At 37.2% G+C, this 126,538-nt stretch overlaps 14 protein-coding genes, 2 long non-coding RNA genes and 1 pseudogene across 21 annotated transcripts; 9 read left to right on the top strand and 8 right to left on the bottom strand.

Moving 5' to 3' along the window:
- The first annotated feature begins 2,599 nt into the window (after positions 1-2,599).
- Positions 2,600-7,560, top strand: LOC141848389 (chaperone protein dnaJ 10-like; annotated as a pseudogene).
- Positions 7,561-9,556: 1,996 nt separating this feature from the next.
- Positions 9,557-12,835, bottom strand: LOC141848387 (lipase-like PAD4). The gene is made up of 4 exons (XM_074736412.1): positions 12,734-12,835; positions 12,303-12,657; positions 10,652-11,395; positions 9,557-10,521 (listed from the first exon to the last, which is right to left on the bottom strand). The coding sequence occupies exons 1-4, from the start codon at positions 12,763-12,765 to the stop codon at positions 9,727-9,729; spliced, it is 1,926 nt and encodes a 641-aa protein (XP_074592513.1). The 5' UTR covers positions 12,766-12,835; the 3' UTR covers positions 9,557-9,726.
- A 1,714-nt stretch (positions 12,836-14,549) lies between these two features.
- On the bottom strand, positions 14,550-19,519 carry LOC141848390 (zinc finger transcription factor YY1-like). Its single transcript, XM_074736414.1, has 6 exons — positions 19,431-19,519; positions 19,165-19,223; positions 18,874-19,070; positions 18,193-18,282; positions 17,875-18,018; positions 14,550-15,082 (listed from the first exon to the last, which is right to left on the bottom strand). The coding sequence occupies exons 1-6, from the start codon at positions 19,517-19,519 to the stop codon at positions 14,579-14,581; spliced, it is 1,083 nt and encodes a 360-aa protein (XP_074592515.1). The 3' UTR covers positions 14,550-14,578.
- A 532-nt stretch (positions 19,520-20,051) lies between these two features.
- On the top strand, positions 20,052-20,660 carry LOC141848652 (uncharacterized). Its single transcript, XR_012603536.1, has 3 exons — positions 20,052-20,220; positions 20,301-20,479; positions 20,572-20,660. It is a non-coding gene; the product is annotated as an uncharacterized LOC141848652 (long non-coding RNA).
- A 1,147-nt stretch (positions 20,661-21,807) lies between these two features.
- On the top strand, positions 21,808-25,587 carry LOC141848651 (uncharacterized). Of its 4 annotated transcripts, XR_012603535.1 has the most exons (6): positions 21,808-21,884; positions 23,334-23,430; positions 23,522-23,600; positions 24,238-24,313; positions 24,394-25,147; positions 25,252-25,587. It is a non-coding gene; the product is annotated as an uncharacterized LOC141848651 (long non-coding RNA). The 4 variants fall into 4 exon arrangements; XR_012603533.1 differs by having other exon boundaries at positions 23,522-24,313; XR_012603534.1 differs by having other exon boundaries at positions 23,522-24,486; positions 24,638-25,147.
- A 3,053-nt stretch (positions 25,588-28,640) lies between these two features.
- Positions 28,641-29,139, top strand: LOC141848625 (small ribosomal subunit protein eS25x-like). The gene is made up of 3 exons (XM_074736672.1): positions 28,641-28,755; positions 28,847-28,921; positions 29,010-29,139. The coding sequence occupies exons 1-3, from the start codon at positions 28,753-28,755 to the stop codon at positions 29,133-29,135; spliced, it is 204 nt and encodes a 67-aa protein (XP_074592773.1). The 5' UTR covers positions 28,641-28,752; the 3' UTR covers positions 29,136-29,139.
- Positions 29,140-32,375: 3,236 nt separating this feature from the next.
- Positions 32,376-34,603, top strand: LOC141848624 (small ribosomal subunit protein eS25x). The gene is made up of 4 exons (XM_074736671.1): positions 32,376-32,491; positions 32,580-32,654; positions 32,743-32,877; positions 34,305-34,603. The coding sequence occupies exons 1-4, from the start codon at positions 32,489-32,491 to the stop codon at positions 34,416-34,418; spliced, it is 327 nt and encodes a 108-aa protein (XP_074592772.1). The 5' UTR covers positions 32,376-32,488; the 3' UTR covers positions 34,419-34,603.
- A 1,261-nt stretch (positions 34,604-35,864) lies between these two features.
- On the bottom strand, positions 35,865-37,187 carry LOC141811738 (sialyltransferase-like protein 1). Its single transcript, XM_074699789.1, has one exon. It carries the CDS (start codon positions 37,138-37,140, stop codon positions 35,950-35,952), a length of 1,191 nt encoding a protein of 396 aa, XP_074555890.1. The 5' UTR covers positions 37,141-37,187; the 3' UTR covers positions 35,865-35,949.
- A 10,875-nt stretch (positions 37,188-48,062) lies between these two features.
- On the top strand, positions 48,063-60,488 carry LOC141811450 (serine/threonine-protein kinase KIPK2-like). The gene is made up of 11 exons (XM_074699483.1): positions 48,063-48,197; positions 48,865-50,754; positions 51,458-52,315; positions 52,624-52,656; positions 58,482-58,881; positions 58,947-59,199; positions 59,268-59,378; positions 59,461-59,597; positions 59,666-59,779; positions 59,864-60,063; positions 60,128-60,488. The coding sequence occupies exons 2-11, from the start codon at positions 49,070-49,072 to the stop codon at positions 60,486-60,488; spliced, it is 4,152 nt and encodes a 1,383-aa protein (XP_074555584.1). The 5' UTR covers positions 48,063-48,197; positions 48,865-49,069.
- On the top strand, positions 55,991-56,833 carry LOC141848423 (dehydration-responsive element-binding protein 1F-like). The gene has a single exon (XM_074736451.1). The coding sequence runs from the start codon at positions 56,006-56,008 to the stop codon at positions 56,642-56,644; it is 639 nt and encodes a 212-aa protein (XP_074592552.1). The 5' UTR covers positions 55,991-56,005; the 3' UTR covers positions 56,645-56,833.
- Positions 60,489-60,711: 223 nt separating the features above from the next.
- Positions 60,712-62,504, bottom strand: LOC141848421 (uncharacterized). Its single transcript, XM_074736449.1, has one exon. The coding sequence runs from the start codon at positions 62,496-62,498 to the stop codon at positions 60,915-60,917; it is 1,584 nt and encodes a 527-aa protein (XP_074592550.1). The 5' UTR covers positions 62,499-62,504; the 3' UTR covers positions 60,712-60,914.
- Positions 62,505-63,024: 520 nt separating this feature from the next.
- LOC141848422 (GDP-L-galactose phosphorylase 2-like) lies at positions 63,025-64,873 on the bottom strand. The gene is made up of 7 exons (XM_074736450.1): positions 64,743-64,873; positions 64,333-64,415; positions 64,206-64,265; positions 63,908-64,120; positions 63,653-63,838; positions 63,332-63,580; positions 63,025-63,261 (listed from the first exon to the last, which is right to left on the bottom strand). The coding sequence occupies exons 1-7, from the start codon at positions 64,834-64,836 to the stop codon at positions 63,025-63,027; spliced, it is 1,122 nt and encodes a 373-aa protein (XP_074592551.1). The 5' UTR covers positions 64,837-64,873.
- A 3,244-nt stretch (positions 64,874-68,117) lies between these two features.
- Positions 68,118-73,749, bottom strand: LOC141811611 (uncharacterized). Its single transcript, XM_074699628.1, has 7 exons — positions 73,450-73,749; positions 72,595-72,661; positions 69,643-69,689; positions 69,016-69,103; positions 68,716-68,849; positions 68,532-68,630; positions 68,118-68,374 (listed from the first exon to the last, which is right to left on the bottom strand). Exons 1-7 carry the CDS (start codon positions 73,669-73,671, stop codon positions 68,297-68,299), a joined length of 735 nt encoding a protein of 244 aa, XP_074555729.1. The 5' UTR covers positions 73,672-73,749; the 3' UTR covers positions 68,118-68,296.
- A 1,324-nt stretch (positions 73,750-75,073) lies between these two features.
- LOC141811922 (uncharacterized) lies at positions 75,074-110,589 on the bottom strand. 2 transcript variants are annotated; one of them, XM_074700001.1, is made up of 23 exons: positions 110,457-110,589; positions 109,524-109,736; positions 108,736-108,766; positions 108,435-108,616; positions 107,968-108,127; positions 106,998-107,094; positions 104,329-104,498; positions 103,901-104,070; positions 100,633-100,818; positions 100,457-100,546; positions 92,016-92,096; positions 90,141-90,284; positions 89,554-89,636; positions 87,094-87,232; positions 86,834-86,917; positions 83,771-83,932; positions 83,607-83,694; positions 82,815-82,892; positions 79,805-79,880; positions 79,626-79,725; positions 75,685-75,801; positions 75,544-75,600; positions 75,074-75,429 (listed from the first exon to the last, which is right to left on the bottom strand). In XM_074700001.1, exons 1-23 carry the CDS (start codon positions 110,568-110,570, stop codon positions 75,298-75,300), a joined length of 2,754 nt encoding a protein of 917 aa, XP_074556102.1. In that variant the 5' UTR covers positions 110,571-110,589; the 3' UTR covers positions 75,074-75,297. The 2 variants fall into 2 exon arrangements, with proteins under 2 accessions (XP_074556102.1, XP_074556103.1); XM_074700002.1 differs by having other exon boundaries at positions 79,805-79,871.
- A 643-nt stretch (positions 110,590-111,232) lies between these two features.
- LOC141811897 (uncharacterized) lies at positions 111,233-115,639 on the top strand. Of its 2 annotated transcripts, XM_074699971.1 has the most exons (7): positions 111,233-111,323; positions 111,413-111,625; positions 112,056-112,134; positions 112,678-113,009; positions 113,671-113,812; positions 113,898-114,023; positions 115,124-115,639. In XM_074699971.1, the coding sequence occupies exons 1-7, from the start codon at positions 111,296-111,298 to the stop codon at positions 115,503-115,505; spliced, it is 1,302 nt and encodes a 433-aa protein (XP_074556072.1). In that variant the 5' UTR covers positions 111,233-111,295; the 3' UTR covers positions 115,506-115,639. The 2 variants fall into 2 exon arrangements, with proteins under 2 accessions (XP_074556072.1, XP_074556073.1); XM_074699972.1 differs by lacking the exon at positions 111,413-111,625.
- Positions 115,640-116,288: 649 nt separating this feature from the next.
- LOC141811952 (mitochondrial import inner membrane translocase subunit TIM10-like) lies at positions 116,289-121,832 on the top strand. Its single transcript, XM_074700038.1, has 6 exons — positions 116,289-116,373; positions 116,725-116,788; positions 117,439-117,491; positions 120,647-120,685; positions 120,929-120,998; positions 121,505-121,832. Exons 2-6 carry the CDS (start codon positions 116,747-116,749, stop codon positions 121,553-121,555), a joined length of 255 nt encoding a protein of 84 aa, XP_074556139.1. The 5' UTR covers positions 116,289-116,373; positions 116,725-116,746; the 3' UTR covers positions 121,556-121,832.
- Positions 121,833-123,735: 1,903 nt separating this feature from the next.
- LOC141811449 (rop guanine nucleotide exchange factor 7-like) lies at positions 123,736-125,576 on the bottom strand. The gene is made up of 7 exons (XM_074699482.1): positions 125,514-125,576; positions 125,347-125,461; positions 125,108-125,262; positions 124,961-125,035; positions 124,598-124,888; positions 124,171-124,509; positions 123,736-124,068 (listed from the first exon to the last, which is right to left on the bottom strand). Exons 1-7 carry the CDS (start codon positions 125,574-125,576, stop codon positions 123,736-123,738), a joined length of 1,371 nt encoding a protein of 456 aa, XP_074555583.1.
- Between the last annotated feature and the right edge of the window lie 962 nt (positions 125,577-126,538).

The raw sequence follows: 126,538 nt of genomic DNA, 5'->3' as shown, positions 1-126,538 counted from the left end.
TCAAATATTTGTTGTTGCTTTATTTTATATTATTATGCGTGAGAGATCTCTGATGGATATCTCGCTGAATGATTTGAATTCCAATTTTGTTTCTCAGTATTCTGTCTTATTGATATTGCTTTTACATCATTTATTCTCAATTGTACGTAGGGTCATCTATTCATTCTTAAAGCTTTGAAATTCAACTAGGCCATAACAGTGTTCTGTCATCTTGAGAATGAATTATATTGTTTATTCTGACCTCTTCTATGATCTTGGGTCCTCGAGTATTTCTTCTCAATGTTTCGAAGTTCAATTATACTAGATGGACAGATGATATGCCGCTTGGGTGAGGGCGGTTGGTATATATTTGTTTTGACTATAGGGATTGGGTACCTATGGATCAAGGACCGCTAGTGATTAGTATTCATTAAGTTCTATAGTTAATAATACAACAATGCTCAGCTGAATGATACAAGTTCTATAGTTATACTTCTCTGATTACCTGTTAAAATCATTATGTAGTTACTTCAACCTGTAGCTGTCATGCTCCTGATTACATGCAGGTGCTTGGAAATCTCCATCGCAATCAACCCAAATGTTCTCATTCTCTTGGATCGCAAAGAGTTCCTGAGCTCTTTGACCATCTAAACCACATTCTGTGCTCTCATCAGCATCCAATGCTAGTTCTAGTGAATTCGCAACAAAAATTTCTCCTCCCAAAATGAAGCCCTTTCAGTGAACATCAACAAAGAATCATGTGATAAAAAGCATGAAACTAGCAAAGGCTGCAGGCTATTTGGTATTCAGCTTACTAAAGGTCGCCACCAAGTACAAGAAACACTGTCTGTTCCTACCATTAGAGGAATTGGGGTGGACCAACCAGTGACCTCTTTGGATTCAGAGCAACAATCACAACCATCAAAATCTTTACAGATCTGGTGCACCTGCCGTCACCAATGAGGCAGAAAAGTGCTGTTTGAGGTTATCTCGGGAGATGCAAAACCGGCAATTCAGGAGCTGCACCAAGGTAACCGAATGTCGATCCTCCTTTCAATTGATGTCTTATCTCAATCTATTTACATTTTCCCGTCTGATGGAGTTCTTAAGTAGTGGAAGTAGAGAGTTAAAAGCCCCGCTTTCTTTGTGTAGGTTCACATGCAAGGAATCGCAGTTGGGAGGGCGGTGGACTTAACCAGATTATGCGGATATGCTGAGCTTCTCCAGAAGCTAGAAGATATGTTTAATATCAAGCAAGAGCTTACTACTGCACTCAAGAAGTGGGTGGTTGTCTACACAGATGATGAGAAGATGATGACGGTCGGCGACGACCCATGGCCGTAAGGCTCCCCAATCCTCACAATCTTTAAAGAATCATATCGAAAGTACATTCATTATAGGTGCACTTGAACATCTTGCAGTGAGTTCTGCAGGATGGTGAGGAAGATATACATCTACACGCCCGAAGAAGCCAAGCAACTACTCTCTCCCAAGAGGAAACTCCCTGTGCTCACAGATGCCGATCGGAACTACCTTGCAGACGAGGGTAACGCCGGTGTTGCTTAGAATTGCTGACTTTCTACTCACCAAACAGGGAGGGGCATTCTCCCAAGCTGTTTTTGTTTTGGCCATTAGTAGGTGCAATCAATATGGTAAGTGTATTAAATGGCTGAGCCATTTTTAGCATGGACTAGGATAGCATGATAAGCTTGTCAGGTTGTGTTTTTTTTCTTTTCACCTTAATAAATGGAATGTCTTTCTTTAACTGGAATAGATGACTGATGAAATGCTTAACGTTTGATCATGACTACTGAATTGTATTCATCTTCTAACAATTATTTATGAAATATCAGTTTTTGCAAAAAGATGTTTCAGTTAATCTGCTTCAGTGGCTAATTAAAAATCGCATCTTTCCCCCATTGGCGAGGCAAGAATGGAGGAAGAAAAACAAACCATCCTGCCCTTATTCGAGGAAGGTGCGTTCCTGTAAGCGTCTCGAAGGCGCTCGAGGAAGGCGAGCATCTCGGAACTGCCAGCGCCGGCGCCGTCGCGCATGAGAAAACCGACCGTCTTGTCGGCCTCAGTGTGGGAGTGCCACACGTAGTGGCATTTGACCTCGGGGAGCTTATCGAGGGCGAGGGCTTGAAAGTCGTCCTGGCTGTCGCCGCTGTAGGAGTGGACGAGGTCGTTGTCCTCGGAGATGCCAAAGAAGACGATATTTCCCGGCGGAGGGGATTTTGGATCCATTGCCATTGGGAGCACCGTCGAAGGATCTCGGAGTGGAATGCTGCCTGGCGGAGGGGATTTCGGCCCCGATGCCACTGGGAGCGTCGTCGGAGGGTCTCGGAATGGAAAGGAGGCGATCGCCGGCAGATCGAGATCCTTGGAAGGGAGGAGGGATAACGGATTCGAAGACGACGGAAGAAGGAGAGGGGGAGGATGCCCTTGAGGATCGGAGCTACTTGCGAGACAAAGCTTGGAGAATGGTTGCGATTAGGCCATGTGACGTTTCATCTCCCTCCTCCTCTTCCCCCCATTACCAAGACGCAGTCGTTTTGCTGTGAAAGTAGCAGCGCTGGAAGCCAAAAAAACCCAAAAGAGGGATTTTTACCGGGCAGGGATGGCGGAGGAAACCGAGTACTATGACATTCTCGGTGTCAGTCCGGCGGCTTCAGAGGAGATCCGCAAAGCTTACTATGGAAAGGTGGAAGTCAGTTCTATGAGCTTCCTGGTTTTTTTTCTTCCCATGGATTGTGATTGCTTCAGGCAAGGCAAGTTCATCCGGACAAGAATCCAAATGATCCGAAAGCCGGAGAAAAATTTCAGGCAAGTTCAGTTCGTTTTGTTTTGTGCTATCATGGAGAAATGAATTTAGGTGAGTTTTCAACTTTAGTAATGGTTGAAGTTTGTTGAGTTGTTGATTCTATATTTTGGACAGACACTTGGGGAAGCCTACCAGGTGCTGAGTGATCCAGTGCAGAGAAAAGCTTATGATGGTTTTGGTAAAGAAAGTGTTTCGAGGTGAGCAATTTCATTCTTCACAGATCCATAGCCTTTTTAAGTTTTGGAAATAGTCATGTCACACAACTGGAGACCTTCATTAAAATCCACATCTAGAAGATTTTGCAACAACTTTTGCGAAGAAATTTAAAAAAATAATTTATCATAAAAATTTTTTGCAACGAAACGTTTTTAGTGGGTAATAGGTCGTTAAATTCTACGATAAATAATGTAGATTCGTCATAAATTTTACGACTAATTAATATTTCGTCGTCAAATTCATTATAATTTTGCAACGAAAATATACTTTATCGCAAAATTCACTCATATGTAAATCTACTACGAAAATCGATTTTCATTGTAGATTGCGATGGAAAATGGTGTTTGACGTAAATCTACGACGAAAATAGATTTGTTGCCAAGCGATGCAACAAGTTTTCGTCACCAATTTGCGATGAAAATAGTTTTCGTCACAAATCGATGACGAAATCATTTTTCATCATCGATTTCGTCGTAGATCAACGATGACGAAATTGGGTTTTGGGTGCCAATCGCCAAACATGCTTTTTCTATTATTGGATAACAATAAAAAATCTAAAATTTCAAAATGGATGAAGAATAGACCATAGGTACCATTGAGACTGACCAACCGGCCACGCCCGGCTCGCCTCAGCACCCGCGCTCGGCTCGTCTCAGCGGTCGGTCGACCTATCTCTGCGGTCGGGCCTATTGCCTCAGCGGTCGACCCGCCTCAGCAGCAAACCCACCTCAACGTTAGACCCGCCTCAACGGCCGACCGGTCAGGCTCATCGGCATTTCGACCGGCTAGCCTCATCGGTCGGCGACCCGAATTTACATTGAGAAATGAGACGGGAGAAGAGGGGAGGGGAAAGGAGAGGGGAGGAAGTTTACCGCCATACCTATCGAAGCCCTCGTTCAACGTCGTCGCCGCCGCTGCCAAGAAGTAAAGGATTAGGGATCTGGGTATCGGGCGGAATGAGGGTGTTAAGTTAGGGCTTTTGGCAACAAATTTAAATTCGTCATCAATTTCGTCGCCAAATTGACGATGAATACTCTGTTCGTTGCCGATTTGGCGACGAATCCTCTGTTCGTCGTCGATTTGTTGCCATATTGGCGACGAATCATGGATTCGTTGCCAAATTTGGCAACGACCAAAAAATTTGTCACCAAATTCCCATCACGTGGAGCGGAAATTTATAAGGGAATGCGATAAATTTTAAATCCATCGTTAAATTGCGATGAATTTGGCGACAAAAACAGTTTTAGCGATGAATTTGATGACGAAATATATTTGTTGTTAATTCTACGACTAAAATATTTTTGTTGCAAATATCATCGTCAATTGGCAACGATGAATTATTTTTTTCGTCGCTAAGTTTGTTGTAGATTTACGACGAATTATTTTTGTCGCTAATCAACTGTTTTTTTGTAGTGTGAGTGCTTGGCATGGATTTGAAGGTCTCAAGAACTGTTCTGGTGGAATCAATCAAATAAAATGTTAGAGTGTAGACTATAAACTATCTCAAAGTCTAACTATGCCTTGGTAGTTGATTTCTTTTGGTTCACCTAATTGATGTGCCACTAGACCAAAAAATTCTCATGTTGCATATGGATATCTGCTCCATTACTTTGAATAGGTTCTCAGTTAGATACTATCCCACAAAATTCTTTTTCTCAGATTTAATATTGCATGAGTATTAATTTTCTAATTTAATGTTCTTGTCGGAGATGATTGTCACAGCCAGATTTCTGTTTTGGTGCCTGTATTTTCTGCAGTTTCCTCTACTCTATACTCTTCCAGTTTTTAGAAAAACTGAGAGACACTAATGTTTTTCCCTCGTATTCAGTAGATGTTGACTAATGGCTTATCTGTTATTTTAATATTAATTATTTTACTATAAACCTTAAAATCATTTACGTTATTATCAGACTTCAGTAAATGGGGCTTGAATTTAAGTTACTTGACTAGGTTTATTTCATTGATAGTTTTTCTTTTTCCTAATCAAACTTTCAGGGAAAATATGTTAGATGGCACAGCCATATTTACCCTTCTTTTCGGGAGTGAACTTTTTGAAAATTACATAGGGCACCTTGCTGTGGCCTCAATGGCATCATCTGAATTAACAAGTCAAAATGACAGTTCAGAGAAACTTCAAGATAGATTGAAGGTATGTGCAAAAAAACAATTTGATCTATTTATAGTCATTACGATGACTAAATTCTTTGTTTTTGATAGACTGTGATCTTTGTAACATATTAGATGAATGAAGAACACTTATTTATTGTAGAAAGTAATTTCTTTTTGGAAAGGCAGAGGGAGACCTCAGTATGTACTCTTATTGCTGAGCCACTATTAACTTTCTCCATATGATCCATTTTGTATAATTTCTACAACATTCTTTTTGTTTTTGTAAAGAACTGTTTTGATTTTGAATGATATTAAGGTGTTCGATTCAGTGTGCTCATTACTGATAATTCTTTTACACATCTTTGTTATATTCACAACTGTGTTGTCCTCTTTATCATCATGTAGGCTGTGCAAAGAGAAAGAGAGGAGAAACTTGCTAGGTTCTTGAAAGATTTTCTCAATCAATATGTTTCTGGTGATAAAGAAGGATTCTTCCATCGTGCAGAGTCTGAAGCGAAGAGGCTTACCAACACAGGTTAGTGTCTGCCAACTGTTTCGATAGATCTATAACTTGATGTGCTCATTGCATCTATGTTTCATCGATGATACACCTTGCATGAGACATCCTTTAGTTCCAAGCACATTTCGTGAATATTTATTTTCTCTATATTCCTAAATTAGTCCCAAGTACATTCTTCGTAGATGAAAGTGTAACTAAACTTCTCAGATTAGGGAGGATGGTAGCTATCTATCTTTCAAGAGCCACAATTCTCTTTCCTCTAGATGTAGGCTTGAATTCATCATATTCAATAGCTTAAGATGCTATATGTTTCTCGATATTCTACCTTTTCAATCGTAATATCCAATTGCAGCCTTTGGAATAGAGATTCTACAGACAATCGGTTATGTATCTCGGCGTGCCATTTTTTGCTGAATGGGTGAGACACAAGGGGCATTTGCGGAAATCACAAATATCGGCTGCTAAAGGTCTCGAGTTCTTCTTCTCTCATCGTTGTTCTTTTTGAAGACACTTCATTCATACAAGTAACTTGACCATTAAACACTGGAATAGGTGCTTTTCAGTTACTACAAATTCAAGAAGATATATGCACACAACTCAACAAAGATGGTACAATTACAGACAAGGATGTCGAATATCATACCAGGATAAACAAGGATCTGATGGTAGATTCATTGTGGAAACTTAATGTTGTCGATATCGAAATGATACTTGTACATGTGTGCCAAATGGTATGTTACAGATAGCTATTGTATAGTTTACCCTCAATGGGCGAAATCCATTCTGTATTGTAGCTAAAAAAACATTCGAGTGTTTACCATGCCGGCAAAATTTTTCATTTGATTTTACATTATCATCGAATGCAGCTGCAAATCTTCTCAAATAAATCATCAACACTGAACATGAGTTCTGTATTGTCCGTCGTAATGTCTTACTGCTCAAAGACTTTTATCTTACATCGGCTGAAATATTTGTAGGCTTTGCAAGAAATCAATGTCAAGGAGGAGGAATCGAAGTCTCGCATGGTAGCTTTAAAGATTCTTGGAAAGATTTTCCAGGTGAATAACTTACTGTTGCTTTTCGATGCATTTGTGATCTAAAATTAGTATTCCTTGGGTTACTGTCTCCAATTGTTCCCTTTTTGTGGTGCTCAGGGTTGCCCCTTGAAGAAGAAAAAGTATGCCTTGCCTGCTCTGGCCGCAAAAGAAAAAATAGTTCAAGAAGATGATGACACTAATTCCGACTCTAGTTCAGTTCAGGATTCTCTGAGGAGGCTTCCATATCGAAGTGGGTCTCCATATCAAACAGCTAGTGTATGGTTGTTCTTGTCGGTTCGAGAATAAACACAACCCGCAAAAGCTAACCTCTTTGTGGTTTCAGGGCATTGGAAGATTCTTTAGATGCATTTGTAACCCTGCATATGATGTGGATGATGATCATGAGCCACCAAGTAAGTGATGCTGAGGCGAGTTCGATGCTGATTTCGACGACTGAAGTGCTCGAAGAATCGAGTATAAAGATCAGTAAAATTAGCACCATTTGTTGGTAAATGCAGCTTAAACACTTAAATAGTCTTCATGGTTTGATTTGAATTTCCAATGTGTAAATCAAACAGATCTATGAATTAACATCTTTTATCATCCTTTCATAAGATTTTTAATGCTTAATCAGATTATGGAGCATTACAATACTGCAATTAGTTGGAGACGCTGATCCTATAGCAACTCCTAGTAGAGGATCCATCTCTGTGCAGTATGAGCAGCCTCTTCAGCATGGCCTTGAGGATCGACACCAGCCTCGTCGACGTCCTCCGGCGATCGACCACCGCCATGCAGCACCTCCCCTGGCCGACCCGCTCGCACGACAAACGGTGCAGCTCCTCGTTGAAGTCCTCCCATAGCATGCCCATCCTCTCCTCGTACTCATTGTCGGTGCCGGTGCCGGTGCTGACTTTGTGATCTTCCTCGGCCGCCATCGCGGCCGCGGCCTTCGGGAGCAGATGGAACCAGAGAGGGGAGGAGCAAGTTTGGTCAACGGCAATGGCGGGGAAGCTGAACTCCTCCTCCATATCTGAACTAATGGAGGGAAGGGAGGAGGCGAGCAACTCAATAATTAAGAGAGGTTAGTTCAACAAATCCAAATGATAATTAATGTCATTTTGGTCTCATTAAGTAGGTACGCATAATCTTTTATTCACGAGAAATAGGCACAAAAATTGAAAATTAAAAATAATATAATACAAATTAACTGATAAATCAACTTTAGAAAACTTTTAGCATTAGAGATTTTTTTTTTTTTAAAAACTATAATTAATTTGAGATTAATTTACATAATTTTAAATTAATATGGTTCGCACGATTGCAACGAGGTGAATTAGGACTGTTAAGATAGGCATTATCTTCTAGTGTAGTAGGTGAAGAAGGTCGACCTTTCATCCTAAAGAAATTTTAGGATTTAGGATTTAGGATTTAGGATTTAGAGTTTAGAGTTTAGGGTTTAGAGTAATGGTGCCGCGGTAGGACATCCAGGTTGTCATCCAGGCACATGCGATTTGATCCTCAACTATGATGTATTTATAGGAATTTTCCTTCAAATAGGGAGTATAATCAAAGGATGTTGGGCGTCTAAGTTGACCGTTGTATGTACTTCCCGATTTACTCTGGTGGTCGATGGGAGATTTCCATGAGACTGGATCGGTCACTCCCAGATAGTCAATCAGGCTAATTGAAATTTATTATTTTGTAAAGAAATTTTTGCACAAAATTGTTATCTAAGATATTGTAATCTATGAGAAGGATAGTGTCAAAGATGAGGGAGGGAGAAAGATACATTGAATTATTATTATTTTTTATTATTTATTTATTTTTTAATAATTTATATATTTAAATTTTATTCAATTAATTTTAAAGATAAACGGTCTATTCTTACCTTCCTCTTATGTTACATTATATTTACAAGAGTATACGATAGAGAAGGATATGTAAAAGAAAGAAGGTGTCAATGGCTTGTCAATTAATTAATTAGGTGATTCATTTATGGCTTCTAACTATTTATTTACGTGTAATCAAAGTAAATTAAAGTTAATGTTGGCCTAGGCTTAATTAATTTCGCATTAACGTTGATGCAAAGAAAGAGGGCTATATTTATTTCATGCCTATCCCTATAACTTGGATGAAAGGCAACGGGAAGATACTGACTCAACCGAATTAAGTGAGTTAATAAGTTTCAATCATGACGAATTAAATTATCATCTTTTATATAAACATCATTAATTATTGTATATGACATATGAAACTAACTATATACTATTGAATACATTTGAAATCCTTTGAATAATTAATAATTCTTTTTCTTCTACAAATACTTCTAATGAAAATTAATTAAAAAATTTATTGACAAAAATGAAAAAAATTATATATATATATATATATGATATTCCATCATATTTTTCATCTAAAAATATTTTTATCCTAGTGTTGATAAACAACCATTGACCATAGGTACTTCAAATTACTCAAAATTATAATACATAGAACACTAAAATTACTCTAAGTTAGTTAAAATAATAATACATAAAATATTATTATAATAAATACATTTTATCAAGTCATCAAAATTATTCAAATTTAATCAAAATCACTTTAATATTTTTATTGTAGCTATAATCTTTGAACAATTTTAACTAGATAATTATTTTAAATATAATAATGCTCATTCTGCTATTGTCTTAAGTTGAAATAGTTTTGATATCGTAATTGTTATAACTTACTCTATGTTATAACAACTATGATCGTAGCTAAAATGAATATAAGAAATTAACATCATCAATACTTAGCTTGGCATAACTAAATTTCATAACTCAATACACAAGCAATTATTTAACTCTACATTTTAAACATATTCCCATTTTTATGATTTTATCTAATGGTGATGTATCATTGCAGGAAAAGGTGAAATTCGTCACCTCAACGGTTCGACACGATCGGCTCCACAGGTAATGATGATGTATCATTGATTAAGAACACTAATGCTAATTTCAAAATATAATTACATACCTTACTCTTCATGGTTTTGTAGACTACATGCCTCCAGTTACTCCAACTAGAACAGAGGAGGAAGGGAGATTGTGTGCCTGCTTCAGCTTCATCTCCTTCAACTCATTCACCCACAAGCTGTAGCTTGACCGCGGGGCTAACACATCGATCGACACCTCCTTTCGCTCGATCAACCCATTCACATAGCTCTCAAAGCCATTGATGTAGTGCCAAAGCTCCACCAACTTAGTGGGATTCTTCTCACCACAAGCATTCTTGAGACACTCTCTTGCTTCTTCTACCTTAGCCCAGAAACATGAGTCCTGAGTCAGCCCAGCAAACTTGCTCCTCTTCCGGTCGGCAGCCTTCTTAGATGACTCCTTGTCCTCATTCCACCATTTGTCAAACACCTCGTACCTCCTCTCCCTGCCATGGCTCAGGTAGTGGCCCCTGGTCTTGTGGAGCTGGCACCGGTAGTACTCAGCAATGTCCAGGGGCTCGACTAGGAGCTTGTAGAATTGAGCAGCATTGACCCACTTGTCGCGCTTCAGGAAGTCATGCGGCAGCTTATTGTCCTGCAGCATGGAGAGTAGCTTGTCCCAGAATACTCCAAGCCTTATGCGGTTCATATTGACCTTGCCATCGCGCTTGGGTGTCTTCCTGAGCTTGAAACAATCATAGTAGCCCATGTCATCATCACACAAGGCCTTGTACCACTCGATCTGAGCACGGCATGGAGTCACCTTGGCTAGCTTTATTGCTAGGCTTGCACTGTTTAGCTTCGGGCGTTGACACATGCTCAATTCAAGCCATTCTCGCGCCTCCATGGCACCCATCTCCTGTTATATTGTTCAACTGGTAAGTCATTGGTTCAAGGTTTCGAAATCTAGAATGCAACAATGTCAGAGCAAACTTGTATTAGCACAAAGCTGTTTTCAGCATTTAAATAGTTATATTTCAAAAGCCTACCTGGACTCCAATGCCTGATGCCTCTAGGGCCAGTGAGACCCCCATGCTATAGTTAGACTTGGTTTCATACTCTTCAAAGTCGAGTCTCTTCTTGAATTGTCGGTTTTCTGATATCATCGATATGAGATCCCCATAAGAAACATGCTGTTCTTCAATGCTGCTACTTGCATCACCTGTTATGAATGCCAAGTGGAGCATCTTCAAAACAGTTACTGGATCACTGATGCATACTGCGCCTTCTGTGGAGCAAAAAGCATAGTTTCCGAATGGTCGATAAGGGCCCATGTGATGCTTTTGCTCTGCTGCTGAAGCTTCCCTGATATGCATGGATATATATTGACACAGCTCTGCTTTCTGGTCATCCGGCAAGTGCAATTTGGACCTTGAGCACTGAGGACTACGCATTGAGACGCACCATGACTGCATGAGATTGTGAATTATGGTAGTAAACTGATTAGGCATGGAGTTGAGAGGGCAAAAGAGCAGCCTTGGCATGATGTCATGCTGCGCGACAACATTGCAGAACATTCCACCCCATCGTTCTCTAAGGATTGCTCGGGAGAGTGTCTCATTCCCTATCAATGGGCTCCCGAATGTGATGCACAGAAGGGAAGCAGGCGTTGGAGCATTTGGCTGAACAGACGATGAGCATAGGAAATAAAGGCCCAAAAGGGAGGCCACACAACCTCCCACAGAGTGGCCAGTCAGTACTACTGACTTGTTTTGGGTCTCTGATATCAGCAGCTAACAATAGAGATAAAAGAAACAATCACAAATCTACCTAGACAAGATAACATGTCATTACGATATTAATAGACATCAACTTATGCCCTTTGAGTAAGATAGCATCACATTATTACCTTAAAGAAAATCCAATTAGATGGTATGCATGACCATGATTAATGAATTATAATCAGAACTTCTTATCTTAATGCTGACTAAACAACAAAAGGAGTATGGTAGAAAGCAGATCAAACTTGGATCATTTGTCATCTTTTCATAATCTTCCTAATGTAAGACTGATTTGGACATCAAAGACTCTGTTGCCTTCTCCAGGCATGGACAATTAGCCTATTTTGACTGAAACTTGTTGACTCTCTTTGTTAGGAAATGGGCAGTCTTCTTGGAGCATATAATGTAGAAATATGCATCTCTGACTCTGCTGTAGACCTTATAGACATGAACAGAAACAACAATAAACAAGGATGCCATGGCTAAGACCTTCTTTTGTGAAGGGGAAAAAAAATCCTGATCCTTTTGCATTCTGCTATAAAAGAAGTTTGCTTACATGTGAAACAGACATATGTTTTCATGCTCTGCCCTGATCTAAGCAGTCATGAAGAAAAACAAGAGTCAAAAATCTCATGCCCAGATTGACATATTTTAGGTGCACCAGTAGAAGGTGCAATTCTACTCCTAAAGATTGAGTTCATATTTGCCTTCCGATACCTTGAGACAATTGACACCAAGGAATGTGGTGCATGCATCTTGAAGTTCAGAGATCCATTTTTTTTTTCCTCCCACTCACCAAGGAAAACGACCACCATATTCAATTAATGATACGATTGAGACGATTTGGTGAAATAAAAATTTGATTGAATCTGAAGCAGAGGAAACCCTAATCGAAGGAAAAAAAAGATCGAGCGCAGACCTGGAACTCGGAGGTGCGGTACAAGCTCATAAACGAGCGGAGGGCGCCGGCCTGGAGGAGCACGGGCTGCGGCTTCCCGCCGTCGTCCTCTTCTCCTCTTCCCAGCGGCGCGAAGAGCTCGTGCGCGCCGCTGTATAGGGGAACAGGCTCGAAGAACCCTCCGCCGAGGCCAGACGACGCCGCGCACGGCGAAGCGGCGGCCTGCGCCCCGGAGAAGGCGACGAAGACCGCGTCGTCGCTCCTGTCGACGACGAAGCTGGCGCTGCCTGCATTGGCACGCAGGCAGCTGGTCCAGGCTTGCGTCAGCAGAGGGGAAGATGCAAGGAGAGCACCGAGGACATGGCTTGTCTCGAACCTTTAGGAGGCAAAGGTAGCCAAATCAAGAGCGAGAGAGAGAGAGATGATGATGAAATTGAGCAGTAGAAACTTACATGGAACCCTCCACCTCCGTCCTGGAATCCATCGCCGGAGCTGGAATCTCGAATTCAGCAGGAAGAGAGGAAGTTGGGGGAGGAAGAAGAATAATGGATCGGGCTTCATCAGCCCAATCACTGTCGATTTCGAGGTTGTTATCGCTCAGCGTCGCACTCGACGCTTTCATTATTTATTTTAAAATCTTATATTTTAATTTTTACATATTATATAATATTAATAAAATTTTATTTTTTCATAATTTTATATTTTATATTTTAATTTTTACATATAATATATATATATATATATATTTCCATCCATTATTTTTTAAAAAATAAAAATATTATTATAATTTTATATATTTAATTTTCATATTATTATTATAAAACTTTCATCCATTTCAAATAAAAAAAATATAAATACATTTCCTTCTCAATTTTCATCCTTTTTTTTTTCCGTTAATAAATTTCTCTCATCCTATCCAAATAAAATGGTATTGGCATCTCTTCAGTAGAAAGTAGAATCTGTCACTTTAGCGATTTTATACGATGGATCTCACGACTATATATGAGGAACTAAATTGAAAAATTATAATTGACCGCTATAGAAAATATATTGGTTCATCATCTCATCCTTTGAGCGTGAGAGCATGATTTCGTTGGAAAAACACAGAAAATAACTTATTTTCATTTGGTCTAAAATATTTTATAATATAGTAATTATATACGGACATATATCTTCTATTTATTTATTTATAAAAATCAATCTGATCTGCCATTTATAGATAGAAATTAACGTCGGCAATGATTTTTAATTGATATTCTTGATTATATGTACTCGATTTGTCACACTCAATTAGTTTTATTTTAATTTTTGGGACATAATTGAGTTAATTATTATGGGACATATTTCTACCATGGGTAAGGATTGAATCTTGATGAAACTGAAGCAATACTTTGTCGTAGTAGTTAATTATAATTTTTCGATTTACTTCCTTAATCGTGGGATAGACTGCGTAAGACCATTGGTGGCAAATTTCATCTTTTTGCTAAGTATTGTGATTTTTGACGTATCAACAAATCTTGTGCACTCATTTGTCAAGCCACTCCAAATACATGGATTGTCTCGTCTCTTTCATCGATCTTTCTTCGTGAGAACAGAATAATATAGCAATCAATTAATCATGATACTGAATAGGGATATAGATGATGTTATCCTAAATTAATTTCTTAAATGAATTAGAAATTAACATTTAAAACTATTTCAGTAATTAAGAAAATCCTAATAAAGCTAATTCAAGTTGTTATACCAAAACTTCGACCACAAGGATAACCCCACATGACCTATCAAAGATTTGCCTAAGTTCTTGTCAATATCAAACTCATGAAGTGGTTTAAAATTCAATGCACTTGGAACATAAAATGACTTTAACTAAAAGGCAAGATTGTGCGCGAGCCAAAAGAGAAAGAAAACAAGCCAAGCCAATCACCGTGTCTGAGTCTCAAAGGCCATAAAAATTTGGTTGGTACTTAGTCTCAAACCGATCACTATCTTCTTGGAGCATTTGTGTGCTTCCTAGCTAGATGGGGTCCTACTAATCGAACGTTTCCTAAGTACTCTTCCTCTCGATAGCCGCCTTCTAGAGTCTAGTGTTTCGTCTAGTCTCGTTGACGTCGTCCTCCAATGATCATATCATATGTGATAGCATGATCTTTATGTCACCCTCCTCGAGCATCAACATTGCCCAAAGACCTCATTGCAACAAGTGATATTGTATTGGTGGAGGGAACTTGATTCATAGCAGTAAACTAAATAACTATGATATTTGTTGCTTCGAAATGCCATGTGATAGGAACTCATTCTCATTCTTCACCTTCAGTCTCTTGATATCTCCATCCATCCCCGTCGACATTGTCCCCATCTTCTTCAGTTTCCTCACTGTCTTCCTCTTGCATATCTTTGCTCGGCCATTGCTTCTGTATAGTAAGAAGCAAGTTTGGTGTTTTCCCATATTTTGCAGGATTCAGCTGTGAAGTTGGATGGGGCTTTCGTCGTTTAGCATTCTTACCGAGACTGCTTCTCAGGAGATGAGTTTCTTGATCACTGACTTCCTCCATGGCATGCTCAGCAGCAGTTGCAAGTTTACCATTTTCTTCAGAATTATGGCCAGGATGCTCCCTTTTGAAATGGAGGTTCAGTTTATACTCATGGATGTAAGCTTTGTCACAACCTTCATATGGGCAGGTAAAAGGTCGTAGAGCAGAAGCAGAACCATATCCAGATGTAGTTGGAGTTGCAGTTGCCTTGAAAGTAGTAAGCGGCTTCTCAACAGTCTGCGTGTGCTTCAGTGTCTCAATCATACCATACTACAAAGATATGGAAACAAAATGATTTGGCATAAGTTCATGTAATAAATAAAGAATCATAACATAAAATTGTTTTCAAAGGAAGCATCCTTATTGGATATATTCAATTCAGTTTAACTAATATTGTTTTAGAGGTATTAATCTTCAAGTGCATATGTTAATCAGTCTCATCGTTAGGACCATCCCCAGTTGTTGTAGTTGTGATACTTCTCTATCATTGATTTTTACGATATATTCTAATACTTACCATGGCAAAAATTAAGCTGTCAGATTTGAAACCATACTGAACCTTCTCAACATGTTTGTCCTGTGACAACTTCATATCCCCATCTAGCTACTACTCTCTTTTCCCAGAATTTGCTTTGTTGCCCTGAAAGCTTACTTGATAGTTTCTTCCATTTTTTCAATGCCCAATATTCTACAGTTTCCAAATATACCATTAGATGTTTGCATGTGGTTCATCATCTAGCATTAGTGCATTGAACATCTTCCATTACAGCGCTCAAAGAAGCTTCCTTATGCCTGACTGATTTTGACATCAGATTCTCTTTTCCAGCCAGCAATGCTTCAGATGTTCCTTTCTCCCACAGTGTTAATAACCTTGATGAACACTCATTGATTGATCAGTTTTCTTAGACTTAGATTTGGCTCGATCTTGGGCTCATTTTGTTGGCCTGCCTCTCTGATTTGTACTCAAGGCAGAACTAAATGCCATCCCTGATTCCTTCTCTCTATTGAGAAGATCAGGATCCAACATACTTCAGTAAATTCAAAAGAATTACTTACAATTGTCATGTTAACATCCCAATAATCTAGCAAGGATGATAACAATATCGACACCCAAATCTCATCATCAAACATGATCTCTACCAAACTAAACTGAAGTTTTAGTTGGTAGTTTTTATTAATGTCATATGCAGCAAATATACCTTTGACATCTTTGGATTACACAAGTGATGCATCGAATATCCTTAAAGGCAACATTATGGACCAATGCTGGATGGGTAACTAAAAGCACTTGCCTATCAAACAACTTTACTAGGACAATAGTCAAAGTCAATGTGAGTCAAAGCATTGTCCTTCGATTTCGACTTTGACTATTGTCATAGTAGATGCTAACTTAATTTCTATGATGAATAAAATTTCATTTACATCATCCAAGACTAGCATCATTACAATCTTTAGATTTCCTTCTGCAGCATTTGACTCACTCTTTCCTTGGAAAATCCAAGGCTCTGAGATCGATTGACAGGATCATGATACTGCTTAGATATACAGCTGCTAGGTTGCAATACTTTTGCATAATTGATTGTTAGGAAGACAACCACCAATTTGCCACAAAAGTAAGAAATACAAGACCACGGAGAAGAAGAGACAAAAGACAAAAAACGAAACAAAAGATCAAGGTATTGATTTTGTGGTCTAACAAGCTTGTCTATATCCATGAATAGACATAATTTTTATTGTCATCATCAAGCATAGGTCACAAGTTGTCACTTTCCAAAAAATTCATGAGATGATTTTACTCCTTATAAACTAAGAAGTTTAGAAGTGACACAGAATGCTACAATATTTAAATCACATGTCATATTTAAAATCAACACGAAATTTCTAGAAGATCCAATTTGGGAATGAAATATGTGTTAGGATACAATAAAGTCCCACATTGGAAATATATAGAAAATGTCATAGGGTTATAAGATAGAAGATATCTTTATTGGTATGAAGTCTTTTGAATACAACCCAAAAACAAAATCATAAGAGTTTAGACCCAAAGTGAACAATATCATACTGTTGTAGAGATATATGTGGATTTTAGGTATAATCCAAAAATAAAATCAAGAGGGGACTCGGACCCGGACTATGATGATAATGATTGGGGTTTAGGCTCAAACAATATACAAAAATTTAAAGGCAGAGGGATTTTTCATCTATCCAAAAGACTCGCAAAATCTTGAACTGATCATGAGCTCCCGACCGTGGGATGTTCGCAAGCTTACAACTATGGACTAGTCATGACCTCGCGGACTAGTCGCTCGAGGCCGCTAACTATCTGCAAGCTTGCAGTCAAGCCGACTTGAACTCGCGGCATGCTCACCATGATCTTGCAGCGTGCTCGCTATGAGTTCCCCCTCCCCTTTCCCTTTCTTTCTTTTCCCTTCTATGTGAGTTTTCCTTTTTTTCCTCGATCTTTCCTTCTTTTGCACAGTAGATCTTTTTCCCTAAGGATGATCCGTCCATCCTTCGGTATACATAGACCCGAAGGGGTCAACATTAATCTAGCTCAATACCTTCACCAATCATCACACATAACATCTTAGAGAAGTTTCAACAAAAATGACATTAGCATATTACTGAATCATCAAGTAAAATTGTAGAAAGAATATTTAACTTGCCAAGTCTTAGATGAACTAATGACTAGAGCCTCTAGAAAATTTTAGGAATCATAAGCTAGGTAGACTTCTAGAAACCCACTATCTCAAAAGGAGTAAAGGATAGGACAGCTAAGAAAGTGAAAAAGGTGAAAGATAAACCATTTTCAATCATGACTGCTTTGTCGAACTAGCTTAGACACAAAATCATAAAATGCAATATTTAATGTAACAAATAAAAAATGATTATCCATAGTGTTCAGAGTTTGTTTATCCAAACATCCAACATGACACTGTCTAATATCAAAGTATCATAGAATATAAAGGTATATCTTTGCACATTGAGAGAATCAAGCAAGAAATGTTAAGCACAGGAATGACGGATTAACATCAAATTTAGACTAAAGTAAAAATGGCTACCTTGTCATTATGCATTTTCATGCGGGCTCTTAGCTTGTTTTCATTTATATATCGCTTTCCACATTCTAGGTTGGGACAAACTTGATAGTTCTCCACTAAATGTGTTTTCATATGTGCTCTTAAGTTAAAATCCAATGAGAAGGCCTGCATTCAAATCATTCAACATGTTAGAACCCTTGAAAATTGTAAAGCACTATAAAGAAAATATTCTGAATGAAATATGATGGAAAATATTACAAAACTATACAGTTTCAAAGGTCAAACTTAACATAGTCAATACTACTTAGATATGCCAGAGATTGAGTGTAGGACAATCACCTTGCCACAGCCTTCACGAGGGCATATGAAATCCCTCTCCCCTGTATGAATGAGATAATGCCTCTTTAACTTTGAACTGTCTAAAAATTTCTGCAATAGACAGGGTTACCTTAGAAAGGAAAGAAGCACAAGAAAATAGCATCTACCATAAATAACTTATGCAATACACCTGAAACATTATAGTCAACAGATAAGAAGACTTCACAGGAACAGACAAGATCAAAGAATAATATAAAATTATTACAAACTGCAATATGACTACCATGCTTCCAGGGGATATAGTGGCTTGTATCAGTATCTCCATGCATCACATAAGTACTAACAAAACTACTGATAGCATTTGCAGCACTGAAACTACAAGAGGGAATGTAATTTCTGGTTTCATCACTGAAATAAGCAACACAATGAATGGAGCATGCAACCAAATTACCACAGTAAAAAAGGAACCAAGTAGGAAGAATTGATGGTTAAGAGTCAGAAACAGATATGTAATCAATCAAATAGATTTGAGAGAGTGTAATAGCCCGCTTCCACACCCATAAATCATAAAAAGGGCAGCCCGGTGTATTAAACTTCCGCCAATGTGGGGTCCCGATTGAAGGGTCTATTGTATTACCCTGCCCACACCCATAAAACCATGTTAAAAATATATATATTGTCAATAAGAATGAGATAGAACACCTTTCCACAGCCTTCGATTTGGCAAACATGCTGCTTCTCTCCATGAACGTGAGCATGCTTTTTCAGAGTCCCTGCATCTATGAAAGTTCTTCCACAGCCTTCATAGCTACACAGGAATAGAACTTCCGTAACCGGCTCAGGCTTCCTTTCTTCCTCAGTTTCTCTGGGGTTCTCGTTTAACGCTTTCAATATGTCCTCTAAAAAAGAATCATCACGAGGGCCAAAGTTAGATAAGCAAGGAAACAAACTTCAGACACTGGTCAACTAAAATCAACAAGAACGGGGACACACCCGTAACCCACTTGAAAAGGTAGCATTTTCCTGCAGTGGCAACCAAATCCTGCGGAACCCTGATACGCATTGAGAAAAACAAATAGATAGGTAAATGCTGGTGACAACGCACGATTTCTTCGCATCAACCCAATTCAAAGAGGAAAAAAGAAATGAACTCCAAGACAGAAACCATCAACATAAGCAACAAAATTAAATCCACGACAGGGCCGGAACAAAGAAGCACGGGAGCCCCAAGGAGTTAGCCAGGCGGGGTAAGAGCGCACCATTCCTTGAACCACCTAACGGAGGTCCGCCGGCGACTCTTGTTGCCTAGTCTCCTCTCCGCCGCCGGCCGATTTAACGCCAAATTCATCTCTCGCGTTCTGCGGGAGCAGTCGTCGGCGAGCGATCGAAGAAAAATCTAGGGTTCCGAGAGGAGCGCAAAGAAAGGAACGCCGGAGTGAAAGAACCGAGCCCCGAGAGGGCGGTAAGGCGTAAGGTACAAATTTCTTTTAAAAAACAGAAATTTTTATTTTGCCTTCAAAATTTTAATCGCTTTTGACACCATGATCTATCCACCGTCCATTCTCTCAATCCCCACCATAATTTTCCCATTTGGACGGACAAGATTAATTTTCTCAATGATCTCATCCCCAAGAGGCCGACCCTTTAAATTACCCACCTTCTTGTTATTTTCACGTCCTCCAAATTTCTCTTTTTGCTCTCCTGAGTCCTGAAGCCGCCCGTTGCCGTCGAATCGAAACAGAGAGATCGAAGAAGAAGAACGCAGGATCGAGCTGGAAGTTGACGGCGAATTCCTGGTTGTGCATATTCAAAACCCTAAATCAAAGTTCCCTACTTCTGGATCGCCTCCAAAGGGATGAGTTAGGCCGCCAGTGGAGTGATCGAGGAAGCTGATTCGTTGACCATGTCCTCTTCGTCCACCGCCGTCAATCCTCAGACGCCCGGCCTCAAGACCTGCTTCAAGATCCCGCAGGGAAGATACAAACTACACTACGAGAAGACCACCCAGCCGCCGTTCTACACTATTCCCGTGGCAAGGCCGTCTCCCAGGTGCGTCGGCTTGGTTTCGTCTTATTCCTGTTTTGTAGTATAAGCAAATCGGAATTACTGATAGTACTTTCAATCTGCAGTTGACTATTGTATATCTCAAGGTGAAGCCAACGAATCAGGCATCGGCCGCGCCTTCGACGCCGAGCTCTAGTGGTGTGAGGTCAGCGGCGGCTCAGCAACTCGAATCCAGTTTGCCATGCCTTTGATTCATAGGTGAAGGGTGAGCATGATTTGATTATTGCTTTGCACTCTGGAGACGGTCAGTTTACTTGTTTCCTGTCCGATCTGGAGTCACTTGCTATATTTGTGATTATTGATCAGATGGCTAATGTACATGTATTTGTTTTGCAGTATATTCAGTGTCATTGAGGCAACAACTACAGGATTCAGGAAGGAAGCTTGTTGCAGCTCCGCATTATAACAAAGATGGCACCAGTAGCAATAGGCATGTAATTACATGTTTCAGTATATTCACACATAGTGATCTATATAGTTCTAACTTCTAATTATCATTTAACTCCCTGCAATGGCTTTCAATACTTACAAGATTCTCCATGACAATGTTTTGCAAGATATCTCATCTTCATCTCTATGATACTGTGAGATATGACTATACCTTCATCATCCATGTATGGATTTGTTAACACTTGTTGTTGCGAAATGCCTTATACCCTGCATTTGAATAAAATAGGCTTTTATGGAAGTTGGGATATTTTGAGTCAATGCCTTTTGGAATTAGATGTTGGAGGGGGCTTCTCTGGTATTTAGATGGACTGGGAGGATTATTCACCATTATGGTTGCATAACTAATCATAGTAACTATGTAGTAGTCTTCATAAGTTCTTCTCTGACGCATAAAGACAGAAAGGGAAGGTTAAGCCAAACTTTTATTTAGGAAAACTTTGATTTGTAAGCTAAGCTGACTTTAAGATGATAAACTTGCAGTCTTGCAGGTTGATTGTGTAAACCTGATTAGTACTATATGTGCTTTTAGATTTGATTTTAGTTATGCACAAGTGACTTTCCAGTTGTTCTTTAACTCTGAAAATTGATGTTCTGATGCTTCTATTCTCGTTCAATAGATAGTAAATTGGGTGAGATCTATACAAGGGACAAATGGATAACTAGATTCTTGAGCAGGTTAAGTTTGGGAAGTTAAGTTTTTTTAAAGAGTTTCTTTTGCAATGCTTGGCATTTATGTACAAGTGGCAAAAGAAAGCATACTAGCCACACCCTGCCTTTGTGTTTATGTCGGCGCCTGTCAGTGGATGGGAAGTGTAGATATTGATGGGATGCTGGACATTATGGTTTTGCCATAAGCAATATTCAGGTCTTTTGGTTGTTTTTGATTAACAGCCATGCATTATTTATTGATGAACATCCACTGTTTTGGCAGTAGATGCACTTGTAGTGCATGGGTCCCAGAAGGAGAGGGCACATTTGTTGTAGGTTATGCTGATGGAAATATATATGTATATGAAAAACTTAGTCTTTCACAAATTCTTTGATAATATTCTGAATTTATGATACTTTTCCTCTTAAGTTCTAGTTGTAGCTGAATATGGGAGCTTTTGTCTATAGGGCAAAGATGGGAACGTTGATTGTTCTTTCCTGCAATTAAGGATCAAACTCAATTTGTAGTTTCACATGCACAGTCAAGGAAGGTAACTTCTATATTTTAAAAATGTGAGGTATTTTTTTTTCCTTTTGTGTGCATTATGGTATTGCTTTCAATATATATGTTTGTCATTACACTTTTTGTTACACTGTTTTGAAAATTCCATTCAACATTGCAGATGTATTACATGCATTAGTTAGTACATTCATGTCTTAGGTTTTGAATATCTTAACTTCTCTCCTCTCTTCTCTGGTTGTGTGAGGAAGACGCGAGGCTGGAACAGGAAATGGATCTAACATATTCAAAATTTAAAATATAAATGATTATAAATATTCACTTCTATTAGATTTTAATTGGAATAACAGGGAAAATTGGGGCAGGGCATAAAATACTTCCCTATTCTCACCTGATCTACATAATGGAATGTTGCAAGGTTGCCCCAATTTGGTGAGTTGATGTGGGTCCCTGTTTAGGCAATTCAAATTGCCATCCTTAGATATTGAAGAAAAGGAAAGATTTGGAGTAGAGGGGAGGCTATGGCATGACATCAAAGTCGCAGCCTCCTTTAAGAAGATTAGGAAAAAAAATACCTCAAACAGGAGAGAGCCCATTTTGATCCAAATTTGAGAGGAATTAAATATTTTGATTATTATCAAGTGCCCCCCCCCCCCCCCCCCCCCCCCCCCCCCCCAAACCAACTTTAATATTTCCTATTGGAATCCTCTTTACCCAATTTATTAAAAAGTGAACAATTTCAATGAAACTATTCACTTTCACTTTTACTACTGTAAGACAATATTCACATCTTAATTAAGCAAAGATATTTTGTAATTTACATTTGAAATTCTCAAACTAATAAAAGTGCATAATTTCAATGTAATTGTTCACTTTTGCTATTTTAATGTAAGACTTTCCTAACTCCATCTGTGAATGTCAACAGTTTTGAGTAAATCTTCACATGCATTTTCATGGAAATTAGGATTATCTTTGCCTCAAATTGGGTGTGTGTTGATGATTTTGAAATAAAGGTCACTTTTTGATTTTTTTGCCATTAAATATTATGCACCCTTTGTAGATAAGATTATGATGTAATAACCAATGACTAATTTGGGGTTTAACCTATTTGTACCTATGTTGGATATTGACACATTGACACTTAGTACCTCTATTGATGACAAGTAATAGTTTCTAGGCATAGCCTTCTCATACACTTAAAAACTACACACATGCTGTAGTAGTAACCCTTTTCATACACTTAACTCTACACATTTTGGATACTCATTTGTATGTTGGGTATTAGTGAGTTCAAGTAGCATGGTCTGATACGATATCCTAGTGTGGTCCGTTTGCCAAATGATTTCCTTTTTATGATTTCAGGATATTATTCAACATGTTTTGATTGGTATTCTTTGACATCCAAGGATTTGTTTATGATGTTTTTGGCACTCTTTTGTTCTTTCAAATGCAATGCTGACATCAATTGAACTTATTGCAGGGCAATCCCATTGCCAGATGGTGAATTTGTCAGAGTTCAATTAATAATCTATCTTTTTCATCTGATGGAATATGTTTAGCTATTGTTAGTAGAGATGGTATGCATTTTGTTATCTTTTTCTAATTCTGTTAGTGTTTGTTCTAAATTTGATTTTTTTTTTTCTAAACTCAAGCAGCTTAACTTTGCAGGTTATTTAAGAGTTTTTTATTTTGCAAAAGAGCAACTAAAATTTGGTGGGAATGGTGCTTTATTGTGCTGTGCTTGGAGGTAGCTACAATGTGTCCATGCAATTGGTTTTCAGCATAATTCACTCATTTCCTGGGATATGTTTCTCTGTCAATGTGCTGCTCATGCTCAGTAATTGTTGAATATTGGACTTGGATACAAGTACCTGATGTGGGTATGAATCCAAGTGTCCGACATGGCTATTTTTAAAATCCGATGTGGGTATGAAATCTGAGTTCCACTTGGACTGTTATTGTCATGTGTCAGTTATCAGACACGGGTATAAGAGAGGGTAGATGAAGAGTCCGAGTATCAGAGATCAAAAGTAAAATCTTTTAAACCATACATAAAACATTTTAGGTACTATCCAAATATCTTTTGTCTTCTCCTCCCATTAATGCCTGTGATTTTAATCACTAAAACAAACTGCTCATGTAGCTTAATAATATATAAACCTCAGACTTCTACCTGTCTATTTCCTCTATACCTTTTCTACCTTATCCAGTGTTACTAAGAAAATACTTCCATTTTCGTTTCTCTTTTTCTTACTGCATGGTGGTCTTCATAAGGTGTATTTTTTTTCTCTGTCAAAAATTTGTTTTATCATGATGAAACTTTGAGATTGACTGCTATATACTACTTTAGTTCTGATGACAAATATATTTGACTGGTGGAGTAGATGATCTGGTGCAAGTATGGAGCATTGAAGATAGGAAGATAGTGGCGTGGGGTGAGGGCCATAATTCATGAGTAATGTAATTAAAGTTAGATACCCTATTCTTATCTGCATTATTTACTCATTTCAAGTATAATTATAATAGATGATGATCACCAGGTTAGTAGAGTTGCTTTTGATTCATATTGGTCGGCACCAAATTCAGAAGGAACTGGTGAAAATATTGTGTATCATTTTGGTTTGGTTGGTCAGGTATGGATTTGTAACTACAGTTAAACAAGCTAATACCAAGTTGTAGAATTGTTCCACGTGCTTGAGCTATTTGAATGTTTGTTTAGTGGTTTTGGACAGCATCTTCCTTCTCTTTGGATTCACAATCTTGTTGATACACCCAACCTTGCAGGTTGCACCAACTAGTTTTGTGGGACTTGGCACGGCCCTCCGGGTGGATCACCTACATTTGCAGCAGAAGTCATTCTGCTCACTGGTACAGTGTTATTCCTTTAGGCTCGCTTCAACCTTCTCCAAGCATGCAAGATGTGCCTGAAATTTTGCCACTTGTTGCCCACAGGGCGCATGCTGATCCCCTTTCTAGCGCGATATTCACTAATGAATCCATTGTAACTATTTCGAGGGAGGGGCATATTAAGATTTGCACAAGGCCAGGTCACAGGGACAACAGCCAATCAAATTCTTCCGATGCAGTTATTCCTATCACTAACCTGAAGGATATTCCTGTTGCATCTTTCATTAATACTAGCAGTTCCGATTACAATCAACCCACACCAGTCATTTCTTCATAGTGATCTTGTCTGGCTTCACAAAGCTAACTTATGAATTGGCCCGTTTATGCTCTCAGTGCCGCCATTGGAAGAGTTGAGATGCTCATCAAGTGGTGTTGCTTCTTTATGGTGTAAGTTCTATTGTCAGCACAAATGAATTTTGGTTTTGTGTATGATTATAAATATAAATTTAAGATATTAATTCTGATAACCTGTTTGATATTTTCATTTGCAGCACCAACCCAAGATTTGGTAAACCACACTTCTGTTCCTCAACAAACATAGACATCTGAAGTTGCTGCTACCTCAGGTATCATAACCTGGCCATTTTGAATCAAACACAACGACCCACATTTGGTAAACAATCTTTACTTTTCCCAACCAAATCTGGAGTGGCGGCTGGTCTCTTACCTAAAATTGCAACTAAACCTAGTAAAAGATGAAATGCACCAACTTTTTATAGTTCCAGATTTTCTGCAGATATGACCAGATAATGTCTCCTCCAGTAATTAATATCTTTGGGAGTATTTTGACATATTCAAATTGCATAATGTAAAATTAAAAAACAAAAACAAAAACAAAAAACACATTCTCCCTTTTGTATGTGACAAGTGGTAACTGTTCCAATCCCTCTTTTTGTCCATTAATTAAAGATTAATGAGAGGCCCCCTACAATATTACCAAACCACCCAACATGCCCCCACTTATTAAACATTACATGGTAGCTACCATCTACTCATATTTGATAAGCCCAACCCTTGCTTCTCCTTGTTATATTTAAAGTGAGTTGTAGTTCTTCGAAGTTCTCCACCATTGTATTTTCAGCAATAAGTATCTCCATATAATGAGTAGTCTCACAAGGGACTCTACTCTCCGAATGCCGGTTTTCGTTCTTCTTCTTGTTTTGTTAGTCATGTTCTCTCATAGTTGCCATAGCGTGGAACAAGGATTCAAGGAAGAGTCCATTGGAATTGGGAGAAGGATGATATTTTCTGATTTTGAGAGGAGGTTGAGGGCCAATATTCCGCCATCGGGGCCTTCCAAGCAACATAACTCCGGCGGCGACGATAGGAAGAGTTGGCCATGATCATGAAGAGAAAGTTGTAGGTTTACGTACATGAGAGTTTTGGTTTTAGATAAGTTTGCCTCTATCAAACTTGTTATAATTAATATGTATTATTCATTTTTCATGTTAGATAATAATTGTTAATGTGGATTTATTGTACTAGAGAAGAGTTTGCAAGTAAATTTTTTTTAAAATAAATTATACGTAGTGGAAGCTCTCAAGTTTCGTCTCTTCTTATTATTCGAATTTAAACTCAGATTTTTGGTAGCAACTTATTATTCAAATTAGGAGTGCATCTTTAGCATGTATTTGTTGAAGAAATGATAAATTAGAAAATAAAAATAAAAAATGGAATTTATACAAATAATTAAAGGGTGTTTAATATTTGTAAAATTATGATATAGATGTTTTATTTAAAGTTATGGATGTTAGCGGTCTAAAATATTTTTATATTATCTGATCATTTGGGTTAGGTAGAATTTAACAATTAGCTTTTAGACATATTAGTTGTTAGTTTTTTATAATAGTAATTTTATATCATTTTGATTTGTATTTTTGAATGATAATTTGAATAAAATAATATTTTAACAAATAAAATAAATGTTGAGGATTATATAATATTAATTATATTTTAAATGAAAATTATCTGATCATGATCGACATGTTAACTTTTACAACGATGACTTTATATATTTTGATTTTGATTCTCTAAGTAATAATTTAATTAAAATAATATTTTAATAAGTCAACAAACAAACGATGAGACTCTATAACATTTATTACATTTTTAAATAAATATTATCTCATCATGATCGAACGTGTAAAAACTAGCACATAGCTTTTATAACTTATAAAAATTAGCAGGTAGGTACTACGAGTAAGGATAATTTAGAGAATTTTAAAGTGTCCATTTAACTTTAATGGAAAATGTAACATTCATCTTACTTCAATTTAAAAATAAGGTGTCATCTCCATTTTTACCCATAATTAAAATCTAAACCTTTGATCTATTTTTAATCAAATAAATAAATAATATTGTTTATGTAGAATTAATTAATAGTTGGAGGGTCATATTGCAAGAATGTTGGCCTGCTCTGTAATCTTTTTGGTGCTTCTAACTTCAAATTTTAGAATGTCTCTCCTCGATTTATTCTTATTGATTTGTGCTGCAGAACTTTCAGGATTTATGAGTTTGATTTGCTGATTTCTACACCGATTTTTTTCTTCTTAAGTTCTCAGTTTGAATATGAAAGAGTCATATGAGAAACAGGATCAGAGAATTGAATGTAGGATTCAGAGGTGAGGTTTAAGAAAAAATATGCATTTTTTAAAAAAAAACTTTTTAAAATCTACTATTAAGGATCCATAATAAAAATGTGTTATGATGTAGGAAAATCATGCCTTTTGGGATTAAATATTTTTTCCTGATGTAATTTAGGCATTATACTTTCAAAATTTCAATAAGAATTTTAAGGGAATGAGAATTAATTAAATATTTGGAATCTTATTTTAACTTTTATTATTATTATTATTATTGATAATCGCATACCCTTAAGTGCTTCCTCCTCTAATAATTAATATTTTAGATTTTTCATTCCGCTATTTGGACACTCTATTTGGACACGGTGGGAGGAGGTTCATTAATGAAAGGGAGAGGAGGAAAAGAAAGGAAAAAGAAGGAAAAGTAAAATATTTATTTTCTTTTTCTTTGGACTAAAATGGATTAAAGATTTATTAATGTATAACATGTGTTACATTGTTTGTGAAGAAAGAAAATAAAATAGAAATTAAATATATAAAGTTATAAAAATATTCTCATTTCTTAAATGCATATAGAGGATAAATAGGAAATTATAAAATTCTGTCAATATTACATGTAAAAACTGAGATATGAAGATCCTAAAATAGATAATACATGTTCTTTAAATAAGTCTCTGTTCTTGAAGGAGAAGAAGAAGATTAGGATTACCTGTCTCTATCCTTTTAAGTCTTATCATTAAAGAGATTTATGACGAAAACCGACACTGATATCATGAAATGCAAGCAGTTGGACATTGGGCGATGACAGCGTGCGTTATGTGAGGAGCGACGATACAAAGACGTGATACCTAAATAGATGAATTAATTTAAAAATTAATATTTTAAAATAAGAATAAATTATTTTTGAGTTTCTCTTCCCCTTTCTTATATTCCAAATCAAAATGTAAGAAATTATAACGATTAATGAGTCTAGGAGAGTAAAGTTTACTCTTATCTCCCCTTCCTCTCCTTAACTCACTCTATTCCATCAAAATTCTCTTTCTTATTTACCCTCCTCTTTTCTTCCCTCACTTTTCTTCTGCAAAAAGATGGAATCCGCCATCTTAGTAGGGCCCTACACAGTTGGCTCCATGATCATCTATAATAAGATAAATCGAGAAAGTACAATTGGTCACGACCTCACTTCCTCACATTGATCTATTAAATGTTTTATCGGTTATTTAGCTTTTACTAGACAGAGGAAGTGGGTATATAAATGGGCTTGGGCGTAGCCCAAATAGCACATCTCGATGCGTAGTTTGCGAAACCCTAAAACCGTTGCCTTTTAGTGCCGTCGAACGGAGTCCGCGACTGCTTCCTCCTCCAAAAGCGCCGTCGCCCGATCCTTCTCCGCTTCTGGTTCGAGAGAAAATGGTAAGCTACGTTCGATGCCGCCGCTTCTTCTTCTTCTTCGATGTTTTTTGGTGCTCTGGTTTGTTTATCGATTCTTTCCTTCTCGAAACAGGCGCCCAAGAAGGAGAAGGCCCCGCCCCCATCCTCGAAGCCGGCCAAATCTGGCGGAGGCAAGCAGAAGAAGAAGGTACGAGTGGTTTACGCGGTTAAATTTAGGGTTTTCCGGTGCTCGTCCAGTTCTCTTCTTATACCGGTGCTTCGGATCTGGATTGCAGAAGTGGAGCAAGGGAAAGCAGAAGGAGAAGGTGAATAACGCGGTCCTCTTCGACCAGGCGAGCTATGACAAGATGCTATCTGAAGTTCCAAAGTACAAGCAGATAACTCCTTCCGTGCTCTACTGAGAGGTTGCGGGTAAGAGATCCTTCTGCTTTCTACTGTTCGATATAGAACCTGGATCATAATTATGCAGCATTCTCTCCCAGAATGAGTAAATTATTGTTGCTTTGATAATTTGGTTGATAGCTTATGCTTTCCTTCTTCGATTGCATAATGAGTTAACATTGCCACTAGTCCAATCGTTTATCTATAACTATTGTGTTTCCACTAAAATGACTCAAGTTTCTTCCATCAGTGCTAATGAGAGGAGAGAAAGAAAAGAATCAACTAGTTGAACTTTTATTCTTTATGTTCAGTTACTAATATTGATTAATCGTAACTTTTGATCTGTATTTTCTCAGGATAAAGCAACTTGTTGAGGTTCAGTGCTGTGGTTTCTTTTGGAGAAATGTTTCATACTTTAAGCTAACCTGACCTGAAATTAAGCTCCTAGTGATCTTTGTTAATAGGGTTCATTTTTTGGCCATGCTAAGGGTGATAAGGGCAGGCGTTACATCTGGATTGGTCGCCGTATGCGTTTCCCGATTTATCCTGGTGGTCGGTGGGAAACTTCCGTGAGACCGGACCGACCACTTCCAGATATGTGGCTATTGGAATTATCATTTTTTATAGGAGTGCATCTAATGAGCATCATGTAGATCTCGTTTATCATGTATTTGTTGAAGAAATGATAAATTAGAAAATAAAAATAAAAAAGTGGAATTTATATAAATAATTAAAAGGTAAAAATTAAAAGGTGTTTATCATTTGTAAAATTATCATATGGATAGTTTTATTTTCAATAAAAGTGAAATGGATGTGAACACTCTACAATATTTTTATATTATCTAATCATTTAGTTGTAGAGCCTTAGTAATTAATTTTTATATATTATAAAAGTTAGTTGTTAGCTTTCTATAATAGTAATTTTATATTATTTTAATTTAATTCTTTAAATGATATATAACTTAATTAAAATAATGTTTTAACAAATAAAAATAAACATTGAAAATTGCGTAACATTAATAATATTTTTAATGAATATTATTTGATCACGATCGACCATATAGAAGTTAGTAATTAGCTTTCACATTGTAAAAGCTAATTGTTAGCTTCTACAACGACGATTTTATATCATTTTAATTTTACTTTTTTAAATATAATTTAATTAACATAATATTTTAATGAGTAAAATAAACAATGAGGGTTCCAAGACACTCATTATATTTTTTAATTGAATGTAATTTAATCATGATTGAACATGTAGAAACTAGCACATATCTTCCATGACACACTTAGCAACTAACTATTAATTTTTACAACTACTATAAAAGATAAGAATAAGGATAATTTAGATCAATGGCTAGTGGCGATCTTGCTCTCAGAACATAGTTGAGTTGATTACGACATAGCAGAGTTGTTGAAGTGGACAAGGGTCGAATATTGATGAAACCGAGATAATATCCTCCTTCGTCGTGGTCAACTGTAACTTCTCGCTTTACCTCCTCACAGATAGTCGTGGGGTCAATCATGTAGAACCGCTAGGATGATAAATTTCACTTTTTACTGAAGAATATGAATAATTTAGACAGTTCATACTAAAGGGCGTCCATTTTACTTTAATTGAAAATGAAATATTCATCATATTTTAATTGAAAAATAAGGTGTCCTCTGCAATTTTTACCCACAATTAAAATCTAAACCTTTGATCTCTTTTTAATCAAATAAATAATATTGTTTATGTAGAATTAATTAATAGTTTGATGGTCATGTTGCAAGAATGTTGGGCTGCCCTGTAATCTTTTTGGTGCTTCTAACTTCAAATTTTAGAATGTCTCTCCTCGATTTATTCTTATTGATTTGTGCTGCATAACTTTCAGGATTTATCAGTTTGATTTGCTGATATCTACACCAATTGTTTGTTAAGTTCTCAGTTTGAATATGAAAGAGTCATATGAGAAACAGGATCAGAGAATTGAATGTCGGATTCAGAGGTGAGGTTTAAGAAAAAATATGCATTTTTTTTTCAAAAAAATCTTTTTTAAATCTCCTATTAAGGATCCATAATAAAAATGTGTTTTGATGTAGGAAAATCATGTCTTTTGGGATTAAATATTTTTCCCTGATGTAATTTAGGCATTATACTTTGTCAAAATTTCAATAAGAATTTTAAGGGAATGAGAATTAATTAAATATTTGGAATCTTATTTTAACTTTTATTATTCTTAGGTGCCTGCTCGCCTAACAATTAATATCTCATATTTTTCATTTCACTCTATTTGGACGAGGTGAGAGGAGATGAGAGGAGGTGAGAGAAGGTTCATTAATGAAAAAAAAATGGAGAAGGAAAGGAAAAAAAGGAAGAATAAAGTATTTATGTTCTTCTTATTTTGAAGGGATTGAAGGTTTATTAACATGTAACATGTGTTATCTTATTTTAGAGGGAAGAAAAGAAAATGAAAATTAAATATATAAAATTACAAAAATAACTTCACTTCTTAAATGCATGTAGAAGATATATGAGAAACTGTAAATATTGCATGTAAAAACTGGGATATAGAATGGATGACACATTCTCTTTAGATAAGTCTCTGTCCTTGGAAGAGGAGAAGAAGAAGATTAGGATTACCTTGTCTTTGTCCTCGAAGAGATTTACGAAAAAAATCGACGTTGACATCGTGGAGTGCAAGCAGTTGGACATTGGGCAATGGTGAGGCGTGTTGTGTGAGGAGCAATGATGCAAAGACGAGATACCTAAATAAATGAATTAATTTGAGAATTAATATTTTAAAATAAGGATAAAATTATAATAAAATATTTTTGTATTCCTCTTTTTCTTTTTTACACCCCAAATCAAAATGTAAAAAATTATAGCGATTAATGAGCATGTAAAAGTAAAGTTTATTCTTCTTATGTCTCCGGGATATAACTGAGTTGGTTACAACGAAGTAGAATTGTAGAAGAGGACAAAGGTTCGAATCTCGACGAAGCCGAGATAATACCTTCTTCCGTCGTAGTCAACTATAACTTTTCGATTTAACTTCTCATAGATGATCATGGGATCAATCGTGTAAAGTCGCTAAAGTGACAATTCCACTTTAAAAAAATATTCTACCGTGCATAATCATTGATATTCGAATAGTAAATACTTAATTAATCTATTAAACTTCTTATCGTTGCAAAGCCATTCGAGCTTTTACTAGACAGAGGAAGTGGGTATATAAATGGGCTTGGGCGTAGCCCAAATAGCACATCTCGTTGCGTAGTTTGCGAAACCCTAAAACCGTTGCCTTTTAGTGCCGTCGAACGGAGTCCGCGACTGCTTCCTCCTCCTAAAGCGCCGTCGCCCGATCCTTCTCCGCTTCTGGTTTGAGAGAAAATGGTAAGCTACGTTCGATGCCGCCGCTTCTTCTTCTTCGATGTTTTTTGGTGCTCTGGTTTGTTTATCGATTCTTTCCTTCTCGAAACAGGCGCCCAAGAAGGAGAAGGCCCCGCCCCCATCCTCGAAGCCGGCCAAATCTGGCGGAGGCAAGCAGAAGAAGAAGGTACGAGTGGTTTACGCGGTTAAATTTAGGGTTTTCCGGTGCTCGTCCAGTTCTCTTCTTATACCGGTGCTTCGGATCTGGATTGCAGAAGTGGAGCAAGGGAAAGCAGAAGGAGAAGGTGAATAACGCGGTCCTCTTTGACCAGGCGAGCTATGACAAGATGCTATCTGAAGTTCCAAAGTACAAGCAGATAACTCCTTCCGTGCTCTCTGAGAGGTTGCGGGTAAGAGATCCTTCTGCTTTCTACTGTTCGATATACAATCTGGATCAGAATTATGCAGCATTCTCTCTCAGAATGAGTAAATTTTTGTTGCTTTGATAATTTGGTTGATAGCTTATGCTTTTCTTCTTCGATTGCATGATGAGTTAACATTGTCACTAGTCCAATCGTTCATCTATAACTATAGTGTTTCCACTAAAATGATTCAAAGTTTCTTCCATCAGTGCTAATGAGAGGAGAGAAAGAAAAGAATCGACTAGTTGAACTTTTATTCTTTATATTCATGTCATAGCACAACTGACCCATGTTCAGTTACTAATATTGATTAATTGTAACTTTTGATCTGTATTTTCTCGGATAAAGCAACTTGTTGAGCTTCAGTGCTGTGGTTTCTTTTGGAGAAATGTTTCATACTTTAAGCTAACCTGACCTGAAATTAAGCTCCTAGTGATCTTTGTTAATAGGGTTCATTTTTTGGCCTTGCTAAGGGTTGAATTCCTATGTGCATGATTGACTGGAAATTCTGATCAATATCTGCATCAATTAACTCTTTCTTTCCTTCCAAGAAATCAAAAACAAGACCATTCTTTCACCTATTATTCATTACCTCGAAGATGTATTCCCTTCTTTTTATTAGTCTGAAAATGTTTTCTTTTTTTGATTGGTTTTCTATTGTTTTACTTTTTAGTTCTATTGAGAACTTAATACGTGTTGAAAGACCACTAAAATTTAGGGGTGAGCAAAAATTCAATTAAACCGATTGAACTGACTGAATTTAAAAATTCAGTTCGGTTATTTTAGAATTTTGATTATTTTTTCTAAAAAAATATGTTAATTCGATTCGGTTTCGATTTTAAAATTTTTAATTCGGTTAAACTGGATAAACTGAATTAATCAAAATAAAAAATATAATTTATAAATTCTTAAGTAAGTAAACTTATAAATCTCTAATTAATTATTAAAATTTTTAAATATTATAAAAATTTTAATTATTTCAGTTAATTTGGTCGAAAATCGAATTAATCGATATTTTATTAGTTTGGTTTATTCGGTTTTTATTTGAAAATTTGATCGATTTGATTGGTTCAAAAAATTTGATTTGGTTCGGTTTTGGTTAATTTGATTCGGTTTGATTTTAATCGAATACTCAGCTGCATTAGGACAGTGACTAGTGAGCTGTTATCTTCACGACTAACTCAGTGCCTGATAGCATATGTTAACTCTTGTGATATCTTAAGCTCGCTATTGCAGATTATCCTATGAAAAGACAAGTGGGTATTCTTTGAATAGTATATCTACTTGCCAAGGAGTAGGCATGATCATTCATCTGTCTAGTATATTGCTGAGAATTGTTTTGTTCCTTCAGCAAATAGTTGGACCAAGAATTCAGTATCATGATTTGAACTGAGATAGTTTTTATCGATCTTCAGATTAATGGATCGCTTGCAAGGAGGGCGATCAAGGATCTGATGGCAAGGGGTGCTATCAGGATGGTATCTGCTCACTCAAGCCAGCAAATCTACACCAGAGCCACCAATTCTTGAAAATTGTCCTCTCAAGTTTTCTAGGAATTTAACAAATGGGTTATTGCTTCTTTTAGATTATTTTGCAGAATCTTGCTCAAGTTGTCCAAGTAAAAGTTCAGTGCTCTGTAATTGTTTACGCTTTCTCTCCACTGAAGTCTTAAACTTGAATGCCTAAAATACAAGGTAAATTAGTGTTTGCTACAGATTATGTTCTTGATAACATGGTGTGCACTTGTGGTAGATCCTCTTACAGATCAAACATTCAAATACATGGCAGAGAAGATTAATTCCTGATGTGGCAGGTTTCGATTCGCTCCTTGATTTAGATTTATCACTCAAGTTTTAGAACTTGGTCCCCTAAAATTAATACATTTATGTGTCCAACTGTCGAATCAGGATAATCAATCCTGTTGAGCTGTTGGATCATGCCTTTAATATAGCATTAACGGTGCATTAACAGTCAATTACATGCATCGATCTTTAAAAATCATGTTTCCTCTGCTACTATATAAACTTTGTAGGTATGAAGAGGGGGGGTTCTCACGCTTTAGCTCTTACGTATGTTATTTCTTTTCTTTCCTTTTTTCTCTTTTCTGACTTGAACGTCGAAGTGGCTTGTCGGGATTTACCTCCGGCGTCATTTTAATACTCTTCTGAGTACTTTTCATGTCCTCTCATCTCTTCGGATGATTCTCTTCGAGTAATGTGCACGTTAGCAGTTCTGAATCAGTGTTTGAATCATCCATAAAGAATTGGCCGGAACAAACATCGTGGATGATTCAAATGTTGGTTCAGAATTGTTGATGTGCACACTCTTCGAAGAGAATCGTCCGAAAAGATGAGAGGATTTGAAAAGTACTCAGAAAAAGGATTAGAATGACGCCGGGAATGGGCTTCGGCAAGCCACTCTGACGTTAAGTTAGAAAAGAGAGAATTAAAGAAAAGAAATAGCATACGTAAGAGCTAAAGCATGAGAGAGAGAGTCTTCCTTTTCATACCTGCGGGATTTATATAGTAACAAAGGAAACATATTTTTTGGATATCGATGCATGTGATTGGCTGTTAATGCACCGTTAATGCTGTATTAAAGGCATGATCTAACGGCTCAGCGGGATTGATTATCTTGATTCGATGGTTATGCATATAAATGTGTTAGTTTTTAGGGGACCAAGTTTGGAAATTTGATCGTCGTCGTCGTCCTTATCCTTCTGGATGAGTGATAAATCTGAGCCAAAAAGCGAGTCGAGACTAATGGTGTAAATGGCATAGATTTAGATATTTCTATATTTGATTCCAGATAACATAAAGGCAGTCAGAATAGTTTGTGTAAAGTTGATCTGTTCATCCAATGTGTTCTTGTTTAAGCTATTTCATTTTTTATTAGATCAAATAATTGTTGATAATAAGGAACCATGTGTGGATCATCCGAATCTTCCCGACTGCTTGTTTTTTACGATCCTCTGATAAATTTGGATCTATAGTATAGCAAAAAACAAGTATCTAGAATTTCCAAAAAAAAATTGCTGCTTTTGTGTATGAGCAAGAACTGTTAATGGTAGAAGGAAACAGGGGGGACCTTGATGCCGGCGTCTCGGAGGAACGGTATGGCCTGCGGCCGCTCGACGAGGTCGCGGTAGAACTCGTACTCCGCCGGGTAATCGTGCAGGTCGAGCTCCGCTTTCTGGTTCGTGTGGTAGTGGTGCTTGGCCTCCGGCGATTTGCCGAACCCGAATATGCTCACTTTGTCGCAGATGCCGAGCGCCAGCACCACGGCCTGCATCCCCGATGAGTAATGGAACATCTCCGCGTCGTGGAACTTGCCCCACATCGCCGGCGGATTTCCCGTTTCCTCCACGAACGTCTTCAGGGAATAGTACTTGACGATTCCGGCGCAGAGGGCGTCGAACTGGCCGTCCGTCGCCAGCAGCGGCGACTTGTGGGTGGAGTTGCAGATGAGGTATTCGACGAAATGCGCCGCCTGGCAGGCGTAGAACACGATGGGGACGAAGTCGCCGTAGGGATGGCAGAAGCAGCCGTCTCGAACGGCGCAGGAATGGAGCACGTTGCTGTTGATGAAGGAGAGGGAGGTCTTGGCGCCGACGTGTCGCTGGTAGCCCGCGATGCGGGCGTTGTTGAGGCGGATGACGAGGTCGTGCCCGTCGATGAGGTCGCCGTGCTCCGCGTTGAGGAGGATCCCACTGTTGCCGACCACGGCGCAGGTGGCGTAAGGCCGGCCGGTGTCCGGGTACCCGTAGCTCCGGTCGATGGGGCGCTTGATGCGATCGATAAGCTCCGACATCACCTCCGGCCGGAACTGGCGGCGATTGACGAACCAATCGCTGAGCAGGCGTCGGAACTCCGGAGAGACCTGGCTGTGCTCCGGGTGTTCCAACCGGGAAGGGAACCGCAGGCGCCCCATTAACGCCGATCTCTCCCCTCGATCCGCTCCGCCCCGCCAGAGAGATATCTGGCGGTATCGCCCGCCGGCGATGTCGATTGATTCGAGGTTAGCGGAGAGGAGGTCCGCCACATTCTGCTGCAGCCAGGCGGCGCCTGGCTCCGCAGCAGATAGGAGGAACAATGTCTGGTTGAGAGCCTCCTGATCGAGCTCCACCTCGCCGCCGTCGTCGTAAAGAGATCCGAGGGTGACACGGACACGTCGGTGGGCGATGGAGCGGCAGCTGAGCGCGGCGACGACGAGAACGAGGAGGACGAAGGGGAAGCGGAGGGAGCTCTTCATCTCTCAGATCCGGCCTCCGTCCCTCCGCCTCATCGGAATCCTCCTCCGGCGACTTCCCTCTTTCTCCAGTCGATCCGCAAGCAAAGGTCCCTTTAAAACGGTAATCTGTGCTCCATTGGCCAGCCCATCATCTACCTCTTTACAACCACGAAACACGCCCGCATATCACTCTAGGCCGTGGATCCCCTCCCTATCCACCATTTGGCAAAATCCACGTCGTTAATTTCGGTGGAGGCTGTCCTCATTGATGTTTGCCGGGGGAGGGCGGAGGAGAAGCAACCGGCTCAAATAAGAATTTGGATTACCAGTTTAAAACATAATTAATTAGTCGACTAATAAATAATTAAAGGCGCTGTTAGAAGCTATTCGGACCGGGTTTGTTCACCGAGGAAAATTTTAAAAATTATTTGCAAGTATTATTTTAATGCTAGTTTTGAGCCACTAACTAATTCTAAAGTTGAGGGATAAAATAACAATTTTAAAAGTACAGAAAATCTTTTTTATATTAAAAAAGTAAAGAAATTGGGTTGGAAACAGCAACGAAAATAATAATAAAAAAATTAGGTGATACAATTAATACAAATTAATAAGAGGAGCGAGGTCAACGAGGGGAGAAAAATATTAATAAATAATGTAGCGTGCCTCCCCCACTTGAAACCCTAAACCGGCTATTACTATATTGCATGCACTAAATAAATAAAGATGAAATTTTCACACCTTAATCTATGTATTACATTTTGTATTTTAGTTGATGCTAAGTAATGGTTGTGTTATTTACTATTCTAATTTTGTTAATTATATGTATATTGATAATTCATGTCAAATGAATTTGAAGTACAATTTATGTGCATTTACCCATTTGAAATTAGAATTCTGATCTTTTTATTATTGTTTTTTGAATGTTTTATCTACTAATTTTATTAATTATTAAATTTATTATTAGTTGCTAAATGAATGAATGAGCTCATTATTTATTTATTTATAACTTTTCCTTCTAATAAAAAAATGGGTTTGATGAGGAGGGGTGCCCTTTTTTGGTCATTAGATAAACCAATCAAAATGTCTCTTGTGCTAATTCCAACCTATCACCACTTATACGGAAACAAGTATATATTTAGGTTTAGGTGGACATCATGCATTAGGTTGGATAATTACTCTTTATTAGGACTGTAAAGATGAAATTAAAATCTCTATAACGATATCATATTGTCCACTATAAGTTTAAGCCCTCATGATTTTATTTTTGGACTTTACCCAAAAAGTCTTATATCAATGGAGATATCTTTCATCTTATAAATTCATGATCTTTTTCCATGTATTTTCAATGTGGGACTTTGATTGTATCCCAACAAAATCGAGTCAAGTTTTATGGTGTTTAAGTTTGTTTGATAAAATAATCGAGTTAAGTCAAGTCAAATTACCTAAAATAAATCAAGCCATTGAAATGATGGTTCAAGTTTAGCTTATTTTTTTTATGAGCTTAGCATCATTCAAGCTTGGTTTGCTTAGATGTTATCGAACTCTCAATTCAAATATATTTAATTGTTTGAAATTTTTATATTTTAAACTTTGATTGGTTATTGGGTTTGATAATATAAATTTATTTATTTATTTTGAAACTTTCTTTGTTTGTTTAGTATTTATTTAGTATGTTAATAAGAATTTTATTAATGAATGTTTATTCACGAACATTAATGAACTGAACATAAATTAGCTTATTCATTTAGTTTAATAAATTATTCAAACTTATTCATTTAATTAATTTTGTGTCAACTAAATTTGTTTAGTTAGTATTTAAATTAATTATTTATTAATTTTAGTCAAACAAATATAAATAAACTTATATTGAGTTAAACATCAAGTTTTTCCATTAACTTTGTGTCAACCAAATTTATTAGGCTAATTTAGAAGAAAAAGCTCTATACATTGCCCGAATGAAATTGGGCCAAAAGGCATATACACTTGCAATGACAATTTTAGAGTCTATCTTGTCTTAAAATGTCTTCAATAGTAAAAAAAAAATGATTTATTTCTATGTTTTTTTATCTAATAAGTTAATTTTCAGAACTAGTAGAAATACAATAATAATAATAATAATCAAATCTTATCTCAAGAATTAATAAATAAATTCTCTTACAAGTTCTATTCACGAGCGGAGCTAGGTTTCTAGCTACCCGGGCTATAGCCCGGGGGTCCGACGGCGTGGAAAGGGAAATAAAGCTTGGATTTACATACGGGAGAAAAGAAAATTTAAGAAAATGGAGAAGATAGCCCGGGTATGATTTCGGCGTAGTCCAGTATTCAAGATCAGCCCGGGTATGTCACCCGGGCTGGCTCCGCTCGTGGTTCTATTCTTTATTGTATTATTATTCATATTTAAATAAATTTTATATTATTATTATTATTATTAATTAAATGATATTTTACCAGGTAGATTTCGAAATTTCAAGATTTTGCATACCTAATTTTCATAATAATAAAATCATGGAGCGCATTTCCGCTATACCCCTCCTCCTTGTTTCATGAACTAATTACATGGATTTGCATATCTTTAAATTTTTATTATACTCATTCAAAAATTTATTGTTCTCAATTTACACGATCAAATTTAGATATAAGAGCATAGATACATTAAAGATGCTTTCAAGAGTATATTGATTTTGATTTAAAGTGATTCGAAGTTCTCTAGATTCATAAGTCGCTTTCAAATGAAATTGACTAATAGATCTATACCATTTAAAAATTTAAAAGTTTAATATTTTTTCAAATTTGAGGAGTCCTAGGTACCCATTAATGATGTTGATCAATGAGTATTATTGTTCTAAATCTGAACTTTGATCAATTTTATCAAACCTTAATGTATACGTTTAAAAATTCATTGCTTCTCAATTTACTTTATCAAATTCATATATGAAGCCATAAATAAATTAAAGAGACTTCCAAGAATACATTGATTTTAATTTGAAGTGATTCAGTCATCTCTAGGTCCATCATTCCGTTTTGTTTGAAACTGACTGATGAACCTACACTATTTGAAAATTTAAAAATTTAATATTTTCAAACTAGATGAGTCTTAGGAACTAATTAATGGTTGGTTAATGAATATCATTGTCCTAAGCCTTATAATATGTTTGTGATAAATTTTATCGAGCATTTGTAAGTTTAAAATTCATTACTTTTACGTCATCAAATTAAGATCTGAGGCATAGATTTATTAAGGAGACTTCCCGGAGTACATTGGTTTTGGTTTAAAGTGATTCAGAGTTTTTTAGGTCCATCAATTACTTTCAAACGAAACTAACTGCTATACCTATACTATTCAAAAATTCAAAAGTTTAATATTTTTCAAACTAAAAGAATCTTAGGAATTCATTGATAGTGTTGGTTAGTGAATATCATTGCTCAAAATGTCTTATAATGAAGTTGTGATAAATTTTATCAAGCCTTTACAAGTTTGAAAATTTGTTGCTCATAATTTACACTATCGAATTCAAATCTAAGAGCATGAATACATTAAAGAAGCTTCCAAGAATACATTATTATATTTTTTGTTTAAAGTGATTAAGAGTTCTTTGAGTTTATCAATCAATTTTGTTTGAAATTAATTGATGGGTCTACACCATTCAAAAATTTAAAAGTTCGATATTTTCCAAATTAGAGGAGTCTTAGTAATCTATTGGTGGTGTAGATTAGTAAGTATCATTTTTCTAGAGTTTATAAGGAGTTTATGATAAATTTTATCTAGTCTTTGAAATTTAAAAATTCATTACTCTTAATTATGTTATTGAATTCAGATATGAGGGAATAGATACATCAAGGAAACTTCTAGTAGTACATTTATTTTGGGTTGAATTGATTTAGAATTTTTTAGATTCATCAGTCACTTTCGGACGAAATTGATTATGGACCTACACCTTTCAAAAATTTAATAATTTAATAATTTTTAAACTAGAGGAGCCTTAATAACTCATTGGTGGTATTGATTAGTAAGTATCATTGTTTTAGGCTTTATAATGAATTTGTGATGAATTTTATCAAGCCTTTGTAAATTTAAAAATTCATTGCTCTTAATTTACACTATTGAATTCATATATGAGGGTATGAATAGATTAAGAAGGCTTTGAATAGATTGAGAGTTTTTTAGGTCTATTAGTCACTTTCAAACGAAACTGAATGATAAATTTAAATAAATCTAAATGATTTCAAACCAAAATTAATGTACTCCTATAAGACTCTTTAATGTATTTATACTCTCATATCTAAATTTGACAATATAAATTGAGAATAGTACATTTTTAAATTAGTAGAGCAAAATTTTGAAGACCTCCTTTTCTCTATCAATTTGCTCGTGCTTAGTGCCTCCGGGCATGCTACAATGGCAAAGCGTTTAATAGATTGATCAAACACTCACGATTCGAATCTCAGTTACAATGTACTTCATAATATTTTCCTCTAGTGAGATAAAAAATATGAGGCGTTGACTGTTTACTTTCAGATTTACTCGATGTGGGTAAGGATCCAAGTGTCCAACATGGTTATTTGTAAAGTCCGATGTAGGTATGAAATTTGGGTTTCCACTAGGTGCGTTTATGTCGTGTGTTAAAATTAAAGGAGGGTAGATGATGAGTCCGAGCATCAAAGATCAAAAGTACTACAATCATTTTAACCATCTATTAAACATGTTGTCTTTTCTTCTCCATTAATTTCTTTTGTTTTCTTCTTCTCCCACCATGTCTCCTCCATGTGATATTTAGAGTAAGTTGTGGTTCTTAAAAATGTCTCCACCATTGTATTTTCAGCAATAAGTATCTCCATCTTATGACTCGTCTCACAAAGGAATCTACTTTCACAATAAAGATTTTCGTTCCTCTTCTTCTTCTTCTTCTTTTGTTAGTCATGTTCTCTCGTAGTTATCATAGCGCGGAAGAAGGATTCAAGGAAGAGCCCTCCATTGGAATTGAGAGAAGGATGATAGTTCTTGATTTTGAGAGACAATTGAGGGCCGATATTCCACGATCGGGGCCTTCAAAGCGACATAACTGCGTCGGCAATAGGATGAGTCGGCCATGATTATGAAGAACAAGTTTAAGTACTTGAGAGTAGTTATTAATTTTCTAAATTAGGGTGGTCACAAAATAAGTTTGCCTCTACCAAACTTGTTATAATTAATTAGTATGTATATTTATTTTGCATGTTTTTTTTTTTTACTTTTGTTGGCTATCTTCTTATTATTCTTCAAATTTAAACTCAAATCTTCTTTTTGCGGTTTTGCATATCTTGTTTCATCCCCGACCTACACCTCCTCCATGGAAGCCATCGAAAGTGGAGGGAGGAGCCCTTCACCGGCTCAGATCCGACCTCCATCCCTCTGTCTCATCGGAATCCTCCTCGAGCAACTTCCCTCTTTCTCCTATCGATCCCCAAGATGAGTTTCTCACGTCTTAATTTTATTTTACAACTTATGCACATTCAAAAATCGATTCTTCAAATATAGTCATCCCATTTATAATTTGAACTTTGATTATTTTATTATTATTTTTTAATATTTTATCGTTGTATCGTGTCTATAGAAACTGATTTTGTTTATTAGATTTATTATTCATTTATAAGTTTTTTTCTTTTAATAAAAAAAAGGTAAGGAGGAGTGTCAACTTAACCGAATCAAAATGTCTTTTTATTTATTTAAATATGGATTGATAATATAAATAGATATTAGATAATTTATATAATCGATCAGTATAATATAAGATTTACTTAGTTATTGTTGTATTTATGTTGATTTTCAAAATCAACTTATTAAAGCAAAAAGATAAAAATAAATAAATGAATGTTCAATTAGCTAATATTTGAACGACCCCTCGATCTAAAGTCACAGGTCATGCTCAACACGGTTCATGATAAACCCAACTAAGCTTAACCCGGCCGATCGACGCATTAAGAAGAAAATGTGCCGACCAGATCGGACCGGATCAGACCGACGAGCCTGTTTGATATCTGTATTTGTGGGACTGAAAATTAACTCATGAACATGGACGACGACTAACCAGCCAACACTGAAATGGCGTGGGCCAGCCGACAAAAATTGCTGCGTCGAGCACTTATATTTTCTCATTCAATTTTTCTCGTAATATTATACTCTCTTTAGGGTTATTATTATTATTATTATATAGAGATTTATATGTTGTACATTTCATAATACACGCACTAGATTGCTATGCTGTGCGACAAATTCGTGCGCGACTCTTTGACCCACCGCCGCTACCGTCGCCCTTGTCGCACCGTCCGACCACCGCCTCGGCTGCGATTGACGCGTCATTCGTCGACGCTTCGGTCGATGTCGGATTCCGACCGGATAGTGGCCGGAATCCAACGAATTTGGTTGGAAACAGTCGCCCCCACTGCGCAGCCACTGTCGACGACAATCGGCTGATGCCGATCCTTCCTCGGTCGGTTTCCAACCGCGATTCGATCGAAATCCGGCCCGATTGCCGTCAACAGTGGCCGCGCCATTTTCGACCAAATTGTGCCCGGAGATCGGCTGAGGAAGGACCGACGTCGCACGTCGGTCCTTCCTCGACCGATCTCCAACCGCGATTTGCTCGGAATCTGACTACGATTTGGCCGAAAACGGCGCTGCCACTGCCGACTCTGTTTCCGACCGAATTCCGTCGGATTCCGACCACTATCCGGTCAGAATCCGACGTCGGACGGAACGTCAGCGAGCAGCGTATTGATCGCGTCCGAGGCGGTGGCCGGACAGCATGGCGAGAGCGGCGACAGTGACGGTGGATCACGGGTGTCATGCACAAGTAGCCAATTCTTCATCGCGCAGTGTATCATTTCTCTCCTAATACATATCTTGCGAGCATAAAATATATTTTTTTATTTTTTTAAATTTATAATTTATAATTTAAGATGTAGGTTTTAGGATTTGGTATTAGACTAAAAAAAATAAAAAAAATATTTTATACTGGATGTTCATGTGGTGTGTAGCGTATTAAGTCCCATATAACAAGATATATGTTACACATCTATCCGCGGATACCACTCTTGAGCACTTAATATTAATTTTTTTTCTTTTAATTTTTAATTATTTTAACTTAAACATTATATCCTAAACTTTTATGTTATACACCATGTGAGTACCTATTATAAAATATTTTTTTTTATAATTTAAGATTTATGATATAATGTTTAGGCTATAGTAAGTGAAATTGAAAAGAAAAAAAAAATTACTAGATGCTTATGGATTGCTCATGGATGAATGTACAAACGTATCATCGCTATAATATTCAACCTTTTTTGATATGTTGCGTGTCTATTTGTGCGTGCAACGTTCACAACATCGGACACCCGAAATAACTACTATTTTATAATTATTTATTTATTTATTTTACTTATGGTTAAATTATTTAAAATTTTACTTTTAAGATTTAGAGGTTGAGTTATAGTATTAAATATATAAAAAAATTTAAAACTAAAAAAATTTAGTTGCTCATAGGATGTGTGAGGATAAAAAGTGTGAGATACCAACCCGGCACCCCTCCTCGTGAACACCTAAATTTTTTTTATTTTAAATTATTTTGTGTTTAATATTATAATTAAATCCCTAAATTTTAAAGGAAAAAATCTTAAATACTTTAATCGTAAGTAAAAAAATAAACAAAACATACAAAAATACTGTTGTTCCTATTTCGATCACCTAGAAGTTATCCAGATGCCCGAACTCTTTTATCGCGCATCGTGCGTGCATAAATAAACACGTAAAATATCAGATTCGTATATATATACACACACAGGTGGGATGCCAAACTTATATTTTCTATTCAACCTTTTCTCGTAATATTATACTTTATATATATATATATATATATATATATATAGGAATTTGCTCTGCCGCGCGACAAATCCCTGCGCACGCGTCCGCGACTCCGGCTTCTCCTCCGAGGTTCGCCGCTTCTCCGCCACTGTTCACCATCGTCCGGCCACCAACGGCCGCCGGACCGGATGCGTTGGAAGGCCAACTCGCCGGCGCTCCGGCCGGGCCCGGATTCCAGCCGGATTGTGGCCGGAATCCGGCCGAAATCCGGCCAGAAACGCGACAGAGTGTCTGTTGGGCGATTCCGGCCGAAATCGGCCGGAATCCGGCCGAATCACGGCCGGTGTCGCGTTTTTGGCCGGATTTCGGCCGGACACAATCCGGCCGGAATCCGATGCCAATGTGTGCGCCGTCGAGTTGCGCTTCCAACGAGTCCGAAATTGCAGCCAACGGTGATCGGACGGCGACGATGAACGAAGGGAGGTCGGCTGTCGCGCACGGCGTCGCGCGGCGTTTGTCGCGCGGCAGAGAAATTCTATATATATATATATATATATATATATATATATATATATATATATATATATATATATATATATATATATATAATTTTGCTACGCGTGCGTGCGCGACAACGGGATCATCGTATCATATATATCCATATATATATATATATATATATATATATATATATGCTGAGGAAGAATAAATTAACTTGAACACTGAGATGTGGTAAAAGCATGGAAAGAGGGTTGTTATTCTACGTGGTGTAATACAGTCATAAAATATTTTTAAAAATAAATTAATTAATTAAAATTTTAATTTTAATAGAGATGAATATTTTAAAATTTAATTTTTAAAAGGGACGATCAAGATTAATCAATTTGGATTATAAAAACAAAACAAAAAGAGTGTTGGCTCGATTGCGCAAGGGAATTATTAAGAATAGAATTATAATTTCCATCGTTCATTTGTTTTACACAGTAAATGGAGAATGAGGTGATCGTCGGAGCCGATCAAGAGCTTGCTTCCCTCGCGATTGACTCCGACAATGAAGTGGCCGTCGGAGTCGATCAGGAGCTTGCCTCCCGATTGGCTCCGATAATGAGATACAAGTCCAAGTCAAGACGGCAAACTTCACTCCCCTCCTCACTCAATAAAGACATAATAAACAATGCTCGATCTTATCTCATATATATATATAGGAATTTGCTCTGCCGCGCGACAAATCCCTGCGCACGCGTCCGCGACTCCGGCTTCTCCTCCGAGGTTCGCCGCTTCTCCGCCACTGTTCACCATCGTCCGGCCACCAACGGCCGCCGGACCGGATGCGTTGGAAGGCCAACTCGCCGGCGCTCCGGCCGGGCCCGGATTCCAGCCGGATTGTGGCCGGAATCCGGCCGAAATCCGGCCAGAAACGCGACAGAGTGTCTGTTGGGCGATTCCGGCCGAAATCGGCCGGAATCCGGCCGAATCACGGCCGGATACCGACCGTGATTCGGCCGGATTCCGGCCGATTTCGGCCGGAATCGCCCAACAGACGCTCTGTCGCGTTTTTGGCCGGATTTCGGCCGGATTCCGGCCACAATCCGGCCGGAATCCGATGCCAATGTGTGCGCCGTCGAGTTGCGCTTCCAACGAGTCCGAAATTGCAGCCAACGGTGATCGGACGGCGACGATGAACGAAGGGAGGTCGGCTGTCGCGCACGGCGTCGCGCGGCGTTTGTCGCGCGGCAGAGAAATTCTATATATATATATATATATATATATAATTTTGCTACGCGTGCGTGCGCGACAACGGGATCATCGTCCATCATGCGATCGCGAGCCCATCTGACCGTCCAAATTGGGAATGTACAATAAACACGCCTCCTGACCCCCCGCAGCTTCCGGCCTCCCTCGGCGTGCCGTCCGGCCACCGTCGCCTGCCGGCTCGGGCCCGATCGGCAATACTCATATATATATATATATTTATTTATTTAGGAGTGCAGCATTTGGCGCATGGAATCTGAACGATCCAATCATCCAACGAACTAAATCTTTGAAATGCTGAGGAAGAATAAATTAACTTGAACACTGAGATGTGGTAAAAGCATGGAAAGAGGGTTGTTATTCTACGTGGTGTAATACAGTCATAAAATATTTTTAAAAATAAATTAATTAATTAAAATTTTAATTTTAATAGAGATGAATATTTTAAAATTTAATTTTTAAAAGGGACGATCAAGATTAATCAATTTGGATTATAAAAACAAAACAAAAAGAGTGTTGGCTCGATTGCGCAAGGGAATTATTAAGAATAGAATTATAATTTCCATCGTTCATTTGTTTTACACAGTAAATGGAGAATGAGGTGATCGTCGGAGCCGATCAAGAGCTTGCTTCCCTCGCGATTGACTCCGACAATGAAGTGGCCGTCGGAGTCGATCAGGAGCTTGCCTCCCGATTGGCTCCGATAATGAGATACAAGTCCAAGTCAAGACGGCAAACTTCACTCCCCTCCTCACTCAATAAAGACATAATAAACAATGCTCGATCTTATCTCAAACGAACAACAACGACCCATTACCTATCGAGACCAACCCCTCTTAAGTCAAAAGGTCAATTAACTTAGTACAAAAGCAACCATGTTCCGAGGAAAGCTACCTTAGCTCCAAAGTTAAGTATAAAGCTCCTCTTGTTACGAAAGGCTAATTTGCTCGATTGCGACCTTGAGACAAATCGATCAAGATCATCGAGAATTCGGCATTAGTATACTAAATTGAATTGCATCGTGCCTCATTTCCACAATGAGAAGAGTTGAATGATCATTGAATTTGCATAGGAAGAACAGGATCTCTTAATAATACACACACACATCACTGTTAGACGTTGGAAGCCAACTCATCGGCCGGGCCCTCATGCTTCTTCTGTGAGGGGGGCTTTAAAGGAAATAAGATAAAAATGTGGGCTGAAGTGAACTTTAACTCGCAAAAGTCTGTGGCGTTTTTTCGTAATCACCCTCTTTCTTTCCGTAATTATTTCTTACGGTCGTTTTTGTTGTTTTTCTATCGTCCGAGCTCTTCCTCGTGAATCGTGAGGCACATTTCGCTGATGCCGCTGCTCTGCTGCCGCTTTCTCCTCCTCCCTTCTCTCCGCCTCCAAAACCCTAACCCTAATGCCCTCTCGCCTCCAGTGAGATCAGGGGATTTGTCGTCGATCTGGACCGGCGCCGGGCATTGGCGGTGGATCTTTCGCGGTATGGCTACTGATTCTTGTTCTTCCTTGACCCATGGCGGTCGACTCCTGAGAGATTCGAACTTGTTTCGCTGAGCGATTTGGTTTGGGAGATGTCTTTTCTGTCTCGGTCGTTTTCTACTGATTTAATGATAGCGCCAGTGGGCGATTTAAACTGTTTTTTTTTTCTCTCAACGATTTTTATTATTATTTTTTTATTTTTGTGTTCTACGGTGAGTTCCGCGTGTTGCCATGATTAACCTGTGTCAGAAAGGCAGAAATGGGAACAGGTTGATTTGCCGCGTGATGAGTCCTCAGGTTGATTTTTGTAGCCTGAATGTCTCTAATTTATTTGCATTTGGTTCGCCGTTTGTTACTGCGCAACATTTTTTCTTCATGTAGTTATCTTCTGAATCTGTACTTTCTTATAGAGAAAACGTGAAATCTTTCTTTTGCTATTACGAAAGGGTTTTTACGGGAGGATTTTTCAGTTAGTTTGGTAGAGTGGTCAGTATGTGTCATTCTCATATCTTGGTCCAGAAGCAAAACAAGTTATCGGTAGCTCTATCTGAAGATGTCTTGGTTGGATTTTTCTTATTTTGGATAAAACATATACATGAGTTTGGTTTACTATGTGAAGTTGTGGTTGAAAGACTCTATTCATGTGATCAGTTTTATTTTTGTCGCAGGAACATGGTTGGTAGTGATTTGGGGAAGACCTTAGTGGAAGTTCTTGAAGTTAGATAATAAATATTGTCATGGAATGAAGGCGACTTTTGTCTCTTATTTTATTGCTCCATTTCCATTTGATGGTTCTTTGAGAGATGGGATAGTCACTTCATATCTAGGGTTGTTAGGATAGATTCTCAGATTCAATTCAGTCATTACCTATCAATGGGCTCAACTAGTGGCATTTCTGAGATTGTGGAAGACGACAACTTGCCAAACTTGGATAGTTACTTTGGCGGATCAAAGACTTTACGAATCAAACTCAAACCAAATCTGCAAGATGGTAAATACGTGGATGTTGAAGACAACATTGAAAAGTTATTGAGGGCAATCGATCGCAGGACTTCATCCAGGATTCTTAGTCCTACAAGTCATCCAGCTGTTGATTTGGTGCGGAAGAATGCTATGAAGAAGCCAGTTAATGTTGGAGTATCTAGACCTTCAGGAATAGGGATATCAGAATCTGTCACTTTAAAACAAGCCTTGAGAAAGCTATGCATTACCCAGGCATCAGAGATGGCTGCTATGAAGAGAATGTCGAAACCAATCAGCTTATCTAGAACTTCTGAGGCTGGGACAATCAAAAGGCTTTATGCATCTGTGGTGGTTCAATCAAGTGACACTGCTCTCTCTCTAAATGGAGAAAAGAGAAATTTAGTTGAAATATCCATCTTGCCTGATAAAGCCTCAAGAGATTTCTCAAGAAAGACAACTGCATTTGGTCAAGGGAAAAATGCAGAATTGTCTACTCAGAGCATTGTTTTATCTCCTCTTTCTGCTGTACCTACACCCAAGTTAACTAAGATTAGAATCCAAGATATAATTAAACCCACATCAGAAGGGCCTTGTGATAGTCAATCAACTACAGTTGAGATGGAGAAGAAAGGGAGATCATTTTCAAGAGCAACCATATCTAGCTCAAGGTCAGTCGCTGCTTCATGCAAGACTGTAGTGAACCCACATTTAAACAAGCCAGTGCATCTGAATAAGAATGTCAGAAAGAAAGGAAAGTCTGAATTAGCATCAGCATCCAATAAATCCATCAAACACGGTGATGTGAACAGAAGTGGTGCAACTTCATCCGCTGCTAAACCTTCTTGCTCTAAGGAGCCTGCCACTCCTTCATGTACTACACCTAGTACCAAGTCTTGTCGTCCAAAGGAACATGTCACCCCTCCATGCAGCATACCTGTGACCAAATCATTTCCTAAAGAGCTTGTCACTCCTGCATCTAGCACTACGAAACATGCTGCTGCAGTTAGTGCAGAAAGCAAAACACTTTCTAGCCTAAATATCCATGGCAGCAGCAGGGCCATAAGTGCAAAATCAAATGAATTCTCTAAACCTAGAGAAAAGGGAGAATGCTCTCACAGTTCAAAAAGTAGCATTGGGGATTATAGTAGTAACACCAGTATCAGTGAAGAAAGTCATCTGAGCATTGCTAGTGGCAAAGGATGTAGGCCTCACATGTCAAAGGATGCAAGATGGATAGCAATCCGGCACAACTTAATCCAACAAGGAAGCTTAGGCTTAAAGAATTTTAAGCTTCTCAAAAGACTTGGTTGTGGAGATATTGGAACGGTTTATCTTGCAGAGTTGGTTGATTCAGAATGCTTGTTCGCATTGAAGGTCATGGATATTGATTTTCTGGTTAGCAGGAAAAAGATGCTGAGAGCACAAACCGAAAGAGAGATATTACAAATGTTAGATCATCCCTTCCTTCCAACCCTCTTTGCTCATTTTACAACAGATAATCTTTCATGTTTAGTCATGGAGTATTGCCCAGGTGGTGACCTACATGTGCTTCGACAGAAGCAACCTGGCAAGAGTTTTTGTGAGCCAGCTGCCAGGTACATTAGAAAATTAGTTTTTCATTTAGTTTGATTATGGCACCTTAGGAAGCATTTTTTCTGGTTGTTAAATTCCGTCTTTCAAGTTCCATCCAATCCATGATACTCGAATTATATTCCTCTGGAGTTGCTATTTTACTGCACGTGCTAAAGTAGAAAATGTAAATGGACTTCTTTCATAATTTAAGCAGTTAATAGGTCAAATATATATATTTTGATAGCATGACATCCAATTGATGCTGGTTCACCATGTCACTTTTTCTGTTTATTCCAGATGAGCAAGGTAATTGAGCGAATTGTATTTGTTACTCCAAATTTCATCTCAAAGTGAGGAAGAGTGCAATATTTTCAAGGTGCAAAAGATTCATGAGAAACTTCACATGAAAGAGACTAGACTACCTAGAGATGTGCAATATCCTTTGCTGGTTTATTTTTCCTCCTAGATGTTATGTTTCTTAATAATTGAGAATTAGGTTTTAGATATGAGAGTTATTTATTTATGATTAATTAAAGTTTAACTGAAACACATTGTATATACTTAAGTTTTGATAATGCCTGTCAGAGATTCCAGTATCCATATGTGTATTCCAGCTCTGGCTGTTACAAAATTATGTTTACTTATTTCTTGTATAGAGTTCCATATATGTTGTCCGGTTACTATGTTGTTCGGTTACAAACTAATTCTTTACTGTGGCTTCTGCAGGTTTTATGTTGCAGAAATCCTCCTTGCATTGGAGTACCTACATATGCAAGGCGTTATATACCGGGATCTCAAACCAGAGAACATTTTGGTTCGTGAAGATGGCCATATCATGCTCTCTGATTTTGACTTGTCTCTCAGATGCTCAGTAAGCCCGATCCTTCTCAGATCATCATCATCAGGCACACAAGAATCATCCAAGAAACACTCAGGACCTTGTGCTGAAAATAACTGCATGGATCCTCTTTGTCTTCAACCATCATGGGTTCAAGTTTCTTGTTTCACACCCCGTTTGGTATCTTCTTCAGAAAGTAAAGCAAGGAAGCAAAAATCTGAAGTCAGTGGGCAGGTCAGACCGCTCCCCCAGCTTGTGGTGGAACCGACGGATGCACGCTCCAACTCATTCGTGGGGACCCATGAGTACTTGGCTCCTGAGATCATCAGAGGAGATGGGCATGGAAGTGCTGTTGATTGGTGGACCTATGGGATCTTATTGTATGAACTACTTTTTGGTAGAACACCATTCAAGGGACCTGGAAATGATGAAACGTTGATGAATGTGGTTTCACAGAGCTTGAAATTTCCTGAGAATCCACCTGTCAGCTCTCACGCTAGGGATTTGATCAGAGGGCTGCTAGTAAAAGAGCCAGAGAATAGATTGGGATCAGTGAAAGGCGCTGCTGAGATTAAGCAGCACCCCTTCTTCGAGGGATTAAATTGGGCTTTAATACGATGCGCTGTGCCTCCTGAGACACCAAGAAATCATGAGATTGGCACTCCTGTGGTGTTTCGCAAGAAAAAAGAAGGTAAGTGTCTTGATTTTAGGACAAATGGAGAGAATGTGGAATATGAGCTCTTTTAGTGATATACATTCTGTGGAAGAGTGTAACGGGCTCGGTCGTCGCGTCCTTAAGTTCCTACCTGTTGTGACCGTATAGTATTTGTAAATGTAGGCTTAAATTTCCATTCCTTGTTAATAACATGAATATGATTCAGAAGAAATAACCTCTTGTAGCTTCTAACTCGCATTTTGAATTCTTCACCCAAGCCAACTAAAGCTAGGCTGATATGTTTGGCACCACTAAGTGCATTCGTTCTCTCTATTTATCCTTTTTGTTTCAAGATCGGTCCACTACCTTTATCAAGGTTGTATGTCTCCATATCCTCAGTTGTGGATTTCTTCACAATAAGCTAATGCTCATGTACGTCAGTGTTGTGTGTGTACAGGATTAGAGAACAGACACACCCTTCTGTATTCTGGAGGGAGGTTTGAGATTTGTCCTAGGACTTCCATAAATGTGTGGTTCTTTTGTAGCTGATTGTAGACATTGCCCTCTAGATTGATGTTTAAAATTTTCCAGGTGACAATATCCCATGTTTCTTGTTCTTGGTTGACAGATGTAGGTGAGATTTAAAGGGGTATAGTCCTTGAGTTGTCTATTATATTTTGTTCATTGCAGATATCTTTTATAAGATCAGTGTAATCTTCTTTGTTTTCATGACTAGAGGTTCTGTTTAGTTGCCCAAATTCCTGCAAGAATGATGTTGAAACTTTCTGTATCTATTTCTGATTACTTTGCCCTGGCTGTTGTGGCCAACTACTTATCAGGTTTAGTTATGTAACAAGTAATGGTAAGAACAATTAAAATTGTAATATTGAAGCAGAATTTATAGTACCTGGGTTTCAGACCACCGTAAGCACAGTGAAACATTCAACTGGAACATGAAAAATAAGTGCAAATGCATGGTAAAGTGCTGTCGAAAAATGTGTACTATCTACAAATAACAATCAAAAGACAACAGATAAATTTATGACATAAAATTATATATTAAAAAATATATAATTATATATATACACACGCACACATGAGCATTGAAAACACTTTTACTTTATTGAGGTGCAATTATATCTACTTAAAAAAACAAAAGTCATAGGCATCTAGCACATTAAATTATGCTTTAGCAGAAAATATGATTTTTTATATAATAACAATAAATAGGATTAGTTATATGGATTTATTTATGAGATTGGTTATATTATCATTTATATTTAAATAAATTTTATTTTATTTTATTATTATTAAATAAGTTTTTTTTAATATTCTTCTTCTTGGTTGGATGTGTATATTTATCATAGTTTCATTGGAATATTTATTGATCGTTTAAGTACATATCTATACTATCTTAAACGCATCACTTTCAATAATTTTTTTTTCAATAAGTACAATCTTAATTTTTTTTAATATTTTTATATTTTATCCTATCTATTTTTATATATTCACATATTTAATTTAACATTCTCATTTTATAACTCTCATCTGTTCGTATACTTGAGTTATAGTTCAACATTCAGATTCATAATTATTATTATTATAATTTTTTTAATTTTAAAAATATTTTACAATCACACACACAGAACACCATTTCAATCATCCTATTTATATTCTATATAAGATATTTGTCTTTTATAAAAATAATCTTAAATATTTAAAATTTTCAATTACAAATAATTCATCATCTTCTAATATTATTAAACTTAAATTTCATATATAATAATAAATTATGCATTTTATTGGTGCAAGATAAATTATAAAAATCATATAGCATTGATTTTGGACTTATATACATAAATGAACAATCTTGGACATATTTAACTGACCCATCAGATCTAATTAATCTAACAAGCCTATTCGATCTGATTTGATTGATTCTATGAATCGATTTTTTTAGTTAATCAATTTACTTATAGTCTTGCATTATTTAGGGTTGACGAGCCAAGGACTTCAGCAAATGAGTAGGGAAAATAATTTTTCTCATATTTAAAGAATATATACGGTTTTTTCTCAAAAGACTTGTGACCAAAGAAAGCTTTATGTTTGTAAAAAGAAATTTTCTGATGTTAATACTTGAAATTTTATTAATAAATAAAATAAATAAATATACTTTAAATTTTCTAATAAAAAAGATTAAATATATAAAAATATAAAAATATTTTATTTTTTAAAAACTAACATATTGAGCACACATGAAACATTATAAAATTTTATAAATATTAAGTAGAAGTTAAGATATGAAAAACCCTAAAATAAATAATTTATCGGAGGAGAAGAAGATTAGGGTTATTTATTTCTGTCCTATTGAGTCTTGTCCTCGAAGAGATTTACAATAAGAATTGACACTGATGTTGTAGAGTGCTAACAGTTAAACATTGGATGACGACGCGATGCAAAGACGAGATAGCTAAATAGATAAGTTAATTTTAAAATAGAAATAAAATTAAAATAAAATATGTTTTAGTTCCCTTTACTCTTCCTTACACTCCAAATCAGAGTGTAAGAAATTCTAACAATTCATGAGTATGTAAGGATAAAATTTACCATTCTCTTCTGTAAAAAGGTGGATCCGCCACCTTAACGGCCCCACACGGTCGGGCCCACGACCATTTGTGAGGAGGTAAATCGAGAAAGTGCAGTTGGTTACGACGCAGGAGGTAAAACTGTAGTGGGTAAACTTTTTATAGTGACTGACTCCACCGCCAAAACGGCCCCATATCAGAAAACCCCCTAAAGGATTTTTTGGAGGCACGGTACCCACTAGGTTGATAAGAGCATACTACCGAAACAGCACTTTAGCTGAGCTAACACATGAATCGCACAGCACCTCAGTCAACAAATATATGTTACTAAGAGGATTCGAACTCGAAACCTCAAGCAACAGGTGTCTCCATGCTTACCACTTGGGATAAAACACTTCAACTAAAATTTACCATTCTCATTCCTTCTCTTCGTTTGTCCTTCTTAATTTATTTTATCTCAAATAAAGATAAAAAATCTCTCTCTTTATTTATCCTTTTCTTTTTTCTCTCTTCAATAAAAAGATAGAATCTATTACCCTAACGATTTTTATATGATCCGTGTCTCATGATCATCAATAAAAAGATAAATTAAAAAATTATAATTAATTATGATAGAAAAAATATTATCTTGATTTTATTAAAATTTAATCTTTATCAACTTAAATAAATTTATTCATCGCAATCAACTGGAGCACTTTCCTTTCTTCTCTCACCTCATCTCAGACAAAACGTAACCTGTCCTTGTTATTTAAATGATAATTTATTAATTTTTTATTTCTCTGGGACCGAGCGAACTCCCCCAAGAGGGCAATCACCAATCGTCGCACGACACCTACTTGCCGACCCATGCAGATGGCGACAGATTTTAACGTGGGCGGCGACGGCGGCGTGGACGTGGTGATCTCAGCGTCCCCTGAGATGGTTCCCTTTCCGTCCTCACCTTGTCTCTCGCTCTCTCTCTCTCTCTCTCTCTCTGACATTTTATTTTTTTCAAAGAAACGTTTTTTTTTAAGCCGCTTTTTCACTTTCCACGCTTTATGCTTTGAATATGCGTTGATCAGGTCACCGCGCGTCGCCCCCGCGGTCAGGTCGCTTCCGCCGCATGCGACGCCTCGTACACACTCCTCGCGTCGCCCATTTATAGCTCGCACGCTCTCATACTCTGCGTCTCAGTCGCCCCTGCTCCCTCTTCTTGCATGCCTATGGACGTCGAAGAGTTCTCCTCCTCTTCTTCGCCGTCGTCTTCTTCTTCGGCCTCTTCTTCCGCCGCCAGACCTTTCGCGCCCTCGCCCAAGCGCAAGGCCGGGCGGAAGAAGTTCCGGGAGACGCGTCACCCAGTGTACCACGGCGTGCGCTCGCGCGGCGGCGGCAGGAAGTGGGTGTCGGAGGTGCGCGAGCCGCGGAAGAAGACGCGCATCTGGCTCGGCACCTTCGACACCCCGGAGATGGCCGCCCGGGCCCACGACGTCGCCGCCATCGCCCTCCGCGGCGCCGCCTCCGCCCGCCTCAACTTCCCCGACTCCGCTGCGGCGCTGCCGCGGGCGCGCTCCGCCGCGCCCGAGGACGTGCGCCGCGCAGCCGCAGAGGCCGCCGGGATGACGGCGGGCGTCGTCGTCGACCGCTCTCCGCAATCGTCGTCGTCGGCCGCGGCGAAGCCGCAGGTGTTCGTGGACGAGGAGGCGGTGTTCAACCTGCCTGGGTTGCTGGAGGACATGGCGAGGGGGCTGCTGGTGACGCCGCCGGCGATGCACAGGGCGTTCGATTGGGAGACAATGGAGCTGGAGGAGGAAGGTTACGAGGCCGGCGCCGTCATCTCCCTATGGACAATGGATTAGTTAATTAGTCAATTCTTTGGGGGTTAAAAATGAAAATGACCCCCCCTTTATTTTATTTTATTTTATTTTTCTTCCTTAAACCTCTTTTTATTTTTGATTCATCCAAAAGTAATTTTTTGTATTATTATTTTTCAAAGTCCCAACGAAAATGTGTAATAATGTTTACTTATGAAGTTATTCATTTTATAAGTTACAATATTTGTTTACGCAATTCATGTGTAAATATCCACTTGGGTCAAATTTAAGTTACAAAAGAAATTAATATACGATATTTATTGATAGATCAATTAGAGAAAGTGCAAGATTATTTATGTAGCTTTAGTTTTAAGTAGAGAGAAATAGCAAAAGAGAGACTATAAATTAAAATATAATATTTATTGATTTATTAGTCAAAAATGCTAAGTCCCTAAGAAAGGATAGAGGCTATCCTTAGCGAATGGACCCACTGTAGAAGTCGAACAAGACTAAGCACTTGGGCAATAACAAGTGAGTTGAAAGGCGATCAAAAGTAATCTTCTTAACTTGGTTAGTAGTAGACTTGTGAACTATCCAAAGAATGGAAAGATTGTCTCTTCATGGAGATACAGTGATAAAAAATTTAGAAAAATAATTAAGAAGATCAGAATTTAAAATTGAATATGAATGAATATTTTAAATATGTACAAATTATATTAAATTTACTTGATAGACAGTCAACCTAATTAAAAAAAATTCGAATAGACTTTCTGAGATGAAAGAACTATTTTTGAGCTTACACTTTTAAAGTACATGCATCTTTTAACTTCATGTGCATTTGCTCAACTAAGTTCTCAACCACAAAGCTTGAGATTGATTACTGTTAGAATTGTCAAACAAATCAATTCATGATAAGATAAATTAATTTATCAAAAATTTATCATATGATGTAGGCACTAATTTAACCACTAATTTAACGAGTTAAAAAATCTCCAATCTAATCCAATTTAAATGGATTGTAAATTAGACAGGTCAATTCACAATCATCTCAAAATATTAAAATTATTAAAAATTTTAAATTTAAATTATAATTTAAACAAGTCAAATCCACTAATTATTAGATTTTCTATTTTAATTTTAAATTAAAAAAATTCTCAATCCTCAAATCAATCCAAATTAATCATAGCCGACCTCATGCAAGTTACACATTTAGACGGATCGGTTTAAACTCATTTCAAAATCGATTAATAAAATCTTAATTTTAAATTAGTTGATGACACGGATCTAATTCAAATTAACAGCTCCACGCTTGATCGGCATTGGCATCGCCGTCGCCATGAGCGAGGTTGTTGGCTTCAGCATTAGCAAACTGTAGAAATCGAGCACACAATCAATGGCGCCGGGATTTACACCAAGCTATATCTTCCTCCTTACTGTTGGAGGTAGGTGACGTATTAAGCTGGCGTTGTTTATTTCTGGAACGTGGTTACAACCTCTCGATCGACGTTCTTCATGGTCCTGCCATTTCCTCCTCCTCGCTTGCTCGCGCAGGCGCTGTTCCTTCTGTCGCCTGCTCTTTCCTCGACACCTCACGTTGGCTTAACAAGACGGCGAAGTTCAAGGCAGAATCCGGCGCCGGAAGAGGATAAAAACAAGCCACGGTCTTGCAGCTCTCACGTGCTCTTGTTTTTGTGGTTTTGGGCGAGAGACGGAGATCGAATGCTAAAGCTGCGTGTCCCCTTAGCGAATCTTGAATTTCTAATCTTTTTCTTAGAATTTATAGATCGATGGCATTGATTTCAGCTCTATAAATACCCGCAGTGCTCTGCTTTCTTCAGGCGAGCTAGCGTTGATTGATTTCTCTCTGCGTCGAAATGGAGAGGCTTGGCTCGACGACGCGGGAGGCCGTGGCGGCGCATGTGGCGACGGCTTGGCGGGCGATCAAGGCGCCGGTGGTGGTTCCGCTGCTGCAGGTCATGGTGGCGATTTGTCTGGTGATGTCGGCGATGCTGGTCGTAGAGAAAGCGTACATGGCCGTCGTCTTCGTGCTCATCAAGGCGACGGGCCGCCGGCCGGAGAAGCAGTATAAGTGGGAGCCTATGATGAGCGACGACGACGTCGAGCTCGGCGGCTCGGCCTACCCCACCGTGCTCGTCCAAATCCCAATGTTCAACGAGAAGGAGGTGTACAATCTGTCCATCGGCGCCGCCTGCGGCCTCTCCTGGCCCGCCGACCGCATCATCATCCAAGTGCTCGACGATTCCACCGACCCACTCGTTAAGGTAACTAAATCGAAGACTGACTAGCCTTAATGAGTTGGATTGATTGGGAGCTGTCGGGATTGCAGGATTTGGTGGCGGCGGAGTGCCGGCGGTGGGCGAGCAAGGGCGTGAACATAAAGTACGAGATCAGGGACAGCCGGAACGGGTACAAGGCCGGCGCGCTCAAGGAGGGCATGAAGCGGAGCTACGTCAAGCACTGCGACTACGTCGTCATCTTCGACGCCGACTTCCAGCCCGAGCCCGACTTCCTCTGCCGCGCCGTCCCCTTCCTCGTCCACAACCCTGACGTCGCTCTCGTCCAAGCTCGTTGGAAATTCGGTAGTTTAACCATCAAACACTGTCTTCTTGTCTACTGCGTAATGTAACTTTATTCATCGACGCTGCAGTGAATTCAGATGAATGCTTGTTGACGAGGATGCAGGAGATATCGCTCGACTACCACTTCACGGTGGAGCAGGAAGTTGGATCCTCCACCCACGCTTTCTTCGGCTTCAACGGCAAGCCTTCCCCTTCTCTAATCCCAATAATTTGAAGGATAATGAACTGCCAATTATATCGCCGGTGATCAAACTGGTTCAGGGACTGCCGGAGTATGGAGAATAGCAGCTCTCAATGAAGCTGGAGGTTGGAAGGATCGAACCACAGTAGAGGACATGGATTTGGCTGTTCGAGCGAGCCTCAAAGGCTGGAAGTTCATCTTCCTCGGAGATCTTAAGGTAACTCATGACTCGATCGATCTCCAGTGCATTGGACTTTGTAAACTTTGGAGCTCATGAAAATTCAGGTTAAGAACGAGCTGCCAAGCACCTTCAAGGCCTATCGCTATCAGCAACACCGCTGGTCTTGCGGCCCTGCAAATCTATTCAGAAAAATGCTGATGGAAATAGCGAGCAACAAGGTGATCAGTAGTTCACCATCTATATAACTCGCTCTCTCAGAACATTGATCGAGCTTGTTTATTTCTTTCTCTATCGCGATTCAGAAAGTCACTCTCTGGAAGAAAGTTCACGTGATCTACAGCTTCTTCTTCGTCCGGAAGGTCATAGCTCACGTCGTGACCTTCATCTTCTTCTGCGTGATCATCCCCGCAACTGTCTTACTTCCTGAGGTGGAAATACCCAAGTGGGGTGCGATCTACATCCCTTCGATCATCACTATTCTCAACGTCGTCGGATCCCCTCGGTATAATCATCAATTCACTACCGAATTCCTCATCTATTTTAAGCTCATCCTGCTGTTGTTGCAGGTCCTTTCACTTGCTTGTGTTTTGGATCTTGTTCGAGAACGTCATGTCGTTGCACAGGACGAAAGCAACCTTCATTGGGTTGCTGGAAGCTGGGAGAGTGAACGAATGGGTAGTCACTGAGAAGCTAGGAGTGGCCATGAAGACCAAAACTTCCACCACTAAGGCAGCATGGAAGTCAAGAACCAGAATTGGTGAAAGGATGCATCTCTTAGAGATATGGACAGGGGCATACCTCGTCTTCTGTGGGTGTTATGATCTGGTGTTCGGCAGGAACCACTTCTACATCTTCCTCTTCCTCCAGGCACTCGCTTTCTTTGTAGTTGGTTTCGATTATGTCGGCATCTGCGTTCCAAGTTCCTAGGAGGCCACAGTAGATTCTTCGAGTTCATGCAGTGCAGCAGCTTGAAGGAAACCGCCACTAGTTATCAGCAGCTGGCAACACGCTCGCTCTAAAGTGTAGAATCCTTGTGTGGATATAGAAATCTTCTAATAGTTAGAACAGAGGAAAGAGTAACAGAGTTAGAATGCATAGAAAGAGCATTTGTCAGAAAGAAAAAAATGTTAATTGTTTTCTTAAAGAGAGAAAGAACAACTTTAGATTTGCTCGAAAGTATTCAGAAATTTTTAGGTACAATCTGAGAGCTGTTTCATGGTTGATAATCAAATACAAATATAGAACCAGTTTTCGACAAATAAAAGATGAAGATCTTTTGCGGATCCCATTCCTTTTCTTGGAGATGAGTGACTGTAAAGATCATCATCAATGTCGGAAAACGATAGAAGATCTTTAGGCGGCGGTGGAAGGAGGACATGTCCTTTTCTGCTCTGCGTTGGCGAAGCCACCGCCGGCTTGGGTCAGCTGTAGCTCCTTTTGGCGGAGCAGCAGTAGCATGCGATCGTTCTCGAGGCGGCGGCGATCGTTCTCTAGCTTCGTGCGCTCCATCTCACGCTCTTTGTTTGTGCAGAAGCGGAGCCAATTGAAGCGCTGCCGCTCGAGCTGGAAGGCGCGGCAATGGTACGCCACCCGTTGCTCCTCTAGCTCCGCCGCCTTCTTCCGCAGCCACTGCTGCAGCTGCTGCTCCCCTCCACCGCCGCCGCCGTCACCGGACGGCATGGCGGCCATCATCTCCGACCGCAGCTGCTGCATTGTGCCGGACTGCGAGGAAAGCGTCAGCGAAAGCGGCGGAGAAGCCGACGTTTGGGATGACACCCTCCTCTTCTTTCTCCCCGGCAACACGAACTCCTTGCTGTCCACGTCCTCCTCTCCCTCCTCGTGCTTGTGCTGCGGGTGATGGCGGCGCTTGGCATGGTGCCCCTCTTCCAAATCGTCCTTGTCATTGTAGTCACTGTCGCCGAAATCCTCCTCGTCGTCGCTGTCGACGTCGTCGTCGTCCACTTCTTCATCTATCATCGTTCCTTCTTCGTCAGCGGCGACCGGCGCCGCCATGGCTCGGCCAGAGACTACGCCTTTCGCGTCGGAGCGGCTAGACTGAGAGTGGTTGAAACAGAGTTGTTGCTGAGGATCCTGATGTGACGGCGGGGGCACTTGCTGAGGAGGCGGCGCGGCGGCAGAGACGCAGGAGCCACCGCCTCCGGCGTGGTGGTAGGCGCACATTTCGCGGAAGAAGAGGTGTTTGGAATTAAGGAGCTTGCGCGCCTCCTGCTTGGCCTTGGGCGAGAGGTGGTCCATGGTGTCGAGCAGAGCCTGGTTCTCCACCACCCGGCAGGCGGTGCCCTTTCCGAGCAAGTCGTTCACCCGCTTGTACCGCTTGTTGAGGTCGTTGAACTTGTCCTCGCACTGCTGCGGCGACACCGAAAAGCCCTGCTCCATCATCGCCCGAGACACCGATTTCCACTTCCCCTTCTTCTGCAACAGCGCCGTCGCCGCCGTCGCCGCCGCCGCCCCCTCCCCCGCCTTACTCTTCCCCTTGCCCTCTGGCACTTGCTGCTGCTGTTCACCCTCGGCTCCGCCGCCGCCGTCGTCGCCGACGCGATACACTACCTTGATGAGCAATCTCACCATGCTGTCCGTCCACTTCATCCTCTGCCACGGCGACGCTGCCGGCCCCGGTTGCGTCAGCGACCGCCGTGCCGCCTGGTCATCCGCCGGTTCAGCCTCCCCGTACCCGGGCTCGTTCTCGGAGCTCATCCCCGGCTGCTGCCTGGTCCGCACGAACGTGGGCACGAACTGACCGTGACGGCCTAACGCGTAATGCTCTCCCACGTCACCGGCGGCCTGGAAAGGCAGCATGTGGTGCGCCTGCTGCTGCATCTGCTGTTGCTGCGGAGGCAGCGCCACGTCCAACCCAAGCAAACCCCCACAGCCCATCTGCAACATCCCCCTCGGCATCCCATTTCCCCCATGATCCATCCTCTCTATCTCTCTCAGTCCGTCAGCTCTGAATTCCTGTCAAGCTAACACGAGCTAACGTGGGTTGATATCTCTCTGCTCCAGGGCGTGGAGTGGTGGGTGCCGCCGGTTTCGGCGAAGCATGGCGGATTGAAACACGGGCCCAGTCGCATGTTTTCCACCTTCCTGTGGGTCGAAAACCAGCGGCCCCGCTACGTGCGTCGTACAGCGAACAGGCGGCGGCTTCAAGGTCCGAGTTTGGCGTTTGTGGGAGGCGGAACGGGGAGCCCCTGGGTGGTGCGAGGAGGAGGTCCGGTGGGCCCGGAGGGAGGAGGAGTCGCCCACGGTTTTGGTCGGGGTTTGGGAATCCACAGGCTGCACAGCAGGAAGGAAAGGGTTTCTGAGTCGCCGTGCTGGATTCCACTGACTCTGTGGATATTTATTGACTACAGCATGAAATTGATGACGATCGACACCAGAGAAACCGTTCTGATCGCAGAGAATTGTTCTTCTGGTTTTGAAAAAAATGAGGAGAATTCAGTATCAATCATGGTCGAACTTCATCACGAAGAGCTTCCAAGATGCTTTCTGAGATTCCTCCGAACAGACTCGCAGACACAGAGGTCTGGTTTAGGAAACTCAGTGCTGTATCTTCAGATGCTTCCTCAAAATCCTTCCTTCTTTTCATCACTAGATAGCCACTCAGTTCCCACGCTGCTGGATTCATTTGCGTTTCAAGAATCTCCTGGCTGACTTCCCCGCGAGACCGCTTCTCGGCGAAACACTGCAGCTCAGTGTCAATGCGAAGATACTGATCGTGTTAGATTTTACGCGGCGAATCGTATGGAATTTACCTGCAGCAGGAGGAAAATTCTTCCACCAGAATCAGATATCAGGACGTTGTAGGGGATGCCATTATCTTGTAAGAAAATGCAAGCGGCAGAGACGGTGTTCGAAAGATCCTTGAAGTTGCTTCCGCCTGCAAATAGAAGACCTCTTACAGGATAATCTACGAGTTGAGAGATTCTGACCCCAGTTTTGAGGGTTGCAATGGTTTGAATTGGAGCCTTCTCGACTGCGAATGTTTCTGCAAGGTAGAAAGCCTGAAGCAGATGTAATGCCTGAGAGCTTATCTAAAATAGCAAGATTGTTTACGATACGTATAGCTTCACCACCTGGAAATGGAGGTGATTGATGGTGGCGAAGGCACCCAAACTGTTGTAACCGACTCTGAAATAGGGAGTGTTGGCTTCCTTCGCCATGGACACAGCAAGTAAGAAGCTCTCCTTATCGATCCTTTGAGGCAAGCAGTCCAAAACGCGAGGAATTAGGAGCACATGGCCGTAGCCGATCGGGCTGACCTGCAAGAAGAAGGAAGTTCTTAAACATCTAGTTGTATCCAAAATAAGAGAGCAAATTGTGGATCGAACATTGATAGCGATAACATTCGGAGACTCTGAAGCATTGTCATTATCACTCTCTTCGAATCTAAATAGCACTTCCTCTTGCCCAATCTTTGTGAAACTGAACTTGTTCTGATCAAAGGGTTGTAAAACTTCATCAATTCTGAACTCGGTCGGCCTTTTCTTGAGGTCGCGCCCTTCGATTAAGTGTGCAATGAAACCGTATCTTCCTGGAATGCTCTGCAAGAAGAATGCAGTCAATTCTTCAAGAGAATTGAGTGATCGATCGATCGACTCGACAGGAGAGTGAAAATTAGCATGCTACCTTGGTTTCACAGGCGTTGGTATCATGATGGAATAACCCTTCAGCCTTGCGATCATCCCACTGCATTTCCAAGATTCATCAAACAAAAGTAATTTCAGTTTCAGATATCAGAAAGAGATCTTCCTACCTGTTTGAAAAGCCTTTCGAGGAAGTTTGCCTGCGGCTCAACCTTCTCCACCTTGCTGAAACAATAAAGAGGTAGCCTAGTCCCTAGCCAATGAGTTCAACAAGATCAAATTTTTTTTTCTAGAATCGAGTTGCTAAGAACTGATAGGGTTCTAGATCTGGCTATGACTTTACAACGAACACATGGCGTGCATCGCTCAGCCAGATCAAGTTTAGCAAATCTAAAAAGGGGGTTTTCTTCCCTATCTCGGTAAGAGATCGAATCGCTCTCATGAAGCACAAAAGATTTAAACAAGCGCGCATTTGGCGCGCCGATTCGGGAACAAAAACGAAGAAATTGCACAAAACATCGAAGTTGGAAGATCCATGAAGCACCGAAGCGGAAAGAGCAGAATCTGATCGCGGGGTCACCTTGACGAAGGCAGCATCTGGAGAGACAGTGGCGGCCGCAGCCGCTTTCATCGCCGCCATTTTGGCAGTCGTTTGGTCGGTGGGCGGTGGACATCGTCTGAGGTCGATCTGAGCGGCTGGAGAAGTACCAGTATAATTCCGGCGGCGGCGCTATCTGGACGCGTTATAAGTCTAAATCTAGTAACATTTCGTATACTTTTACTATTTTTTGAAAGATCCCTTTTAGTTTTATTATTTTAATTTTGCTCCATCAAAATTTTGAATGAGGAATAGCCACTGACATCTGGCCGGGACCAAATCGGAATCGGCTTAGATTCGTAACTGAGTCAACGGATCAATTACCCATTGATTTGATTCATCAAGCTTGAACTATAACCGACTCGACTCCAATCAGGTAGGTTACTGTTCAGAAGCCCAATTAACCACCGGTTATCTAGCACAATGTGGTGTTGATTTTCAAAAAAAATCAGCACCATATAGTTGCTCGACCCTAGTTGATAGGTGGGTTCGATTATTAGAACAATGTAGAGCACTTATCTTTTTTATTCTTTAATGAGTTTTGATTCTCTTATACTTTTGAGGATATGTAGAAAATTTAAAGAAGTGTAAGCCTATTTTTTTTATATATATTTTTATAAATTTTTAATTTTTTCAATAATAATAATTTGAATCTTGACTATTTGACCATGGTAAACCGAACCAAATCGTGAATTGTAATTATTTTAGATTCATGAACCATAATTACTTTAGATGGTTAAGATTAAAGAATCATCGAATTGATGATTCTAAATTATCGATTCCTTGATTTTGAATTGTCGTCAGCTCTAACGAAGAAGAAGAATGTATTCAAGTCGTCAAAGAGAAGCTTTTTTACGGTGTCCCATAAAATTCTATTTTTTCTTTATAAATTAGGAGTTTAGCATGAAATTGAGGGTTAAATTTGTGATGATTTTTATAACATCAATTTGTAGGAGTGAGTGTTTAAAAATTTATCCACGGAACATGGTTGAATTGGTTACTACAGAAAATTTACTGAAGTAGACAAGAGTTGAATCTCATAAAACTGAAGCAATGCCCTCTTTCGTAGTGGCCAATTGTAAATTTCTAATTTACCTATATAGTTGTGGGATCGATCGTGTGAGATTGCTGACGTGGCGGATTTTACTTTTTGTTGATAAATGTTTAAAATTAAAGAAAACCACAAATTCAATAAAAATGCATAAATGGTAAGCACGAAAATATAGAAATTTTAATTGATAAAATTACTATTATTATATATATTTATGATTTTTTATTTCCTAATTTATATTTTCCTTAATTTTTAATTAATTAATTACCAAATTTAAGTCAAATGCCGACTTTTAAAGACAAGTAAGATAAAATGTGATTTTATGCAAATAATATACATGCCCAACGTGCGACTCTTTTGATAGATATTCATCTTCTTAATATCAATATAATTATTAAGGTTGGGATTCAATTTGAAGATTAACTACATCGAAAATAGTTGCCTAAATAAGCATATCTTTCTTAGTAGATTAAACATTGTCTTTACTACATTTTTTAATAAGAACAGAATTCTTTTGTATATCTTGGGAAGAAAATTGCAAAAACAGAACATCTAAATTTATGGCATGACACAATTATCATCTAATACCCCCGGCTAGACCCGACCACGGTTCAGAACCGACGGTTCGACGGTTCGGAACCGCCGATTCGACGGTTTATGGCAGGTCGACCCTTAACCTTAACCGCCCAAGACGGTTACGGTTCACGGTTCGGAACCGCCGGTTCACGGTTCGGTTCACGGTTCGCGACGGTTCGCGACGGTTCAAGATTATTATATTAAAAAATTTAAAATTTAAAATTTATATAAAAGAAATATTGAAAAAAGAGAGAAAAATTGATATAGTTTAATGGTGCGTATTCCTTTCTCAAAGTCGAATCCTCACTAACGGCATGTAAATATAATTTTGAAATAAATATATAAATAAATTTATTGAATAAGTTTAATAAAAATGTTGTAGTATAGTGGTCTCTGTATCTATTTCTCATGCGGAACTCTCGGGTTTGATCCCACCAATCGCGTACTATAATATATTTGAAATAATTATATTATATATAATATCGTATTGAAATTATATATAAAAGTCATTAGGGTACAGTAGTGAGTGTCTACGTCTTTGATCGGTGAGAATTGCGTGTTCGTTCTCCATCAACGGGGTCTTAAAATTGACTTGAATTAAATAAATATAAATATAGTATATATATAATTATATTAATTTTATAAACAAAAGACATTGTAGAACAGTGGTGTGTATATGCGCTTGTGTCCCTGGGATGTCCTAGTTCGATCCTAGCAATGACGTGTTAAATTATAATTTAATTAAATAAAAATAAATATATTTTATATAAAAATGTATTGATAATATATACAAATGTATTAAAGTTAAAAAAAATCACAAAATAAAAAAAAAAACCCAAACCCGCTGTTACTGTTGGAATCGGCGGTTCAACCCGCCGGTTCCAATGGACTTGAACCGTAATCGGCCTGGACCAAACCGTAACCGGCCCGGCAATTACGGTTCGGCCCGTGGGCACCCCGGCACCTATTGTAGATGATAGAATTGTCATCGTACAACAAAGTTGAATCATAACAATCGTGAAATAAACTTCTCATCTATGGGTCTATTCCATATCTGATTTACTTATCTGTATCTAATCATAGGACCGACGATACTGAATTATTTAGGGTGAACATAATCACCTTTTGATCAAATAACACCATGTCTTAATTAGAGATAAGATCATCGAAGATTCCTTCATAATTTCTTTGATAAATTATGATATGACCAATTAACTCTTTATCATTTGGTAAGTAATTGATCTTTTTTTGATAATAATAATAATTATTCTGTAAACTAATTCAGAAATTTATAGAGAAGATAAAAAAACATCAAATGCAAAGAATTTATCTCTAAATTTAACTGAATAATATTAACTAAAAAAAAACAATCTCTAAAAACAAATAAAGATATTTTTTCTAATATAATACTTTAATAAATATAAATATCTAAAAATTTTAAATTTTTTTTGATGTGATATATTATAGGTCACGTGATTCCATCCGAATCAAAAAAATTGCCATCTTTCACTCCATCATCAATTTTTTATATAGTACCACTTGCATGTGAATACAACTAAGAACATTCTAGGCATTCGAAACTAAAGGATCCTTAACATATTTTTTGGGGGTAAATTTTGTTTGAAAATTGTATCATCCCTATGAGACAACAGACAATATATTCACAATTACGATAATTTAATATAACAGCTACTGGATTTGCAGTGTAGGATAGAAAAGAATCAAAAAAATAAATAAATAGTAAACTAAATACTCTTTATTGTGGCTGTGACCATGAGAATCATGAAGATAACATGACCTCGTCGTATAAATGTTTTAGCCAGAGGTTGCCATGTTTAAAGTTGATAAATAAAGCTTCTAAAGATGTCTATTTTTTTAATTAAACATGACTTCTTATGTTGATTGACTCTTACTTATCCTTCTTTGGGTATTCTCTTGCTCCAAATATTGTCGATCCAACTCGAATGTTAGTGCTTCCCATCTCAATCTGCAAGAGACATGCAAAAGTTAATGATCCAATCTGAATGTTTGCTGCAAATAATGCATCAACTAAAATACTGAATCCAATTTTTTCAGTTGGATCTAATAAAAGTACAAAGTATTGTCTTGACATGTATAGTAATTTTTGAAACACAATCACTTACAGCTTGCTCAAAGTCGGCTGACATTCCCATGGACAGGTCGCACTGGTCTTCTGGAATTCCAAGTTCTCTGCAAACCTCAGACCTGCAATCTGATAGTGTCTGAGAGTTCCCAGAACACGTAATCAAGGTTTAGCAAAGTATTTGGGGGAAAAATTGGAACTCAATGTCATTTGGGAATTCTTACCCTGAAGTTTTCTGGAGTGGAGGTGTAGTCCAGCATCCCGATCGTCATTAGCCCAGAGAAAATAAGGTTTGGGCATCCAAATTTCACATGTTTTACCAGTTGGAGACAGCCTGAAGGATCGACACCATGTTTTGCTGCAAAATACAGGGAGATCTTTCAGTTTCAGGCATATACTGATACTATCAAGGTTCAATGTGGCCAACTAAGTTATTCATCATATGAAGTTTCTCATTCTAGAAAAAAGAAAAAAAAAACAATCATCTGTAGTGTTAGCACGAATATTAAAAGTTTATCGCGTACATTCTTCTCCACTAGTATTCACTTGCACGAGGACCTTGAGTGGCTTCCTTCCCAGGTTAGCAACCATCCGATCAAGATGATTAGCTATCTGCATATCATAAAGCACATTTTATTCTACATATCGTAGGGATAAAGATATAATTTTGTCCACAGGCATAATGTAGGGGCAATCAGATAACAGAAATATTAATTATAGATTGTTGGATCATTACAGTGGTTGACTTTGTTAATAGTTGCTCCATTATAAGTTTAATGAATTTCAACAAGATCGGATATCATCTCCACACTTTGTTCATCCTGCAAAAAATCTGATTTTGCTCAGCATCTTTTCCTCCACAGCTTGCACATTGCAGAATAATTAAAATGTGATAGATATACACGTGCTTGAGAATCTGATCCACCAAATGATTCTCAAGAAAAAATCGAAAACACATCCTTATTAATTTAAACAAAGCATGTCATTCCTTTATTGCTACTGGACTAGAAACAAGTAATAGAACCTAAGATAAAGACCAAATCTCTGAACATTTTTGACTGAGATTGACCATGCAGTGAAAGGAAGAAAAGCAAATTTTGAATTCAAGTTATTCGTGCATCAGCTACATACTGATCATGAATTAAATTTACCTTCTCATCGTCTACACTCTCAAACATGTCAAGATTTGGGACACCAGCTGCATTAAGAAAGACAATTCAATTAATCAACACTAGCAATGCGTGATGATTCAACTTCAAGTTGAATCATGATATGCAAATCTAGAAACATAGAAAATAAGAAGTCAATAATTTCTACTAAATTAATAAAATAGCTAAGATGTTGAATGAAAAAACTGGAATTCAGTCAGTTCTCCCTTAAATTTCCATGATATGGAGGGAGTCTGAAATGTAGACCACAAACTAGTCATTCACATATGGTACACAAAACATACAAACAACAGGTACAATAATCAGAACTGGAATCTCTATTATTAAAGAGGTCAGACCACATAGGCAAGCATGGATACATAGCAATAGATCATACTTATTGCAGTGGTGTCATTTGATTTGGTGATTCCACATTTAACCAAAGACTTGTATAGAGTTAGGATTTAGATCATAAGGAACTCATCATTGCCCAAATACAACATGTTAATGATACTCCTCGATAGAAAGAGAACATTTTTGGGTCAATATGATGGGGTGTGGCTGACAAACCAAATCAAGCCAAGTTGAACTTTGCCTTGCTCAATTCAGCTTGACAAATCATTATTGAGTTCAAACTTGATTCAACTGTAAATTTCCTCCTCAAGCTTAGTTCATTGAACTTCACTCAGTTTGACAATGGCTACTTACTTTTCATAGATAAACAAGCTTAAAAGTCAGAAGCTTATACAAGCTCCAATGCAACTTAGTTGGAATTCAACTGAAGCTCAAGACTAACTCAATTCAAGCTTCATTATACAAAGTGTAATTTTAAGCATCGAGTCATGCCGCCGAGCACGACCAATACATTCTGTTTTTGTGGAAGACCAACATAAGGTTTAATCACTGTGTCACCTGTGCTGGATTAGTTGCAGAGGTCACAAGGAGAGTAGAAGATGGGTCGTAGAAGTCAAAATCAATGGAGGAGGGGGGGGGGGGGGGGGGTTGAGGGTTTCGTGATCTTCAAGGCTAATTTGCGACGATCTAGCAGTATATAGAGATTGTGATTTAGCAATTAATCATGAAAATGACATAAATATATGTTATGTTATATATCTAATATATCTAGTGATATATTTATACAAATATATGTTATACTATATTTGTATATTGATATATGCTTATATATATTCTATTATATATCTATGTAAATAATATTGAAACCATATCGGTACGATATGATATGGTACTGAAACTATATCATTTCAGTTAGAGATTGAAACTCCAACATGAGCTGAGGTTTTAAACCTTGACTTTTAGCAATCTACTAAAAACACTCAACTAGACAAAGAATCAACTCAAGCCAAGTTGAGCTTTGCCTTGGTCAAGTTCAGCTTGACAAATCTCTATCGAGTACAAATTTGATTCAACTGCAAATTTTCATCTCAAGCTCAATTGATTGAGCTTCATCAGGTTTGAGCAAGGCTAGTTTTCATAGATAAACAAGCTTAAAGCCCACAAGCTTATGCAAGCTTAAACTTAGCTGGAATTCAACTGAAGATAATGAATAATTCAGTTCAGGCTTGACTCTATAGAGTTAATTTTAGTAGTCTACACAAACAATCTTAAAACGTCTTCCAAGTGTTTAACAAGCTTATAAATGAGCTTGACATGAACCTATAATGAGCCAATACACAAGCTTATCAATGAGGTTAATCACAAATTTAGTGATGAGAATGCCTGTATACCAAAATCCAGCATATTAACAAGCTATAAATGAATTTATTCAGTGTTCTATTTGTGAGCTATAAACAAGCTTGATCTTGCTAAAATGAGCTTACTCACATGATTATTGTCAAAACGTGTTTACAGAACGAGCCTAGACCACAAGTTGTGTTTGGCACTGGAATGCCAATTACTGAAACAATCACAAACTCTGGTTGCAGCTATCAACTGGCTACTTGCCGCAGTGCAATTTTGGATTTATCCACAGTTCTCCTTATTCTATTATTCATATTTTTGTCTGGTTTTTCTAGGTATTCATCTAGTCTTTCTTGGGGTTTCTCTTCTCTTAAACTTCTCACTATTGTAATTGTTTTGCTAGTTCAATATTCAGGTTGGGGGGGGGGGGGGGGGGGGGGGGGGGGGGGGGGGGGGGGGGGGGGGTTCCTTGCGGAAGCAAGCACGGTGAGGCAATTGGATTGGATCAAATTGCCTACTTTTTTGAAAAATTGTGCACAATTTAAAATTTTTACAAAGCAAACAAATTGAAGTCCATAGTTGCCAAGGTAGTGAAAGAAAAAAAAAATCCCAAAGAACTTGAATGATTGTCTTGATGTGGTATGAAAAGCAAACATGTGAAGCTCAAATTCAAGGAGAAAAATCATACAGATCCATCGTTGCTAATATGTGACCTAGAATTAATACACTCTTCCAATGATGGAAATAGAAAAAAAAAGAAGAGCAGATCATTGAGCTAGACCTGTACTTTTCCCAAGAATGGAATCAAATCTTAAGAGAGTTATGGAATATAAGATCTTTATGCTATAAAGAGTTACCCAATGGATTTAAGTTTTGGTCTTCATGGACTTTCCAGATATATATACACTACAATGTTTTGTTTGTGATGAAAGTTCTCTTCACAGACTCCTATTTAGCTTGTTTGTTTCCTGTACGGGCAAGCACAATACAGTGCTTAGTTCCTATGTTGTTCCTATCCTGAATGAGCTGGGATTTTCTTGCTTCTACAAGCTTCAGGAATATAAAAAACAAAGACCCAATAAGACTCAACAAAAAAGGGAAAAAAAAAAAAAAGAGGCAAACTTAAAATATATAATATAAACTAAGTGTGTTGATCAAATGAAGATGTAATTTCTTGTCAATCTGCACAAACATGCACGTGATTTATTTAAACAAATCAACAAAGATAACTTCAGATATCAAAAGAATAGTTGATACCAAGAAGTGTTTTCACTTTGTTGCTCTGCAAGTTCCCAATGAAATGCCACTCAATGTCTGATGGAAGCTGCAGAAATAAGAACTAATTTAAATTTTTGTGAGTGTGGTTAATAAAACACTATAAAGCATTTAAATAAATATCTAGCTGATACAAGTAATTTCAATATAAGTCAACGCTCACGCAAAGACCTGTTATATGAAAGGCTGATGATAAAAATCTCAAAATTGTCATTAAGTTAGACAAGGAGCACTGTAATGATCCATGCCAAAATTACAACACTTCAGCTTATATGCTTCTCAAATAATAGTTTCTGTATGCAGAATTTATCACATTCCAACCTAAGCTTAGACATTAGGTTGTCCGAGAGAAATTATATGTAAATCTAATAGCTAGTCTTTACTTGAACTCTGTCTCAACATAGCAAATGAGGACTATCCTAATTGAACATGTTGCAATTGTTCTTGAGTTTCTAGCCTTCTTTTACTAGAATAGACAATTCTCAATGTTAATCCACCAAATTCTAATGGCCTTGTCAAACACAACAGGAATTTGAAAGAGTAGAATAATTAGAATTTCACAAGAGCACACCAGATCATTGTCTTCTTAAGTTATCTACGGTTTTGTCGAGCAAAAGGCGATTCTAGAACCAATTATTCAAAAGCAAAACAATAGAAAATCACACCATATCGATCTCACACAATATAGAAAAATAACAGGCTACTAAGCACTTTCAATTACCAAATTAAACAACCCCAACCAATCATAAACAAAACATACACGCACCGTATTCTAGTTTTCAACGGTGAGGAAAAAAAAAAAAAATATGGAAAAATATGCGGAAGAGAAACGGAAACCTGAGGAGCCTTCTCCACCAACTCTTGAACATAGTTCTCACCGAAGCAGCGGTGTCCAGCGTCATAGACTTGGCGAATAAGGGAGACAGGCTTCGTCTTACTGACCGCCACCACCCGAACCTGATCGGGCGATCGACCGGAGCGCTCCGCCGCCCGCTGGACTCGAGATAGCACGGAGCGGAGGGCCGTCACGGCGGCGCCTTCGACTGCAGGAGCAGACATGGCGTCGGAGCAGTGGGAGGCGGAGGACTGGCTGACCTGAGCCGTTTTCTAATGGTGCCTCGCTCGAAGACGAACAGATCTGGCCGGAGGCGATGCAGCCGCTTGTGTGTGATTGGACATCAGGCGATGGGATTAGGGGCGCATATATATTCATCTGTGGTATGCGAATTTGATTAAAAGTTTAAAAATATAAATAATTTTAATTTGTGTTCGATTCAAAATAAAATATTAATTTTAATTTGTTTCTATTTGAATTATTTGAATTTTTGATTAAGTATATTTAAATTATAATTTAAAATAATTTAAATTTGAATTCGATTTGAATTATTTAAAATTATGTAAAATTTGAGTTTCTACTCAAAAAATATCGAACGTGTTTGAGTTCGACTTAAATTTGATAATTTTAAATACGAATCAAATATTTTTTTGAATCGGTCAATATGAAAATATTGATATTTAAATTTGATTTTGAAAAATATATATATATATATTCAAATTTGATTAAAAGTTTGAAAATATAAATAATTTTAGTTCAAGTTTGATTCAAAATAAAATTTGAACTTGAGTTCGGTTTGAATTGTTCGAACTTTGATTCGAGGATACTCAAATTATAATTCAAAATGATTTAAATTCGAGTTCGGTTCGTATTTAAATTAAAATTACATAAAAATAATCAGAGTTGGTCTCAAATTCGTTGACAAGCTATTTGTGGATAATGAAATAAAATATTATGAATTCAAATTCGACTAAAAAAAATATCGAACATGTTTGAATTCAACTTAAATTTGATAATTTTAAATACGAATCAAATATTTTTTGAGCCAATTCAAAAAGCTCGCACATAAGTTCCTTCTGGAATTCTTACTTAAAGTCGAATAGATATGCCTAACATTTTTTTAGTGATGAGGTGTATCAAATATTTTTGCATTAAATATTTTTACTATAACAAAAGATGAAATCCTTCACTCCAACGATTCCACATGGTCGGTTCTACGATCATCTGTAAGGAGATAAATCAAAAAATTACAATTAACCATTACGAGAGGTCATTATCTCGATTTTGTCAAGATTCAACCCTTGCCCACTGTAACAAACTTGCTCCGCAGCAATCAACTCAACCATGCTAGAGAACTTGAATTTTCCTTTATGTACTTTAGATAGAGTGACTCAACATCAAAGATCTCTTGTTGACACAGACGATCCAATGTCATAAAATTTTTAAACTCGCCAAGTGTAAAGTCACGCAATCTCAAAAATAGATTGTCAAAAGAGGGCGCTTCATTTGTGTTATTTTTCTTTAAAACTATATACATATAACGAAATTACAAATACGATAAGTAACGAACGGGATCAAATGGCAATACTACACTATCAAAATCCAATCACAAATATCTCCAAGTAATTAACAAAATCAGGTGGATGATATTACACAAGAACATATTTTGTAAAGCAACTCTTGTCCAAACTTGAGAAATACAAGTTAACTTTGTTTACGGTGGTATTTCCACATTAATGGCCAAGTACATGGACTAAGAATAAGCTACCAGGTCTGTTTCCGTAAACTCATATCAAACAAAAAAGAAAACTCACTAATATCACAGGATATCATTGCCATGGAAAAGTAATTCAACCTTCCAGATTTGATGGTGACCTAGAAAAAAGGCTCATAGTTGATTGCAGATACTTGTCCCTCGTATGTAAGCCTTCCTTTGCGATATCAATCAGACTAGAGCATTTTAGAAAAAGTTCCTGACTTCTCTGCGCGAGCAAAACAGAATTATGCATTCAAATACTCATGACTTGTTTAATTGGGCAGATGATATCAATGGAAGAGGACCGGAGGTAAACGCAAAAGAACAGCCGAGTACATACCGTGTATGATACGAGAAGACAATTGCAAATATCCAGAGCCAATCTGCCTCGCGTCGCCTTGTGGAAGCAACAAAAATTGTCACTAAACGTGTAGCACTATCTCTTTGCTTGATATGAAATCATAAATTGAATCAAACTTACTGAATTAGGCTCCTGTCTGATAACATCATCTAGGAATTGAATAGCAAGATTGGCTATAGATGAAAGTTCTTGGTAGAATGAGAGGTCTCCAAAAAACAGTTGGGCATTACTAATGACCTGAGGACAGAAGTGACTCAATATTTTAGGAATTTGTAAGCTGTCAGTATGCATAATCTTCTTTACACCCACGGATTATTCAAGAGAAATGATTGATAAGAAAGTTGTAGTTTATTCATACAAACCAAGAAGTAAATCCTTTTTCACATTTCCATTTCCATTTCCATTCCTCTTGATAAGGGGACGAACTGTAGTGAACGTATGCTAACTGTGCAAAAAAGATTACAACGCTATCTCCATTTCCAGTATTTAGATCACTAAACATAATGCATATCATGGTTTGAAGTTGATAGGTATCAACTGGCACAACTAAAATGTCATTCCAACCAGCAAAGAAACTAATAATGATACTATGTTGGAACAGACAAATGTCATTATCCTAGCCGATGACACAGTCCCGATCACAACATTCAAACTTGACAAGCCATGAAGATCTCTTCTCATAACTCGTATTTTGCTTCTATCTTCTGATGGGAAGAAGATAAAACACCATAAAGAAAGGAGAGGCAAAGTGCCAGTAAGGCAATAATGAGGTGTATTGCTAGAGTTGGAGAAACCAAGATATATACATATTCTCTACCCCAATTCTAAATGTGTCAATTCAAGTCAACTTCTCAATAGTTAAACAAATACATTTCTGGACATGTAGAAAAACCATTTCTATTTTCTAATACTAAATGTGTTAAGATGATTATTTAGTTTGAGTTTTAAAAAATCATGGGTTGATTTCACTAGCATGCTATAAAACTAAATGCTCACATATGATACATGATAGGTATAAATTATTAATCATGATGTTTGTCGTTTTTGTAACTTGTTATATCAAAATTTTAATTTGATTACCTTTCTAATTGATTTAATTTTATATTTAGAGCTACACAAACTAAGTGGAAGAGAATAATAGAACAAATCTCATTAGAGTTGATCTCCACACACTTTGAAGCATTTTGAAGCACTAACATGACACAATACTAAAATTGTATTGTTCTAGTTGGAGAACAAAACCCCAACATGAAACAGTACTTTAAAATTTAAACATTGACACACAGTTGATAGCATTCAGAAAATTACCAAAGAGAAGAAAAAACTTGAGAAAAACAGAAAATTGAAAATAAAAGTGAAATGCTAAATAATAATCCAAGAATTGCATATCACTGCATCCATGCCTAAATTGAGAGATACTGTTGTACTAGGACATTATATTCTGACAATAGAATATGACAGCTCATGGCTCATGATTCTTCAAAATTAATACTACACAAGGTGTTCCACCAAGCTGATTGCTAAACACATCCCAAAATATCAAGTTTTTAGGATAAGTGATCAGTGAGAGATTTGAGTTAAGTGGTTAACCAACCAACCAAAGTTTAAAATCTTTGGTTGACTGAGATTTGGTCTCTGATTGAAATGATATGGTTTTGGTCTCTATATCACTATGGTAGTATGGTTTTAATATTTATTTAATTGAATTATTAATGATAACATGATTAATTTAACTAAGTTCCAGATGATCCATAATCTCTTAGTTTGTTAATATTTCCTTTTAGTTTGTTTACTAATCAAGCTTAATTAATTGTTGTCATTTATCTTTTAAAATGCATGTACATTTTTATGGCTTTGCATAATTGTAATTTCAAATTTGTTCGTGATAAAACCTTCGAGTTCACTTTGTTTTTTTAATTTTGTTTCATAAAACTAAAACAATTCAAATCTTCATCGTTTAATTTTAATTTGGTTTTGTTTCTTCCACATAAGTGCAATTATGACTGGACAAAAATATAGAAATCCAAGCTTTTTAAGATTTTGGAGATGTAAAATATTATATTCTGGGTTTAAATTAAAATTTCAATTTTTACTAAATTTTATTTAATTTTAATATAAAATCTATAAAAAAAATGAAAACAAAAACCTTGACTTGGATTCAACTCAATCAAATTTGAAAATTTTGAATTCAAGATTTTTTTCTTCTGAAATTAAATTCGAATTTAAAATTTTTTTTATACCTTCAAATTGAACTAAATAGAGATTTTTCAAAAAAAAAAAAAACTTTAATTTGCTCCACTCAATTCACACCTATTACAATCATCATGTATTTTCAATGATATTCCAATAAAATTAATTACCAAAGTGAAAGAAGAATAAATAAATTATTTTCTCCACTTAATTAAATAAATTTTCATTTAATCAAATTATAAAAGTGTTGTGCTAAACCCTAGTTGCTTCTCGATCCAAAACAAAGCCAAGAAAAGATGTGGAGGAGAAGTTCAACATGATCTCGTTAAATCCTAGTTTTCTGGTTGCTTACCCGCATGATCTCTCTCGGTCTCTCCTTACGTCACGAAAGTTAGAACATGAAGTCAGATATCAAATTTAATCCTATTTGAATTGTTTGCAACTTAAATTAGTTTTTAAAATTTTAGATGACTAATTAAGTTGAATTGAACTAAGTTTTAGGTTTTAAAGTTGAGTGAAAATTGGTCTACAATTGGTGGAGCACATCAGGTAGACATGTTGATTAGGGTCAGGTGGGTTCAAATTGGCTCAATTTGGTTATGTTGGCAACTTTAAGATTTAACCAAATTTATATACAAGATAGTGTGTGTGGGTTCAACACTGCTTAATTAGATTAGTGGAATTTTTGAAAGGTTAAGATTTATTTATATTCTCCTCACTTTCTCTTTGCATGCTCTCCTGACTTCTCTTTCCTTTACTCGCCCCCAGCTGCTTGTCACACATGTCATTCACCAATAAACCTCATTCCCTTCACTCCTCTTCTCCAGCAACCCTTCTCTTGCTCTCAATCTCTCCTCTAGTCTCTCTCCTTCTTGTCTCTCTATTTTTGACAAGCATGTCATTGCCACTCGAGAATATCATGTGCAATCATTGAAGCAAGGCGATCAGTCAACTCGTGAAGTTCCAATGTTGGTACTAAAGTCATTTCATGTGTCGGTCAGTGGGCAAAACAACAAATTTGGTAGGTGATGACTAGCATAGCTTAGCACTTTAATCCGTGCAATCAACTTGGTACCAGCAAAGGAGATTTAGGTTTCAAATCTTGCCTATGTCAAAAAATATTATCGCAGCAATTTACGTGTTAAATTTTGACCAATCAGCTGAACTAAACTCATCCATGCATGAAAGGGAACTGGTATTATTAAGGATACAAATATGAATTGTTCCTTTTCATAACTGCACGTTTTAAAAATAAGTGGTTGGCCAATTAACTTTTAAGACAAGGTATAAACTACCAGAGTTGCATGATTGTTTACTTCCATTCATCTTTGTTTTGGTATCATCACAATCAACAAGTCACCGAGAATGTATTTCAAATTAACTTATTGGTTTCTTCTACTCGATAAATTGAATCATTGTTATGAAGCTCTGACAGAATAATGCCATTTGGTCAACATTAGATATGCTATTCTATCCTCAGTGAGTGCAAAGCTACAGGATCTATTGGCTAATTGGCCATGATATTCTGTAAATAATCTTAGGATCTATTGGCTAATTGGCTAAGTGAAAAAATTCGTTAATCTTGATCCTTATATTTAAAGGCTCAAATACTCTGCACCTAATGTTCCAGCACTTCACAAACATACACTGGAATGCTTCTTTTAACAACAAAACACTTTTTTGGATAGGGACAACAAAACACTGTTGGAACTATTTCCTGTAGAGATAGAAAAAGAAGCCCCTGGGAATTGCAACTAAATGCATTTTATGACACTGCAAACAACAAAGCATCATAATTTACAGAAAAAACAAAACCTTTATATATATTCCAAAGCAGATTTTCATAATCAAAATCGATTAAGTGGAAATACCTCAGCGTTTATTGCATGGTACAGAAGCTTCTTTTGAGATAAACTTGCTGATAGGGATATAATTGCACAAAATATCTGAACTTTAGTTCTTGGTGACACCCTAAAGTGGTTCACGTGAATAGGAAATCAAATTCAGCATATTGAAGGATAAACAAAAGTCAGAATTATAAAAGACTTACATAGACTGACATCTGAAAGTTGTAATAACATCTTGTACCAAATACATCGACCTATCTTCATGGTTGCCTACATAAACTAAGGAACATTAAACAATACAAAAACATACAAATTCAATTTCTTTTCTAAGGTTAAACATACAGGATACCTTAACCTAAATTGTTATTAAGATTTCCATTGTCAATATACTTTTTACCCCTTTCAAATTGGTTACTCATGATCCTGTTTGTCCTAAGTATTTGGGGTCTATATGAGATTTATCCTCCCTTGAGATCTATGCAAGGCTATGTCAGTAATTATATTCAAACTAATAAATACATTCTTAATTATATTGACTAACAATTTCTATGGCTTTTGTTTACCTCTTGCACCTCACACGTTAACTGACCTAACTTTTCAAATTACACAAGTTAATTAACAAGTAGCGAATAGGCAGCCACTGAGGTGCGTTAAGCAATAACATCAGACATGAATGCTGAAATTGCATTGATGTGTCTGTTTACTAGGACAAGAACATAATGCTAACATAAATAGGGATGTGGATACTTGGTAGGTCAGTTGTCAATGGTATGCTACTTAACACTAAGAAATCCAACAAACTTGGTTCTGAGTCTATCTCATCCATCCCATCTTATGTCACCGCAACTTTCTTCACCTTTCCAATCCATTCCCTCCTCAGTGTATGTGTTTTCTCTTTGTGTTTTCCCAACGCATTTCGTTGCCAAGTCATGAAGAACCCTCCCCCCTCCAATTCCTGCTGAAGACCAGAGTATCTCCTTGATTGAATCCCTCTTACATTTCGCTCATGGAAGACCAAGTCTACTTGATTCCCCCTCCCCTGCACTCGAGGAAAGCCAATTCCTCCTCATCTTGCATGTGATGTGGTAAACTGATTCCCATGGATCCACGTGATGTGTGGAAGACATGCAATAGAGATCAACCCCTGCTTCTTGAATAAATCCCAGCTTTTCCTTTTTATTTTTGTTCTCCTCCTCAACCACAAATAGTTTACATACAACCTAGAAATATGATATTTCTGCTCATCGTCTTCTCACCCATGATGGCATTCTACCTACCAACCCTAAACCCAATAGTACAATCAGAACTGATATCAAACTCAAATAGTTCAGGAGCATTCGAAGCTCTTGTTAGCTCTTTCAGGAAGAGTGCTATCTCACATCCCTAACTACAGACAAGAAAGAAGTGACCAATTTAGCTGGTGTAGTTCAGCACTTACTATCTGCACATGGCTTCTCGACAATATGGAACTAACAATAGGTACATCGGTGATCTTTCTCAATGTTAAAGAAAAACATAAACTACTTTTTGGTAAATGCCAAAGTATTAAAAAGTGGTTTTCGGCGATAGAGGGTAAGGGCCTAAGCAGTCAACATTAAAATATCATTATATATATAATTATACACTCAGTTTACAATTATAAATTCTTAATCAATAATAAACACATACAATTATAATATCAATATGACATTGCAAAAATACATACTAAAAAATCAATAAACATATAACAATAATAAAATATATCCTATTTCACATTGTAACTAATATAACAATTACATGTTCCTTGGGATTTTAATCCATACCTTATAGTTCCAGTTCATACTTTACAATATTACAATCTTCACAACATTAAAGTTATTCATGCTATGTGATTCTTAGTGTCCCCTTAAGCTTCAACCTATTCTTGCAACCCTTTAGGTCTACTTTCACAAGGGTTGAATTTATTTGGGTGCAACCATAAAGTTTCATGGGACCTCAGTCAACCTATATTTGTTTGCCATTCATAGCCCACAACTTATTTAGCTCTCTCTACAGGATAATCAAATTAACATCAGTTTGTGGAAGTTCAATGGATGCTTAATGAGTGGATAACTATTCCCACATCAACATGATCTTATTTGACAATAAGGTATCAAGTTCTCAACTTTGTAATTAACACTAATTTCTAAAATCATTTATCATTGTTAACAATTTTGGGTATGAGACTTCATGAGGACCTATAGAAGTATTATCAGTAAGATATAATTGGATCAAGCTGTTAAGCCTATTTGTATAAAAGTGAATAAAATAGCGTAGCCTATCACCATTAATTTTGCCAAGATAGTTTTCCATGCAAATGCAATTTAAACGATCCTTCTCATTGTTCATTCAATGCCATGAGTAAACAATAGTTTATCTGAAGGTCTGGAATATCACCCAATCCTGGTCATTTGATTCTCAGATGGAATGATACACCGGGGCTATGTCTGGCATGCTGACATAGTATCAAAGACATTGAGGAAGGAATCTTGGAGAGGATGAGCAGGAGGAAGAAAATCTAGAGTAAAGGGGAGACGAACAAGGAATCAGCTTACCCCATCAAAGAAACACTAGCCCTCTTGCTCATGGTTTCTCACAAAAAGTCATCATCGCTCCTAGAATTGCTAATGAATCAGCCAAAACCTTCATTACATATCCCAGTCTCGAGTAGGTTTCACATGCCAGAAACAATAAGTTTTTCCCACTGGCACAAATGGGTTTTCAAACCTTTGTTTATTTATCTAAGACTGATAACAGACTTTATAAGAGTGATTGATACTGAGATATAGAAGAAAGGGTAAGAAAGTAGAACCAGTGTAGGTACTCCGAGCTCCATTATTCCAAATATCTTATTTTCTTGCCTACCCCTTACAGGAGGAAGAGAAAAGTAGCAAGTTTACAGTGACAAAAAATAATTTTAACCATCCTGAGTAGTGAGAGCTCGGACTAGACCATGAGGTTCAATATTGGCAATATCGACTATGGAAATGGAATTCACGTGTTCATTGTCAGGACTTCAACGAATTTCAATTGTCATAGACTTCAGCATGGATTTCAATAAATTGTTGGAGCTAAGCATTTCATACAGTACAAATCTTTTAATCAGTAATTCCTTACATAAATCTTGAAATACCAACATAATTGGGATGTCACAGATTTAATGATCAGCGAGGCAAGGAAAAGAGAAGAAAATACCTGGTAAGATAAGTAACAGACTGCATATTTTGCATGTCAAGGAACATATTTGATCTTCATCAATTGAGATGCCAGAACCTTCAGACCAATATATACATAAGGTTGGTTAAAAGAACCATGGAAGACGCAAAGAAAAAAGAGAACAAAGTGGTGGAGGCATATTAGCACAAGTAGCACAGTTGCTTTTAAAAGCCAAATAAAAAACAACATTGAGCACAAAAGTATCTCCAATTGTATGATAATTTATTAGGATTCATTAATTTTAGAGGAATTTCTACAGGAAATCATCTTCTGCCACCTCATCTGGCGTGGGATGCTCCTTAACATAAACTTCAACACCAAAATTAGAAGAAAAAAGTTTCAACCTTGTAAAAAGACATTAGTTACAGTTAGTAAACAGCTTCTATTATTCAACTTCATATGCTTCTTCATTACTAGAAAGAAAAGGAACTGTCCTCAAGATGCAATAAAAGATTTTTCAGTTCTCAATGAGATAAAGAAGATTCCCATGTGGATTGGTTATATTCTTGTTAAATTACTTCCACAAATATTTGAATTCTCACCTCCATCTCTATCGAAACATGTTCCATGTAGTTTTTGCAATTATGTTTGTATTTCAAATTTTCAATATCATCACATCTTTCTAGATGTTGATTAATTTCCACCATTTATATAAGATGTTATTATAAATAGTTTCTTTGTTTAGAGTAATTGGAGAAACAGAGTCTAAAGAGCTCTGATATATAGTGGGAAACGAGTGCGAAAGAAAAAGTCAAATATCAGCATCTAAACCTTCTGCCATATCCAAGCATTGTAAGCAATTGATGACCGAAATAATAAATCCCTCTGAATGTGATATGAAGCCCCCAAACAATGCAATCTGCAAATCAAAGAAAAGGAAGATAATTAGTATTCATGAAGGCTAAGATCAACACAGTATGTGTCCAAGTAGTCACCTCAGCAGACTCCAGATAAAGATTCATCCGCCTGATTCTGTCAGAAACTGATGGGAGTGTAACATCATTGAATGCCAGGCAGGACTTTAGAAAACTAAGAAACTTTGGTTTGTCTCGGAAAGATTTGATTCCCAGATTGTTGCTTGAGTGAACAAGAATACTCTATAAAAGAAATTACCAAAGGAAATTAGGAACATAACTAGAGGAGAAAAAATTAATAACCTCAATGTTGAATGCGCAAAATGCAGATTAAATGCATGGATACTCCAATTGTAGGTAACATTCCAAGCAAGAAATCTCTAGCCGTGCTGAAGTTTCAATATCCAATTAGATATCTCTAGTCATGTCATGCTAGTATAGTGTGAATACTTAGTTAATTGATTAGTAATAATTACATAATTATTTTTACATCATATAAGTTGTAATTCTTGATTAATTTTTTATTTCAATTAATTATTTGCTTAATAATTAATTAGATTGTTAATACATGTTTAGTTCCTATTTATTTTTATCAATTAATTTGATCACCTTAGTTTTTAGAATTGAAAATGTTTCTAACTATTTAGCTTTAATTTTTATTAATTACTTGTAAATGGTATACTACTTTCATTTTATAATAATTTCCACTTGTAATTTATTCAACTTTTGCAGTAAAATGTTGGAATGAGCAACATAAAAAAGCCTTTTTCTAGTCCTCCATATACTCATCATCCTTTGATTTCAAATTTTGTAAAACTGAAACAATTTCAAATTTGAACTTCATCTTATATAATTTTGTGTAAAATGAACAAATATTTTACAACTTTATGTAATTGTGTGAAATTTATTGATTAGTATTTGATAAAAACTTTAAGTATTAAATACCATTTTTTTATACATGGTATCACCCCCCCCCCCCCCCCCCCCCTAAATGAAAAACTACTGGATGTGGCAAAATAAATTAAAATTTCTACCAATTAATTCTAATTTGGCTTTGTTTGTTCTATATAATTGTAATTATTAGAGTGGACAAAAAAAATAAAGAAATTTAAAATTTTTAAAATTTTAAAATATTATATTTTAGGCTTAAAATAGATTTTAAATTTTATAATTAAGCTTACAAATTTTACAATTATGAAATTTTAAAAAAATTAAATATATAAATCTCAATTAGGATTAAATCAAATTTGGAAATTTTTTATTTAAGATTTTTTTGATTAATCAATTTTAAATTTGAAAATAGAGTTTATTTTAAGAAAATAATCTTGTCTTAATCATCTAATCAGTTCACGTCTATTGCAATCATAACTACAATAATATGATATCCCAGTAAAACTAATTAAAAATAGTGAAAATAAATAAATTATTTTTTAATTTAATAAAGTGACGTGTGAACCATAGCTAGTTTTTAATGCTCAAACCAAAACTAAAAGAGAGAAAAAAAACTCAAACACTATCTCATCGAATTATAGTTTTCTTATTGCCTACTCATGTAATTTCCCATCTTTTCAATATTACAAAAGTTAGGATATGAAAAAAATCTTTCACCAAAGTTAGATACTAACGTAGATACTAAAGTCTATCCTATTTAAATTTTTACATTTTAAATTATTTTTTAAAAAAAATTAGATAACTAATTAAGATAAATGAAATTAATATTTTGAGTTTTGTAGTTGAATTGAAGTTGCTTTAGAATTAAATAAAACTCATCAAATAATCTATTTAAAATTAAACCAAGTTTATATGTAAGATAGTCTCATTATTTAATTAGAATTGTTGTATTTTTATAAGGTTAGAAATTAATTAGGTTATTCTTTATTTTACTTTTTCCCTTCCCGATCACATCATTCCTTCTCGATCTTATTCGCCCTGTAATCATTGTCCCATGGTTGCTGGCTGACCGCTGTTTGAACCATCGTCCAAACTACCTGTTGCACCACCATTTGCAGCAACTGCTACCCAAAGCGCTTGGCATGCCACCATTTGCAGTAGTTGCCACACGCCGCTGCAATCACACTCTCTCTTCGATAACTTTTGCTTCTCCTTCGGTAGATGTTGAGCATTTCACATGCCAGTTAGCTAGTGAAATAACAATTTGTCTATGCCAACCATATTTTTTAATATTTTATAACCATTAATAATAGTTTTTTTTTAAAAAAAAAATGCATATTTAAAAAATAAAAAAATAACTAAATCAAAAAATTAAAAAAAAATTGCGGCTATAAAAGCCATGGAGGTCGTCGTAGTACCGCGGCCCTTGTGGAGGGTTTTAAGAATATATAGAATTTTATTAGAATTTTAAATAAATTTATATATATATTAATGAGATAATTTGATTAGAATTTTAGGAAATATATTTGATTATTTATTTAGGTTAGGGTTGATTATTTATTTAGGAGTTGATGAGAAAATAAATAAAAAATTATTAAAATTTAAATAAAATATATAATTAATTAGATAATTTTATTAGGGTTTAATTAAGTTAATCGTTTTAATTAAAAAAACCCAATTCTTTTCCCCTGACGCGTGCGATCTCGGCACGCACGGGCGAGGTCGCATGATCGCGACCCCGCAACCGCGCCGGAGGGGTCGCACGATCTCTCCGGGCGTGGCGTGAGGTCTCGCGACCCCTCGAACGCCGCCGCCGGGGTCGCGCGACCACTCTGACGCAGTCGTCGGGGTCGTGCGACCACTCCGACGACTGGGCTGGTGCCGGGTCGTGTCGGTGCCGGTCGGCGGGCGGAATGAAATGTTTCGCCTATTTAGATCGGCTCAGCACGAAATTTTAATCCTTTAGAGTTTCCATCAAATTTGAATATTTGGTACTGGGAGATAAATAAAGTTAGGGTTCCTTCTTAAGGTTTTTTAATGGCGCCTATTTTCCTAGGGATTTTAAACGAAGAGAAATTACTAGCGAAAGGTTAGTAGGACCTGCTAACGGTTGCTAGAACATAATTTGTTTAACTACAACAATTTTTTGATCTTATGATTTAGAATAACAAAATATAGTTTAGCTAGAGAAGCATTTACCAAGAACTGAAAATAAAATATAGAATTAATATCACCCATGGCATACAGACTAACCTTAACTTCCTCAATATTTCCAAAAGCTGCACGAGACTCACATAGAAATGACAAGTGACGTTCTAAATCAGCTCCGAAATTGGCCTATAAATTCAAAAGAAAACTAGCCTGATCATTATTGGCCAGTTTCAGAAAACGATAAATTGCAGTAGTAACAGTTGATTCAATCTTTGTAGTAAACAACAAAGAAAGCAAGAAACTGTGCAAGAGCTAGCAGTTTTATCTGCAGGGATAATTAAAGTCAAATAAGATACATTTACCATGCGAACGAATTTAGAGATCAGATCTGCTTTTTGCTTATTCTCATCACTCATATTGGAGATATCAATGCTCTCATGAAGGACTTGAGATACTTCAAAAAGAAATTGTATTGTGCAGGGATTACCAATACGACCAGCTCTGCAACAAATAATCACTAATTTAACAAAGAAATAGAAACATCTTTAATTGATAAGAGAATAGCCATAACAAGAAGCAGCAAGGAAATGTTCTATCTATCCACAGAATTTGGCATCAGGCTATCTGTAAGACATCCTTTAGCTAAACCATGACGATTCAAATATTCTTTTATTGTTTCTAACAATTTGTCTAGATCCTCTTGCATCAGCAAAGTCATGGACGGTTTTCTCCTTCAACATGTAATCACACTTTAGAAGTCTTTCTCAATTTCTCTTCTACCAATGATCAAATTATTTGCAAAATGACAAGTTATGCCAAGGTTTCCACCACAAGGCAAAAAATATTGACGTAACAATAGTGTTAAGAATAATTTATAATTTGAAACAGTAGCTAGAATGACAGTTTTGTATTTGCAAATGGAATTAGAGTGTTTTGCCATTGCATAGGCATTTTAACATGCACCCAAAAAAAGTTTCTGAGCTTAGTACATTTTTCAAACACTTAAGCTTTTGATAAGTAATCTTCCAAATATGTTTCTTGAAGGACTTTATTACATAAGGAAAGATCTATCAACAAAAACACTAATATTTTTGTTAAACTCTGGTATCTTAAGGGAACGCCATGTCAGATTCCTTGATCCCCATGTTCCTACTTAATAATCTGATGTGTTTGAATACGTAAATACGCATCCCTGACTAACAGACCGAGCATATCAAACTATAGTAGACAAAAACAAGTACAATTGTATCAGACTATTAATATCCACATTTAAATAGTTTCAATTTTCATTTACACTTATCAGATTATTGAGTTTTTTTAATTAACACATTATAGATATTCAAATATTAGGAAAATGTCATTTTCCCCACAATTAACCACTCCTGTAAAATGAGCCATGTAGTTTTAATAGTTTTAAAATATCCCTATATCTCTTAACTCGATCCCTCCACCCTCATCCCCACCTAGATCCGACTACGGTCCAGAACTGACGGTTCGACAGTTCGGAATCGACGGTTTGAAACCAACAGTTCGATGGTTCGGAACCGCCAGTTTGACGGTTCCTGGCAGGTTGACCTTTAACCTTAACTGTCCTAGACTATTACAGTTCATGGTTCAGAACTGCCGGTTCACTGTTCGGTTCATGGTTCGCCGAGGTTCAATATTATTATATTAAAAAAATTTTAAATTGTAAATTCATAAAAAAATAAACAAAATGACTAGTACTTATTTAAATTACCTACATATCCCCTTAAGGTATAGGGGAAGCAAAGCTCACGTAGTTCTCTTACCTTCAAGGGAATCAATGAGGTGTATTTTGTAAAACTAATGAAATGAGGCCTAAAAAATTTCCATGTGATGTACCAATACATTGGAATTCAACATATTAATTATTACAAGATGGAGTGAATGCCATACCTACCATTTAAGGGAACTAAATTGAGGGAGGGACAAATCCTAACATTTGCAATAGAAATGGAAAAACCAACCCAAACCAATCTTGTTTCTTTGTTTTTTCAAGTTACTGGTCTCGCTTTAAAATTTGTGGCATTCACTATTCAGGGTTGGGATGAGATTTATATGTCTGTTTGTAATCACAAATTGAAATGCTAGAAGGTGGAGTGAATGTCATACCTACCATTTAAGGGAACTAAATTGAGGGAGGGACAAATCCTAACATTTGCAATAGAAATGGAAAAACCAACCCAAACCAATCTTGTTTCTTTGGTTTTTCAAGTTACTGGTCTCGCTTTAAAATTTGTGGCATTCCATATTCAGGGTTGGGATCAGATTTATATGTATGTTTGTAATCACATATATTTATCTCTATAGTGTATGTTATATTTTTTAACCTCCCCCCCCCCCCCCCCCCCCCCCCCCCCCCCCCCCCCCCCCTAAAAAATAATTTTAAATAACTGATTAATGCAGAACAAACCAGACTATTTTCTCTCTTCAAGTTTTTTCCTAAACGTGTGGATTTGGGTTAAATTATTTATGTCCATAACATGAATCAACTCTCAGGTCAGGTCAAGTTTTCTCAAAGAATCAAAAATTGACTAGACCAACCCAGCCCAGTTGCATCCCTAGATGCTGATTTGATCAGATAGCAGAACAAAGATATAGTGTATCTAGAATAGGGTGGAATAGAAGGACATGACACTAGGGTTGAGTTAGACAATTTCCACTCTTTTTGAAGAAAGGTAATATATCTGCTAGGGAGATATTTGAAGAATCACCCACAGGAAATTGCACCCAAAAAGATAATCTTGAAACTTTTCAAGTAGAAACAGATCAGTAAAAAAGAGTCAATAAGGATGACTCACCTAGTACCTTTATGAAGTATATTCACATAGACTGTATTCCGCCAACTTCCATATAAATGATCAAGAATTGCCATGAAATGTTCCTTCAAATGTAAAAATAGAGGAGTTGATCCCAGGTAAGTGTTAGTATTACTACAAAGACTAAGAAGCAAAACTAAGCAAATTCTGTAACAAGCATCAGAAAGGACAAAGACTTAAGAAATTCTATAGCCCCTAATCCAAATCGGACTAAGATAACAAAAGACTATAAAGGGAAGCCCAATGCACCAAGCTCCCCCCAATGTAGAGTCCCGAGGAAGGGTCTATTGCACGCAACCTTACCCTGCTTTGCAAGAGGTTGTTTCCGAGATAATAAAAGACTATAACATAATAAAATTAAAAACCCACTGTTCTTGAATAACCATCTACGTCCCTAGCTAATCTATTAAAAAAATTGAGAAAGCAAGGATTGATTCAAGACAACCAGACAATCACCAAATCCAGAATATGGATTAACCAAACAAAAGGGAGTTCAATAGTTCATAACTCCTAGAAGGACTAGGAAAAGGAAGTAAAATAGAAAAATAAGTTTCAGGCAGATAGATTACCAAAGCGAGCATGTCTTCCAACCTATCATGGTGATTGATAATTTTGACAAGAATAGACTGAAGAATGTCCAGCTCAATTTCATCAACCTTATCCTGATGAAATCTCTTCAGAATGTTATCCAGTATGATGGATAGATAGTTGTTCTGATATAGGAAAAAATAATAAACTGATTAATGAACATAAACAGCTGGAAGACAACGATGATAATGTCACATTCAAAATACAAATACTGGCATGAATATGATATCACTAACCTCAATAAGATACACAGTTTTTATATTCACATAGAGAAATGACAACACTCCTAGGCAAATTAAACAAGAGGAATCTAGACACTTTATTGTTAACATCACATTGCTCAATCAATGATCTATGACTGGAGAAAGAAGAGAGAGAGAACAAAGCACAGGATAAATTTTATTTAGCAAATGGTCGATCTTTAGTGAGCCTCTTATATACGCTTTTAGATAACTCAATCTTGTAGAAATTCCTATATATTTTAAATAGAAACAGTAATGCCAAAAGTAGATAGAGAAATAGAGAAGACCAGAAGAAAAAAGATGGAGACCCTACCTTGAAGAGGAGAAGAAAACACAACAAACTGCCACCATCCACTAATCCGTCGACAGCCTATCCATGTGAAAAAGCAGGCTCGAGGTTTTCACACGAGGCATGAAAGATTTATCAGGTGAGAGAGGGATAAGTTAAGGTTTGGTATAAGAAAAAGCAGTAAAAGAAACTAAATCTAGTTCTTCTATACTGCCTATGTGCACACTTTATATCCCTACCCATTGTTGCATACAGGGTACCACATATGTGCTAGGCGAAGTGGTCCCTGTCCAAGGCATCTAAGCAGTCAACTAGCCTGTTTTTGAGAATAATGGCACAAGAAATGTTGATGAAAAGTTAAGGTGGGTATCAGTTGCTTTTTTTAGTATCCCCTCTTTATCTCTCAGACTATATCAGACTCTGGCTAATTCTCTCTCCCAATATTTCCCCTCTTTTATTCTTTTAACAGTGTTTATCGAATCTATCTCTCTTCATTTGTAATCCATAAAATTCATTTATCTTAATGTTTACAAACTTAGACCCCTGTGTTACCTTCAATTGAGGGGAAGGAAGATGATTACATTCTTTTGAGGGACAAATCAACTTGTTGACTTCATATCACAGCATTGCTCCATCAAAACCTCTTAATTGTTGCATTATTATCTACTTGGGATATTAATATTGTGGGACTTGATAAGATTTTATGTTTTGTTTATTTTAGATTGTAAATTCTAACATAGTAACATGCAATTTGACCAAAATAAAAGAAATAAATTAACTCTTGAAAACGAAATCTAGGATGGGGACGAGAATACAATTTGAATACATGGAGGCTACTATAGTGGGGAGACATAAAAGGAGATCCATAATAAGAATATTTGTTAGTTACATGTGATGAAGTTCTGGTCTTGTGAGAATCAAAGCAATTAGGAAGCTAATTAGTAATAAGAGGCAAATAAAAAATGCAATGTGCCAGTACATTGTGAACATTAGAAGAACAAAATTTTCCATTTCTTATTGTACAATGATACATGCTGGACATGCAGAATAAAATGAATATGCCCATGGGAGGAACTTAAAGAAAAAATTGATCTACTTGGTTGCCAACTAAATAAAAATATTTGAGAAAAGGAATATTGTGTCCAAGGGAACTTGCAAAGTAAGCTTTTAGATGGCATGTCATATGAGAAAAATAATTCCTATCTTGTTTGTCTCAACTTCATCTTCAAGTCACAGAAAAGTAGTGTAGCATATAGATCAAACTTAGCCCAAGCAAGATAAATCACAAAGAATGTAATACCCAAGGAAAAAATTATAAGACTCACCAGGGAGTACAGAAGGACAATATCTAGATAAGCATCTGCTATCATCAAGTACTCATATAAGTTATTGTATTGAACAAGTACCTGCATTTAGAAACGAGAAAATTGATGCCTAATGGAGATGGATAGGGTAGTCCTTTACTACCAACCTACAGATGTAGAAATGAAATAGTGTTTAATTTTATAGAAGAATTTAAGAATCAATTTTATGTGCACTTATGCATAACTGAATTGTTCCCTGTTTAGTGCTGTTTCTAACTAAGACTGGTTATCCATGTGGATGAGACATCCCTAAAGTAAGCCAGGAATGCTTGATGGATACATATATGTGATAAGTACCTAGATTTACCCATCGCCAATTCCAAACAAGAAAGTGGCAGCACATTAATTCAACATACAACTGTAAGAAGCTTAGTGGATCACTGAAACAAATTCTTTATTTAGGATGGCAAATAGCTTGAAACTAAATATAGATTACTGAGAATAGTATGCATATGTGGACTAGAAATCACTGCATTCTTGGATGCGTCAAAGCCACTACCAATTGCATATCTTGGGTTTCCTTATCATTGATAAAACTCCAAAACCAGGATTCAACTGATCGATGGGATTGATTAAAGATTCATCATTTTTTCTCCTTAGTGAGTAGAGACTCTTGTAAACAGTGCTAGCTCATCAAATCTAAACTGCTCTGTGCATCATTAAACTAGGAAAATGAATTATTGAAAGGATTGATAAGAGAAAAGGAGTATTCACATGGTCCTGGATATGATATGCCAAAACTAGCAATGAGAGGATTAATGGTCAGATGTAGTAATGGCCCAAAGATGAGACCAAGACAAGGGGAGTGGAAGTGCTGGATATGATATACCAAACTAGCAATGAAACATGGTGGAGGATTAATGGTCAATTTGCTCCAGAGAATGAATAGAAGAGGCATAGATTGTCCTAGAGAAAAAGGAAGCTCACGGTTAGAAGGGAAAGAAAGGGATGGATCATTCCGAACATACCACAAGCAAGCGCAAGCTCACAAGCAGGCCATCACCTCGAGCTCGTGGATAGGGAGGCACCGCAAGGAGTTTACTGAGGATATAAAATCCTCACTAAAATCAATCTGTGAGCTCGCAAGTTAGCCGTGAGCTCACCATTGGATTCATGACAGGCAATAGAGGGCGTGCTCGAGAGGGAACGAAAGGTTGTTCCATCCAATTTTGGATGAATAAAAAATATAGCCAAAATCAATCCAACAATTGAATGTGAATTCATGGTTTCCTTAATTTTAAGTCAAATAAATTATATCTTGACTACTGTGCAATCCACCATCCCTTTTGTGATACATCCTTTAGAGCCTAAAGGAAATGAACACTTATATGACAACTATAAGAAACTCAAATTTTAACTAGAAAGGTGGTAAATGGAAGACCCTACTACAAGAAAATAATGGAATAGGAACTTAAGTTGCCACAAGAAAGATTTCCAAGATTACCCCTCCATAGTGTGCTCTTTCTTCCTCCTTTTGGACTTCTCTCATCCCTCTCCTCTGCATTCCTTGCTTATTACTCAAAATAATACCATCTCTTCTCCTTCCTAGACACGAGGTAACGGGGGTGTCAAGCACCTAGCTGCCAACTGATCCCTCTCTCTCAGCATCACTCCTTCCCTACATTATCACCACTCCTTTCACCCTTTGATCTCCCATCCTGCTTCTAAGGTCATTTTATTTATTGGTTGGCATCTAGATGTGATTCGTTGGAATATCATCCCTACAAGTTGTTATCATGCAACCCTCCCTATGTCCAGCTTTGTTGCATCTACTCACAAAGCAAAGCTTTCTTGACATTGAGCAACATATTTGTTGCTCACCATGAACAAAGTCACATAGAGCACAATCCTCGCAGGATCTTAGGTTATTATACTCTAGCATAACAATGATACGACATAACACCAAATTGAATCCTTGAATACACAGAAATATAGTTACAAAATTGGTAAAGCAAATGGGATGTCTATCTCACAGAGAGAAAGAGTATCACATACAAAAAATTAAAGATCAATTTATTAACTAAAAATTTTTCTAATATATGAGATACTAATCTCTTTTTCATAAATTGACAACTCATTATTCATAAAACAATGACTCAATTTATCCCAATAAAATCCTAGTTGACTTTGTCTTAAGAACTAAACAACTATTAAAAATTATTCAACTATTTTCCTAGAAATATAACAAATTATAAAAATTTAACCAACTTAGAAATTGAAATTTTCAATAATTTTAAATAAGATTTGAAAATCTTGACTAGCTTATTCTCTCTCACTGCAGAAATCTGTGTTATTCACCCCATTGAGGAGAATTGACTCTAGGCACACGGGTTGTTAGCTCCTCTTCTTACTTCGATGCTTTGAAAAATATGAAAAAATGGTTTCACTAACTCTATCTAGCAATGTTTCCTCATTAATGTTTTTCTTTGGATGCCCCTTCCAATAAGAAAGCCATTGATGAACTTCGTTTCTCTTTTTGCCCTTTGTATTTGTGCTATTTCTTTTTGGTCACCTTTCCAATGAATAAAAATTGTTTGGCTTTATTGTAGAGAGAAAATATTGTCCAAACCTTCATTGAAGTTGTGGTACATGAAGGTGATAATGGCAAGGATGAATTAGTATATGCAACATGAAAATTGGAAGAACCTGTGTTTAAACAAGTTGGAAATTTAGATAAACAAATGTTGTAATTAGTTTTCCTCATAATATGGCTAAATAAAGTAGATATAATGATAAAAAATAAATTGATGTTATGAGAAAATTTGAATTCGTAAATGCAATCTGAAAATTTCCTTATAATAATAAATATAATTTCATTCCTAGTACCGACAGATATATCTTTTAAGCAAGGTGGAACTTACACTTTAATGGATGGAAGCAAATAAGAAAACTAATTCAATTGGTATATGAGTAGTAACTTATTAGTAATTATAGAAAGAATCATATTGGTGCCCGGGATTGAAATTTCGAACCGTATCGCGCGATACATGCAAAATTTTTCGTTCCACCGACGGTCCAGCACCGGCACAGTAGTTCCGGCCGGGTAACGCCTCCGGAGGCATCGCCCGAGCCCAGCGACACCACCGGAGGCACCGCCCAGGCCCGGCGACACCTCCGCACGCAGGCCACACGTGATCTGGGGTGACGTCGCAATTTTTGGTTTTTTATTTTTTTTAAACTTAGGGTTTAATTGAGGTTTTATCAATTCCTAGTTATAGTTGGGGATAATTTAAATAGGTTTTATTAAAATCTATAAAATTATCTTATTATTTTTTAAAAATATTTTATTTTTTATTTTTCAATATTTAGATTAAATTTTTTATTTTAGTTAATATATTTTATATTTTAAAAATACCGAAACTATACCGGCATGGTACGATACGGTACCGAAACTGTATCATTCCGGTCCGAGACCAAAACCTCGGCACGACTCGATATTTTAAACCTTACTTAGTGCTTTGTAAATAGTGAAGCTTATACCCTCATTAGTACTTAATCATGGTTGTTTTATTCAATTTCCTTTTTTGGCTTCTTTGGATAATGTTCCTGTCTGAAATCACGATCTGATAAGTCGATGAGAGGCAATTGCTGAGGTAAAGATATTGGAGGCTTCGGTGATGAAGAAAACGCTTGGGATCTCTGCAACACTCAACCAAAGATTAGAATGGACACTGAGGTTGGACTTAACGTGGCCTCTCCGATGCTGAAGTTAGCACGGGGCTGGAGAAAGGTCTAGAGGAATGGAGTAATAGAAAGTGTTTGGATGTGTGTGTGTGCATGCCTACACTTGCGGAAGTAGGCAACCTTTTAAAGGGTTGCATGGGTTTGCCCACGTCTTCCAGAAGAAATGGCTACATTGCCCACGTCCTTAGGCAGTCAAGTGACCGAGCCGAGGGAGTCTGACGAACCGAGTCGACGGAGTCTAGTGGGCCAAGTCTAAGAGCTTGAATGTCAGCTTTGACCTCCGCTCTTCTTGGCTTTTGACTCATTGACTTAACCTCTAATTTGGCTCTACCACGTGTAGGTTTTCATATCCACCATATCACAAGCCTCCCCTCCGAGTCTAATTGAAGGAGACCCAAGTCCAACTGACTGGACTGGTATAACCACAGCCTGACTGTCGCCCCATACACAAGGATGATGTGGAATCCAGGAGTCACTGCATTACTTTCCGTACGCTTTGATAATACATGAGTCATATATCATTAATGCAAGCAATACGAGTGATGACGTATCAAGATCATGATCGACGTGTCGTATCCATTCATTAATGTGACCCAATCTGAGGTTGGCAAATGTCAAGGCTATGCCAAGAGATCGACCCGAGGTGACTGTTGAGATCCTGTGGATTCGGGTGCCTGATCCAACGGCCCAATGCAGTACCCTGCTTTTTTACCTCCCCAATCTGATGGCTGATATTTCGATCGCGGAGTATATTAGGGATGGCAATGGAGGACGACTACCGCATTCGTCATTCCTTTCATCTTTGAGCTCCATCAACGGCGATCTTTGCAACTTTGCAAACACCCCTTTTCCTATAAGTCTTTCGTTGTTCGTGTGCTTTTGACATTGTTGCCTCCTTCCTCTTCTTTGCTATCTATTCCTTTCGTTGTCTAAACCCTTAATGGCTATGGAAAGCTCTTCCACCTTTTGGTATGAGTCCATGGTATCGGAGTTTGACAGGGGAACTTAGACCAAATCCGATTGCAGTTTAAGATTTTGACCGACCACCATTTGGTAATTACAAATACTTTCGATCGACCTCATCTTACACTCGATGGTTTTGTCACCTTCTTTCATGGTCAAATGATAAGTGACCTTCGATTTCCCATCCCCAATTTCTTTATCGAGGTTCCTAATACTTTCATATTTCCCTTCAACAATTAGCCTCCAACTCTTACCGACTACTTTATGGAATAGTCATCATATTTCGTCTGTACCAAATACCCCTCACACCCTGAGTCTTTCATTACTTCTTTTACCCGAAAAAGATGGAGGTCGATGTCTTCTATTTCACAGCAAGACCTTCCTGTAGTTTCTTAGAGAAGATTCCGACCTCACACAAGGGATGGAAGATCCATTACGTTTTTGTTAGACCTCCCATTCCATTCACATAGTCCATCAGTTGGGAAACAGAATTGTCGAGGCCACTTAGTTTAAGCCAATTCAAGCTGGAGTCCACATATCTTACAGCAACAGACATTCTGTCTGACCTTCAGTTCGATGTCAAAGACCTTCTCGAGGAGGAACTTCTCCTCCGTTTCGAATTGAGCCCGATTGATGCCGAGCTCCCCTCAACCTTTGGTAAGAATTTTTTTTTGTCTTCACCTTATGTCATAGCTAACTGAAAAATTTTCTTTTGTTGTGTAGCCAAGACCGTGTTGAGAGCCTCCCTCTCAACCAATGTCTGAAGCTGATCGAGTCCGAACTAGAGGAGCGTGGTGCTCGACCTGCCAGTCAATCGGGCAATATAGTTGCAATCATAAAGGGGTTTCCAACACCCCACCTCCTCTGACGAGTCAGGAGAGCCATTGAGGATTAGTAGGAAAGACGTCGATCGCAAGAACCTTCAACTAAAGAGAGCCTACTGGTGGCTGTTTGACCAACCATTTAGCCAGTTGAGGCAAGGTCCCCGTTGGTCGAGCCAGACTCTCATTCTAGTGAACCAAGGTCTCAAAGGGGGGGGGGGGGGGGGGGGGGGGGGGGGGGGGGGGGGTCTCTCTTCAATACCTTGGCCCATTAGTCCGAGTTCTCCACATCCACCTTAGGGACAAGAGGTCCCTCCAACGCCTTGATCTAGCATCATAATAAAATTAACTGGTCGGATGGGTTCGATGTGGGTTGACACTACCAAGGAGGCGAAGCGTAAGTCCTTCGGATCTCTAGCGGAGTCGATAGCACTAGACTCGGTCGGGGTAAGAACTAGGAGGATTTTCCATGCCAAGGTGGGGTTACTCGTCAAGTTGTATATTTTTTGATCCATATTGCAGCTATAGGCTGAGATGATAGAGCTGACCTCTCTGAGAGCTCAACTGGCCAAGTTGGAAGCGCAGTAGATCCCTCCCAGTCAAGAATTGGGGGAGGCAAAGGTGGAGGTGGAGCGATACAAATATGATCTCTTAGCCCAAGTAGAGCAGCTGCGTCTGATACAACAGGAGCTAGACGCATCAAATCTAGTGAGTCGACTAGAGGCAACTGCTGAGGTGAAGATATTGGAGGCTTCGATGATTAAAAAAATGTCTAGGATCTCTGCAACACTCAACCAAATATTAGAATGGGTGCCAAGGTTGGAATCAGTATGGTCACTCCGATGTTCAAGTTAACACGAGGCTAGATAACGGTCTAGAGCAATGGAGTAGTAGAAAGAGTTTGGATGTGTGTGTGCGCGTACTTGCGCCTGCAGAAGCAGGCAACCTTTTAAAGGGTTGCATGTGTTTGTCCACATCTTCCGAAATAAACGACTACGTTGCCCACGTCCTTCGGGAGTCGAGTGACCGAGCCGGGGAAGTCTGACGAACTGAGCCAATGGAGTCTGGTGGGCCGAGTGTAAGAGCTCGGATGCCCGCTTTGATCTCCACCTCTGCTTGACTTCCTCTGATTGGGTTCTGCCATGTGTAGGTTTCTCTATCCACCATATCAAATAACATGAATAAGTTATAATCTGGGAGCCTACATTGTGGTCATGATCACATTGATTAGTCTCCAAAGTGTTCAAGTTAACTTGAGGTTCTTCTAAGACTATATTGCTAAGGGAGCTCATCTAAGGTAATGTTAGCGAAGGACTTTCAAGGGCCAAATAGTCAGAAAACTTCTTTAATCACATTCCTTTCATTTTAACTAAAAGTTCTTCAATTGTAATTGAGCCAAGGTCTTTGGATATTGTTTTTGAGTTTAATTCACTTAAAGAAGATTGTTTTGACTTTACATACATATTAGGCAATTGTCTCTTAAAGATTGGTTGGACATTTTTATCAATTTTATTTTCATTTCATCCCAATATGTGATAGGTTCGCATATGGATCGCTAATGATGTGGACACCATCGCTAATAATTTTAAGTGGATCCAATAAGTGTATGGCAAATCGCACTTGTTCAGTGTAAGACAAATTATCTTTTTCAAAATAATTTTAATATCATCTAAACAATCAAGAAATATATCAGGTTCATTCTAATATCAAAAACATCAGCATCTGTTTGACACACATAAGCTTATAACAATTATTATTTTTAAAATAGTTTGATTCTTCTCTAGACATAAAATAATGTAATTATAGATTTGTGTGCACGTTATTCTTGAATAAAGAAGTGTCTAAAGAATAATAACTACTATAATCTATTAGAATGGTTTGTTTTAGTTTTCATGAATTTAAGCTCTTTGTTCGCATAAGTATAGTTTGGTACAGGATGATGAAGAATGAAGAGGTAAAAAAGATTGAACTACCAGATTTTGTCTCTAATACTAATTGATGAGACACTAAATTGAACCCTCGAATTACACAATCATCATGACAATATTGATAAAGCAAACAGAAAAAAGTATCTCACATAGAGAATTAAAGGAACTTTTATTAAGTGAAAATTTTCCTGATACATAGGATCCTAATTCTTTTTTATACACTCACAATAAAAGTCATTTTTTGTAAAATAGCGACTCAGTTTATCCCAATACAAACTATAATTGACTTTTTCTAATAATAATCCAACTACTTTTCAACTTTAAAATATTTTACATTTTAAAATTTTAAAATCAGATTTGAAAATCCCAACGATGTTAGATAGCTTTCTAGTTACAATCTCCTCAATCACACAACACTTTGACAACTTCATACTGAATTATCCTTGATCATTTATACCTACATCACTCTCATCTTTCGTATCAATAGCAAGCCCCTCCCCCACCCAAGTTCTGCCCCTATGCTCTCTTCCTGTCTTTGGTAGTCTTTCCTCAACCTTTGCATCCAATAAGTTGGCTACAGAACCCCATGATCATTGTAGCACTCAAATGTCTTAGTTTGTAGAAGTTGCAACCATTGAAGTGGTGGCACTCATGTCCAAGATTGAATTTTATAAAAGACAGGCAATTTGAAAGTGAGAGAAGCCTCAAAAGTTAGAATCTTTCAAAACAAGAAAGAGAAGGTATCAAAAACATGAAGGAATAAAATAATTATTACAGATTCCTCAAGGAAAGAAAAGAGAGAGAAGATGATAGTGAAAATTGTCAGATCTTAAGCATTTAGTTGTTTTCCTGATTGTCATCTCAACATTTCCTCTCTTATCCTCTGTCTCAAATTGATGAACTCAAGTTTCTCAAATGAAAATGTGTATAAAAATATTAATCTTTTAACAGAATCAGGGAACAAAATGTACAATACTAGTTCTTCTGGATGAAATGATCAACCTACCTGCATAATTCTGTTCATTACAGCACAACTGGCATTGAATGAGAGTTGGCTCTCACAGAGTTTATGTCCCACTTGCCTATAAACCAAATGCTGCAGAAAAACAGTTGCTAAATTTAGTAAGAGAAAGCTATAAAACTGTGTCAATTCTATAAGCTAAAAGTTGATAGACAACATACAGATTCAACAGAGATGTCTTTGTTTTGCTCGACAAAATCTATAATCTCAACTGCCTTGTCACTGATAACATTAGCTGGAAGTTGTTTAAGAAGATAATGAAGAACTAATGAAACACATGGAAACTTCCAGGATGTAACTGATAGATCCCTTCCCACACCAAACTCCTCAAATATATTCCTGGCATTCTAGTTTTCAGAAATCTAAAATAAGGTAAATATGATGCCAATGGGAGAAAAATATGCTCAATATATGCATGTTCTTTGAAGAAGAAGAAGGTATCATTATTCTAATATTCATATAGAACCAATATACTATCATAGTTGTTTGGTCAAATACTAGTTTTATCAAACATCATGTGAAACAAGCCAAGCTTATCAACCTGTGTTCGAAGATAAGGATTAGCCAGAATACCAAACTGTTTTTTTTCTTACCATTTAAATGTAATAAGTAGCGACGAATAATTCAAAACAAAAATAAGCTAAATAATCAAAATTTTCCTGTGAATTTTAAGACCTTCTAAGTTTCCTGCTTCAAAAGGATTGACAACTATCTTTCGTCTCTTTTTCTTTCTGTGTGTCATCTTCTATCTTACAGCAGGTGGATGGTATATTGCAAGATTGATAGAAGAAAGCAAAAGCAATGGATTACTGGTTGCAAAAGGATGGCAAACAATAGCAGTCCTCCCTCTCAACAATAATAGGTGTTAACACAATTAGGGTCAGATTTTGAGGAAGCAAGGAATCATGGAAAGAGATATGATCCCAATGTCGATCCATCTATATGGAGAAAAACCTGGTCCGGTCAGATCTGAGTTGGATCAGATTTCAGATTTCCACCAAATCAAGTTTCTTCACTTTCCATCTCGTGATTTTTCACTAATAAATTGGATAAAAACATTCAATTCTTTGAAAATCTTTTCATAGATTGCTAATAATCATGCAAAGTTGAAAGCATCATTCAATACTAGAATTTCATTCCCCAACTAGAACAGTGTAGTTTTGCCACATAGCAGCAAGCCCAAATAAGCACAAACAAGTTTTATTCCTAAGACCCCCTTTCACTTAACTCTACTAGCTTTCAAGTGTAAGCCTACAACAGTTATAAAGTCAATTGAATTAAGGATAGAGAAACAAGTACAAAAATATACCAACCATCTCAACTAATGATTATTCCTTACTAATACTTGTCGTACATCAGATGAGAGCATTGATTCTTAAGCATCCCAATGATCCAACATTATAATTTTTCAAGAACCAAAGTAAGCAATACTTCTAGATATTTGGTATTGGAACTAGTTTCTCCATGTGTCTACGAATATGTCTTCGCTACCCATTAGAAGTTAAATTTGGATTGGCATAATCAGAACCAGAAGAAACACAGATTATGGATGCTTCTTGGTTTCTTTGACTCTGATATACTCCTCTTTGTTAATCTTGGTGCTCCAATTTGTGCTTCCCTTCCTCTTTTTCTTATATTTGTTATATAGTATTTAATCTGCGAACTAAAGTATGAGTTATGGGAAGAAACACAGATTATGGGTGCTTCTTGGTTTCTTAACTCTGGCAAACCTCTTTGTTACTGTTGGTGCTCCAATCGGTGTTTCCCCTCAACTTTTTTATAGTATTTCATCTCCGAACCAAAGTAAGAGTTATGGATTGAAGATTTTCCTCCCTCGGATGGTTGTGGGCAATACTAGTTGGCTGATACCACCAAAATTATGCCAGCACAAGGGGCACAATGATATTTACCCCAGGCAGCATACTATCAAATTGGTTGACAGCCAAAATGGCCAATTGGATTTGGCACTTGAAACCATGATATACAATGTCAAGACCCAAAACCAAACCCAAACCCAAAACATGAATTTTCTTAAAGGAAAATATCCAACCATGTAACCTTGATAAACATCCAAATTTTAGGTTGTATCTGATACGGTCAGGTTGTTAGATACTTTTCCATCAATAAAAAAAAATGTCACAAATTTTTTTGTTACTTCTTGTTGTAGTTGTGGATTTTTCCATTTTGTTCATTCCACTATCTTGATCTACCTGTTTCCTTCCTCTTCATGCAACTTCCTCATAATGATGCTTTCAAATCAAATAACATTAACCATGTCAGCAAATTTAGTTTGAGTTTAACTGTCAAAAATGAGTTGCACTATTAACAGCCATATGACTGTTGACCAAAAATAAGCTAACATTTAAGATTAGACAACACTGATATGGATTGACTGTACCCTAACAGATTTAGACAGTAAAACATTTAGTGATTCTAGCAGATCATTTTGCTGAATAAATTATTGGCCTGAATCGTCTTCAATTACTAATTTGTTTAAACAAAAGAAGGCTACTTGTATTGAGTGATAGGAAACATGAGGTACCAGACCTAACATCAATGTAAAACAACAATAAGTTGTATGTCTCAATAATTTGGTAAATAGACAACGTAAGATTGTAAGTATCTAAAATTGCACAACTAAACTTGTGGTTCTGGTGACCTAATTTAGAGGTTTAGAGTAATATAGTAGTAAATGAAGTCGAACGTCCATCTCTTCACTTCCAATTTTAATTGAAAGATGAAATTTATGGCATTGATTTTTTCACTTCCAATTTGGAATGAGAGATGGAATTTATGGCTCTGAAGGAAGTTCCCTCCCCATCTAATCTTCTAACTTTTTTCTTGGATTCTTTCTTACTTTATATGTTCCTTATCATCTTCAAGTTAGGAGGATACAGTAGTATGCAATATGCAGAATGTTGGACTGTTGTTCTCTTTCAAGTTATATTGTAATTCAAAAGCATGAGCCATTTCCATTTTGATGAAAGTAAGATAATTTTGGAGGTTGTGAATGTTCATTTCGATGTGCTAACTTGATCAACCAAGAAAAACAATATAATCATGCATTTCTTATGTCAATTTTGCCAAAATCTTTTTTCAAGGTTTTTGGCAAAGCTTTAGCACAAGCACAGTTATCTAAAATCTTCCATCTCCAATATAATGTATAATAACAAAAGGGAAGCAAAGACTTCATTTCCACCTTTTTTATCTTAACATGGAAAATGAAATAAGGCAAGCAAACGCATTCATTTGTTTCACCAACCAACAAGTTGAGTTCAAATGACAGAATATAGTGAATGGAGAAGTGTAATGTGATTAGTAAATATTGGAAATAGTAACCATCAATAGCACATACACAGTACTTAATGGCAATTATCCTGAGAACGAGATATTACAAATCATCAAATAAAGTAGGTTTTTTATCCTAACCTGATAACCTTGGGAGAATATACACTTCATAATCCACTCAATGGAAGGTTCCATTAAACTTATTAGAACCCTTTTGTTCTTTGAAAAATGGCGCCCAACTGCTTCCTTATCCAAAATGATCCGCCTTAGTAGAATAGAGAGGTGATGAAGGGACATGATCAAATATCCAACTGAGAAGATTGTGAAGAGCTTCACTTGGCAACAAATCATATCCAATTAAGAAAAGGAAAAAAAAAACATAACATAGAAATCAATTTTTTTTATAATTGGCAGAACTCCAAAGCCTGCAAATCAGATATATCTGAAGGAATTTCTTCTGTGAAAAGTAAAGGTGAAGCAAAAGAAAAATTAAAAAATAAGAAAATGAAGAAAGTGCAAAGTTCTATATTGAGAAAAAAAGAATGGTTCATATGAAAATTCATCTTTACCATCATCTCCAGGACACAAGAATCTCGCAGAGTTAGCTAGATAAAGATGGCAATAAGCAGATGCAAGAGGATCTGCTATTCCTCTCATCATCATCACCAAGCGCTGAAGTATAGATGTGAAATTATTGTCTAAGAAACGCCAACAACGTAAAATGCCAAGTTCCAAATATCTGGCATACAAAATATGTTCCAAAAATGTCATATAACTGCCTTGAGTGCACAAAAAAGGAAATAGAGAAAGCACATATAGAAAGCTGCAGGGACATGCTATACTAATATTTCAAGCAAATGTATCCAACTGATTACAACTATGACTACAGATATGTACAAGCTTCCTGCACCATGATGAGAAAGGAAGGTCCCACTCAGCATGCCATCAATTGCCTCATGGTATGAGCGACAATTAAGCATTGCAGTTAAAATCAAATTTGATTAAAGTAAGAGTAGTTTCCCTTTTTTCTCAGGCATATTGTTTAAGACAACTTTGTCTTATGAAAATTTGCATCATTGTCGCACACTCAAGCATTGAATCTTTAAGATAGTTTGCTCAATCTGAATAGATGTACTTTGCAGAAGCAACAACATAGCATGCATAATTTCAAACCTATTTATGGTTTTCTGAGAGGTTGACATAGATACTTGCATATAAATGAAATAACATTGATGAGAAGTCCAACTAGTTTCAAGTATAGAATATGTGCATCATTTAGACAAGAAAGTTCAGTAGCTTCATTAACACCAAAAGGAATGAGATTAATAACAATGTTTTTTAGAGGAAACAGAAACATAAATTTATCTGCTAGGAAAAACAACATAAATTATGTTTTCGACCAACTACTCGAAAGAGAGCAAAGGGGAAGACAGAAAGACAGGAAGGAATTGATGTCAGATAGACAAAGAAAAGTACTTCCAGAACCTGATAAATTATAACTTTAAAAAATTCTTTAATATTAACCAGGTTTGACATACCACAACTTCACAAATCATACACAAACAAAAATGTGGTGCTTTAAATGAAACATAGGTTCTAGTTTACACCAGTAGATGGTGCAGGAATAGTTGTTATCCCAATTAAATAGGAAGACACCTGCTGTGATGGCTGAGGATCCCAACTTACTACTAAAAGCATGGAAGTTAATCGATGGAATGACTTAAGACTATCAAGTCAGAAAAGAGCATGGGCCAACATGCTTTGCTATGGTAAGTAGGGGAACTGATCCATAGCAATACAAGAAGTGGCTTAACTAGCATCTAATTCATGCAGGATGAATTTGACACATTAGCCTTCCCAAAGAATCACTGATGTGTGAAAAGTAGATTGTTTAATCATAGCATATTCGAATGGCTACCAACTTCATCCAATTAACATGGATTGTATGCATGGTTTGAAATGCCAAGCCATGTCGCCCGAAACGGATGGATTTACTGTTCTGACACGGCATCAGCACTGGTACTCTACTGGCACCGAGACCACGAGGCCGTTGCGACCTCGCGTCGGTACCACGACCGCGAGGCCATCGCGACCTTGTGTCGGCACAACAACCACAAGAACGAGGCCTTTGCGACCTCACAACGGTCTTGCAAGGTCACCGCAAGGTTGTGGAGGGTGTCACGATCTCGCAGTGGCCCTCCGTGGGGACCAAAGGGTGTCACAACCCTCAGTGGGAGCGCAAGGAAGCCGTGGCCCTCCATCAAGCATGAAGGGTGATGCAACCTTGCATCGGCTTCTACGGGGTCGTTGTTGCTACTACAATTCAACCACGATTTTTTTTTAAGGTTGATTTTTTAAATAGGTATTAATTATTGTATAACTATTAATTATATATAATAATTATAAACATAAGATATTATTAATAATAGTTATAAAATTTTAAGAATTATTTTAAATAATTTTAAAATTTTATAAAATAATTTAAATTTTAAAATATATATTGAAAATTGAATGTGAATTTAAAATAATTTTTAAAAATTCAAAATATAATTCTTGAACATTTCAAATAAATTTTAAAAAATTACAAATTTACAAATACATTCAAAAAATAATTTAAGACCTTCAAATAATTTTATATTTATCTTTTTAAATCTTTCAAATAATTTTATAATTTTAGATTTAGTTTTGAATTTTGAGAATTATTTATTTTTTAAAATAATTTTTATAAAAAATTAATAGCCATTCTCTTATGAGAAAAAATTGAAATATGAACTCACCACCTCAAAAATATAACATCAATAGTGAACATATTTAATAATCAAATATTAATAAAATTAATATATACTTATATTTAAAAATTAAAAAAAAAGTAATGAAATTGTATCGGCACTACACGATACGGTATTGAAACTGTATCGCACCAGTTCGGGACCGAAACTCTGGCATGGGTCGAAATTATAAACCATGACTACATGACTCAGAAACAGTTTCTTTAGTCTATACGATCAGGAAATATCATAAACCCCATTTGTGAGCTATAGTTAACAAAGTGTTAGGTGAATCACAAGAAGAATGAATCCAATGCTTCTTCTTGCTCACAGTTAGATCATGTAAGCATCAAACAATCTGATTAACCATGTAACTGTGATTCAGAAAAAATATGAACGTCTTCATATTCTAAAGTTGGTATGCAGAAGAAATTTTGTGAATTAAAAGGCAATAAATAAAACATACTTACATACGGGGGACAAGTTCATGAATTGAACCAATTTTACAAAACCAGTTATAGCAAGTCTCTTTTGCCTCACAGCAGATATCATCAGATTTAAAGTCCTCTGCAAGTTAGAACAGGTTGAACTAAGAATTATGAACTGGTAGAAAAGAAGTTTTGAAATTGCTAAATAGTCCAGAAAACCTATGCCTTAAGAGAGCCAAATTACTAAACCTCCATATGCAACAACGACAACCTGTGCATTCCAATAACCTAGGATCAACTACATGAATTCTATGAGTTGAGAGTAGCAAGGGGTGAGCACAGTTGAAATTCCATGGTATTGATCACCTAAATTTTTTCTTTATCAAAGTATTGGCAAGCATTCCATGGAACACCTAAATTTCTTCTTTATCAAAATCACACAGCCTATTTTGTTAATGCAAAACCAAGCACCTTCTCTTTTGCTCTCCCGGATTTTTTTTTCTTTTCTGTGATGTAAACATAATCATTTTGCACAAAAAAAACAAAGGATAGATGAGTCAGAGCAATGAAAATAAACTTCTTTTGAATTGAAACAGGTTAGAAAGGACCAACAAGATGTTTTGTGTCAAAACATATTCAAGGGCAATCAAAATGGTCCGTTTCAAGTTTTCAACTGAAAAATGTTGAAATTCTAAATTTGAGACTCCAGTATAATGTTTTAGCCAAATTTTTAACACAAAAATATTTTTTTCTACTTGAAAACACTTGAATACTCCACTTGAGGTTCCCAGGAAGTCTCTATTGTAAAGGTTTTTAACCAAAATGATTTATTTTGAGCTATCAAGTATTTTCCCAAGAACACCATGACTATGATGTTCATGTTTAACTCAAAACTAGTTCCTTTGAACTCAAGCACTAGAAAATTCTACTTGAGACTCTCAGGAAGACTCAATATAATTTTTCACCAAAATAACTTGTTTTAGGCCATGAAGGTTTGTGTTTGTAAAAATACCTGGCAAAGACCATAGCAATGTACCATCGTCAGCATATTCAGCCCTCTTCCTAATGCGCTCCCACACCAACGTACCAAGCATATCCATCACATCTACCACTAAAGTAAACAATGTAGGATAAAATTGCAAGACAGAAGTGTCCATAAGTAGCCTTGCAACCTGCTACAAAAAAATATATAGTTATGACAAAACCAATCCACTTTAAAACATAATCTTAGAGAACCCATAATTGAGTAAGCATGTCGAACATTATTAAGAACCACTTTCCATATAACTTATTAGCATTTATTAAGCTTCGACAACTACACAAAGACAATTCAAAATCCTGTGCATTAATTTGATGATAAAAGTTAACAAAAATGTATTGGATAGACTGCAAAAAGACAAATACCAAATCAGATTATGCTGGTACTTCACAATGAACTTTAAAAAATCCAGGCCATGGCTTCAATCACAAAACAATTACCCTGATGGACAACTTCAAGGCTTTGATGCGATCTTCCGATCTCCATGCCAAATTAATTTCACCTTTAAGTTCTTGTAAGCGTAAAAAATACTCCTTTCGTGAAATTTCTATTTTCTCTTCTTCCAAAGAAGCTTCTAGGTCATCTTGTTCCTCTAAGTGGATATCTGCTAGTGACTTGTCCCCTGCACACTAGAAAATTAAATTAAGAAGATATGAAAAAGTCACATACCAGTATTTATTCATTTATAGAACATCACTGCTCAATAGCTTTGCAACTAACAAGCTTACAATGGTAGCATACCTCTGTTGTTCCTTGCTATTATATCTGATATCTACAAAAAAGAAATTTTGAGATCACATACTGTCGTTACTAATTACAAAAATTCAAATAATGAACTGCTGTACATAAGAAAAGAGCCATGCCAAGTCATCTTTTTGAGATGATGATACAACAATTTGATCCTAGATAGTACAATACACCAATTGCAATCGACCTCGCAAAAAATTTGTAATCCATGACTAGTGTATTTAAAATAGTAAAGAAATGACTTATGAATCCCTTATACTCTTATATTAATACGGTAGATTGAAAAAATATATATAGTGGTTTTGAAAGCATTTGACTAATTTCTCTTGATCATTGATTGTGCATAAGTAATATAGCCACACCCCTTATTTTTGTTAAAGATTTTTGTTTTCATAATATATTACTGTGTCTACTTTAAATATCGATACTGGCTCCACTTACAAACAAGATAAAATGACAATGCCCATAAGCTCTGTATCAATAAGGGTAATGAGCACAAACAAGGCACTCTTACCTTTTGATAGAAGGGCAAGGGATGGTGTAATTACAGTTTAGTAATGCTAAAGGATGATTACAGTGGCCTGTGTTAGAAACACATCAAGATATAATAAACCCTAATTGCAAATGATAGAATATATCTAACTAGGTTATGATGATCGAAACACCATATCATAATTAAAAAATTACAAATAACATCATATGATAAATAAGAATTACATAGAGTGATTATCACAATTGCTTCACAATCAGACACAAAATAAGAAAAAGCCTGAGAAGCTCACTTGGGAAACTGCTATTGTATTGCTGCCGGTGAACTTTTGTGTCAATGAACCTTTAAGTAAAATCCACTCTTTCTTCAATAGATTATCAGCTTCACTCGAACACTTATTTTTAAATGTACCACGGTTGTTCTGCCAGATCAAAATTGATTCTGATGGATCTGCGGTATTCGCTCTTAGCGGATCATCAAAAGAGACATCAGAATCAGGAATAACCTATATTTGATCACATAAAATGCTCAGACTACTTTAATATGCTAATCAGCAATGTCAGCACTCATTCATTATCAAGAAGGCAATAATGGAAAGTTTATGTTTCTTGGTCTCTACAAATTGTAAGAACAAAGATTAATATTAGCGTATATGATTAAGAACACTGAGGTGCATCAGGCATTGCCCTAAGGAGGATTCTTATTTTCTATTGTATAAGATAAATGTCGAGGAAGAACTTTCTCAAAAACACTTCTCTTTCAGTCTTCTTACAAGCTCATGGTAAAGCACCCCTACCCAAAAACACACAAATGACAATGAATAAGGTTCCTGTTCTTTGTCCCTACAAACTGTTAGAAGAAAGATTTTCCCTAACAAATATGACTAAGAATTTAACAATAAAATAACTTGATCCAAAAAAAATAACTAAACAATAAATATTAAGAGCGTATATGTTTGGTTCATTTACAGCCCTACATGTGACTGCTCTCATTAGCAGAGAGAGAAATTCCAACCACAGTTTGCACAAACAAACGGAAATGCAGTGACAAACTGTTAAGTAGTTTTTCTGAACTCGTCGACACATGAATAATTATTTTAGTTCCCGTAATCCACAAACTCGAGACGTGATACGGAATGTAAAGAGAAATGGCAAATGATAAGCATAAACGATTATGAACAGCGACTTCAGCAAAAGGGACAGAACGCGAGGAGGAGAAGGAGCACCTGGGAAGACGTCGAAGAGGGCAAGGCTAGCGGGTGATCGTCTGCGACTCGGCGGGCGAGAGAGCAGGCGATCTCCTCTGATCCATAATCGCGAGATCGGAATATCATGCCCATCGCCTCCGCCTCGCTCCACCTCGTCGCCCGCAACCTCTCAAAGTCGGAACCGGGCCGGCGTTTGTACGATAAGATTATAAGGTCACTGTTTGACCGGTCAAACCGATTAAAATAATTAATTAAAGAGTAATATCATACAGCAAATATTTATAATAATAATAATAATTAATAAAACTAGCAAATTAAAAAATAGTGTGGCAAATATAATATTTATTTTTTACATATCAATAATATTTCGATTAAATTTTAGGCAGTAAAATATTAAAATAGGTATGAACTGCCAAACGGTTAACAGCTGTTATAGAATCTGATCCACCGTTGATTTGAGAAAGTCTTGCGACTGAAGTAATTGCAAACGGTTTAATCCGATATGTTCCGAATAAACCCGTACCCGACACCGCGTGCGAGGGGCCCACTGCAATCATCCTCCTCCTACTTCGCCTCTAAGAAAAAGAAAAATACAAAAATCGCAATAAGAAAAAAAAAAAAGGAAAACTAGCTCCCAAATAATCAACGACCCAAGTCCCTCTCATCCTATTTGGCAGTATTCTATTGGAGGTCGCAAACGCAAAGTGCCACGTTAATCGTGTAGGTACAGATTCGACGTGGCAATATCGTGGACGACGACGGGCTATAAATTCGACCATCCGCCGGCCATTTCCCTTCGACTTCAGCTCGATCTTCCCGGCTTCGCTCCGCGCAGCATATACTCTTCGATTTCAACAATGGAGCAACAACCTCTGCTTGCATCAGGTACAACTCTTTCTCTCATCTTCTATCCCATCAAAGATCGCTTTTTTTTTCCTTACGCCTTCAGTAATCAACGATATCTTCGTCGGAAGGAGAAGCGGCTGGGAAGGGGGAGGAGTCATGGAGGTCGTACCAGTTCGTAGGGAGGAGTCCCTCCCTGCACGCCCCTCCCTCGTCCGTCGCCGCCGGAGAGGAGTTGAGCGTGGACGAGATTCGTGCCGCCTCCGTCTTCTCTTCCGATCATTATTACCCGCCTTCAATCCATGGCGCCCTCGTGGGATCGCCCGAGCCTGATCATCCCCAAGGTGCTTGTTTGCAATTCTCTCCGTGGGAGTTATTTGCTTTTTCGTTCTCATTGATTTCGGAAAATTGTACTGAAACCCCTTGATTGGGATTTTAGTCAGTGCTGTCCAGGAATTAGGGTTTGTGGTTCTCTTTTGGATGCTCTGAACATTCAGGTATCTCTTTCCATTTATTTTTCGGCAATGAAACTCCAAAAAGAAGGCCTTTGGAAAAAGCCTCCAAGAGAAGGTTGATCGTATTATTATTTCAATCAAATTCTGGATTATTAGACCAGTTTACCCTGTGTTGTTTTCTTATACTGCGGCATAACCAATTCCTAGTTTAAGCCTATGTTTGAAATCCCTGATAAACGGTTATTTTTCCATATATCACCAACCTACTTTGGAGTGTTTAAATGGAACAAATTTAATTCTGCTATTTCCTTTGGTGCAGTTAGCACAGTTCAAGCTCTTGTACCTCAGGGAGGGTACGACGGTTACTCTGGTGGCTACAGCTCAAAAGAATTTGGCAGGTCAGTTTCAAACCTTTCTCAAATTTCCAGATGTTTCGTTGCTGTTTTTCTTTCATATTTTGCATATCTTATCCAGCACTTGATAGGGAAAGAATCAATGCCTCTTCTTGTTTTGTTTTCTCTTTAAACTTTTTACATACAAAAAAACATCAATTTTTTGCTCCTTTAGACCAAACGTCAAGCACATGCTAATATCAATATACACAACCATTTGTCTCCAACAGAATTGCTTATTCTCTACAGAAATTTCTGTTTTCGTTATGCTATTGTTGATGTATGAAGCTCTGAACACAAATAATATCCCTGAAGAATTTACACCTTTATCCTTTTATGTTCACAAAGCTAATCTAATTTCAGGATATCATTGTAGTTGCTAGGGACTTTTGTCTCATATGGAATTTTGGGTCTCATCTATTCATTGTTGTTCATTCAATATACAGTAAATTTGTTGACAAGTCCAACTTATGACCTCTTCCTGGTTATAGTAATGTCAATAGTATGCTTGCAATAGACGATATTCTGACTGTCTAATTAATTTTACAGGCAAATTCTTGATGAAGTGGAAGTGCGACAATTACTTATTGATCATGTTGGGCATTGCTGTTGTTGGGGAAGCCAACCTGCACGAAAGTGGAAAATATGCTCTATTGATGACTGTAATGTATATGTTGGTACTCTAGAAACTTTTATAGAAGAGAGAGAAACTATTAAAGAAAAAGAGCCATACTTGGGAGGCAAAGTTGATGGAAAAGAGAAAGACCACGAAACTGGGGTTTGGGAACTGGATTTGAGGTCTGAATTTCCAATTCTTTTTGTGCCACATAAAGAAACCAGAGTTAATATACCCCATTCTGAAGCTGTTGAGAAATGCTCTGGTAAGTCTTGAAATATTACTTGTGCCTTAAGGGTTTCCTTAAAGAAAGTCAATATTTATACTGGGGACAAAACCTATAGATGTGTATTTTTGAAATTCAAAATTAGTCCACCAGTTTTCTATTAGATATTAGCCCATAGACCATAGTTAGCAAACCCAAAATTCATTTTGTTAATTCCTTTACCTATAGATTATTCTTAAGTGCATCCTTTTGATGCCAAGTTTTCAACCTTTTCTAACCAGTACATGCTTTGCACCAAGTTTTCTTTTAAATTTTACTTTCAGATTTAAGTGGTTTGCTTTACTACCTAATCCATGCTATGTATTTCATCTTATTATCAGAGTTTAGATGGACCTCTTATTTTGTATGCTAATGCATGATCAAATGACCTCTGATCTTCCACCAGATGTCAGAGAACGATTGAAGTGTAGGGAAACTGCTATTTCTCCAATCCTAGTCTCTTGGCATATTTGTTGTTCTTGCTAAAAGCATTATGATAAACTTTTCAAATGTCTTATCAGATTACTAAACTTAAATAAATCCCCTCTTGACATTAGCTTTTTTGAAATAGTTATCTAGTTCCAGTTTTTTACATATGACTTGCATTAATTCTCACATGAATGAGCATGACATTCTTAAAATGTGTTGTTAAAACTGGAAGAGTGTGATGGTCGAGGACACATTGCCTGTCCTACCTGCAATTCTGGTCAAAAAAGTGAATTTTACATAGAAAATCAGATGACTGAATGCCCTTCTTGTTATGGAAGGGGACTAATTGCACATCAAGATGGATCTGATACAAAGTAAGTTTTCTGAGAACTCTTCTTATCTTGTATCTATTAATGTTTTATGGCCTTTGAATACTTACTAGTATGGAAATCACAACAGATGTACAAAATGCTCTGGTAAGGGAAAATTACCATGTGCAACATGTGGTTCACGTGGGCTTGTAAAATGCCAATTATGTGTAGGACAAGGTTCTCTCATCACACGCAACATTGCACTAGTCAAATGGTATGTTTGCTCCTGATGTTAATTGATCTGAATGCATATATTTCTTTTTTTCAACTGAAGGTTGCTCAAGATCAAGAATGTCTAAATATTATAGCATCTTCGAAAAGGATCTAGAGCACTTCAAAATGAACTAGTAAAGATAGTTGGGCAGATTTTTGGTACAGGGCATGGGTGACTGTGTTTTGGTTTTATAATTACTTTAGTTGTTTTCCATAAAAATATTGCAGCAAAAGGTGCTAATAATTGACATAGCAAGTAGTTGCTTAGGCAATCATCCCTGGTTGGTAAATTTTGCTGCTGCCTCTACAACTTGAGTGAGGGTAGTTTCAGATATATATTAGAGCTAAAACATCGAAACTTGTGTTCCTATGTATTCTTTTCTCCTCAAGAAAAGAGGAGGAATTGCTTTGTCAAGATAAAGTCTTAGAAGACTGATATCATCGAAAGTTAGTTTTCATGTTTCTCCTTATGCTGTATTCTCAGGTTTCAAATCAAGCCATGCTAATTAATATCACTAAAGATCATAATTATTAGCTATAAGTGATTGGGGATTAATCATGCTCATAGTCATTGAATTGGCTGTGTAGGAGTATGAAGATATCTTGGCATTAAAAATACCCTGATTAAAAATGTTTAAGATATGTCCCTAACCTCGTGAAAGGAATGACTACTAAACCAAATCATTCTTTATTCGGTTCACTTGAATAGTTTGTCTTTTAGTAAAATACACTCTTTTGGCCTTTGCAAGTAATTAGCACCTATAACTTGTAGTTATTCCACATCATCTTGCTGAAAACCTAGTGCTTTGTTTGACATTATTATCGAAAAGGAAAAAGTCTTCAAAGATCAAAATTGAGAGCTGTTTACTTTATCTATATATTTGTTAATCCAACAAAGAGATGCATACTGGTATCCTTTTCATATTAACTTATGCTTCCATGATTCTGAACACATACCTATCGCCTCGATCATCTTTTCCTTGCGCTTCCTTGGAGGCATTTTGGAGGATGCCTCAGTTTTCATGCTCCAAGAATGCACAGAATAGATGGCAATAGTTTACTGATAATGAATTCACTATGTATTGATTGTATCATATGCAGGAGGACACTCTCCAATCGGAAAGTTAGTGCCACCAGCTCTGCTGCATCAGTGCCAGATGAGGTGTTCCATAGAGCAAGGGGGGTTCAGCTGTGCAACATCCAGGCATACCAGTGCACTCCTGCCTTCTTTGCCGACTCCTATCAGTTGAACAGGTTCTCCTCCGAAGTTATCGCTAATCGGTCGCCGGTTCCTCCCTCGGCAAGGGTCATCTGTGAGAGGCACATTATCTCTGTCGTGCCCGTCACTCGTGTTACAATGGCTGAGCGCAATCGGTCCTTCAGCTTCTACATAATTGGGTACAGCAGGGAGGTTTTCATAAGGGACTACCCTAAGAAGTTTTGCTGGGGACTGTGTTGTTGCTTTGACTGGCTGAAAGCTTAGAATTCCTGAAGCAGAAGATGATCCAATGGAAGGGGAGCAAATGAGGAATATAAGTTGAGCATATATGTATTTTAAGAAATACTAAATCTGTTTGTATCCATGCTTTTCTAGTATAATAATTATCTTTTTGCCAATTTGTCCCATAGAATGTTCATCGAATTAGCAAATGTACGACGACTCACCACATAAAATGTTCTTAGATATTATTCAGATATTTTTTGGACATAGTTGAGTTAGTTATTACGGGATAGATTTTTTGAAGTGGACAAGGATTAAATTTCGATGAAGTCAAGACAATGTCCTCTTCTGTAGTAGTTAGTTGCAGCTTCTGTGTGAAAGTGATCGGATGGGACCGCTGAGATGGTAGATTTTTTTTTAATTAAATATTATCTGGATAAGTCAGTGCAAGTTCGAGTGTGCATGTTTTATGCGAGTTTTGGACGATATTACATGTAAAATATTATTATATTAAAAATATATTTTTTGTTAAAAATATTCTAACTTATTTAAAATTACTATTAATTTAATAAAAACAATTACAACATTAAAGATATTTATAAAATGAGAAAATAGAATCCTTTTTGATATTTTTTCAATAGGGAATGGTCTTTTGATATAATAAAAATAAAGGATTTTTTTTTAATTTTTGCCCAAATCACTATGTTAATGGTAAGAAATTGGAAGGAGCCATTTTCAAAATAAAGGTAAATAATGTGGGTTGATATGAAATTTGGTGGCATTTTTTAATGATTTCTTTTATCTCCATTTTGTGCCCTAGAAATACTTGGAAGCCGCCGACCAAGCTAGCTACGCTCTCAGCGCTGCAGCCCACTCCGTCCTCGGCGATTGCACAGTAGCTTCTTCTCCGGTAAGTCTGCTTCAATCTGAGTTTCTCTTCTCGAGTGGATAAACATTTGGTTGCAATGGGGTAGAACAACAGTGATCTTTCTTCGTTGATCGTCATCAACAGTATCTTAATAAGATTTGTGAACTGAATCAAACTCCTCATAGTTTTTCTTAGTTGGTTCTAAGCGATATTCCTGTATTTGGATCCCTTATTCGGTTTCGATTTGGTTTCATGCAGTGCTTGCAGAAGTGCGCTACTTTGTCCAATTTATATATTTGAATCCTTTTAATTTGTTTTCGCGTACTTGTGATTTTTCGTTCATTTGCTTCTGGATGATTAACGTATAAAATTCACTGGTGATAATTCTTTCAGGATCTTCAACAAGAGTTCCACAATGGCCGCCAACAATGTCGCAAATAATATTGGGAAGGAGCAGGTATGTAAATCTATCCTTGTCGATTACTTAGAATTCTCCTCATTTCCTTCAGTGAAATGAATAGATTCTTATTGTTAGACATGGCCATAGTGGAAACAAGTTTTTGTGCTCTTTACTAATCTGATTATATTATTATTTTTTATGTAACTTCGTTTCTTCTGAATATATTATCCCTTGCCCCCTTCAAATTGGTGCGAATTGTGCTACTCGTCGTTTTTTTTTCATAGAAGAAATATAACCCTTTTGCTTCAATTTGGTGCAAGTTATGTAGTTTTGGCACTTTCAAAGTCGTTCCATGACTTTGTTTTAAGGTTTTGCTTATGAAGCATCCTAAATCATGCAACACTAGGAAAAGTTAAAATTTTACATGATAATTTGATTCTAGGAAGCTCTGGTTCAAGGATGTATGATGAATCACATTTAATTATCCACCCAAGATAGAATTTCATAGGCATATTTAGTTTTTCTTTACATCAACGTTATGTTCATTTCTTAATTATTCATGTTTACCCTTATAGAAAAGACTAAGATATTATGCATTACCTTTTATTTGCATTTGCTAGTAAAATGTTTCTACATTTTGTTCTCATGTATGTTTATGCTTTTTCTCAAGTGACTTACAGTGTCAACCTGACCTTAAAATTGTGCAGATACTTGAAATAGCAAAGAGTGAAATGGAGTACAGGGTGGAACTTTTTAACAGGTATTATCTTCAGATAAAAATACTTTGCAACTTTGCATCAACATGCCATCAATATAATTCCTATTCTCTTGCAAGTTTCATCTATAGGATCTTGATGCTCCCAGTCATGCCACACTTTAGAAGAGTTAAATTGAATTTCCCAAATTAGAGTTGGAGATTGCCTCAGAAATTTTTGTAGCTTATACACTAAACTAATCTCTCTCTAAGCAACAAAGGTTGCTTCATATAAACCTCCTCTGTGAGATCAACATAAAGGAAAGCATTCTTGATATCAAGTTAATGAACAAGTCAATGAAAGATAAAAAACTAGTTGAGGAAGAGACACACTGAAGCGATTTTGGCTATTGGAGAGAATGTACCAAGGTAGTCAACGCTATAAATCTGAGTGTGCTTTTTTGCCACTGGGCAAGCTTAAGTCAATCAACAATACAATATGGTGAACACTTAAGAGGGAAAATCATTTGCAACCCACGGTGCACTTCCTTGGAGGAAGAGGTGAATTGAAATGATCTTGGCCATTAGAGAGAGAATGTAATCAACACCACAACTTTCAGTTTACCCTTTTGCCACTAGGCAGGCTTTGAGCTAATCAACAATATCATTTGGTGAATACTTATTAGAAAAATTCATTTGCCATGATGGTGGAGTTTCAAAAATTAGCTCCCAAGTGCTATTAAAGTGGAGAGAATCCATCCAATCAATCATAGCCTGTCGCCACGTTGGATTTCAAAGTGCCCTTGGAACATTCTTAGGAATTAACTCTAAGTATAAAGATAACATAAAGGCAAAGTGTTTGGGTGATAAAGATGCATAGGATGTAAAATGGGACACTGGATAAGAAGTGAAAAATGAGTATTTTGTGAAACACAATGGAATGGATAAATTAGAAGGGGGATCAAGGATGATGATTGACGATTAGAGAGCGGGGTAGTCACAGGGAGTTGACAGAGTCTCTCAGAGGTGTGATCGGCTGATTACACACCTATAAGAGAGGTTCCTTATATGGTGGGTCAGTGGCAAAGGAGGTCCATGGGCAGAGGTGGAGAAGATATCTGGGTAGGAAAGTAAAGTACTTTCCTGCATTGACTCAAATAGGGATGTGTAAAGGGAAAGAAAGTTGATTCAAAAAATGTTAGGAGAGTAATGGCCCAATGTGTCTCAAGAGAATAATGACAATTTTTTCATAGACGACCGTAATCTAGGAAGATGCACTTGCCAGAGTACACTAGATGGACTTACTAGGTGGACAAAGTTAGTGCATCCAAAAATTCATGGTGATAGATAGAGAATATATAACATCCTTGAGAAAGATAATAGTGACATGAATTTGTAGAATGTGTTGGCAGTGTGATAGTAGAGAAAGACATGTTACTAGAAATATGCTCATAGGCACTTGAGTCTAGAATCTACAAAGACGACCTAGAGGTATGGGATAGACAAACAGTAGAGATAGCTCCATGGGCATACTAGGTGATTAGTTGAGGTGAAGTGCTGATAGCAGCCAAGCCCAGAGCCACAACTCCTTGATTTGAACAATTATAATGGAATTAGAGCATGCTACATGTACAGTGAGGTTTTATCGTTCTTGCTGGTGAACACAAGATTGACATAAAAAGGTGAAGAAGCAATGGGTTAGATCTGCTGCTGGCCTAATGGATCAGATGCACTGCTAGCCTTTAATATTGGGGTTGAATTCAGACGAAAGAGCTCTAGAGTGACCCAAAAATTGGTCGGACTTAGGGCTGAAGAGAAGCGCAACAAGGGGTATGTGCAACATCTGTGCACACAGGAATAAGGTCTCTGGTTGAGGAAAGAGCTTCAATGTAGAAGTGGTTTTTTGGAGGGAGAATTGGACAGGACTGTTCGGAGGATGAAGCTCATTGTGCTCGTTGGATGCACAGGAAGCACACACAATTTCTGATTCAAGCAGGTTTTTCGGTCAGAACACTGACTGACAGGGAGATGCATCACATTTGAAGGCTCACATGGAGTTTGGAAGTTCACGGTTAGGGAGATATACAACCATTGGAGTGGAGATGATGATGCAGGCGAATCAAGCAGAGGATTCATTATAAGAAGAAAGGAGCACTCAAACAACTGGAACAGCTCTAGCAATTTTGCTTGTTCTCAATGTTTGGGTGGATTGTGAAGACCCAATGCTCTGATCAGGAAGGTTTGGATTCTGATTTGAGAGGAGAGCAGGAGAGGAATCAAGAGAGAGGATTGATGTCAGTGATTAATCAGGCTTCAGTGGTGTCGTGCAAACAGAAGCTTGGAAGAAGACATTGGCAGAGGATATGATGGACAATGTCAGTGCACTAACAGACTGTGGAAAGTGGTCATGAGCCTGGCTTTGATGCTATGTTAAGATTAAAGGGAATTATTCCTCGCTAGGACACTACAGAGCTCTCCCTCTACCTTTTATATATGTATTATAAAGAATTATGAATACTACAAAATTTATTGTTTACCTTTTATGTGTGTGTGTGTGTATTTATGTAGTGGCTAAAAAATCCTTTATCTTTTGGGTAGAAGGCTTTTCTTTAGTGCCATGCTACCCTGCCTTAGTTGACCTTGTTCCCGAGTCAGCAATCCAAGTTGAAACGCATGCTTGAATTATCATAAGTCAAGCTCATCCTTTACATATGCGACTTGACACATGCCTGATTCAGCTGGAAATAATCTGTCCAAATTTGTTTCTTGTTGTATTGCATATTGTATAAGCTTTGAAAGAGCTTTCAGGTTTTGAATTTGGCCTTTGGAATTCTCCAAACAGGTTCTGTTTGCTTCCTAGCAAAGTTGTGGATTGCATGGTAGAATCATTCTTTTGTATGGGTCCCTTTAGGTCTGGAGCTGCCCCAGCATCAATTCAGCAGCCTGTATGGTTTATAATGGCGCTGAGGAGCCTTTGGCGCTTGATACTCGGGGCCAGCCACATCCTTTTTTATTATCATGAATTGATAACAAATCATTGCAAGTGGTGCTTGATTAAAATTATACCTAAAATGTGTGTGAGTCTATAAACAAAAATGAATGGACAAGTAAATGTCGCTAAAGGGTTCAAAATGATGCTGTCAATTAATTCCATGTAATTATACAATATTTTGCTTTTCAAAAATAACCATCTGAGTAACCTTTCTTCATTTTTGAAACAGGCTTACAAAGATATGTTTTGACAAGTGCATCGAGAAAAGGTATGTGATGCCTCCGTCATTTAATCCACTGCCCGCTCATACTTTTTATTTTGTTAATTTTTTTTCTTTGCAAATTTTGTCTACTTCCAGTTATGTAATTATCATATCGTGCCTGTTATTTATGATTCTTACTGATGAATAAATGTTCATTCGATGAGTATTGTTTTATGCCACAAAATAGAAATGCTTTTCCCCCTTCAATTGTGGTTATTCTGAGGAAGTAAATTGATGATATTTTGTCAGGTACAAGGAATCTGAGCTAAACATGGGTGAAAACAGTTGCATCGACCGCTGTGTTTCAAAATATTGGCAGGCAAGACACTATCGTTATCATCATTGAAGTTTATGCAATGTCGCATACTTAAATAGCATTGCTGCATATCATTCACTTTAATGAAAAGGAATAAGTACATCAAAATTAAATGGCATTTCATCCGTAGTGGGCTTCAACGACCATAGGTACGACATGAACTCACAACAGTTGTATGACAATTTCCCTTGGCAGCTGCTAATGCAAACCAACCATTCCAAATTGAATTGCATTGGGGAAAAAATTGATGGATTATATTCGAAAGTCCAACTGTTCACTAGTCTTACAATACTAGTGATGCAGTCTTTCTAACAGTTAGTTCACAAGATCAACTTTGAAACTGCAATCTTTCTAACAGTTCACAAGATCATAGCATAGTTGTTTTACTTGGGAAGAAAGGAACCCAAACTCTAGTTTTGTTGGTTTTGCCTAATGTTTCTGTGTAACTACAATTTCTTCAAAGAATTTTATCAAGTTCATAACTGTTTCCATTATCATTCTAATTTCAGGCGACAAATTTAGTTGGGCAACTACTAGGTTCAAGCCGGCCGCCAATGTGAAGCATATGATGTGATCGAGACTAAAATGCTATCTCCCTCATCGGACATAAACTCAAATTTTTGTTTAGAACATGATTATTTTGGAGCTTTTGCTTAGCCTTTGGAGGCAATTCAAACACAATTATCCCCTGTTTCTTATTATCACTAAACATTATTTGCAAATATGGCATCAAATAAAGTTTCGATGCCATTTGAGAGGTTAAATATTGTTTATTTTTACTGTGACACTTGTTTCATCGCAAATATTGAATTTGAACATGCAGATGATTCATGGTGATTAACTGGTTCAATTTTGACATGGAATATCTCTATCGCGCCTTACTGGAGTCGAATTTCAGTGGGTAAGGAATGCTTTATTGGTTGCCTCAATTCTTTTGCAAGTGCTATCTTTGTTGAGGGTGAAATGTTTCTTGATTGATCCTCTTTCAGATAGTGGGGGTCACTTTGGAGGGGCATCAAGGTTCAATTTATCTTCCCAAAGTTAAAAGTAATGATTTGCTAATTGTAGGAGATTTTCCTAATTGATCAAAGTGTTAGAAGACCTGCCAGCACTATTACATTTATTTCAATTATGTTTTTAAAAAAACTCTGATGAGATTCTTGCTACCATTTACTCAACTGTTTCGTGTTAAAATATATATTTTATATAACTGGTCATTATATATAGTTTGTATTTCATATAACATAAATAATTTGAGCTATTTTATTGTGTATAAGTTATTGTATTTGAAAATAAATTTTTTTCTTCTAATTACAGATATCAAATATACAATAGTTATAAAATATAAATTGTGCCTATGTAATTTCTCGATTTATTTTTTCATAGATGATTAAGGTAAACCGCTAAAAAAAGAAGAATAGTTATATATATAAAAACTATTTGATAAAAATAAAAAAAATATCACTTAATTTTGGAATCAATAAATGACTTTCATTTTAATTTTGATAATTTTTTATCAATAATACTCTATAATTATTTAATTATCTTTAATTATATTATTTTTATTATTATCTCTTTTTTATATTTTTCATTTAAATCTTAAATCGGGAACGTGTTATAGTAGTTACGATTTTTATATTATTTTCATTATTATCTCTCCCTATATTTTTCGCCTAAATCTTGAACCGAGAGAGTATCGTAATAATTATAAAATCGTAGCAGTTATAAAATCATAAGTAAGCTATGAAATATCATAATTTTTATCTCGAATTTAATCATGAAACACACAATATATGAAATCAAAATTCATTCAGAGATCTACATTTATTATTATTGGGTATCATCCCTAACAATCCAGTTTTAGTCTCAAAAATATGTTTTTGAAAGTTTGAAGAATTTTAATCCTTGTTATTTAAAACTATTTTTTATGTGTAACAATTATGATTTCATAATTGCTACAATTATTGTAGTTATAACAACTATGGTTTCGTAGGAATTATAATTTCATAACTGCTATAATTATAAATTACAATTATTATAATTGTAGTAGCTACAATTTCGCGTCTATCGATTCGTAATTTAAACGGAAGATATATGCACAATAATAACGGAAACAATATTGAATGATAGTTATGTCATTTTATATGAGATTGGGGTGTCCTTTTGATAAAAAAAAATAAAGTTAAGTATCCTTCTTGCCGACTTCTTGATTTTTACCTAGTTTTTATGAATTAATCGGAATCTTAAGGAAGCCGAGGTAATGCTCTCTCCGTAATTATCAACTGTAGTTTTTCGATTTACTTTCTCATAGATAATCATGAAGCCGATTGCATGAAGCCGTTGAGATGATAAATTCTATCTTTTTATTACAATATTTGTATTTTTGGTATGTTGAAGGAAGTTGTTCTCTTAAGCGCACGAGAGTCAGTCTATTCCTTTAACCTGGGAGATGGTGGCTTAGATGATGATTTGCATTCTAGACAATCACTCGATCGACACTGGAGAACCTGAGACAAGTTCAAGCGCCTTCTTTATCGTGACTGTTGCTAGTTTAGAATTCAAATACCATATGAACCACCACCGGCGTTCATAAATCTACCATAGTTACAAGTTCGATCGAGCATTCAAAGAACTACAATACGTACGTCTCTTAATCTCAATCCACTATTTCACACAAGTTAAACTTTTTCACTAATAGCGAAAACCAAATTTATAACTTGGAACTCGCCATGAACATACGTTACTTAACATTCCTTGAGTTCTTTCCCTTTGCCTGTGCATTCAAATAACTCGTCAAGATTTTCTTCATGCCTGATCTGCGATTATTGCGGGACTTGCTGTTTAAGATGACAAACCTCTCTTCTCTTGCAGGTGAGAAACTTGGTGTGGAGCAAGCACTGTCTAAACCAGGCACTGAGTGTCGAAATGAGGCTTGCTGGTGGTCGACAAAGCTGACCTTCGCACACTTACAGAGCTCATCTTCATACAGCAATTCATCGATTCGAGCAACGATATTGAACGCAAGGCTCTCCAACACTCTAGAGTAGCTTTCGAGGATGGATTTTCCGATATCCTATTTGTTTTTTCAGATATGAGAAAAGATAAACAAACACATCATCGATCTGAATTCGGAACCAGCATTCAGATATGTAATGGGATTGCAAGGCACACAAACCTTGTTGAATTGGATTTTGCAGACGTCCAAATTGGTTTGTGTTAGACCAGGAAACCTTTGCTTCAAGCACAGCAAGAAGCTCTCGGCTCTACTGGCAAATACTCTACTGTTTTCAGCATCCATGGCCATGCCCCAAGATGATCTGGTGGTGCCATTTCGGTGGTGGCTACTTATCGATCTTCGGCTACTCCAAACGTGAATTGAATCTTCGATACGGTTTGCGATTTCGAGAGCTCGGTGTTCGGAGGACAAATCCAGACAATCCAGAAGGCACTCAGGTGAGAATTGTTCAGAAGTAATATAACTGTACATTGTCTCACCCATGCTTGCTCGTAGATTCTGTAATCCAGGGTCATTGTATGATCATTCGATCGAACCAAGTGCTGTATAGATTGAAGTTTTACATGAAAAAAATAGCAACGATCACCTTTGGAAGTGAATCAAAGTAAGATTCAGGAACTTCCATTTCTGCCAAAGTAGTGCTATTGATTGCAACTGAAGCCTTCAAAATCTGATTTGCACAGCCCATTTGATGTTGCAACTGCTTTCTCGTGCTCTCGCGAAGTCCTTCGGCAGGAACACGAGGAACGGGAAGCCACCATTTCTCATCCTGCTGGTGAATTCCTCTTCTGAAAGATGCCAAACTATCAGAATCTGATGCCACTGTCCCTCGATCAATGTACCAAAATTCTGAATCACTGAAGCTGTCTAGTATTTCCTGCAAAGATCAATATCAGCAAGTGCATTTAACCTGAAACGAACCAGTGCAAATTCACATTGTGTCTCTCACAAGAAGCATGTCGTCCAATTTCCTGAGAGCTGGCAGATTGATGTATAAATCTGGCCTTGGTCTGCAACTCATAACCTGTAAATAGTCAACCAAATTATAAAGCAGTGTTCAGCATTCTAAACTTTGAATTTCGATCGAACAGTTGACCTCAAGTTTGCTTCCATCAGGAAACGTTTGCAAAGTCGGTTTGAATTCGACGATGTGATCGCTGGCACAGAGAAGCCATTCCATCTCCCTTCGCCACAGGGACTTCTTTTCAGGAGGCAGAGGTTCCAATCTCCAGAGCTGCCCAAACACAGTAGCTGGAAGAAGCACAAGACCACAGAGATCGACCTTAATAGATCTGTATGCTCCAAATTTTTCAACGACTAGAACAATATAATCACCAGAGAGATTGGTGACTGCATTGGAGATGGCCAGCGCAGTGCAGACCCCTTTGCCACAGCCTGACATGTCTTCCCCCAGCAGCAACTTGGAGAGCCGCTCCTTCATCAACTCGATCTCTAAACAAACGCAAGGCGACTGCAGGTTAAACAAATGAAGCTCTTCAAACCTGCGTAAGTGAAACGCCACCTTTCAGCCTTGAAACTTGATCATCGTCTTTCGCATCCTCCATTGAGAAGCAATGCTGGATCCGAAGCTAGCGCAGAGGAAGGCGAGAAGGACTGATGGTCCTCGTTGCATAATTAAGGGAGCATGGTGGTTGGCGTCGGGGACTCTGAAGTGCTTCCTCGGGCCCTCTTCGCGTCCTGCTTCTTGTTGACAGAAGGCGACAGTTTCTGCAGTGATGGAAGGTCTGAAAAGCTGAGAAACGGGAGGACGTGTGTGGGGGACTATCTCAGAGTGGGTTTGGTGGTGGCCATGATGCCCGAAGATGGAAGCTGCGTGCAAATTGCAGAGGAAGGGGGAGACCGCCATGGCTTTTCGTGAATTATTGCAAAAAGGTTGGGAGTTTAAGCTGAATCAAGGATTGGATTCTTCACTCGGAAGGCTGTTCGTTCTAAAGCAGCCAGTCTCTACAGTGGAAGTGGTTCCAACTTCCATTGATTGATTGTTTGTTCGACAGAATATAATTCTTTGCTCTATGCTCACTTGATCATTGCCTCTTTGTTGGTTGAATAATGGCGAATCTGTCTTGGGAAATATTTGAGCCTATTGGTGGAGCTCTCTGTTTATTGTCGCATAACTGTATGATCCAATGGCGCCATGTGCGACTACCAACCCACTTAATTTTTCGTTCAGAATCATTTTATGATAAATCTTAATTAGCCTCATTGACTATCTCTGGGAGTGACCGATCCGGTCCCACAAAAGTTTCCTATCGGCCACCAAAATAAAACGGGAAGTACACGCAGCGGCCAGTCCAAACGGCCAACGTCCTTTGATTACGCTACCCATTTAAACAAAAATTCCTACAAATACACCGTAGCTGACGATCGAACCGCAGTTCAGGATCCTTTTATGCATTTGGAGCTAGTTTTCATGGTTAATGAATCAAATTATTTTGTGCATCAGGATTCAATATTTAGATCAAATTGTCAAGTTCCCACCTAATAATCCACTTTAATTTACTAAATC

Source organism: Curcuma longa, chromosome 17 (genome assembly GCF_044706935.1).
Source record: "Curcuma longa cultivar G26 ecotype Majalengka, Jawa Barat chromosome 17, ITB_CL_G26_1.1, whole genome shotgun sequence".
Taxonomy (NCBI): domain Eukaryota; kingdom Viridiplantae; phylum Streptophyta; class Magnoliopsida; order Zingiberales; family Zingiberaceae; genus Curcuma; species Curcuma longa.
Note: the sequence above shows the minus strand (reverse complement) of the source record. Positions and strands in the feature narration are given on the sequence as shown.

Bases quoted from the DNA above. Each gene is read 5' to 3' on its own strand.
- LOC141848387 (XM_074736412.1), bottom strand. From the start codon at position 12,765: ATGGATTCCAGGACGGAGGTGGAGGGTTCCAT. The intron at 11,396-12,302 runs GTCTGCGCTCGA...CTCTATTGTTAG, and splicing joins ACCGCACCTCCGAGTTCCAG to CTGCTGATATCAGAGACCCA. The intron at 10,522-10,651 runs GTAGGCTTTTGA...ACAATATAACAG, and splicing joins CATCAGGCATTGGAGTCCAG to GAGATGGGTGCCATGGAGGC.
- LOC141848390 (XM_074736414.1), bottom strand. From the start codon at position 19,519: ATGAATTTGGCGTTAAATCGGCCGGCGGCGGAGAGGAGACTAGGCAAC. The intron at 19,071-19,164 runs GTGTGTCCCCGT...ATTCTTTTTTAG, and splicing joins CCTTTTCAAGTGGGTTACGG to AGGACATATTGAAAGCGTTA. The intron at 18,283-18,873 runs GTGTTCTATCTC...TGTCTATTGCAG, and splicing joins AAATCGAAGGCTGTGGAAAG to AAATTTTTAGACAGTTCAAA.
- LOC141848625 (XM_074736672.1), top strand. The intron at 28,922-29,009 runs GTACGAGTGGTT...TCTGGATTGCAG, and splicing joins GAGGCAAGCAGAAGAAGAAG to AAGTGGAGCAAGGGAAAGCA.
- LOC141848624 (XM_074736671.1), top strand. The intron at 32,655-32,742 runs GTACGAGTGGTT...TCTGGATTGCAG, and splicing joins GAGGCAAGCAGAAGAAGAAG to AAGTGGAGCAAGGGAAAGCA. The intron at 32,878-34,304 runs GTAAGAGATCCT...ATCGATCTTCAG, and splicing joins TGCTCTCTGAGAGGTTGCGG to ATTAATGGATCGCTTGCAAG.
- LOC141811738 (XM_074699789.1), bottom strand. From the start codon at position 37,140: ATGAAGAGCTCCCTCCGCTTCCCCTTCGTCCTCCTCGTTCTCGTCGTC.
- LOC141811450 (XM_074699483.1), top strand. From the start codon at position 49,070: ATGGGCTCAACTAGTGGCATTTCTGAGATTGTGGAAGACGACAACTTG. The intron at 52,316-52,623 runs GTGATATACATT...CCATATCCTCAG, and splicing joins GTGGAATATGAGCTCTTTTA to TTGTGGATTTCTTCACAATA. The intron at 59,598-59,665 runs GTAACTCATGAC...ATGAAAATTCAG, and splicing joins TCTTCCTCGGAGATCTTAAG to GTTAAGAACGAGCTGCCAAG.
- LOC141848423 (XM_074736451.1), top strand. From the start codon at position 56,006: ATGCCTATGGACGTCGAAGAGTTCTCCTCCTCTTCTTCGCCGTCGTCT.
- LOC141848421 (XM_074736449.1), bottom strand. From the start codon at position 62,498: ATGGATCATGGGGGAAATGGGATGCCGAGGGGGATGTTGCAGATGGGC.
- LOC141848422 (XM_074736450.1), bottom strand. From the start codon at position 64,836: ATGTCCACCGCCCACCGACCAAACGACTGCCAAAATGGCGGCGATGAA. The intron at 64,121-64,205 runs GTAGCATGCTAA...TTCTTCTTGCAG, and splicing joins CCAACGCCTGTGAAACCAAG to AGCATTCCAGGAAGATACGG. The intron at 63,262-63,331 runs GTAAATTCCATA...ACTGAGCTGCAG, and splicing joins GAATTTTCCTCCTGCTGCAG to TGTTTCGCCGAGAAGCGGTC.
- LOC141811611 (XM_074699628.1), bottom strand. From the start codon at position 73,671: ATGTCTGCTCCTGCAGTCGAAGGCGCCGCCGTGACGGCCCTCCGCTCC. The intron at 69,104-69,642 runs GTAAATTTAATT...TATGATATGCAG, and splicing joins AGAGTGTAGACGATGAGAAG to ATAGCTAATCATCTTGATCG. The intron at 68,375-68,531 runs GTAAGTGATTGT...TGTCTCTTGCAG, and splicing joins CAGCCGACTTTGAGCAAGCT to ATTGAGATGGGAAGCACTAA.
- LOC141811922 (XM_074700001.1), bottom strand. From the start codon at position 110,570: ATGGGCATGATATTCCGATCTCGCGATTATGGATCAGAGGAGATCGCC. The intron at 89,637-90,140 runs GTAATCTATCTG...TTACATTTGAAG, and splicing joins TGGAAGACATGCTCGCTTTG to GAACATTTCATGGCAATTCT. The intron at 79,726-79,804 runs GTAAGTCTTTTA...GAACCACTTTAG, and splicing joins ACTTTCAGATGTCAGTCTAT to GGTGTCACCAAGAACTAAAG.
- LOC141811897 (XM_074699971.1), top strand. From the start codon at position 111,296: ATGGAGCAACAACCTCTGCTTGCATCAG. The intron at 112,135-112,677 runs GTCAGTTTCAAA...TTAATTTTACAG, and splicing joins AGCTCAAAAGAATTTGGCAG to GCAAATTCTTGATGAAGTGG. The intron at 113,813-113,897 runs GTAAGTTTTCTG...AAATCACAACAG, and splicing joins CAAGATGGATCTGATACAAA to ATGTACAAAATGCTCTGGTA.
- LOC141811952 (XM_074700038.1), top strand. From the start codon at position 116,747: ATGGCCGCCAACAATGTCGCAAATAATATTGGGAAGGAGCAG. The intron at 117,492-120,646 runs GTATTATCTTCA...TTTTTGAAACAG, and splicing joins AGGGTGGAACTTTTTAACAG to GCTTACAAAGATATGTTTTG. The intron at 120,686-120,928 runs GTATGTGATGCC...ATATTTTGTCAG, and splicing joins GACAAGTGCATCGAGAAAAG to GTACAAGGAATCTGAGCTAA.
- LOC141811449 (XM_074699482.1), bottom strand. From the start codon at position 125,576: ATGGAGGATGCGAAAGACGATGATCAAGTTTCAAGGCTGAAAGGTGGC. The intron at 125,036-125,107 runs GTCAACTGTTCG...GACTATTTACAG, and splicing joins CTGATGGAAGCAAACTTGAG to GTTATGAGTTGCAGACCAAG. The intron at 124,889-124,960 runs GTGAGAGACACA...TGATCTTTGCAG, and splicing joins AATTGGACGACATGCTTCTT to GAAATACTAGACAGCTTCAG.